At 41.2% G+C, this 144,179-nt stretch overlaps 1 protein-coding gene across 2 annotated transcripts; it reads left to right on the top strand.

Moving 5' to 3' along the window:
• The first annotated feature begins 72,347 nt into the window (after positions 1-72,347).
• Positions 72,348-143,046, top strand: LOC124777805. Of its 2 annotated transcripts, XM_047253321.1 has the most exons (4): positions 72,396-72,438; positions 130,815-130,862; positions 139,860-139,957; positions 140,042-143,046. In XM_047253321.1, exon 4 carries the CDS (start codon positions 140,063-140,065, stop codon positions 142,973-142,975), a length of 2,913 nt encoding a protein of 970 aa, XP_047109277.1. In that variant the 5' UTR covers positions 72,396-72,438; positions 130,815-130,862; positions 139,860-139,957; positions 140,042-140,062; the 3' UTR covers positions 142,976-143,046. The 2 variants fall into 2 exon arrangements, with proteins under 2 accessions (XP_047109276.1, XP_047109277.1); XM_047253320.1 differs by lacking the exon at positions 130,815-130,862 and having other exon boundaries at positions 72,348-72,438.
• Positions 143,047-144,179: the final 1,133 nt, after the last annotated feature.

Here is a 144,179-nt window from a genome sequence, read left to right as displayed (position 1 = left end):
ATTGTCTTTACTGTATGTGAAAAGCCAAATAAATTATGCTCATACTTGCAGACTTTTACAGAACTGATCAATGTGAAGTTAGAATAATAAGAGAGGCCCATAATATTAAACTGGGGTACATAAACAGTTAAAAATTAAGTGGGCCTGGTTTTATGAGTGGGTGAGAGTTACGTTAAGTTGAAAAATTGATTGGGTCGTTAGGATGATTGGGTGCAGGCAAACAAAATTGTTCCCCCATTTTTTTGTTTTCATTCCCCTGTTGAGACAGGATAGAAGCAGTAAGTAATTGCTTCAGCTGTTCTGATTTTAAATATAACAAAATTGACACAGAAGCATTGAAATATTAACAAAATTTAAAATTCCCACCCCAATGTAATATCTGTAATTGGTACTCTCATTCTACCCCTCTTTCCTGATGAGGCAAGTTTGTTGCGAAAGCTTGAATTTTGTGTGTATGTTTGTGTGTCTTTAAATATGTCTGCTTGTGTCTGTATGTGTGGATGGATATGTGCGTGTGTGCGAGTGTATACCTGTCCTTTTTTCCCCCTAAGGTAAGTCTTTCCGCTCCCGGGATTGGAATGACTCCTTACCCTCTCCCTTAAAACCCACTTCCTTTCGTCTTCCCCTCTCCTTCCCTCTTTCCTGATGAGGCAACAGTTTGTTGCGAAAGCTTGAATTTTGTGTGTATGTTTGTGTTTGTTTGTGTGTCTATCGACCTGCCAGCGCTTTTGTTCGGTAAGTCACCTCATCTTTTTTTTATATATAATTTTTCCCACGTGGAATGTTTCCTTCCATTATATATATATATATATACACACACACAAAGATGAGGTGACTTACCGAACGAAGGCGCTGGCAGGTCGATAGACACACAAACATACACACAAAATTCAAGCTTTCGCAACAAACTGTTGCCTCATCAGGAAAGAGGGAAGGAGAGGGAAAGACGAAAGGAAGTGGGTTTTAAGGGAGAGGGTAAGGAGTCATTCCAATCCCGGGAGTGGAAAGACTTACCTTAGGGGGAAAAAAAGGACAGGTAAGTCTTTCCGCTCCCAGGATTGGAATGACTCCTTACCCTCTCCCTTAAAACCCACTTCCTTTCGTCTTTCCCTCTCCTTCCCTCTTTCCTGATGAGGCAAGTTTGTTGCGAAAGCTTGAATTTTGTGTGTATGTTTGTGTGTCTATCGACCTGCCACCGCCTTCATTCGTAAAATTTTCCCACGTGGAATGTTTCCATATATATATATATATATATATATATATATATATATAACACCATCAGATTCTGTGCTATTAGCACAACCCTCACAAATTTACATCAACACCTCACCCGTATCCAACTTTCACTTTCTTCTTGATGATATCATGATCTCATTTTGCCCGCATGGCTACCATGAACTAGTATCCCCCACCAAACTTACAGAAACACTGTCATTCATCATCATCATCATCATCATCATGCAACATAACATCGATACCACAATGATCACCTTTGAAATAATCATCTCTACAACAAAGAAGAAAATTTGTCAAGAATGGACCATAGCTTATGTTATGATGGCAGTTATCTTTAAACCACTGGTATAGGCAGAATTATATTTGGGCCATTTGACCTTCTCAACCCCCCGCCCGCAAAAAAAAGCTTGATTATTGTACCTAGGTAAATTTTTTGCTGTGGAGAAGAAAGTTGAACACTGAAATTTTTTTCTGATTGAGAGTGCAAACTTAGGAATCTGTTAATGCGACAGTAAGCTGTTGAACAACCGTTTCAGAAGACTAGTTTTCTGCTGTACAGTATGTTGCAATTAATTTTCTTTATTTTTTATGTACAAATTCTTTACTATTTCTTTTATAAATGTATGTAAAATTTCATCTTATACTGCAATGCAAACATTCCTTTTAATGCAATCAAAATATGTATATTTTATTGTACCATTCTGTCATTGGAAAACAAATAAGTTTATATTATTTAAAAATACTAATGATATTTTCATTGCAGATATGTTTCTTACGTAAGAAATTCAAGGGAAAACCATATAATATGCAAATAATCAGCAACTTAAACTTTAACCTTAAAACTGATAAATTTTTGTCCTATTCCTTCACAGCGTATAAGACTATATTGAAGACATTTTGAAGATGGTTAATTATTTTCTATCTTTAAACAACTTCTAATTCCTCCTTTAATAAAGTTAAACAAACTATCATAAAAGAGAAAAATTCAAAAATTTTGTATATTAAATAATGTCTGATATTTATTAGCTTGTGTGTGTTTTTAAGATTTCTTAAATTGGAAGTAAACCTAGCATGCTTTAAGTGATAACATTCTGTATAATATCAGCTTAATACATCATGACAGTAATTTCATTAGAAAGGAAGGAGTTAGTGGTGTACTTGGTGTAGTTTTTGGTGTAAAATATCAGGCTGCATATGCAGTGACCTTTTATGAAGTTATCATAAAACAGATAAAATCAGTTATGGTGACTTTTATTCTAAGGATTAAGTTGATTGGCTTGCAACTTTTCATGATATCCATGCAGTACCTGACACTCACTCTGTATACAGTGTGGATGGGTCCATCCCTTACAAAATAATTTACAAAGAGCATTCCAACACAAAAATATTTTAACTACTTTCTTTCAAAGAAAATTGCTACAGTGATTCCTGAGCGCACTCTGAATAATGTATTTAGTGGTCAAGTGGGCGATGAAAAGAAAGATATTTATGTGGATTCCTCTTGTGGTTAAATTTGCAATCACAACTCAATTAAACACTTGATAGAATAAGTTCATACAGGAGCTCAACATCTCCTATATGAATAAGAAGTGACCTTTTTTAGAGATAACAGTATGGACAACAAATTAAAACTGATAATTCTGCACGAGTACCAAGATCTGATATTGTTCACTGAGGTTCATTCCCTGGTTCAATACCAATTATACTTCATAGACTGGTATATTTTCAAAATAAAACAAGTTAACATGAAATTGTTCGATATTAGTCCCACTCCACCACAACAAATGGCCCACTGCAAAACTTTTATTATTAAAAGAATGGATGGAAATTTAAAAAATTAGTAATTCAAACTGGACTTCCAACACTGATTAGCAACCTCAAAAACTTTAGAATCTACTTATGTGTAATTTAAATTAACTTTTTTTTAGTTTATTACATCAGGTGGATTTTATATCCTGTATGACTCCCATTCTGCCACACTTCTACTTTTATTTATTTGCACTATACTAAATAACATTTCTACAATTTTATTGTACTAAAATTATATTTTGGGCTACAGAAAAAAGGTTCCTGTTTCACTTTAAATTAAATTTTGGAATGTGAAACAGGTTGAAATGTTATGCAAATGTCCCATAGTCACTTGAAAAGGATCCTTTCTAGGTCTCTTTTGAGACAAATATTGAAATACACTACTGGCCATTAAAATTGCTACACCACAAAGATGACGTGCTACAGACGCTAAATTTAACCAAGAGGAAGAAGATGCTGTGTTATGCAAATGATTAGCTTTTCAGAGCATTCACACAAGGTTGGCACCAGTGGCGACACCTATAACGTGCTGACATGAGGAAAGTTTCCAACCGATTTCTCATACACAAACAGCAGCCTGATGAAACGTTGTTGTGATGCCTCATGTAAGGAGGAGAAATGCGTACCATCACGTTTCCGATTTGGATAAAGGTCGGATTGTAGCCTAACACAATTGCGGATCATCGTATCGCGACAATGCTGCTTGCGTTGGTCGAGATCCAATGACTGTTAGCAGAATATGGAATCGGTGGGTTCAGGAGGGTAATACGGAATGCCGTGCTGGATCCGAACGGCCTCATTTCACTAGCAGTTGATATGACAGGCATTATATCCGCATGGCTGTAACGGCTTGTGCAGCCACATCTCGATCCCTGAGTCAACAGATGGGGACGTTCGCAAGACAACAACCATCTGCACAAACACTATGACGACGTTTGCAGCAGCATGGACTATCAGCTCGGAGACCATGGCTGCGGTTAGCCTTGACGCTGCATCACAGACAGGAGCGCCTACGATGGTGTACTCAACCACGAACCTGTGTTCACGAATGGCAAAACGTCATGTTTTCAGATGAATCCAGGTTCTGTTTACAGCATCATGATGGTCGCATCCGTGTTTGGCAACATTGCGGTGAACGCACATTGGAAGTGTGTATTAGTCTTCGCCATACTGGCGTACCACCCAGCGTGATGGTATGGGGTGCCATTGGTTACACGTCTCGGTCACCTCTTGTTCACATTGACGGCACTTTGAACAGTGGACATTACATTTCAGATGTGTTACGATACATGGCTCTACCCTTCATTCGACCCCTGCAAAACCCTACATTTCACCAGGATAATGCATGACCGCATGTTGCAGGTCCTGTACAGGCCTTTCTGGATACAGAAAATGTTCGACTGCTGTCCTGGCCAGCACATCCTCCAGATCTCTCACCATTTGAAAACATCTGGTCAATGGTGGCCGAACAACTGGCTCATCACAATACGCCAGTCACTACTCTTGATGAACTGTGGTATCGTGTTGAAGCTGCATGGGCCATCCAACGCCGTCTCTCTGTTTGACTCCATGCCCAGGCATATGAAGGCCGTTATTACGGCCAGAGGTGGTTGTTCTGGGTACTGATTTCTCAGGATCTATGCACCCAAATTGCGTGAAAATGTAATCACATGTCAGTTCTAGTATAATATATTTGTCCAATGAATACCCATTTATCATCTGCATTTCATCTTGGTGTAGCAATTTTAATGGCCAGTAGTGTATTAAAAAGAGTTTATTTCCTTTTGCACGCCTTAAACCTGGTGTTGTATGTTGCACATATATTTTGACAGCATGTGAGTAATGACTATTGTAAAAAATATTTTAAATGTTGATAAAAATGATTTCTTGTGGTTGATTATTTTCCTTGATCAGTAGTGCAATCTATTAATTTGTTGCGTATCTCATTCTTCTTTTGTTTCTTTTGACATCCCTTCAGATTACAGTTGTTGTTGTCGTGGTCTTCAGTCCTGATACTGGTTTGATGCAGCTCTCCATGCTACTCCATCCTTTGCAAGCTTCTTCATCTCCCAGTACCTACTGCAGCCTACATCCTTCTGAATCTGCTTAGTGTATTCATCTCTTGGTCTCCCTCTACGATTTTTACCCTCCACGCTGCCCTCCAATACTAAATTGGTGATCCCTTGATGTCTCAGAACATGTCCTACCAACCAATCCCTTCTTCTAGTTAAGTTGTGCCACAAGCTCCTCTTCTCGCCAATTCTATCCAATACCTGCTCATTAGCTATGTGATCTACCCATCTAATCTTCAGCATTCTTCTGTAGCACCACATTTCGAAAGCTTCTATTCTCTTCTTGTCTAAACTATTTGTCATCCACATTTCACTTCCATACATGGCTACACTCCATACAAATACTTTAAGAAACAGATTACAGTACTAATTTAATTTCTCCAAACTAGTTTTGTGAATACAAGCAATGTTGATGCTAAACACAAATTGATCAAAATGCTAAAAAATTTGAATAAAAATACATCTTAATATGGAGGGTACTGGCTATCAGTGTGTTAAAGCATGTGTAAGTATGATTCAAAATGTTTAAATCAGTTCTGTTATTTTGGGCAATGAATTATGCATTTAAACAATGGAATTATTCTGAGCATAGAATTCCAATAAATGCTGTAGTGATTTCAGTTTAATAATTTTGGTGTTACATAATTTCTGTGGTTTCATAATTTTGAAATGTTCTGGTCTTGGCAGAGTAATGTACCTAAGAGTGCCCCAAGTAGGAAGGATTCTCACAAACGGAAAAAATTAAATTGCAAGAAAAAAATAGGAAAGAAACAAAGAAGGACATCAGAAGATGAAACTGAAGAAGAGAATCATAGCAGTTTTGATGACATATCTGATGGATCATATGATATGGTAAATATGAAGTTTTAACTGTCTTACATTAACAATTTATTAATATTCTGTGTTTGAGTAAAATCGAAGTGTATATGGCATAAAACAGACCATTCTCAATTGCATATGTGTCAGTAATAAATAAACCTTGTGAATTAGTAGCAGTTATTAGCAGTTTCAAATCTGTTGTACACTAGATTGTTGTGGAAACTTATGTTTCATTCTGATTTGTTTTTCTTTATAGTGATGTTTCTGCTTGTGACATTGCTTCCAAATCTTATGCTACATGCCAAAGAAAAACTGCAAAGACCACATAATACAGGTGGAGCAGAAACTGCTTGGAAATTAATACTACATTTATTAGTTTCACATTATTAAGAAATATGTATACAAATTAAGTTATTTACTAAATATTATGTAGTGAGTGTTACTGTTATTTATTTTAAAATAATGGGCACCCTTTCAATTAACAGAATTGCTTTTCTTAATTGTATTTAATATTGGTAATGATATGAGTAATGGTAATTATTCACTGTCTAGTAAAGGTGCTGAACAACTGAAATGCATGTAAAAAATAAGTTAAACAACGTAACAAACCAAAGTTGCATCATCTTCATAGAGCAAATGTTAGCCCTTGCCCCCCCCCCCCCACACACACATACACATGTACACAAACAGAGTGTGTGTGTGTGTGTGTGTGTGTGTGTGTGTGTGTGTGTGTGTCCACTACAGAGAAAGTTGTTGTGCCTACTTATTTTACTGTTTTTAGTCTATATTGTTGTATTTCTACGTTGTTAAATGCTATATAGTTTATATAGAGTCTATAAATGTTTAACTTGTTGCAGTTAACTTTTTATGTTAACATACAGAGAACAGTTGTTACTTGTTATGTTTAGTCGATAATTGTTTATCTGTTGTCAGTATAGAGTGTAATTGGCATTGTGCATGTAACAGTGCAGTTGCTTCACATGTGTCTTACCTCAGTAATAAAAAAAATATTAAAATATTCATATATGTGCAGTACTAAATAAGTCTTATCAGTTTCATTTATCACCATTTCATGTTGTAAACAAGTTATTAAAAAGAAGGTCTATGGTTATGTTACTAGAGAGAACAACAAAGTATTGTACAGCAGTAATGATTAAGAGTTTTACTATGATCACTCCCATGTAGATATTAATGACCATACAAAGAAATGAGTGTACTTTGCACCAGTTATTGCACTCACTTTTTACATTTGCTTCCTTCAGCAATTGGACGAATTTTCTCAGCTGATATTCTAATGTAATATATGGAAATAGGAAGACGCTCAGAATTTCATTGGGGAATGATGAATAAAAATTTAAAAGTAAACAAACATTTTTTACTGCTGTCTCCCTCCCCCCTGCTCCTCCTCCTTCCTCTGCCTCTCTTTCCTTTCGTTTCTTGTCCTTAATTTGTTGTTACATATTCTATTCTGTTGTTTCTATACATGTTATGAAAGACTTGTGAATAAACTGCTGAATACTTATTTCTAGTTCTGCACTATTACTTTAGCAGTACATAACAATATCTTTAGCACATGAGAATTCCCATCATAATCTTACTTAATATGATTTTATTGTTATGGGCATTCTTCATAGGAGCAAGTTAAGTACACACACAAAGATAACAAAAAGTGTCTTACAATTAATGAGATATTCGGGGCTATTTTGCTGTGGGCACACAGAGAAAGGAAAATCTGCGAACCAGAGCTGCTCGACACAGAATAAAACATCTCACCAATGCTCATGTAGAAATCATAGCAATGCTTAAGCACCGGTGAAATTGAAAGTTTTCCTGCCATTCATTAAGGACATGACTGACCGCATGGAAAAATCTTAAAAAGGCAGAACATCACAGTAATCTACAAATCCATACAGAAGATACAAGATCACCCAAAATTGACCAAGGATGCATGCCAACCGCTGGAAAATGCTGGAATTTCAGGATTCCATATAGTTGGGAGGTGTACGTGGGTACTACAAAAAGAACGGTCAAAGATGAGTAGAAGAGCTCAAGGGCAATTGCGGAAGAGGGGAAATTGACAGATTAGCTGTTATGGAACATGCTTTGCAGCCAGGAGACCAGCACATTCATTTTGATAGGACTCGAGTACTGGCAACCACAAGCGGATACCATAAAAGGCTACACAGAGAGGCCATAGAGATTGTCAAGCACCTCAGGAATTTCAGTAGGAAGGAGGAGGGTGTGAAATTGAATGACATTTGGATTCTGATGCTGAAGAATATGTGTGCCAATCTTCCACCATGGGATGATAGCAACAGCAGATGATGGGAGTCAACAATGGCCAATTGCGCTCGCTTATTTAAAACATGTGATGTCGTGCAGAAGCTCACAGAAGCAGAATTTTGTTGCCAGTAGCAAACTGTGAATCAGACCTTCAAAATATCCTTCACAGATGGAGGTGAAATCCATTTGACCATGGTATAATAGCCTGGAACATTTTATTAATTGTACCATTTCAGCCTTGAAAGTTTACATTTTGCAAAATGTATCTTCTAAGCACTTACATTTTTTAGCTCCAAGCATCCGTGGTGCAAGTGTATTTCCTGAATGTAGAATGTGTGAGATTATTATAGTAATAACCAGAGCCATGCATTGTGCCACATTTACCTGCCTGATACTGGCTGCGGCTGACCACTTCATCATGTTGCCAGCACCGCGAGTAGTCGAGCTCAGCTGTACTTCCACAGGTTAGGGAAATGACAACACATAAATGATTAGGGCTACCGAACTGTATACACACTCTGCCTATGAGAGCCCAGTATGGAGTGAAGCCACCACATGCGACAGAAAGAGCCTGTAGATGTCACGGCACAGACTCAAAGAGGGCCTGAGTATGCTGCTGAAAAATGATGAATCCAACACAAAAAAGTGCTTACTGTAACATGGAAGTTATTGAATTCAAAGCAAATGGTTTAATAGCCCTAATGCTTTTTAATGCTCTACATTTCGCCTGTACCTCACCAAAAGCACCGATGAGGCTTTCACATGGTGGGTAGTTCTAGTATGCAATATTAAAGTATTTTACACTTGAAACTATCTGGCGGATTAAAACTGTGCGCCGGACCAAGATTCGAACTCGGGACCTTTGCCTTTCACGGGCAAGTGCTCTACCGACTGAACTACCCAAGCACGACTCACGCTCCACCCTCACAGCTTTAATTCCACCAGTACCTCGTCTCCTACCTTCCAAACTCCACAGAGGCTCTCCTGCGAACCTTGCAGAACTAGCACCCCTGGAAGAAAGGATATTGCGGAGACATGGCTTAGCCACAGCCTGGGGGATGTTTCTAGAATTTCATTCTATTTTACACTTTTCTCTTAATCTGAAAGTTTTCATTGTCGAACTGACTGGCTAAACCCTTCCTTGGAATTCGTTGATGAGAATCCATGTGCTTTGCATGTGACATAACTGAAATCAGGAGCCACAGAAGGTAAAGACAATTTCAGATTACTTTCACTGTGAAGTTTGTTTCTGGATTTATTTTTTATATGTGTGTAAGAAGAAAAAGTCTTTTCGCACAGATATGAGTGTGAGACAGGTAATAAGCTTGTTACCACTTTATTGGATAGTGTAGGAAACTCAGTCTTTACGCTTAACTAGAAACTCATGGATAACATAGATTTATTTTCTATAACTTGGTCACAGGAAGTTTCAAACTGCTGATCCTTTCAATTTACATTTCATGTGGATTCAAAAATAGTCTTTTCCCAGTGATTGTGAATCCAGTTATTATTACTAGATGGACCAGGAAAATATTGTTTTAATTTTTTCCGAATCTGTTCATATCTTCCTTAATTTTATTATTGACATTTTCGTCCAAACTAATTTGAATTTCTTCTAGGAAATCGTGAATGGTATCAAAACACTCAATTCGATCAGAATATAGACAGATTTTCCAAACTACACAGTTTTTAATGAACGATTCATATGGTCTTGCAACATTACACAGGTTTGTGTTTGATCCGTGAAGTAATGAATTTCAACTGTTGATTTTTAACAACATTTCTGTCAAATAAGCTAGTCAGGAGCCAGGCTTTGCCTAGGGAAAGGTATACCTGGTGGGAAAAAGATAGATGTCAAACAATATGAGAAAAATTCTGTTGTGATATAACCATCTTCCATCTGTTTTAGTCAGTAAAAAATTTTGAATTCTTAGATTAGTATTATAAAAATTTGCTAATTAGTAGGCTTGTAGGATGACTATTAGTAAAATAACTATTTTCACTGCATCGTAAGATGTAGAGGTTTTTCACACTCACACAACAATAAGTTGATTTAATAATTCCAAGCAACAGTGGAGATTTGAGCAACCGTATCGTTGCTGATGTTACAGCCCTCAGCTATTTTAATATAAGACCAGAGGTGAAGCACTGTGTCAGTAAATACTGCACAAATTAAAAACCTGTTTGCCAACAGACCACAGAGATTTCATTTTGCACCTACAGCAATATGATGCCTGTTGGGCGCGTGACTTAATGAGCTGCACAGATGTCCAGGCCAACTCGGGTTCTGGTGGGGCACCACTTGGTCTGGCAAGCCCTGGTGCGGCTGACCAGGCAGTGCGAGTCGAAGCTTGCCCGGCAGTCGAGGCTACAGTCCCAGGTGGGCACACAGACTCGGTGCACGCCTCTGGTAGTAACCAAGTGTAACTGGTTATTAGGCTTACAGTCTAAATTATATGTAAACAGGCACATGAAAAGTGAGGCCCAAGTGCTCAGATGATTTTAGTAATAATAGACATACTTTCAAATTATGAGGCTTACTCTCTGACACACATATAAAGCATTCTGCTAAAAAGTGAGATACCAATGCTACATAGTAACTTCATATAGAAACACTTAAAAGTAAACACAGTACACAAAATATTACACACTGTCCACAAGTTCCTATAAATAACAGAGAGAGCTCTCCAAGAGATAAAAAATTTATATATTTTTTTTCGTTTCGGTCAGGTCCCCAGTGACTGATTTGATATGAACTGGAAGATTTTTGATGTCTTTTTGAAGCCCATGTTTACATCTCAGATCATGTTCATGATATGCATCATTTATTTTGTAAATTGTGCAATTTATATTGACAAAGCACATAAGTGAAAAAATGTATTGGTATGGCACCCGTTTCAACACATTTCAGCAAGAGCATCAAGGGAGGACTCTACTCCTAATTCTGATGATACTCTCTTGTGCCATAAAGACTATTTGCTTGTGACTGGTTTTTACCCAGAATATATGTTATGATGACAATGAATGAATCACTGCCAATGTAAGTGACTGGTGGCCAATGCTAAATAAAAACATACAAATCTCTTCTTTGCATATACAGCAGGTTTGTCAGTAAAGTTTATAAGGAACTGGCTGCATAGTCTGTGCCTACAACGACTAAAATAATTAGAAGTCGTTGGTTAAAAATAGTATATTGTACTTAACTGGTGGTACAGGAGTCTTCATAGTCAGGAGGAATATAATTACAAACAGAGAGCTATAGAGGCATCACATAGGCCATACTTTAACTAAGCACCTTGTTAGAGGTTGCTTCCTATCAGCTGAAGGTTATACTACTTTCCTATTTGACATTCCAAGCAAGAGTGGCCAAGCGCATGCTAGAGACTTGTTGCAAGCCGCGGAGCGGCACTAGCGGCTCTAGTCTCGACTCGTGGGTCCTGTGATACTAGTACAGACCACAGTCGATAACTGCAACCCCTAACAAGTGTTGTATCAAACGTTGATACCTCAATATGATGCCATGTAAAATTTTTGATAGCATTCTACAAATGGAGCAAAGCAGCAATGCTAAAAATCAAATAAAATCAGTCTCGATTGTATTTTCAGATTTTTTTAAATTTTTAGCTGACCATTTTTCAGGTGTTTCCCTGCCATTACGGCTACAGGTGGAGCGAGATCAGTAGAAGTAAGGGTGTCACTCACCTCTTCCTTACTTCTATGGATCTTGCTCTGTCTGTTGCCACCTACAGACAGGATGGTGGAGAAAAGCCTGAAGATGGCCTGAGGAAAGGGCCCAAACCGGTCGCTACCAAATAAAAACCTGAAAACACAATTGAGACTGTTTTTACTTGATTTTTATGATTACACATTTCATGAGTGAATGGAGATATTCAAGTTATGCAGCCGTGATTGTTTCCAAATCATAAATAGATGTAATTGAGTGAATGAAAAATGCTGCTGAATCTAGAGTTTTATGTAGTTTAAGGATGTTAACAGACCAGGTAAGGTAGCTATTAATATGTAATCCCATGAACTTGGAGAACTCAGCTGTCAATGTTTCTTTGTCAATATATTTTATTATAATATCTATGTGTTTTTTATGTGCTGTGCAAAACTGAATGAAATGAGTCTTGTTAACACTGAGGGACAGACCATTTTATATGAACCAATCTAGTGCTGCTTTGAACACAGTGGTAGCAGTGTTCTGTAGATTGCAAGTGGGTAATTTGTCAGTCATAATGGTTGTGTCATCTGCAAATAAGGTGAAGTGTACTTTTTGGTTACTCCATGGAAGGTCATTGAAGGAAGGAAGATAGGGTTTAACAACCTGTCAACTTCGAGGTCATTAAAAATGGGGAAGGTCACTGAAGGAGATTGAGAATCATAAGGGATCAAGCACTGAGCCCTGTGATACTCCACATTTCATGTGCCCCAGTCAGAACAGGCATGTGCCATTCAACACTACCTTGTGATTTCTGTCATCTAGATATAATTTGATCCACATCCATTTCTTACCATTCAGGCCATAGTGCTCAATCATCCCTAGTAGAATTTTGTGATCTTCCCAGTTGAATGCTTTGGATAGATAACAAAAGATTCGAACTGTTGACATTTTATTGTTTATGAATTCTAGGAGTGGGTTAACAAACAAGAAAATATCCTGTTCAGTTGAAATACCCTTTTCGAATCCACACTGACTGTTATTAAGCATATTTTGTTTATTAAGATGATCGATAATCAGCTTGTTCATAATCTTCTCCAGAATTTGAGAAAGACTTGTTAGCAAAGAAATTGGCTGGTATTTGTAAATCTCAGCTTTATTGCCATTTTTGTCAGTTGGTTTGACAGTTGCAGATGTGGTTGATTCAGAGGCTCATTAGATATGTGACTGAGAACGTTAAAAATATACTTACAGCAGTGCTTCATTACTTTGATATATTGCTCACACCAGCACCATTTTTGTTTTTCATTTGTCTGATCACACCTCAATCTCATGTGTTGTGGTATGGATATGTGCATCTAGCCAATTTTGTTCTGCACTGACTTTTTTAGAAGGTTTATGGCTTCACCCATACGCTCTTTACTATCAGTTTGATCAGCTACAGTCAAAAAATGGTTGTTGAAGATATAGACAAATTCATATTTGTCTATCATGCTTTCATTATGACATACTTCAATAATTTCTGTATAAATTGTCTTTATTTTGTTATTTGCGCTGTCAATTTCAGTTGTAATGAAGATAATCTCGAATTTTTAATCATATTCTTTAGGATGCTGCGGTATAATTTATATTGCTCCCCATCCCAAAGCTGTATTAGAATTTCTGTGTTGAGTGTGAAGAATTCTCATTGTTTTAGTTGCACAGTGAGCCACATACTCCTGCCAATGCTTTTTGACATTCTCTTAGGGAATAAAGCTTCAAATGAGACATCAAATTCATTGAGGAACAGGTAAAATTTGTTAATGACATTTTTAGCCTGATATAATATGCCCCATTCCAACTGCTGCAAATGCCTGTTGAGAGTTTACATATTTTCACTGTGGACTGCTTAAAGGATCTATTTATATAACAACTCTTGTTAGTAGGGCTTACACTGTGCATTTTCAACAGCTGGCCATTATGTTCAGAAGAATAATTAAAATTTGTCTTACACATAATATTATGTTATAAAAATTGTAATAAAAATATTGTCATCTGGGCTTATGCAGTGCATTGTCATTTTTGTGGGACAGTTGACAACTGCCATCAGTTTAAAAGAGCTCATTACAGTCTTTTAATCTGTTATACATTATCATTCCACCTTTCTCCTATGTATCTCTAGTGCAGTAAACTGCTGAGTTGTACTTATTTAGTTCGATCTGGTCAGTCCTTTCCTTCATATGATGTTCATTAAAACATAATATATGTGCATTATCTACTGCATAACTTGCATTTGTGCAGACAGACAGCTCGTCAGGTTTGTTTCTTAGACCCATAACACCCTGGTGAAATATACAAAGTTGGTCATTTTCTCTCATGGCACCATTAGTATTAAGCATGTATTTTTCACAGCTCATAAGGAACAATCCATTTTAGAGGAGGCAGAGCTGCTGAAAAGGTCCACACTCTGACTCAGGCTGCATCATGTTACTAGCTAGTTGTTTCATATATATATATATATATATATATATAAGAAGATGTGACTTACCAAACGAAAGTGCTGGCAGGTTGATAGACACACAAACATACACACAAAATTCTAGCTTTCGCAACCAAAGGCTGCTTCATCAGGAAAGAGGGAAGGAGAGGGAAAGACGAAAGGATGTAGGTTTTAAGGGAGAGGGTAAGGAGTCATTCCAATCCCGGGAGCGGAAAGACTTACCTTAGGGGCAAAAAAGGACAGGTATACACTCGCATACACACACATATCCATCCGCACATACACAGACACAAGCAGACATTTGCTTGCCTGGCCTATATATATATAAAGATGATGTGACTTACCAAACGAAACACTGGCACGTCGATAGACACACAAACATACACACAAAATTCTAGCGACATATTCAAAGGCAAAGAGTTTGGGCAGAGATGTCAGTCGAGGCGGAAGTGCAGAGGCAAAGATGTTGTTGAATGACAGGTGAGGTATGAGTGGCGGCAACTTGAAATTAGCGGAGATTGAGGCCTGGTGGATAACGGGAAGAGAAGATATATTGAAGAGCAAGTTCCCATCTCCGGAGTTCGGATAGGTTGGTGTTAGTGGGAAGTATCCAGATAACCCAGATGGTGTAACACTGTGCCAAGATGTGCTGGCCGTGCACCAAGGCATGTTTAGCCACAGGGTGATCCTCATTACCAACAAACACTGTCTGCCTGTGTCCATTCATGCGAATGGACAGTTTGTTGCTGGTCATTCCCACATAGAATGTGTCACAGTGTAGGCAGGTCAGTTGGTAAATCATGTGGGTGCTTTCACACGTGGCTCTGCCTTTGATCGTGTACACCTTCCGGGTTACAGGACTGGAGTAGGTGGTGGTGGGAGGGTGCATGGGACAGGTTTTACACCGGGGGGCGGTTACAAGGGTAGGAGCCAGAGGTTAGGAAAGGTGGTTTGGGGATTTCATAGGGATGAACTAAGAGGTTACGAAGGTTAGGTGGACGGCGTAAAGACACTCTTGGTGCAGTGGAGAGGATATCATGAAGGATGGTCTTCAATATATTCTCTCTTCCCGTTATCCACCTAACCTCAATCTCCACTAATTTCAAGTTGCCGCCACTCACACCTCACCTGTCATTCAACAACATCTTTGCCTCTGCACTTCCGCCTCGACTGACATCTCTGCCCAAACTCATTGCCTTTTAATATGTCTGCTTGTGTCTGTATATGTGTGGATGGATATGTGTGTGTGTGTGTGTGTGTGTGTGTGTGTGTGTATGTGTGTGTGTGTGTGCGCGCGCGCGCGAGTGTATACCCGTCCTTTTTTTCCCCCTAAGGTAAGTCTTTCCGATTCCGGGATTGGAATGACTCCTTACCCTCTCCCTTAAAACCCACATCCTTTCGTCTTTCCTTCTCCTTCCCTCTTTCCTTACGAAGCAGCTGTTGGTTGCGAAAGCTAGAATTTTGTGTGTATGTTTGTGTTTCTTTGTGTGCCTATCAACCTGCCAGCGCTTTCATTTGGTAAGTCACATCATCTTTGTTTTTAGATATATTTTTCCCACGTGGAATGTTTCCCTCTATTTTTACATATATATATAATAGAGGGAAACATTCCACATGGGAAAAATTATATATAAAAACAAAGATGAGGTGACTTACCGAACGAAAGCGCTGGCAGGTCGATAGACACACAAACAAACACAAACATACACACAAAATTCAAGCTTTCGCAGCAAACTGTTGCCTCATCAGGAAAGAGGGAAGGAGAGGGAAAGACTAAAGGAAGTGGGTTTTAAGGGAGAGGGTAAGGAGTCATTCCAATCCCGGGAGCGGAAAGACTTACCTTAGGGGGAAGTGTATACCCGTCCTTTTTTCCCCCTAAGGCAAGTCTTTCCGCTCCCGGGATTGGAATGACTCCTTACCCTCTCCCTTTAAACCCACTTCCTTTCGTCTTTCCCTCTCCTTCCCTCTTTCCTGATGAGGCAACAGTTTGTTGCGAAAGCGTGAATTTTGTGTGTATGTTTGTGTTTGTTTGTGTGTCTATCGACCTGCCAGCGCTTTCGTTCGGTAAGTCACCTCATCTTTATATATATATATATATATATATATATATATATATATATATATATATATATATATATATATATATAGAGAGAGAGAGAGAGAGAGAGAGAGAGAGAGAGAGAGAGAGAGAGAGGGAGGGAAACATTCCACGCGGGAAAAATATATTTAAAAACAAAGATGATGTGACTTACCATACGAAAGCGCTGGCTTTCGTCTTTCCCTCTCCTTCCCTCTTTCCTGACGAAGCAACCATTGGTTGCGAAAGCTTGAATTTTGTGTGTATGTATGTGTCTGTCTGTGTTTCTATCGACCTGCCAGCGCTTTCGTATGGTAAGTCACATCATCTTTGTTTATATCCAAAAACTCGCGAGTGTATACCCGTCCTTTTTTCCCCCTGAGGTGGGTCTTTCCGCTCCTGGGATTGGGGTGGCTCCTTGCCCTCTCCCTTGAAGCCCACTTCCTTTCGTCTTTCCTTCCCTCTTTCCTGGTGGGGCGGCGGTTTGTTCCGAGGGCTTGAATTTTGTGTGTGTGTGTGTGTGTGTCTGTCTGTGTTTCTGTCGACCTGCCGGCGCTTTCGTGTGGTGGGTCGCATCATCTTTGTTTTTGGATATATATATATATTACATGGAATACACAGTTGATATTTAGATATAACACATAATAATTCTAACACTTTTGTACATATTATTTATTTAGATCGTAGCAACAGTAAGATAAAAATTACTATTGGCACAGAGTACATAAATCTAATTGTTTTGTATGAAGCTATTCCAGGTATTCATTGACACTATAATAGCAGTTGGTCATATTGCTTCTTTAAATGAAGACAATTTTTTTATTTCTTTTATCTTTACCAGTAATTTGTTATACAATCTACCTCCTTGTATGTTTGTTTGTTTCTGCACCAAAGCCTTATTAACTCTTTTAATATGAATGTCATTGCACTTTCTTGTGTTATAAGTATGTAGATCCGAACTGGACTGGAAATTGTCAATATTTCTTTTTACATTAATTACGCTTTTCTGTATATAGAGTCACGGCAGGGTAGAATATTTAGCCGTTGAAATAATTGCTTTGAAGGAGTTAGCCTTGAACTGTTGGTAATTATTCTAACGGCTCATTTTTGTAGAGTGAAGATGGTTTTGGGATTTTTCATACTATGACCCCAGAAGGTGAGGCCATAGGTAATAGCAGAATGCATATAAGCAAAGTAAACATATCTGCTACATTCCCTACTACATACAAAGCTAATAACACGTAATGCAAAGCAGGCAGAGCTTGACTTATGAGAGAGATACAGGATGTGAGATTTCCAGTCTAAATTTTCGTCTGTATGTAAACCTAAGAATTTTGTGGTAGCAACTCTCACAATTTCTTTATTTTGTATTCTGAGATCCAGATCAGAGCGTGACTTTGTTTTCCTGTAATGGATATAGATATTTATGGCTAATTTGTTCATTTCAAACCAATTTTTCAAATATTCTATAACTCTGGTTGCAAATGTTGGCAATACCCGGTTTATGTCAGTTACTACAATGTTTGTGTCATCCGCAAACAGGGTAATGTGAGTACCATTTACTGGAATCTTGATATCATTTATGTAAAGAAGAAATAGGGGAGGTCCTAGAACACTCTCCTGCGGTACCCCGATTGGCGCAGTATGAATATCCGATCTGTAAACAATACTTTGGTTTTTACTGTTTGTTGTTGCAATTTCTACTACCTGTTTCCTACTATGTAGATACGACTGAAACCACTTTTTTGCCACTCCTCGTATACCAACATATTCTAATTTGTCTAGCAGGATATCATGTTCAATAGTATCAAATGCCTTTGATTAGTCCAAGTTTATTCCTATTGTACTGTTGTTCCTATCTAGCCCCGTTACAATATTTTCAATGAACTGGGTGATGGCTCACTCTGTACGCATTCCTTTTGCGAAAGCCATGTTGGTTTACAGACAATAGATTGAATTTCTCAAGGTAATTTGTAATTCTGTTTTTCATGACTATCTCTATTACTTTTGAAAATACCAATAATAAAGCTATTGGTCTATAGTGTCCCACTTCATGTATATTGCCCTTTTTATACAATGGTTTTATTTTTGCAATTTTTAATCATTGTAGAAAGACTCTTTCTGCCAACTTCACCCAGCTGCAGTCTCAAAATCTCATCAACTGGTTGCATTCCCAAAATGTCATATAAGATCGTTATGCTGAGAAAACTTCATGATAACAAGTTTTTACTTATTTGCTGTGAAGCCGTTATAAGCCTGTTGGCCTTTGTCCATGACTATGCCTTGTATGCATGGTTGTACTGTCAAAAGACATGACAGTTTCTAAACAGTCTCAGTGTCCTTGGTAAATTATTTATGTAGGTTAAGAATAGGAGAAGGCCAAAATCCAAAACGATGCAGGACATCACACTTAAGATGGCACTAAAAATGATGTTCCATTCTCACTTTATGATTTGTTAATGAGACATTCTGCTTTATACTCTCCACAGTTGAAGGCCTTGGAAAGGTAATGAGATTCCAGTCAGATAGTTTTTCTTGTTTAGTTCTAGCAGAAGCAGCATATCTTGCTTTCTCTGTATATAATAGGAACTGATTAGTTTTTAAATAGTTATCATTAAAATGTGGGTCATATAGTCAAAAAAAAAATTTAGGACATAATTCTCTCAATATCTATTATTGGCTATTACTACTGCAGATTCGAATCTTTTGTGAAACATTCTGTGATTGATTGACTGACTGCATAGATAGCAGAAAGGGGCAAGGGAGGTGGCTGCATATCTGAAGAGTTAGTGTACCATATTTGTCTGGTAGCCTTTATTAGAAGCCACTTCCAGATCTGCTTAAAACATGATAAAAATTTTATAATATTAGATGGAATAAAAACAGGTGTTGTTATATTTCATAAGGAAAATGGGAAGCATTTTCTTAATGCCCGAAATGGAAACTGACTCTTGTATTGCACAAAATACAAATTGCATTTGCCATATACAGTTCTGAGACACCACAAATGATTTATGAACAGGTTCTTCAGCGACCCTTATGCCACATTTTTGGTTAACTAGAAAAATTATTTAACACTGCATATCCTCAACATCAGACAAAAATGTCAATACAACATAAATACATGTAGACTCTTAAAAGTAGCACTATTTTGTCTTGGCATGTGCTGTGACCTTCTCTGTTCATCTGAAATGGCTGTCCTTTTGTGGCATATTCACTTTCACCCATCGCTGTGGCTAACTAGATGTCACTGTCCATTGTTTAAAAACTTATAAGGAATACTTACGCAATGAACTCTCAAATTGCTTCAATGTTCTTGTCTGATTTGGAATCAATTTTAAGACAGTAAAAATTCCATCATTGTTTTGAAGATAAATTTCTTGTAATGTCTCATCAAGAATTAGCGCTAGGTTTTCAAATCTATCAGCAAACACCAGTACATATCATAGAAACTTAGTACATTAAGAAGAGTTTGTAAATATACAAGGTTGCCAAATAGCAGGTTTGTTTGCTGCACCATTGCCTACATTTAAGGTACATTGATACATATTTCTTTGTATTCAATAGTAGTTTTTACAGTTTGTCAACCAGTAGGCATCAGTAATGGTGAGGCCACAAAAAATGTTAAGTGTTTCCCGCACAGTAAAAAAAAGTTTGGATTAGAAAATATGATGTTCCACAATGAAGATGTGTGCATTTATAATTATGTGCAGTTCCCAGAACATACTATTACATTTTTCAATAGCATGTGTCACAGAAGCCCTCTTAGGGCATTTGACTCTCCCATTGAATCTCATTGCTATGTTTGCTTCAATTTCCTTCACACATTTATGTCAAAGAACTTAAGATATTTCTGCACGCAAGAAAACACCAATGTAGTCCAAGATGTTGGGTGGCTGAAAAAGTGATGAATTTGCCTTGTTACATCATCAAAAGAAACCTGAGAATGAACAAGTAATAGTCACAGTTGCTGCATTTTATTTGAAAATAAACAAGACCATACATGGCCAGTGAATGAACTGTGTCAGGAGTAGAAAATAACACAATGAAATTAATTTCTCTCATAAATGCTACTATTCAGTCTCATTGCAGGAGAATTAATAAGTGCTTTTTCACCTTGTCCAGTTTGTCTGCATGCTATTGAACTAATCTTGGCACTTACTTTAAGACATAGAACACAGCATTCGATGTTATGATCATAGTAACTACCAACTATTCATTCAGATACTTGTAATGCAAAATTATATTTTATTGAACATAATGCTTTTTTGTTGACTGTTGATTTGGGGGGGGGGGGGGGGGGGGGGGGGGCATGTATCTAATACAGTGTGCACATTATTTAGTCTGCCACTATCTACTGCAAGCATTCATCTACGTTGTGGATTAACTGCAGTGATTTGTTCACCATTGATGATCTATTCTAAGGTATTAATTTGTTCTGTTTGTTGTGTCAGAACTTCAAATTGATTCACCCTGAATTGCTTGAGCTTTTTTTTCTGAACTGCATACTTTAGTGATGCGTCCGTTTTTTTGTTACGTATGTGACAGGCAGCTTTGTGGAATGAACTTTTGTAGAGTCTTTGTCCTTTGCCAAATCAGTAATTTGGATGAACTATGATTAATATTGTTTCATAAAATTATAGGCAAACAGCCAGACGTCAGTATCATCTGCCACGATATTTCAGTACAGTCTTCTAGCCATCTACAGATGCATACTGGCAACAGTAGACTTAGTTCATCTACAGCTACATACATTATTTGTAGGCCTTCTTATAGAGCCCTGTGGAGAGTATCTTGTACCACTAATAGTCATTTCCTATGTTGTTTGATTCGCAAATAGAGCTAGGGAAAAACAACTGTCTATATGTGTCTGTATGAGCCCTAATTTCTCTTAATTTCATTGTCCTTATGCAAAACGCATGTCGGTGGCAGTCTTCCAGGGATTCCCAATTCAGTTCACGAAGCACCTCAGTAACACTCAGATGTTGATCGAATCTACTGGTAATAAAACTAACAGCTTGCTACTGAACTGCTTCAATGTCATCTTTTAATCTGACCTGGTGGGGATCTCAAACACTTGAGCAGTACTCTCAAGAAGAGGTCACTTAAGTTGTGATGTTCGTCTGCTTTATTTCTTCATTGATAGCCCTCAGTGTCAACGTACTGCATTATTATACTGGCTGAAAATTGGGAAGGGGGGGGGGGGAGGGGGGGAAGTTCAACACTGAATGATGTAGCCAACAGTTGTGCAGTTGTGTTTCACAATTCTCTTTATTTTCACTGTTTACAACCCCCCAATATTACACAATTATATGGCCAGTTCACTATTGGTAAACGTTGATAAGCCTCATTAATAGGTTGTAGGCAACATCAGCATACTGCTACAATAGTTCACTGTTGAATGTCTATGAGCAGTAAACACCTAACCGCACAGTTCTTGCAGAATAATACGGTAAGTGTGATACTATTTTTCAAATAAATTAAACAGACAATGTTATTAATTGTTATAACACAGGGCCTATTTGTGTTACACTTATTCCACTGTTAAGCTGATGCATTGTTGTTATTCTAATCAATATATGTTTCACGTCTGAAAACTGACTGTGGACTGACTGTCTCGGGACCAAAAATCGGTCCTTTATATACCCTCACAATAATAGGCACTGTAACTATACAATGTTCGATGTTTAAGTTACAGAAATTACAATTCAAACATAATTTATTCAATTAACTGAATACATCAATTTTTGTTTAAATAATGAAATTAACAGATATAGTTATACAAACAATACTTTTGACAAACCTGGTAATTATTTTGGAATTAATTAAGGGTTGGCTTTGCTGATACGTTTTCGGATAGAGCCAAATAAATACTTTAAGAATCCTAGTAGTTCTTCTTCCAAATGTTTATAATTAGTATAGAATTTATATTTCTTTATAAGTCAACAGTAGAATCAAAGTCAAGAAACAATTACTGATTTCACCCTATAGCAAAAGATATTAACTAGTAATGGCCAAAATAAATTAGGAAATTAATTACATACACAAAACTAAGCACAAAATTAGACCTTAAGACAGAGGGCCAACCTTTCTCTTTTATGGAAATGCAGATTATACTCATGCATATTAATGGTAATTAGGCAAAAATGAATTTAAGGAGGCAGATGGCAAAACAAGAGGAAGTAAAAAGATCCCAGCTTGCTTCATCACAAAGTGTTCTATAGGTAGCCTCCTTAGTAGATGAGATATACTTTCCTGAAACACTCCCAATAAACTGAAAACACTCTCAATAAATGTAAGTTGACCATTCATCTTGTTTACTACCACCCTTATGTATTCATTCTATAATATTTAATTGAGATGAATGTGTCAAGCAGTACACTAATAATGCTTTGAATTCAAATATTACAGGATTGTTTTTCCTACTCATCTACATTAAATTACAATTTTCTGCATTTAGAACAAGATGCCATTGATGACATCAACTAGAAATTCTGTGTAAGTAACTGTGTATCCTCCTACAGATATTTAATCACTCTACAGCGTCATCAGCAAACAGCTGCATATTGTGACTCGCCCTGTCTATCAGATCGTTTATGTATGTAGAGAACAAGGGGGGGTCCTATCACACTTCTCCGGCCCACTGCTCATGATACTCTTGTCTCTGATGAACAACTGCCATCAAGGACCATACTGGGTTCTAATACTTAAAAAAAAGTCTTTGAGACAGTCATATATCTGGGAACCTATTCTTTATGGTCAAACCTTCATTAACAGTATCCAGTGAGGCACCATGTCAAACTCTTTCTGGACATGTAGGAATTTGGAACCTGCCTGTTGTCATTCATCCATGGTTCACAGCATAAAGAGGAGCTGGCCACAGTTTGTGAACAGCTGAAGACGCTTATGGTCATGGTCAGCTGTCTTCAGCCTGCTGCCTTGGGCTGTAATGGCAGCAGAGCAACTGACGTACCGCATGTAACACCTTAGGCATCACTTGTTTCACCCATTATCTCTGCTGTCGAGGCACTTTCCAGTGTACCCAACACAAGGGATCCGCACACATTGTTGAGTAAATGACAGCTTGTTATACAGTCGTATATTTGAGATGGAGTGTCAGTGTGGAGGCTGGCTGTCTGACCTCGCCCATTAACCCTGAGTTGATAGGTGGCCACCCTTTCAGCAGGGTCTGATGAGCAGGCAAACAGCAATGTTAGGCGTGCTTTGGAAATTCTTCAGAAAATAACGTTCAGGGCCATAAATAATTCTAATGAGCACTCAATGTCCCTGCATTGTGCATTACCCGGGGCGGGGGGGGGGGGGGGGGGGGGCTAATTCAAGATGTTGAGGATGCCCTGTATGCAGCTATTTAAAGTGCAGTAGTCTGCAAGTCGTTGCTCATGTTGGCACCAATTGCTCATGCCACTTGGGTTTTGAGAACATCATCATTTCCTACAGGCGACTGCCAGAAGTGGTGAAGACTGCTGTCCTTTTTGGGGGGATGCAAGTAGAGTTCACAATTTGCAGCATGATACTCAGAGTTGATCAGGCCCATTGGTTTGAAGTTGAATGGACGGTCTCAACCAGAGGCTCTGCCAATTCTGTGACAGTCATGGCTGCAGATTTCTGGACCTGTGTTACAGGGTGCAGAGATGTAGGTCAGAGGTGCACTCCACAAAGGAAGCATCTAGCCATGTAGTGGGGTACTCACGAAGTGCGCATGGGGTTTTTTGGGCTAGGTGCTAGTGCGGTCCTCTGATGAACACTCGCCAGATGATATGCAGAGAGTGAAATCAGATTGCATAAAATGTAGAAACACTTCAACTGTCAAAATTTGAATATTGAATTGTGGAAGCATTTGTAACAACTTTCCTTAGTTTACTGCCCTCCAGGAAATTTATTATTCTCAGAACTGAGAGCTGGCTGAAACCCAAAGTAGAAAGCTCTGAGATACTTGGCGATTCATGGACAGATTATATGCCATAGTAGGGGGAGGATTCATTGTACTTGATAAAAATATTGTCTCTATTGAGGTTGAATTTGAGTGTGACAGTGAAGTTATCTGGATACGCGTACAGATCTATGTGAAACCAACTTGACTTTTTACTGGCCACCTGATTCTGCTGTGACACTTTTAGAATCATTTTAGGGAAGTCTACAGTCAATATCGTGGAAATATCCAGATTGTGCAGTATTTGTTGGAGGGGACTTTAACCCACCAAGTATATACTGGAATATCTATGGATTCACTACAGCTGGCATGGATAGACAGTCTTCTGAAATACTTATGAGCTCTTTTGTTGAAAATTGCCTTGAACAAGCCACACACACTGGAATTATTTTAGACCTTGTAGCTACAAGCAGGCTTGACCTTATCGACATTTCAGCAGAGAAAAAGGGATTAGAGATCATGGTCTCATCACAATAACAATGGTTACTGAAGTTAATAAATCTGTCAAGAATGCCAGGAGATTGTTTCTGCTAGGAAAAGCAAATAACCAGTTGACAGCAGCCCACTTATACAATGAGTGGACATCATTTAGCTCCAGCATGATGGATGTAGATGGATTATGGGCACAATTTAAACTGAATGTACATCATGCTCTGGAGACATTTGTACCAAGAAATTGGATTATGGATGGAAAAGACCTTCAGTACTTTAATAATCAAATTCTGAACATGCTGAGGAAGTAAAAGAGTGCATCAAATGTTGACAGGCCAAATTTAGTTTAAATTCATGCATCCATAAGAACAACAACACACTAAACACACAACTTCCATCATCATACTTCAGCGTAAGATCTTGCGACAACCTGAGAAATTTCTGGTCGTAAGTAAAAACCACGAAGCAGGCTGAAGGCTTCTGTCCAGTCACTTGTCTACCATTCTTGAGTGGCGATAGGAGACAGGAAAAGGAAAGCTGAAGTTTTAAATTTCACGTTCAAGAAATCATTCACACAAGAGGATTGTACAAACATACAGTTTCCAGAATGAGATTTTCACTCTGCAGCGGAGTGTGCGCTGATTTGAAACTTCCTGGCAGATTAAAACTGTGTGCCTGACCGAGACTCGAACTCTGGACCTTTGCCTTTCGCGGGCAAGTGCTCTACCATCTGAGCTACCGAAGCACGACAAGTTTCAAACATACAGTTGTTTGATTGTCGTACTTACTCCCGGATGGAGTACATAGAAATTGGCATCCATGACGTAGAGAAGCAACAGAAAGAGTTGCAAACAAATAAGTCACCAGGTCTAGATGGAATACTAATTCAGTTTTACAGAGGGTACTCTGTGGCATTGGCCCCTTGCTTATCCTGCATTTATTGCAAATCTCTCACCCAGTAAAAAGTCCCAAGTGAACAGAAAAAGTGCAGGTGACTCCTGTATATAAGAAAGGTAAAAAAACTGACCTGCATAATCACAGACCAATATCATTAACATCAGCTTGCTACCAAATTCTTGAACACATTCTGAACTTGAATATAATACCTTTCCTTGAGACAGAAAAGCTTCTGTCCACATAGCAGAATGGATTTATAAAGCATCACTTGTACAAAATTCAGCTTGCGCTTTTCTCTCACGACATTCTGCAAACCACAGATGGAGGGCGAAAGGCAGGTTCCGTATCCCCAAATTTCCGTAAAGCATTTGACATGGTGCCCCACTGCATATTGGTGACAAAGGTCCAAACGTATGGTTTAGCTTCCCAGATATGTGAGTGGCTCAAAGACTATTTTAGTAATAGTGATCCTCGAGGATGAGAGTTCATCAAAGACAAGCGTGTTGTCAGGAGTGACCCAGGGAAGGGTGATAGGACCAATTTTATTCTCTCTCCATATATAAATGATCTGACAGACAGGGTGAGCTGTTTGCTGATGACACTGTGGTGTACTGGAACATGTCTTCATTGAATAACTGTAGAAATATACAAGATGACTTGACAAAGTTTTTAGTTGGTGTGCTAAATGGCAGTTTGCACTAAATGTAGAAAAAATGTAAGTTAACGCAGATGAATAGTAGAAATAGACCTGTGATGTTCGAATACAGCATTGATACAATACAACGTGACAGAGTCACTTCAATTAAACATCTAGGCATAATGGTGTAAAATGATATGAAATGGAATGAGCGCATCAGGTTGGTAGTAGGCAAGGCAAATGGTTGACTTCATTTTATTGGGAGAATTTTGGGAAAGCGTAGCTCATCCATAAAGGAGACAGCATATAGAACACTAGTGCAACACATTCTTGAGTACTGTCGACATGAACTCAAATGGGAATCCTCGGTGAGAAGGCAATGCTCTTCCACAAGGCACTATTGCACGGAGTTAGAGAACCAGCTTAGGAAGCCAACTGCAGAAAGATTCTACTGCCACCAACATACATTTCGTGAAAGGACCATGAAGATAAGGTGTGAGAAATTAGGGCTCATACAGAGGCTTTTGGATAGTCGTTTTTCTCTTGCTCTATTTACAAGTGGAGCAGGAGAGGAAATGTGTAGTGGTACAAGGTACCCTCCACTATGCATCACACAGTGGTTTACAGAGTATATATGTAGATGCAGATATTGTGCAGAAAAGGGGAAGCCAATTTCTGCATGAGTAGTGTTCTGCAGATGATGAAGAAATTGATGAAATGTATGATGAGATAAAAGAAATTATTCAGGTAGTGAAGGGAGACGAAAATTTAATAGTCATGGGTGACTGGAATTCGAGAGTAGGAAAAGAGAGAGAAGGAAACATAGTAGGTGAATGTGGATTGGGGGTAAGAAATGAAAGAGGAAGCCGTCTGGTAGAATTTTGCACAGAGCATATCTTAATCATAGTTAACACTTGGTTCAAGAATCATAAAAGAAGGTTGTATACATGGAAGAATCCTGGAGATACTAAAAGGTATCAGATAGATTATATAATGGTAAGACAGAGATTTAGGAACCAGGTTTTAAATTGTAAGACATTTCCAGGGGCAGATGTGGACTCTGACCACAATCTATTGGTTATGAACTGTAGATTAAAACTGAAGAAACTGCAAAAAGGTGGGAATTTAAGGAGATGGGACCTGGATAAACTGACTAAACCAATGGTTGTACAGAGTTTTAGGGAGAGCATAAGGGAACAATTGACAGTAATGGAGGAAATAAATACAGTAGAAGAAGAATGGGTAGCTTTGAGGGATGAAGTAGTGAAGGCAGCAGAGGATCAAGTAGGTAAAAAGACGAGGGCTAGTAGAAATCCTTGGGTAACAGAAGAAATATTGAATTTAACTGATGAAAGGAGAAAATATAAAAATGCAGTAAATGAAGCAGGCAAAAAGGAAACGTCGCAAAAATGAGATCGACAGGAAGTGCAAAATGGCTAAGCAGGGATGGCTAGAGGACAAATGTAAGGATGTAGAGGCTTATCTCACGAGGGGTAAGATAGATACTGCCTGCAGGAAAATTAAAGAGACCTTTGGAGAAAAGAGAACCACTTGCATGAATATCAAGAGTTCAGATGGAAACCCAGTTCTAAGCAAAGAAGGGAAAGCAGAAAGGTGGAAGGAGTATATAGAGGGTCTCTACAAGGGCGATGTACTTGAGGACAATATTATGGAAATGGAAGAGGATGTAGATGAAGATGAAATGTGAGATACGATACTGCGTGAAGAGTTTGACAGAGCACTGAAAGAACTGAGTCGAAACAAGGCTCTGGGAGTAGACAACATTCCATTAGAACTACTGACGGCCTTGGGCAAGCCAGTCCTGACAAAACTCTACCATCTGGTGAGCAAGATGTATGAGACAGTAGAAATAACCTCAGACTTCAAGAAGAATATAATAATTCCAATCCCAAATAAAGCAGGTGTTGACAGATGTGAAAATTACCGAACAATCACTTTAATAAGTCACAGCTGCAAAATACTAACGGAAATTCTTTACAGACGAATGGAAAAACTGGTAGAAGCCGACCTCGGGGAAGATCAGTTTGGATTCCATAGAAATGTTGGAACACGTGAGGTAATACTAACCTTACGACTTATCTTAGAAGAAAGATTAAGGAAAGGCAAACCTACATTTCTAGCATTTGTAGACTTAGAGAAAGCTTTTGACAATGTTGACTGGAATACTCTCTTTCAAATTCTAAAGGAGGCATGGGTAAAATACAGGGAGCGAAAGGTTATTTACAATTTGTACAGAAACCAGATGGCAGTTATAAGTGTTGGGGGGCACAAAAAGGAAGCAGTGGTTGGGAAGCGAGTGAGACAGGCTTGTAGCCTCTCCCCGATGTTATTCAATCTGTATATTGAGCAAGCAGTAAAGGAAACAAAAGAAAAATTTGGAGTAGGAATTAAAATCCATGGAGAAGAAATAAAAACTTTGAGGCTCGCCGATGACATTGTGATTCTGTCAGAGACAGCAAAGGACTTGGAAGAGCAGTTGAACGGAATGGACAGTGTCTTGAAAGGAGGATATAAGATTAATATCAACAAGAGCAAAACGAGGATAATGGAATGTAGTCGAATTGAGTCAGGTGATGCTGAGGGAATTAGATTAGGAAATGAGACACTTAAAGTAGTAAAGGAGTTTTGCTATTTGGAGAGCAAAATAACTGATGATCGTCAAAGTAGAGAGGATATAAAATGTAGACTGGCAATGGCAAGGAAAGCGTTTCTGAAGAAGAGAAATTTGTTAACATCGGGAATAAATTTAAGTGTCAGGAAGTTGTTTCTGAAAGTATTTGTATGGAGTGTAGCCATGTATGGAAGTGAAACATGGACGATAAACAGACTGGACAAGAAGAGAATAGCAGCTTTTGAAATGTGGTGCTACAGAAGAATGCTGAAGATTAGATGGGTAGATCACATAACTAATGAGGAGGTATTGAATAGCATTGGGGAGAAGAGGAGTTTGTGGCACAACTTGACAAGAAGAAGGGACCGGTTGGTAGGACATGTTCTGAGGCATCAAGGGATCACATATTTATCATTGGAGGGTAGCGTGGAGGGTAAAAATTGGAAGGTAAAAATCGTAGAGGGAAACCAAGAGATGAATACATTAAGCAGATTCAGAAGGATGTAGGTTGCAGTAAGTACTGGGAGATGAAGAAGCTTGCGCAGGATAGAGTAGTATGGAGAGCTGCATCAAACCAGTCTCAGGACTGAAGACCACAACAACAACAGTGCTTTCTATCCCATACTGATTGAGGACAGAAGTTTTTATGTAAAAAGGAAATTTATTATACTCCAACTTAGAATATTTTCAAAACCTCTACAGCATACCGATGTTAAAGATATGGGTCTGTAATGTTGTGGGTCTGTTCTTTTACCTTTCTTACTTACAAAAGTCACCTGTGCTTTTCCAAGTTGCATGGGACTTTGCACTGGACGAAAGACTTGTGCTAAATGCAATCTAATCAAGGGGCTACAACTTTCTGCAATGATAGTGAATCAGCCAAGCGGTGATTCGATGAGTCTTAGCACACTGTACAGCACCAAGTTGTTTAGCTGAAGCAACAATTGTGGAATACTTCATTAATGTCAGAGAATGAGGTGAGTGGAGCATATTTAAACACAAATTGTCCACACCTCAGTGTACAACTTACGTATATCGACAACTATATTTGCACACTGAGACCTCATTGTGAGATATGATGTGTGTGGTGCAATAGCTCTACACTTATACTACACATTGTACAAATCCTGTGAGTGATGAGTAGTTTACGAGACTATCATATAGTCATAGTGCTGCTATGATTTCAGGGTAGTTTTACATTGATTCATATTCAGTATGTTTGTCTACAGCTCCAGATTTCACTACCTTGTTTTGCATGGAGCAATCAGTTATCACTATAGACACTAATTCTTTGAACTTGTTAGGGATAAGCATGCCCCAAAATTCATCTGTGGAAACCAGCACAAAACTTGGAAATAATAAAGTAAGTGCATCTATTAGTTATAATGACAAATGTGATTCCACAAACAATGTCATTCAGAAACATATGATTCCAGATAATAATTACAAACAACAACAGCCATGCGGGACTGTAAATTTTTCACATCCAAAACAAAGAAATGTGACTAAAAAATCAGTCGACTGGCCTCAAGTGTGCAAAAAAGAGCAAAAAGTGTTAATTTTTGCCGATAATCATGGACGACAGATAGCAGAAAAGGTAGCAGATACACAAACTAATGCAAGTGTCCAAGCCTTTGTCAAACCAGGAGCAGAAGTGACAAAAACAGTGGTAAAATTGTGTGAAAACCTTAACCTGAAAGACTGTGTCGTAATTTGTGCAGGTGCAAATGATGTTGCCAGAGATAAAGGTAGCGAACTCAACACTGTTCTTGAAAGTGTGCTACCCAAATTAGGCAACACAAATGTAGCTGTTGTACATCAACCACACAGATATGTCCTACCTCCTTGGTCATGTGTTAATAAATTAATACAAAGAGTAAACAAAGAGATAGATGCTGTATGCAAAAAGTTTCTGTATGTGAACTTAATAAATGTAAGCATGTTGACAGGTCCATGCACACTGGCCATGGCCTTCATTTAAATCACAGTGGGAAATAATTTTTGGTAGAAGAAATCTGTCATCTAGCAAATTTGAGTCACAATAGGCATAATATAGGAGCAGTCCAAAGTACTTTTGACAAATGGGTCATAAGGAAAGATGTGAAGTCTTATAAAAAGGGTGAAAGACATTTTTTAGGGAAGTAGACTGTATCACAAAAAAATGTGATGCAGAATTAAACTGCAAATACAAACTGAAGATTGTGCAGTCAGTAACAAACAAAGTTGATGAAATAAATATACTCCTCAAGATATTTCAGTGCAATGTTTTTGTGAGCACTGGTTACAAAATGAGTAATTTCAGTACCTACAAAATATTGCATTTTAACCTTGCAAACTGCTTTTGTAGAATGGAATCAAAACATGGGGGAACTTGTATGTAAGTAAAAGAAAATGTAGATCATAAGAGTATAGCATCTGTTTGCAAACTTGGTTGTGAAAGAGACTTTGAAATCTCAGCTGTTGAGTTAATGTCTGAAAAAACTATTATTTTATGTGTGTATAGATCTCCTTTTAGCAACATAAGTGCTTTTTTCAAAAAATTGGACCTTGGTTTAGGCAAACTTAAGACAACTGGGAAAACAGTGGTACTATGTGGTGATTTTAATACTGACTTTCTGAGCCACAGCCCTCACAGGGAAACGTTTTTAAATATAAAAGCCTACAATCTTTGCCTGACTGTTAGCTCTCCAACACATGTAACAAAAACTAGTGTCACTCTCCTTGATCAGGTATGTGTAAACATGGACAAGTGTACATCAGAAAACTATGATACCGGCTATAGTAACCACCTTTCGCAATTACTGACCATACCTGTAAATCACATTTCAACCAGTATCGAAAATGTTATCCATAAAAGGATTTACAGTAGGAAAAATTCTGAATACTTCCAGTTCCTAATCAGCGAACAAACTTGTAGAGAAGTATATGATACCTCTATTACCAATGAAAAGATGGAAAAGTTTTTGAACATTTTCAAACATAACTTTGACATAGCTTTTCCACAAAGCAAAGTGATTTCCAAAAGCACAGATAGATTCAAAAACTGGATTGCTTCAGGCATTAGAGTATCTTGTAAAAGGAAGCGGGAACTTTTTCTGCAGTCAAAAACTCACAGCAGTCCAGAATTTATTAATTATTTCAAAAAATACAAGCTAGTTTTGAAACTGTCATAAGAGGCAAAAATTAAGGAAAATGACAAACGTATTATGAAGTCATCCAATAAAACTAAGTCCATGTGGAAAGCTGTGCAGGATTGTATGGGGAAGGAGACAACTCACAAAAATATTGTGATATCACATGATGGGAATGTCACTGACCCTAGGGCAGTTGCAAACAGTTTCAATTCTTATTATGCAACTGTTGCTGGAAAATTAGTGAAGGAAAAATTTGGAAATCCACCTAATACAACACGGAAAGAACTTTCACCAATTGAAATAAATAATACATCCATGTTCCTCAGTCCAATAAGCCCAAAGGAGCTCCTAAATACTATTAATTCACTGAAGAGTAAGTATTCAACTGGTATTGATGATATTCCAGATTATATTATAAAAATAACAGCAAGACAAATACTTTTGACTTTATTGGACATAGCAATTCATCCTTATCATGTGGTGTCTTCCCTCAGCAACTGAAAATGGCAAAAGTAATACCCCTGAGGTGGATGTTCAGGTCAGTTACACCAATAGTTCATTTATTCACCTCTTTACACAAGCAAGGCTTACAAAGAACTGCTTATGGCGGAAGGGAGCAAATATAATCTTAGCTTAGCGTCAAAAGATGATGCTCAGAGTTCAGAGACAAACGTATATCGATGCTGGTGTGACCTCATTGGCGCCACATAGCCCCCCCTCCCCCCCTCGACCCCTTCCCCTCTCCCCCCCCCTCCCCCCCCCCCCACCCACCTGCAGTACAGAGTACTCTTGGGTGGCCGGGGGGGAGGGGGGGGGGAGTGACCAAGGTGTCGGCAGCGGTGGTCCACGGGAGCTGGACCATTGTCAGCTTGACAGCGTCGTCGGGGAGCTGTGTGGGTAGATGACGTGAAGGAAGGTTCGGCCACCGAACCTGGAAGTTGTTGAAACGCGCTGGGCGTCGTACTGGGCGTGCTGGTCACACAGCAACAGGTAGGCCAGTGATCTGCGAGAGGAACGGAGTGACGACGATGATGTCTCCGGTGGGCGTGGCGAACACACAATGCATGTCCAGGTCGACGTCGGGCGAGAGGGGAACACATTTCACCAGGTGGCAGGGAATGGCGGAGGTTGTGTCATGAGCACCGGATGAAGGGAAACACACAATGAACAGTGTATCATCGTGTAGTATTATAGAGATGTTGTGTGGCACAAACACTTTGAGCAAGGGCACGTTCAAGATGGGGGGGGGGGGGGGGGCATGAGAAACCTCGACAGGGCGAGGCAGGCGACGGAGGAGAGGTCAAAGGGACCGGTGAAGGGCCCAGCGGCGACGGCGTGATCATAAGAAGCTCAATGTGGGGAGCATGGGGTCACTCGATGGAGTGGGTGAGACCAGAGTAGGGGGTGAGGTCGGAGGAGAGCTCAATGATTGGAGCTGGAAGTCACTCGATAGAGTGTGTAAGTCCGACCTGGAGGGAGTGGTCGGAGCGTCGTGAGCCACGACAGTGAGTGGCGTGGTCGTGGCCTGAAGGGGGGGTAGAAGAAGACTCGACATGAGCAGGCTTAAGTCTGTTGATAGAGACCGTGATGGCTGAATCTTCCATCTGGATGTCATAGGTGTTGGCTGAGCGTCGGAGAACTCGGTATGGGCCGGTATATGGAGGTTGGAGTGGAGCACGGACAGTGTCATCTCGGAGCTTGACGTACTTGCAATTGTCCAGAGATTTCGGGGCGTGAACCTTATGGCGGGAATGGCTGGCAGGCGGAGTGATGTGGAGGTTGTTGAAGTGGCGTCTGACGCAGTCCATGAAGGAAGGTAGGTCAGTCTGAGGGAGAGAAGCAGAAGGGCTCACGAGTTCACCAGGGAGAGCAATGTTCTGGCCGTATAGGAACTCAGCTATTGTGCCTTTGAGGTCTTCCTAATAGATCGCACGAATGCCGAGAAGCACAAGGGGAAGGGCCTCCGTCCAAAGAGTGTAGTGGCTTCGAAGAGCCGCCTTGAAAGTGCGGTGCCAGCATTCAACTAGCTCATTACTTTGCGGGTGATACGCTGTGGTATGGATGCTCCGGATGCCAAAAATGCTACAAAACTCGTAGAACAGGGCCGACTCAAATTGTCTGCCCTGGTCAGTCATGATGATAGCTGGACATCCGAAATGCGATACCCATGACTCGACGAAAGCTCGAGCAACAGTTTCTGCTGTAATATTTGGGAGGGGGACAGCCTCGACCCAGCAAGTTGTTCGGTCGATAGACGAGAGAACATAACGAGAGCCGTTAGAAGGGGGTAGAGGGCTGACAATGTCAATATGAATATGCTGGAAACGCCCAAGAGGGATCGAAAAGGTGCCATTGGGTGGGGGGGAAGTGTGCTTGTGTACTTTGCATCGTTGGCACACGTCACAGGAGCGTGCCCATTGCTGGCAATCCTTGTTGACATTTCTCCACTAAGAGGCGGGCGGACGCATGGACACCAGGGTGGGCTAAATTATGCAGTGCATTGAAGACAGCTCGACAGAGCGAGGTTGGGATGAGGGGGCGTAGCGTGCCCGTACTGTCGTCACACCAGATCTCACCAGAAATGCCAGGGAAGGTGGTGCGGACGAAGTGTAGTGAAGAGGTAGAGTCTGAGATCAGGTTTTGTGTGTCCTCGTCAGTGGGCTGGAGGTTAGGTGGTTCAGAGAGATCTAACAGCAAATGGATGGCGTCAACTGGGGAATGGAAATCAGCAATTATATTGTCAGCACCCTTTATGTGTCTGACATCGGTGGTGAACTGAGATATGAAGTCCATGTACACTCCTGGAAATTGAAATAAGAACACCGAGAATTCATTGTCCCAGGAAGGGGAAACTTTATTGACACATTCCTGGGGTCAGATACATCACATGATCACACTGACAGAACCACAGGCACATAGACACAGGCAACAGAGCATGCACAATGTCGGCACTAGTACAGTGTATATCCACCTTTCGCAGCAATGCAGGCTGCTATTCTCCCATGGAGACGATCGTAGAGGTGCTGGATGTAGTCCTGCGGAATGGCTTGCCATGCCATTTCCACCTGGCGCCTCAGTTGGACCAGCGTTCGTGCTGGACGTGCAGACCGCGTGAGACGACGCTTCATCCAGTCCCAAACATGCTCAATGGGGGACAGATCCGGAGATCTTGCTGGCCAGGGTAGTGTCCCACCTTCTAGAGCACGTTGGGTGGCACGGGATACATGCGGACGTGCATTGTCCTGTTGGAACAGCAAGTTCCCTTGCCGGTCTAGGAATGGTAGAACGATGGGTTCGATGACGGTTTGGATGTACCGTGCACTATTCAGTGTCCCCTCGACGATCACCAGTGGTGTACGGCCAGTGTAGGAGATCACTCCCCACACCATGATGCCGGGTGTTGGCCCTGTGTGCCTCGGTCGTATGCAGTCCTGATTGTGGCGCTCACCTGCACGGCGCCAAACACGCATACGACCATCATTGGCACCAAGGCAGAAGCGACTCTCATCGCTGAAGACGACACGTCTCCATTCGTCCCTCCATTCACGCCTGTCGCGACACCACTGGAGGCGGGCTGCACGATGTTGGGGCGTGAGCGGAAGACGGCCTAACGGTGTGCGGGACCGTAGCCCAGCTTCATGGAGACGGTTGCGAATGGTCCTCGCCGATACCCCAGGAGCAACAGTGTCCCTAATTTGCTGGGAAATGGCGGTGCGGTCCCCTACGGCACTGCGTAGGATCCTACGGTCTTGGCGTGCATCCGTGTGTCGCTGCGGTCCGGTCCCAGGTCGACGGGCACGTGCACCTTCTGCCGACCACTGGCGACAACATCGATGTACTGTGGAGACCTCACGCCCCACGTGTTGAGCAATTCGGCGGTACGTCCACCCGGCCTCCCGCATGCCCACTATATGCCCTCGCTCAAAGTCCATCAACTGCACATACGGTTCACGTCCACACTGTCGCGGCATGCTACCAGTGTTAAAGACTGCGATGGAGCTCCGTATGCCACGGCAAACTGGGTGACACTGACGGCGGCGGTGCACAAATGCTGCGCCGCTAGCGCCATTCGACGGCCAACACCGCGGTTCTTGGTGTGTCCGCTGTGCCGTGCATGTGATCATTGCTTGTACAGCCCTCTCGCAGTGTCCGGAGCAAGTATGGTGGGTCTGACACACCAGTGTCAATGTGTTCTTTTTTCCATTTCCAGGAGTGTATATGAAGTGGCGAGGAGGTGGGTGAGCTGGCGGGTTTGTAATGGTCGCAGCCAGGGATTTGTGGTCTGTTGAAACATAGAAAGGGTGTCCCTCAACGTCAGTCTTAAAATGCTTGATCACTTCGTAGACTGCGAGCAACTCCCTGTCAAACGTGGAATATTTCCGTTGGACATTGGTGAGCTTGCGCGAGAAGAACTGGAGAGGCGAAATCTAGCCATCGATTGTCTGGCTAAGGACAGCGCCAATGGCAGAATCGCTCACATCTGTGGTGATGAAAAGCTGCGCATTGGGATGAGGATGCGCGATGGTGCAGGCCTCGGCAAGAAGACTTTTGGGGGCGGTGAAAGAGTCAGTCATAGCAGGGGTCCATGGAACAGGCCGAGATCCAGAAGTGTGGATGCCTGCCAAGGCGTCCATCAGTGGAGCCTGAATCTCCACAGCCTGAGGTAGATGTCAGCGATAATAATTAACCGTCCCCAGAAAGCGCCAGAGCTCTTTGAATGACGCAGGTCTTGGTAGGTTTAGTATTGTTTGTACCTTCTCAGGGTGTGGTGAAATGCTGTCGGCAGAGACCAGAAAACCAAGAAAAGTGATAGCGGGTTGATGTAGCTGCAATTTGTCCTGGTTGGTCTCGATGCCTGCTGCCGCGAGAGTGTTCATAACAGTTTGCACATGTCGAATGTTGTCCTCGACGGAGGAGCTGAACACAAGAATGTCATCAAGGTATGCAAAGCAGAATTTTAGGTCGAATACCACTTCATTGATGAAACATTGCCAGGTCTGGGTTGCGTTTTTCAGACCGAAGGGCATGAATCGAAACTGAAATAACCCAATTAGGGTGGTGATTGCTGTCTTCTCGATGTCTTCTGGTGCCATGGGGATCTGGTGGTAGGCCCGTTTGCAATCAATGACAGAGAACGTGGTCGCACCTGCGAGGGAACTGGTAAAGCTGGCAATGTTGGGTATGGGGTAAGTGTCCATAATTGTTCGTGCGTTTAGTTGACGGTAGTCTCCGTACATGTACCAGGACCCGTCTTTCTTGGGTGTCATATGAATGGGCGTAGACCAGCTACTGGCAGATGGTTCAATGACGCCGGAGCTTAGAAGTTCAGAAATTTGCTTTTTAAGGTCGGAGAGGCACTGGGGACAAAGTCGACGTGGTTTACTGGAGATTGGGGGTCCTGGCATGAGGCGAAGCTTGTGAACCATGCTGTTGTTGACGACGGAAATTTTGCCGGCGGCAAAATGTGTGGCGGGTGGGGCAGGTGAGGCGTGGTCGTGGTTTTCGGAGCCACTCGGCGGATCGGATGGGAGCCGAGGCGGTGAAGTGTCCCAGGAGTCAACGTGACAAGATGGCCGCCGGCCTGAAGCAGTGGCACCATGGTCGGGTGAGCTCGGTAGAGCTCGTGAAGCGTTAGTGAGTCCATTGTCTGAGGGCGCAGCCTTTGGCAGCACGGTCACGGGCGAAGCACTAGGCGCGAGTGCACTGTTTGTGTTGTCAGTGGTGGTCGCACGGCGGCACGCAGGAGCCGAAGTTGCATAGTATGAGGTGCTGTCCTCGAGGGGAGGTGTAGGAGTTGTCAGTTCAGGAACACATGTCGCTCGTCGCGCATGCGCACTCGTGTCCGGCCGAGTGTCAAATGCTGCTATGTTAGGGGGGTGTGGTCTTGTGGAACTGTCAGTACACGTTGTTGTAGACTTGATAGCACAGTTGCAAGTGGTAGCGGGAGGTAAGCACATGGAGGCTCGATTGCTGGGACTACAAGCAGATTCGGCGCTCTTACTGACTTTGCTTTGACCTTGCTGCAGTGTCTGTAATTCCTTGGCTGCGTCGAAGAGCTGGAGCTGAGTTTCTTGGAGCCGGAGGGAGAGCTCGAAGTTTTCCTTGTGTAGGCGAGCGACGTTTCCAAGCTCAACAATGCACTTGTGCATTGTTTCTTGTAACGTCGTCGACAGAGAGGAGCATGTACGGATTAGATGAGCCCGGACCGATGTGTCACGGAGGGGTTTGCTCGATGGAGCACAGGGAAAGTGAGTCTTGAATGGGTGATGAAACATGGTGTTTCACATTACATCCAGTGAAAGTTTGTGGTGTCGCAAGAAGTCAATGCCTAATATAGGTTCCTCAATATCGTACACTCAAGTTTGCAGTTTGCGGAGAGTGAGACGATGTGGGAGGTTGAACCCGAGCATTGTAGTTTAGTGGTGTTGATGGCTTGTAGTGACGTGTGGTGGGAGCGAATGTTCTCAGATGCTAGAGATGTGGACAGTAGGGACACATCAGCACCTGTGTCAATGAGGAACAGTTGTCCCAAAGACATGTCTTTGACATACAAGCATCCATAAATGGGTTCAAATGGCTCTGAGCACTATGGGACTTAACTTCTAAGGTCATCAGTCCCCTAGAATTTAGAACTACTTAAACCTAACAAACCTAACGACATCACACACATCCATGCCCGAGGCAGGATTTGAACCTGTGACCGTAGCGGCCGCGCGGTCCCAGACTGTAGCGCCTAGAACCGCTCAACCACCCCGGCTGGCCATCCATAAATGTTAGGTCATTCACGAACTGAGTGAAGCACTGGGAGGTGCCTGTCTTGTGTGCAGGAGGCGGCACCTGAACCTACCTGCGACCAGCATTTGGGAAACAGTAAGGTGGTCTGCAGTTCCTTTCTGCATCACCAAAACGTGTGTGGAAGTAGCAATAGGGGTCATATGGATGTGCATCCTGCAGAGAGCCTGTAGCCAAGGGGGAAGGACGAGGGTCTGTGCCTGCCGAAGAGTTGACTGCAGGAGGGGGTAACGCCGTCGGCAGTGCTGGCGAGTGGTTACCGGTGTCCAAATTAATGCGGCGTCCGTGGCGTGCAGGAGGAGGGCCAAGCTGTTGGCGGGAGGCGGGTTAAGTTTACCGGGTGTGAAGCTCGCGTTGTAGTGCAGAATGAGCTTGGTCAGCGGCCCGGATAATTATGTCAGTTGCTTGATCTTCAAGGCAAGAGATGGCAGTTTGGGCAGAAAGAGGAAGTTTCTTGATCCAGATTGACAAGAGCGTGTTATCGGACATGGCCTGGTTGTTAACGAGGAGTCGGAGACGGCGCCACAGCTGTGATGGAGTCGAGTTGCCGAGTTGTTCCTCATAGATGAGCTACTGGACCTTCTAACAACCCTACCACAACAAAGGTCAAAATTTAATACTGATTGTGGTGTTGCTCACGCTGCTAAATTCTGCATTTTCGGTCAACAACATAGTTATTATGTGGCAGGTGTCATTAGAGCACAGTTAATAAAGTCATTTCATGTAATAATGAATAAACTAGGCACTCATCTTTTCGTTGTAAAATCATGGTTCAATCATTGAAAACCTAGGTGGTGATGATTCCAAGCTCGGGTGCAAAGTGGCCTAGGTTTTATTCTGCTATATTCAAAAGTTTTGTAGATGCGCTTCACAAACCATTCTTGAAGATTAAACCTTTCAAAGTTAGCACAATAGTGATGTAAAAAACAAATCAGCACTCCCAATTTAAGTTACACTTCCTTTTTATTGCTTTTGTTGCAATATCATGTAACACACAAAACATCACTTCGCAATACAAAACATACTTGAAAACATCTTCCTCACAGTCACTGTTAAAGTTCACATTTTATAAGCTGACTACAATATGCGTCTTTCCAACATGATGCCGAAGACTTGACTTTTTCAAGGTCCGACTCTCTAATAACTAACTAATAATCGCTTACGCGCCCAAAAATCAGAGTTACAAGTACATCAAAGATCATAGTGACAAAAGAAAGAATACACATAAGAATAATATCATTGCAATATAAACATACCGATGTATCACAAATGAAATCAAATCTGAATGTTGTCTCTGAAATATGTTAAGTAGTTGACAGAAACACAGTAGAATATCCCTGGTATCGAGAGGTTGAGCTGAGGTGCCGTAATGGTTGCGTAATTCAAGTACCATTACAGCCTTCTCAGTCGATGTCCATGTAACACATTCCAGTATCATCCTCTTGACAGAAGCGTATACATCTACCTGAGGAGGTGTGGTGACTAAATCATGAATCAAGTCGGCATGGTCGTGGAGATTGTTCATGAGACAAATATACTGTGAGTGGCCATCAAGCAAATAATATTGAAAGATCTGCTTGACTAAGGCGAACCAGAATTTGGGGTTCTCGATGGAGAACGCAGGCAGTTTCGGTAGTATTGCGAGTGGTGGCGGCCTGGAAGCAGCCTGGGGGTGAAGTGCAGAAGCAGATGTGAGGTCCAAAGCGTGGGCGGCAGTAGCATTCTCGAGCCTTCACGGCACAGTCGGGGAGCTCGATGGAGCTGTGAATTGGCCCTGCGGTAGAGGAAGGTGGCACATTGCAGTGGAGGATGATGTGTCATGTCGGGGAAGGCCGATGTGGATGAGGCACCGGTTTGTGCCGAAAACGAATGCGGAAGCTCGACAAGAGCCAGTGCGGATGCGACAGGAGAGTTGTGTTTCATGGAAGGTGGCACATCGTGGATGGCTGATGCAGAAGAGGCACCCAGCTGTGCTGAAAATGGTTGCGGAAGCTCGACTGGAGCTGGCGCAGATGCAACAGGTGAGAAATAATTCATGAACTGTGGGCGCATGTTAACACACTGATAGCTCGACAAGAGAGCTGAGCCATAATCACCTGTGTGGCAGGGAGGTGGTGGAGGTGTGGGTTGAAACGAAGCACCGTGTGTATAGTGATGCCGAACATGGGGTGAGTGGTAAAAAGGTTCATTGTTCATAGTCACTCCATTCGAAATCATGTTCGAATAAGGTGATAGCCATGGCACAGAGCACAGGGGCATAGTAGTAGAACGTAGCGTGTCGTTAGGCCCACTAGACCACTTGTTGTTCATGTTGCAGGCTGATGTCTGAAGTCGGAAGAGATATATTGATGTGGGACAGAAGTAGCAGCAAGTGTGGTCGGAAGCTGAGGTGAAAGGCCCGTAAGCCTGGCAGGGCCGACCACGTGGCTGTAGCCAACGTTGGGTTGCACGGAGTAGGGCGTCGAGAATTGTTGCTCCGGCAGTGTAAAATTGTCCAATTAAACATTAATGGAGTTCAACGTTGGTACTGCACTGCATCGAGAGCCGTAAGTAGTGGTGGCATGGTTGGTGGAGGTAGGCATATGAGGTGGCAGGGACAAAGGCGTTTGGTAACCAGAGTCATGCGTGTTCATAACCTCACTTATTGTTGCAGGCTCAAAAATGTCCAGCGAAATCGGCGTAATCGTCGAGTGAGAGGCATCGTGTTGCAGTCCTGGTGGGTGTACATCACCCGCAACACGATGCATGTCAATCACAAAATCTGGCATTAGGCATTGGGCTGAAGTCATTGTTCAAATGCTGTGTCGATGCAATACACACGAAAATAACCGACGCAGAGACTGCGGACACAGTAAAATGGCGAGAACGGAAGATGTTACAACTCGTCGGGGTCACCAGTGAGGTGGATGTTCGGTTCAGTTACACCAAACAACACCTTTTTAATAGTAGTTCATTTATTCACCTCTTTACACAAGCAAGGCTTACAAAGAACTGCCTATGGCAGAAGGGAGCAAAGATAATCTTAGCTTAGTGTCCAAAGACAATGCTCGGAGTCTAGAGACAAACGTATATCGATGCTGGTGTCAACCTCATTGGCGCCACACCCCTATATAAAAAAAGGTGATAATCAATGTATGGGTAACTATAGACCTGTGTCTCTGTTGTCATGGTTTTCAAAAATTATTGAAAAAGTGTTCCTTTCAAAACTAATTACATTCTTCGACAAGAATAATATTATTTCTGGATGTCAACATGGCTTCAAACCACAGCGATCAATTGAAACAGCCACTTTCAGTCTGATAAAACCATGTCTTAAATGCAGTGGACAACCACAGAAAGATCTCAGGTTTATTCTTGGATCTAACAAAAGCTTTTGATGTGATTGATCATTCTATACTCCTGAGGAAGCTTGAATGGTATGTTGTAAGAGGTGTGCCAAATCACTGGATTAAATCATATTTGGAATATCGCTCTCAGGTAACTGAAATTAAGTACATGGAAGGAAATGAATTCCAGGTTCACCTTTCAACCATGTGGACTAATTCATAGTGTTCCACAGAGCTCCATTTTAGGTCCCTTTCTTTTTTTTGTTCTACTTTAATTATTTACCATCACACGTTAGGATTTCTGAACCAGTACTGTTTACAGATGACACCAGTCTATTGACTGAAGGGAATAAAGAAGAAAATCTTACTGCATCTACGAAAGATACTACAAAAGCAGTGTCTGAATGGTTGTTTACCAGAAACAGGCTAATAGTTAATCCCCAAAAAACGGTACTCATGAATTTCCACACTGATCAAAATAAAAATCTGGCACAACCTGTAATATGTATAGATAAGCAAAACATTAGTGCTTTCAATGAAACTTAATTTCTTGGGATTCATATCCAGGAAAATCTTAAATGGAGCATTCATATCACATCCCTAAATTCAAAACTAGCAGAAATGAGCAATGTAGTAAGAATTATCTGCAACAATACTAGTGCAGAAACAGTTAGGGCTATATACTTTGCTCGTGTACATTCAATACTGAAGTACGGTATCATTTTCAGAAGAAATGTACTCCAGGCCATAACAGTTTTCAGGAGACAAAAGGCAATTATAAGAATAATGAAACAAGTGAGCAGCAGAAAACCATGCAAACCTTTCTTTAAAGATCTAAAGATCCTACTCCTTCCCTGCATTTATATACTGGAAGTAGTCATGCATGTCAAAAAAAGCATACTGAGAAGAGAAAACCTTTTTCCTCAATGATTACAGTACCAGGTGACAGTGACATACATTTTAATCATTGTAACACCACATTATGCATAAAAGGTGTATATCATGCAGAAACAAAACTTTACAACAGACTACCACGACAAATAAAATCTCTTCCTGAACTACAAAGCTTTAAAAAGTCTGTGACAGCCTGCCTTCTGAAAAACTGCTATTATTCAATCTCACAGTACCTTATGCAAGAAAAAATGTAATTTGTATCTTTAATTGTAGGAAATAAGTTATAAATATACAGTATTTCAAAAATTTGTAATTATTAACTGTAGAGATGTAATTTGTCATTAAAAAAATGTATGTTTGACATTTGAAAAACCAATAGCTAAAACGGTTTTCTGTCCAATATCATGTGTACAATATATGTACTGAAAAAGAGATTTATATGGACAAATAAATAAATAAAACATCACTTTCATAGTAAGAAGAGTGAAACCTTGCATAGATATTGTACAATAGACCAACACTGTTTTTGCTCCATAGTTTATCACATGGAAGATGCTCTGAATTTAGGCACACTTTGGCACTGGTTAGTGTGGTGTCACTGCCAGACACCACACTTGCTAGGTGGTAGCTTAAATCGGCCGCGGTCCATTTAGTACATGTCGGACCCGCGTGTCACCACTGTGTGAGCGCAGACCGAGCGCCACCACAAGGCAGGTCTCGAGATACGGAATAGCACTCGTCCCCAGTTGTACGACGACTTTGCTAGCGACTACACTGGCGAAGCCTTTCTCTCATTTGCCGAGAGACAGTTAGAATAGCCTTCAGCTAAGTTAATGGCTACGACCTAGCAAGGCGCCATTAGCCTTACATACTTTGATAGTTATCGTATGAAATGTCTCATCAAGAACGATGTATACAACAAGGATGATTAAAAGATAAGTATTATAGCAGCTACGTACTTTTCTTGCTACCATTCATTACGTATCTTGTTTCAGACCTCTCACTAGACTACGTGAGATTAACGCGTGCCTTTCGGCTACTTCAGTGTGGCGTAGCTGTCTTGTTACGCCACAACAGTTAGTTTGCATCTGACAAAGTCGCTCAAATCATTTTTCTGATTCCCCCTCCTGTCGTTTGCAGCACTAGAATAACAAATTGAGGCATTTCTATTAGGTTGGAGCATATGTTCGTAGCATTTTTGTTTTGCATGTTAGTACCACAGTTGCTACAGATTTATTTATCAATTGTCATATTTATTTGTAGTTCCATTGTTGCTATTTGAGTTTACATATTGTCATTTGGAGACAGTGGGTGGAACTGAGGACACTAGAAAATGTTGTTCCAAGTGGACAAACCAAAACATATTCTTCTGGTTGAGTTCAGCAGAGGGGTGACAGCAGCGGGGGCAGGCAGAAATGTTTGCCCTGTGTATGGGCATAATGCCATTGGAGACAGCAGGGCAAGAAAAAGGTTTTCTCTTTTTAGGGAGGATTCTTTTGACATGAGTGACTCTCCACATTCAAGAAGACCTTTGGGGACTGATGGAGATCGTTTAAACACATTAATCCACACTGATACATGTCAGTGTACTTAAGAACTGGCAAATCTGGTGAACTGTGATCACTCCACTATCACACAACATTTGCATGCTATGGGGAAGGTTCAAAAATCAGCTGAATGTGTACTGCATTCTCTAAGAGAAAATCATCATACGTGCATCTCTGCTTGTTCATCAATAACTGGCCCACACATAACACTGACTGTTCCTGTTCTCTATTGTTACTAGTGATTATAAATGGTGTCTTTAAGCTAACATTAGGAAAAGAAAGGAATGATTGAGTCCAAACAAAGCTGCAACTGCCTGTACAAAGACTTGTGTACATCCACGAAAGATAACGTTATGCATCTGGTGGAACAGTGACAGTGTGGTGTACTACGAATTGCTTCCCCGAGGTATGACCATCACTGCTGACCTTTATTGTCAACAAATGAAATGTCTTGCAGACACAATCTGAGAACAACAAGCAGGAAGACTGCTGGACTGGCAGAAAACACTATACAAGATATTGGTTTTGAAGTCATTTTACACCCACCTTATTCACCTTTTCTGCTCTCTATCGAAAAGCCTTCAAAATTTGTTCTGAACATGGTTCAACAAGTTCTTCACCTCAAAACCATGTGATTTCCACAGTCGTGGAATCAAATAGTTATCCCAGTACTGGCAGACAATTGTAAATAGTGAAGGATAATATATTATTGCTGACTAAAGTCTTTGTTATGTATATCTGTTGTGTTTATTAAACTTATGGAAAAATGCAATGAACTTATGCACCACCAATAAGTTGACTAGATGACTTAATCATCCATGATTGTCTTGATGTCTCTGGAAGGACTGGATACTTATAACGATCCCATGAATGGAAAGTTAATAGAAACTTGGCTCCCACATGCTACACAGGCAGAAGTTTCAGATGGTCTATATCTGATACTGATAAAAGAGGTACTTTTCACTCCAACTTAGCAAACATATTTTTAATCTGTTCTTCTGACTTTCCCCCTGAATCTATGAGTTGTTATGCATAGCACATCAGACTAGAATCAGCTACCGTTTAGCAACCACAGTAATGTGTTTATTATCTTCAAAGAGTCCGCCCCAATAGCTGAGTGGTCAGCACGGTGGTCTGTCACAACAAGGGGCCCGGGTTCGATTCCCGGCTGGGTCGGGGATTTTCTCCACTCAGGGACTGGGTGTTGTGTTGTCCTCGTTATCATTTCATCATCACCAGTGGAAGGCAACAGGAAACCACCACTGGAATCACTTCCCTAGACGCTCATGTGGGGGACCTCTCTGACGAGGCTTTCCCCATGACAAGACCTGCCGTAAGGCAGAGCACAAAGTTAAGTTAATCTTCAAAGAAGCCCAGTAACATTTTGAATGGGATGCATGTGATAAAGAGACACCTGCATTTTCTAATGCATTCAGGTCAGAAGTTGATACAGAGCTATACGTTTTGAGAGTCACAAATGCATTACGTGTAAGCTGCAATGTTACTGATGGTAGAGCGCTTCCACCCTTCGTCATGGTCACAAATATTCCTTCCAAATGTAGGAAACTGCTGCTTGGAAGTGTTAACTCATCTTGATGTTGAATGAGGAATCATATCTCATCATTATTGCTACAAAAAAGTCGAAGTAAAGGGTTTATGAGAGAAATATTCCTGACGAATGATTCTATCATAATATTGAACTGGAGTTGTTATATCTAGTGATGTTGTCATGAGATTTCAGACCTATCAATTTCAGAAAGTCGTAATTCTCATGTTATCCCATCTTTTTTATGCTGTAAAGTGATCTTCTGATGACTTTGTATGCTGTATTCATGCTTTACATCCATGGTGATTTATACCCATAGTGCTTTATACCCATCAGGAAGTTTCATATCAACACACACCCCATTGCAGAGTGAAAATTTCATTCTGGAAACATTCCCCAGGCTGTGGCTAAGCCACGTCTCCACAATATTTTTTCCTCCAGGAGTGCTATTCTTGCAAGTTTCACAGGAGAGCTTCTGTGATGTTTGGAAGGAGTAGTCTAGGTTCTGGCAGAAGCAAAGCTGTGGGGTGGTTTGTCAGTCGTGCTGGCAGAGCACTTGTTCGTGAAAGGCAAAGGTCCTCAGTTTGAATCTCAGTCCAGCACACAGTTTTAATCTGCCAGGCAGTTTCACAGCAGCACACACTCCACTGCAGAGTGAAAATGTCATCCTGTAGCTATAGCCACAATTGCCCTATTATGTCTTTAACTTCCTGTAGTTACTTCTCTGTTTTTTGCACATCCTTCACTGCTTGAGCTATGGTGGCAGCTCCCCCAGCCAAAGAACCATCTGCTGATAGCCCTGTGAGTGCTGGAATTAGAAATGGGATAATCCCACCTCATCTCTCAGGTATTAGTAGAATCTTAGCCTTTTAACTTGACTTCTTCTCCCCTTCTGCTTCAAGACACATCTAGCTAGTACCACTGCTGACTGCATGTAATTTTTTTGTTTTCTAAACACCTTACAGGTTTCCTCTTTGGTGTATTATGAGTCATACTCATAATTTGTTTGAATTTATTCCAGCACCCAATTTAAGTTTGGCTTGCATTGCTTTATGAGTTACAAATGCTGCAGTGTGTTGCTCTATGCCTGTGTCCTTTCTTCCACATATTTGCCTAGCTTTATCAGTTAATATTCGATCTGCAATCTTTATTTGTGGCACAAATGATATCACACTCCTTGCAAGCATTGTCTAGTATATTAATTCCCTTATCACCATGAGATAGATGTTTTTCAGCTTCATTTCAGGTTCACAGTAGCTGTATCCAGTAAATGCAATTCAAGTGATAACTTGTTGAGAATAGCACAGCCACTTCTGATGTGCTTCCTATCACTCATGTCAATTTAATATATGGTTTGAGGTTTGTGTATTCTGTTTATATACCAAATCTTGAACATTGACTCAATTGCCATGCTGAGTTGGCAAGCCTAGTGACTTCACTAAAACCTTGTTCCCAACATCTAATGACATGTTCTATGAGAAGCACATGTTGTTCAGGGCTTTTCTGTACTTCCTCAGTGTAAAAACTTCCACAACTACTTCACCTTCTCCATCCTTTAAGATGAAAGTTCTCTGGTTTGTGTGTTGCATGAGAAGCACATGTTGTTCAGGGCTTTTCTGTACTTCCTCAGTGTAAAAACTTCCACAACTACTTCACCTTCTCCATCCTTTAAGATGAAAGTTCTCTGGTTTGTGTGTTGCATTTTGGAAACTGTAAATATTCCCGTTGACTAGTTCAGTGGATAAGACCTCAAACATAGTTTTGTATTTCTAAATACACATCAATCACCCATGTTTAATTTCTGCTTGTGTGGACCTACCATCTTAATACAATTGTATGCTGTATTGTATGAAGCTCATTATCACACACAACAGTAGGTCTCATTCTAACCACACTCTATCTAATTCAATTATACTGCTCAGTTATTTGAGGGAGAGAGTGTAACCATTTGTAAGATACCTGATGACTAAATGGGATTTTTTACAGTCCTGTTCAAACGTTCAACAATACTCGCTTTCATGTGGGCTTGATAATACTTTCAACTCCATTAACTTTGCATTGATTACCTCCATTCTTCTGTCAACATATAGCTGCATGTGTTTCACACTCTCAGAATGAATGTATGACATACGCGCAAATTTGTCTGTAGTCTACAGTATACTGATATAGTTGCATATTAGTACATTACCTTTTAAGCAGAATCTCCGGGAAGTGTCACCTGTATCAACCGTCACTCAATTTCCTCATTTATCAATCACCAGAAAGCCATACTGTGTGTGATTCCAGCAGTCCCCTCATACGCTAACAAATTCACTGAACATCATGTTAGTACCCAGATGCGCTTGGTAAATATGTTTTAAATTGATATTGTCCTATCTGAATTGATAATAAGATTCAGATCATCCCTCACCAACTGCTTTGGAATCCTGGAATATGTCAGGCCTAAATAAATGACATCAGCTTTCATATGCCAGCCAAAACAAAAATATTTGCATATCTGACACTCATCCTACACCGCAATGTCATCAGTTATGAATGCACTCTTCAGCTTTACTTACTCAGGTGGTGTAATATCATGTTCTCACTAAATGTCTAATAGGTTACTCCATCAGCAATTTGTAAAATCTCCTGTAACAACTAGTATTTGGGCTGAAACAGAATTTTTGAAAATATATGTGTATGTTCAAAGTGAAATCCCTCAGGGTGTGATAACAGTGGTAGAACAAGTTTAGTCTTCCCACAATTGCTGTGCCTGACAATATATTACTGGGTGGTACTGAACCATTCATTCTCTTCTTCTGGTTCTCAGTACAACTGCAGGACCAGCTGGTTACAATAAGGCTCTCATGATGGGGTTGCCTCAGTCACTTAGTTATGCAGAGTACTATACGATTACATTAGTATGCAGAGGGCTTTTATAGCTACATTTTTTTGTTTATAAATTCATGCATATAGCAGGGTATATGAAGGTAAGATCATAGTTCTATACCTGCATTTAATTCCTTTTCTTGTTGCATCAATATGCAACATGAGTCGTAGAGCTGAACGATAGTTTCTTCTGATGGGTAAGGAATTTTGTGCATCATCTTGAGCAGTTTGATCCATATTCTCTTGTAGAATCAATAGACATATGGCTACCAGCTTTGACAATAGACCAGAGCATGTTGACTTTCAGGACTAGAATACATTAAATTCTTAAACATGTGCTCCTGTTAATGAGTGCACTATCTCTCATTAAACAGTTTAACTGTTTGTGGAAAGTCCTTTACTGTGATAGTATGGTCTCCTAGTAACACTGAGGGGGAGAAAATGTTTCCATGGAGTAAGACAGCAATCCACATTGAGAGACTACATATAGGACTCCACTCATCAACGGATAATGTTACTTCAACATCACCATATTGTGTATTTTCGAATAAAACCACTGGATGAAAAGCATGATCCAACATCATCCCCATGCTGACATGTTTACAGGAGCCCTTGCTTAAGTTGTAACTGAACATAAACAGTATTATTCACAATGACGTAGCCTCCCTTTGAAAGTTCTCATGTGACTGGGTGGGTGATTTATCGACAGCCGTTAATATAATTTTAATGGGGAATTATGGCTTTATTATTATTATTAATGTAGAATAATGTCATTCCTTCTCACTGAGGTGCTGTGATCCTGTCTCCCCACATGTCAGGACCAGATGTGTTTATTATCTGTAATACACCTCAGTTACGTGGATATCTGGAAACAGGAACAGTCTAATACACAATTATACATGTTCCACCTCAGCTAATGTTTGGACTAGGTTATTACAGTGCTAATTATGCAAATACAGTGCATTGTAGAAATGATGTTCCATGGGTTCCAGGAAATGTAAATAAAATGTGTGCTATTTTCATTTGTATTTATACATATTGATTACTGGGGTAAATTTGTAATGTTTCTCTCCCTGCTTATGACAGTTGTCAGACAGCAAGTGCTGCCAGTGTCTCCTGCAACTGATGCCATGGTTATAAACACCAAGTGCATCATCTCACTGTGTATGCAAAAACTGTGCAATGTTTGGCTTGCAAAAAACTCACAACATGTGCTTGTGGTGAGACCATGGAGATGTTGCAATTGTAATATGACAGACAACACTAGTTTGCTTGCAAACCTTGTTCACCAATGGCACATTGCACATGATACTGTTATCATGAGGTTCCTCCCTCCAATCAACCAGATAATTTTTTGAAATAATAATAATAATTTGTCACCGAACAGATCAAAGGATCTTCTCCTTGCAGAGCACAGTACTTGAATGATTCTTATTAGATAAGAGCATTGTGAAGGGTAGGGGTTGACGCAGGAAGAGGCTCAGTTCATACTGAATGACCTCCGCCTCTCCTTCCTTGGGTAACCTTGCACATGCTGACAATGGCCTTCGATAAAGTTGTAATATGACATTAGCCAAAAAATGCTGACAGGTGCTGAGTCAGCAATTTGGGCTGTAATGAACACTGCCCCTCTACTCACACGGATTCCCACATGGATGACATAGAAACAGCCATTCCTTGTGTACAGAAGCATCTTCAAGACTTGAAAAAGGTAGGTCATCTACTCTGGTCCCAGTTTGGTTTTATAAAGAGTACTCTACAGCATTGGCCCCTGCATACTGTTAACGAAAGTTCAAGCATATGGAATAGATTTCCAGATATATGAGTGGCTTGAAGACTTTTTAAGTAACAGAACTCCGTACATTATCCTTGAAGGCAAGTGTTCATCACAGGGATGTGTGATAGGACTGCTCTTGTTCTCTACATACATAAACAATCTGATGGACAGAGTGAACAGCAGTCTGTGGCTGTTTGCTGATGACACTCTAGTATACAAGAAAGTGCTCGTTAGGTGACTATAGCAGCGTGTGGAGTAACTTAGACAGAATTTCTCTTCATTGTGATGAATGGCAGATTTCTCTACGGGGAGAAAAATGTAATTAATGCATGTGAGTAGGAAAAACAATTCTGTAAGGTTTGAATACGGTATTACTAGTCTGCAGCTTCACAAAGTCACGTTGATTAAATACTCATTTCCAGGTATCACATTGCAAAACAATATGAAATGGGATGAACACATAAGGCTGGTGGTGGGGAAGGTGAATGGTCAGTTTCAGTTTACTGGAAGAGTTTTAGGAATGTATAGCTCTTCTACAAAGGAAATCATGTATAGAATATGTGTGCAACCCATTCTCAAATACTGCTTGAGTGTTTGAGATCCCCACCAGGTTGGATTAAAGGAAGATATTGCAGCAGTTCAGAAGCTTGTTGCTAATTTGTTACTGGCAAGTTCAGTCAACATACGAGTGTCTGGGAGATGCTTCAGGAACTCAAATGGGAGTCCTTGGAGGGTAGATGATTTTCTTTTCACAAAACAGTATTGAGAACTGATCTGATGGAATTACATTTTCGTGAAAACATGTGAGTCTCCTGCTTACTATGGAGATGTGCCAACCACTAACCACTGTAGTGTTGTGGCTACCACGGCTTCAAGGACTACCCTAGTCCAGTGCCCTCCTGGTTATGGCAAGAATTTTAATTTATTGCTTCAGCTTCTGTCCTTATTGAAGACAAAATTGAGATTCATATATCTCCAGGAAAATGTAATTCCTTCAGATTAATAGATCATCTACATCTGAGGTATGGGCAGTCAGAGTGCTATTCCAATGTTGGAGAGCCTCAGAAATACTGACAATTTAAGAAGTGGAAAATGGACTGAAGATGTGAATTGAAGTTTGTCTTAGGAAAGGCATTGGATTAGGGCAGTCAGTGCAGGTGTGGCAGCTCCAGTGCTAACGTGGTGTAGTAGTTAGCCCATCTGCCTAAGAACTAGGAGGCCTATGTCCAGGTTTTGTCACAAATTTTAATTCATTGCTTCAGCTTCTATCCATATCAAAGATAAACTTGAGACTCATATGTCTCCAGAAAAATTTAATTCCATAAAATCAATAGATCACCTTTACCTGAGGTACAGGCAGGATTTACCCATTACGTACAAAGCTGGGGCACTATTCCCGTGTCAGAGAGCCTTGGCAGTACTGATGATTTAAGAAGGGGAAAATGGGCTGAATATGTGAATTGATGTATGTGTTATGGAGGGAACTAGACTAGAGTAGTCCATGCAGCTGTGATAGCCACAATGTTGTGGTGTAGAGGTTAGCACATCTGATTAGTAAGCAGGAGGCCTGCAATCAAGCTGCAGCTGTGACATGAATTTTAACTCATTGCTTCAACTTCTATCCTTATCAAAGACTATTGAGAATATTTAGAGAACCGGCATTTGAAGCTGAATGCAGTATGGTTTTCCTGCCGCCAACACACATTTCGTGTAAGGACCATAAAGACAAAATAAGAGAAATTATGGCTCATATGGTGGCATATAGCCATCCATTTTTCCCTTGCTCCATTTGTGAGTGGAATAAGAAAGGAAATTACTAGTGGTGGCACATGTTACCATACACCATACGGAGGTGTGAGGGGTATGTACGTAAATGTAGGCATCAATAAATACCGCCTGGTGTCACAACTTACATCATTTTCTACACTTTTTAAGAAGGTAATGCTCTCCAGGACTGTCTTCCATCTTGAAGTTCTGAGATACTTAGCCAGTCATGGATTCAATTCATTATACACTTACTGAGCACATAATAATAACATATTTGAGTGATAAAATATCACCAAAATGTTCAGCATGAGAATTAAATTTTTTTTTTAGTTTTATTCTAGCCACAGCCGAGTAAGCCATTGGGCAGTAATGGGTGACAATGCATCAAAACACTCCAGCCAGAAGGGTTTTTCCAACACTGGTCACAACCAAGGCAGCTAACACCTCAACACAGTATGATGAAGAGTGAAGTAACATTTTGTATCTCGGAACACTTGTGTGCTACCAAGAAACTCACATGTCGCAAATTTAACCAGCCATAGCAACCTGTGCTCAATGCAGAGTGAGCTAGGAAAAGCTGACAGGACAATTAAATTGACACACCCATATCTCCCTCCCAGCAGGGCTATGTCAGAAGCATAGATATAAGGGTATAAATAAATAATCGAGCTTAGGTGCTTGATGCATTCAGTCATGCTGTCATCCTGTCAGCATCTTGAACTGGAGAGAATGATGGGTTTTTCAGTTTCAGAGAAACCACAGCTAAACTTGGTGATGAAGATCATCTAGCTACCTGTCCGTAGATCAACTCATTAAATCCCAGCACGAGGTGCACCATACCTGTGGCATGGCAGATGTAGAACCTGCAAAACTTCACCAATGTGCGGAGCTGAAGTGTAGCCAGCCTCTACTATCTGAGGGACTTTGGCCAATGGACTACAAGCCACCTGGCTGGTTAAGGTGCACCCTCACAGCCTGCTAGCCATCTAGACATTATTGGCTGCTGTCTTGGGACCACAAGGCATAGGGGGAGGGATGGGTAACCAGGGCACTGCTGCTCAGCATCAGAACATCAAGTGTCAGTTATCATACCAGAGTGCACAACATGGGGACCTTGAGTGTGCATAGTAGCTGGCAAAACTCCAGAAAGTCTGGGCAGTCATGCTCGTTCTCACACACTGGCAGGCCACAGGACAAAGCAGCAGCTGCTGCCCACAATCTAGGACAACAGACATCACAGGCACCACTAGGGTGTCAATATATTCCACTGCCAGCTGTATTTGCACACAAGCTGTGTGGCCCTGAGGCTGGCCAGCATGCTGTACATGGCTGCTTGAATAGACACCTGTCAATACTACCACTGTTTCATTACATGCCCTGGCATAAATCTGCCCTCTCCCTCACCATTTCTCTCACCCATCCTGACATGCAGCAGCCCAGTATAGGCCAGGTCATTACAGTTCTGTGTTTATCGAAGCATTAGACTGTACCAGTTATAATATTCATTTAGAGGAGTTAAGTTTTAATTGCACACATAGTTCAGCACATACCTGGTTTAGTTCTGATTCAAGAAACAAAATCCAGAAAGTTATGCTAGGCTGTTTGAGTAATAAAAAGAGAGATGTCACATTATCTGCAAGATTATAAAAATTTCGATGGCAAGTCTCACTGACTGTGAGTTCAATCACTGGCCCACTACAGGTGGGGTTTTATATTAATGATCTACCATTTTGTTTGAATCAGGGGCAGATGATCCAAATATTGTTTTGAATTTCAGCAAAGAAGCGTCAACTGAGAAAATAGTAAATGAGGTTTTTGTCAAAGTTAATAACTGGTTTTGGACAAATGTGCAAGCATTAAACTTTGAAAAAACACAGCTAAACCAGTTTTGTACAGTCAAAAATATCCCACCTCCTATTAGATAGTGGTATACCACCAAAGTAAAACTGGAAATAAAATTGAAGTTCAGGGAGAAGAAGTAAGAACATTGATGTTTGCCAGTGGCATTGTAGTTTTGTCAGAGAAAGCAGAGAACTTGGAAGAGCATTTAAGCAGAGTGGACAGTTCCTTGAAAAGAAATCACAAGATGAACCGAAACAAAAGTAAAACCAGGACAATGAAATGAAATTGAATAAAATTAGACAATTCTGGGGAAATCAGATTAGGAAATGAGACACTAAAAGCAGCAGATGACATTTACTATTTTGGCTGCTAAATAATTGAATATGTCTGAGACAGAGAGAATATAAAAATACAGACTGGCTCTAGCAAGGAAAGTATTTCTGAAAAATATGAATTTGTTAATACGAACAATAAGCAGTTCACACAAGAAGAAAACAGAAGCTTTTGAAATCTGATACATCAGAAGAATACTGACGACTGGATGGTTAGATCAAGTAACTAATAAGGTGGTACTGAACTGAACAGAGGAAAAAAGAAAATTGTGCCACAATTTGACTAAAAGAAGGAGGCATCAAAGAACCATTTGTTTGGTAATGGAGGGAAGTATGGAGGTAAAAATTGTAGAGAGAGACCAAGGCTTGAATGCATGTTCAAACAGATATAGGTTTCAGTAGTAATCAGAGATGATGAGGCTTGCACAGGATAGACTAGCATAGAGAGCTGCATCAAACCAGTCTTAAGACTGAAGACCATACCAATGACAACCATGAACGCTAAATAATAAACAGGGTAGAAAGTTCTAAGTTTTTAGGTGTATAAACTTATGAAAACATAAACTGGAAAAATCATATATTAAACCGCCTAAAACATTTAGATCTCGCTACTTTTGCCACAATAATAACAAACAACTTTGGGGATACAAAAGTCTGCAAACAAACTGTTGACAGTAACAGAGATATTCACAAGTATTCTAATGGAAAGGAAAAATGATTTGCATTATCCTTTAGTTAATATTACTTTGGACAGAAAGGGGTGAAATATGCAGAAACAAAACTCTTCGAGATCTACCCATGGAAATAAAATGTCTAAGAGATAGAAGTGTCTTCAAACATAGATTAAAGATGATTCTCTTTAATAACTCCTTCTGTACCACAGAGGAATAGAAACATTCATTCATACAGAAAAATTCCTGTAAATAGCCAGAATGTAGGCATATAAATATTTTTAATCCTTTTTTTTTATATTTCTGTGTTTATTCAATTAAAACACCCCATATTATAATGTTTATTGTGAATACGATCTATGTAGTGCATTACCAACTACTTAACTTATGCAACATTGCTCTGTCACAGCCTATGAGAAGTTTAGAGGAAGGATTGGTTTGCAGTTGTCATATTAGAGCTCCAGTACTGCTTGTTGGAACTGAAAATTGCTCTGTCGGTTAGAAGCTGATAGTGACAGTCCACAACCATTGGTGGGGGTACATAGAGGATACCCCAGAAGGAATGGCTAGTATTCAGAGATGTGACAGGAATGATCTAGTACACATGGTCTCTAAAATGCATACTTTAAGAGCTGGGAGTACATCTTTGTCTTCAATGCTGTGAAACAAATCTGTTCTGCTGCAGCCTCTTTGCCTTACACATTTTGGGAGGAGATAATATGCGCCAAAATAAGAAGGTAAACATGAATTCTGTACTGCATACCATAAGAAAGGTGAGCACTTGTTCAATAGAAGAGATGTGTTCCTGTTAATCCTGACTATTAAAATTTTTCCTGGGACACCTGGTATAGTTATAAGTAAATCATGTGTTCTAGTCATTATATATATATATATATATATATATATATATATATATATATATATATATATATATATATATATATTATAATGACTAGAACACATGATTACTTACAATTGTCATATTTTGCTTGCACAGTAACACAGAATGTCTGTGCACTTTCATTTTGAGCGGCCACAAATTAGAATGACCGTAGTTACAGATTACCCTGCAGCGTGGTGGGAAGAACTTTTTTTCTTTGTGTCATGACTTGTTTCTAACGTCATATTGATGTCTAACCAGTAGTCCATGCAATGGTAGATTTCAAATTCAGCCATGGCGATACACTTATACAAGCAGAGACTGCACTAAAAATGGGAACTGGTCTTGGTTTATTTCATAAAGCAACAACATCAGTAGTACCTGAGGTATAATGCCTAACTCAATTGAAACTGAGACATAACATTCCGAACTGACAACAAATAAATTGGACATCTGGAAGTAATTTGACTCACAGCACTGCACACCTACATACTGCTGACCCTACTATGCAGGTGATGTGGAACTTTAAGAGTGGGAACTTTTCAATCACGATTCCTTACTACATTCCGAACCCCGTTCCAGTGACTGCCACTTTTTTCGATTCCCTCAGAAATGGCTTGCTTGGCCCTCCACATGTTGAAGATAGTGAGCCGCTGAAAATTTTTGTTCTGGGCTGGCTGAAGCCCTAGTTCGTGTCACTGCCATTCAATGCAGAGGGGTTAAATACAATTGTTCCATGATCCCAAGGTGCAGGAATAATCTGATAACCACACAGAACGCCCGAGTGAGGACTCAAACTTCCGAAAGGGGGAGCCGCGTGCACTGTGACAAGGTGCCCTAGACCATGCGGTGTAGCTGAGCGGCCCTGTAGACTTACATCAACTAGATGTAGTAATGCTGCTAACAGAATAAAAACTAATATCAACTCACCATGCCAAACCTCAAAGGTAATGTAACACTCACGACCATTACAGGGTGTATTTAAAGCAAACCAGATTTGCATCCTCATAGTGGCACTATTAGCGCCACTCTCACGCAACTGCTGCAAAATTCGAATAGACATCACCGTCATCTGTCAGATGTAGAAACTGCTAGTCGTAGAGCACATCCTAACAGTGGACGATATTCTGTCATAGTCTGTTGCATTTGAAGATAGTGAAATATAGATATCTTGGTCTTTCCTAGCAGATAAAAGCAGGATGTATTATTTTCCTGAACTCACTGAGTTTATACCCTTACTTGTTACACTGACAGAAAAAAATCACAACACCAAGAAGGAGATGAGCAACATAAACGAAAGTTGGTAGGCATGTTTCTGCATCTGACAGATGACGATGATGTCTATTCAAATTTCACAGCAGTTGCATGAGAGTGGCACTAGCAGCGCCACTACGAGGATGCAAATCTGGTTTGCTTTAAGTACACGCTGTAATGGTTGTGAGTGTTACGTTACCTTTGAGGTTTGGCGTGGTGAGTTGATATTAGTCAAGAATGCCTTTAAAGTGACAAAGAAGTCATTATCAACACCTCACTGAATTTAAATGAGGTCATATAATAGTGCTATGAGAAGCTGGATATTACTTCTGCGATACTGCAGAAAGACTTGGCAAAAATGTAGCCAATGTACATGACTGCTGGCAGCGGTGGTCACCAGAATGAGCAGTAGATTAGATTAGATTAATACTTGTTCCATAGATCAGCATAATTTACCCCTTTCTGTGCCAAAGTCAGATTTAACCCTGCATAGTGAAGATCATCCTTTCTCCTGGTGTTATAGCTATGCACACTGCTATTACTTTTGAACTGGGTTGGATTATTAACAACAAATTCATAAGTGAATATATATACTGTGAGGTTAATGTGAGGATCCCTAGATCCTTAAAAAGGTGTCTGCAGGATGACTGTGGGTGGGCTCCAGCAATTATTCTGATTACACGTTTTTGAACAATGAATACTTTTCTACTCAACGATGAATTACCCCATAATATGATGCCATACGAAAGCAGTGAATGAAAGTAGGCATACTAAGCTAATTTACTGAGATTCTTATCACCAAAATTTGCAATAACCCTAATAGCATACATAGCTGAACTCAGACGTTTCAGCAGACCATCAATGTGTTGCTTCCAGTTTAGCCTCTCATCAATGGACACACCTAAAATTTTTGAAAATTCTACCTTAGCTACAGACTTCTGTTCAAAGTCAATATTTATTACTGGAGTTGTGCCATTTACTGTACGGAACTGTATATACTGTGTTTTATCAAAATTTAAAGAGAGTCCGTTTGCTGAGAACCACTTAATAATTTTGTGAAAAACATCATTTACAATTACATCACTTAGTTCTTGGTTTTTGGATGTTATTACTATACTTGTATCATCAGTCGCTGGAAGAAGCCTGGGCTCTAGACGGCCAAGTGGCACTGTTGAAAGGGAAGATCGTCGTGTTCAGCGTAAGGCTCTGGCACATTATACTACGTCTGCAGCAGCATTTGGTATCAAAGTGGCACAACGAACTATTGCAGATCGATTACTTCAAGGACAGCTCGGTGCCAAACGTCCTGAAGTGTGCATTCCAGTGACATCACACCAGCGTCATTTGCGACTTCACAGTTGTCAGCAAGAGCGCATTGGAGGGCAGGGTGGAGGTCTGTTGTGTTTTCTGCTGAAAGCTGGTTCAACCCCGGTGCTAGCAACGGCCGTGTTTTGTTTAGACGGAAGCAGTGAGGTCCTGTAACTAACCTGTCTGCGTGCTAGACACACTGAACCTACACAGTAGTGGCTGCTGTGCAAGAGCACGTAAACACGCGAACTTTCAACACCTTGCGGGTTTATTTGTTATTTTTCTTTGAATGCTGTTAAGTGTAACGTAGATGCTGCAATCTGAAACAAACAACACTTAAATCTACCGCGCTACTGCTCCTGTAGACTCCATGAAGCTTTGCATCACGATCATGAGCACACATTCAGTTGTGCACGTTTTAAGGAGCTTTTGCGCAAGCGCAATTCGCGTGACGTAATTGCGATATGGGCCAAATACATACGAATTTGATAAACAACGTACACGGTACAGGGTGTGCACAGCTAGCCTTTGAAGTTTACGTCAGTGCCACCAGATGGTAGAACACTGCGGCAGACTTTTATCCCCGTTCGCTCGGCATAAATCCTGCTAGATGATAGCACCCTCAGCTACGCTAATTCACTCGCTATATACTGTAGCAAAATCAGATCGGATGTCGGTGTTAAGCCCTACTGACAGTGAACCTATTTTGTGTGTTTCTGATTAGTTATAGAGTATTAAGTTATGAAATTTATCATAGCCCGCATCTCGTGGTCGTGCGGTAGCGTTCTCGCTTCCCACGCCCGGGTTCCCGGGTTCGATTCCCGGCGGGGTCAGGGATTTTCTCTGCCTCGTGATGGCTGGGTGTTGTGTGATGTCCGTAGTTTAGTTAGGTTTAAGTAGTTCTAAGTTGTAGGGGACTGATGACCATAGGTGTTAAGTCCCATAGTGCTCAGAGCCATTTGAACCATTTGAATTTTATCATACAGTAATCCATTTGACGCACTGAGAATCATAACGGCCTAAAGCACATTATAGTCAATAGTAACATTTATTCATGATTCTGAAATGTGTTGATTTTATGGTGAGTCAGGTCTATCTGCGCTGTAGGAACGTTGTATATATGAAAATTCACGAAAAGCTGTATCACTGGTTTCTCTGATATTCACTTAAATGTGGGACCAACGGCGGCGTATTTCAGGCCCTTATGGATCTCAGCGCCTCATTTGTATTCTAGTCAAGTGACCATATTGGTAGACATTACTACTGTAGTTTAATCATTTTGTGTTCGTCGTTGGTTGTTTACTGTGCTGGAATCGGCTTTCGTGTAAAGCGTAAACCTGAACTATGTTGAATATATTTTAAATGGTAACAGAAAAGTAAAGCTGTGAGGATGAGTCGTGAGTCGTGCCTGGGCGGTTCGTCAGTGGAGCACTTGCCCACGAAAGGCAAAGGTCCCGAGCTGGAGTGTGAATCCGGCACACAGCTTTAATCAGTCAAGAAGTTTCATATCAGCATACACTCCGGTGCAGAGTGAAAATCTCATTCTGAGAACAGGAAAGCAAATTACCAGGAAAAATTAGCCGCAAGGGAACTAAGGCCTCCGACAGCAGATCCTTTGATTGGGAAAGCGAAGAAATCAAATAAGCGTGACTACAGGCGAACATTTAACAAGGGAGTTGACAGTTAGCACAAGTTGTTGCATGAGTGCAACTTAATAATATCTGATTTTCAGCCCGGAAGTAAATTCGTGAACCAATACGTCTGTTAGGGATCTTGTAGATTTGTCTGAAAAAAATGGGAAAGCGCGAAAACTCTCACTTACACAAAAATGCGAATTGGAGAGTTGCCAAAGCTTACACATTATTTCGTTATTGCCCTAAACTGTACTTAATTATGTACAAAACAACAAAATTCCACAAAAACAATTCTTCCTTTTGTCAGTAAGTTATGCATATTATTATTATTATTATTATTATTATTAGTGTATTAGTGTTGTTACCATCATTGGCAGTGGCTGTAGTTGCATAAACTAGTTGGTCAGCATAACTGTTATACAGAATACGCTATTAATTTCACACTCTCACATTTATCTGAATTTAAAAATTTGTGAACACCCAGAATGAACATTCACGAGCCGCCATTGGACTTACGCCTTGAATTGCTGTGTCGTCTGGAGTGCGATTTCGTAATGCAGCAGGAGTACTCCCGTAGGTATCCCACTCACCCTGACTAAATTTTTACGTCGTGTAACTAGGGCCTCCCGTCGGGTAGACCGTCCGCCGGGTGCAAGTCTTTCGATTTGACGCCACTTCGGCGACTTGCGCGTCGATGGGGATGAATTGATGATGGTTAGGACAACACAACACCCGGTCCCTGAGCGGAGAACATCTCCGACCCAGCCGGGACGCGAACCCGGGACATTGTGTCGCGCTGACCACTCAGCTACTGGGGGCGGACAATTTTTTCGTCAACCTGGCGATTCGACCTGTTGTGCTGCCATTCGTGACACAATTCCAGAGGGCGTTTACCAACGGAATAACGCTCGCTTACATGCCGCTCTACGGAGTGTCAACATGCCTTGACCTGCTCGATCACCAGATCTGTCTCCAGCTCTAGCGTCATCCACAAACAGCACTAACCGTTCCTGTACTGGCCGACCAAGTGCAACAGGCATTGAACTCCATGCCATAAACTAACACTAAATTATGAAAACCATTCCGATAAGGAACGATGGAGTGCGGTTTGTGGAGAGCGGAAAAGGTATGTGAGGACCTCACATTTTATAGTTCGTTCGTGTCTAAAACATTGTTTTGGTGGGCTGCTGGAATTCGTCCAAGCCGACTGCGCCCAGCATCCCTCCCCCCCCCCCTTTTCGTCCAAAACCTGTTTACGCTGTTGTAATACTATAATAACTGAAGCCAACAATTCCATGAATAATTAAATCTTAATCCACTATCAAATTAAAGAAAAAACGCAGGCCGAAGTGGCCGTGCGGTTTTAGGCGCTGCAGTCTGGAACCGCGAGACCGCTATGGTCGCAGGTTCGAATCCTGCCTCGGGCATGGATGTGTGTGATGTCCTTAGGTTAGTTAGGTTTAACTAGTTCTAAGTTCTAGGGGACTAATGACCTCAGAAGTTGAGTCCCATAGTGCTCAGAGCCATTTGAACCAAAGAAAAAACATACGTCAGAATTCAAGCTTTGGAATTTTATTTTATTTTGAAACAAATTATAACAACCAGCAATCTTGAAAACGTTTTTCTGTGGCTTCCCATTTCCAATTTAAGAAAATGTTGAGCTTGATCCTTTGCTACAGGCCTTTCTTTCCTGAAAGGTTCCAATTCCATTAACGATGCAGCCCCTCTGCTGCATCGAAGGCGAGCACTGAAAGCCGTATGATAAGTAAATAACAATGCAAATTTCCTATTTAGGCTTATGCACATTCTTAAGTGTAGGAAATGATCTTTCTTACATTGCAAGAAATGACAGATGCATCATAAATGAGGACATTTGGGAAAGTGTAAAGTTCAATAATTCGAGACGCTTTACATTTTCGCCGCTAAACATTATTGTAACTTCTCTGTCGAACAGAGATCTCTTTATTCCAAAAGTCTAGTGGACAATAATCACAGTGTCTCAAAAAAAAAAAAAAAAAAAAAAAATACCACATGTGCATTCCTGCTCGCTTCCTGAGCACAAATCTAGACTGAAAGAAGAGCACATCCGAGGTGAAGGGAGATTGCAAAATGACTGCTTTTTAATGGTTTGCCAAAATACAGCACTCATAAGCAGCGATATTATACCTCCGCTTAGTGAAAAACTCCCATATCATTTTCAAATAAAACGGTTTATCGTTCTTTGTATAAATTTTCAGAATAAATGAAAAACACGAGTCTTTTTTAAGGTCCTCTTTACAAAATCGGAGCCGCTCCCCTCCTCTGACAAAATACTGTCTACGTACTTGAGTTGCAGACCGCTAAAGAAATCGTCTTGCTTGACCTGATACAGCTGCAGAATTTCCGCTGCTGCCGAAAACGAATTGCCGCAGGTATTCCAGTTTATCAGTGAGCTGCGTTATTTTCTTTTGTCTCCCCCATCAGCGTGCTACGGTACCTCGGCGCATGTGTATCTGCTGTGTGCCAGGGCTGCAGACATGTCACTACCTGAAAACAAACAAAAAATGAATGAAGTAGCTTTATTTTTTAGAGTACGTACATTAAAACTTTATGACTATCCCTCATATTTACAACGTCTAATATCACTTGGCTTCGTAATGTTAGCTGCTAGCGAACTAGTCAGAATCCATACTAAACATACGGAAATCTTTTACTGGGAGCTCGATAACCATTTACAGTAAAGGGAACTGAAGAAAGTTCGGATAAGTGTGGGTACTATCCTACCACAAGGCGGTGTCAAATACGACACACCTTGCTTGTTTTCGTTTGCACAGAAAACAGCGCCCTATCAGGTAATAGTTCGGAAGATAGCGGCGTGGAAAGGTAAGTCGTTGATCTTCAGTTTGTCCCATAGTTCAGGTACTATTAGGGCGAACTCTACCCTGGTGACGGTTACGACAATCCCGTGTGTCTACGTTAATATATTTCATTATTTAGGAAAAGCCTACAGAGATATCCCTTGATTATTTACCGTTGTTTTGCAAGTTACTATGGCAGAATACCAACGGTTTACTACGAAAGACGAAATTCGTCACGAATTGTTACGGCAACTAGTTGAAGATACCCATGACGAATGTGAAAGTACCAACGAACGTAGTGTAGTGAAACGAGTGATGTAATCTTACAAAATGATGATGGTGTAAATGGCACTGCTTCACTGTCCGACGAAGCTATATCAGGTTTTTCTACAGATGAAACCTCTTCCGTGAGCGACATGGGAAATATAGAACTTAGTCGAGATTTCGTAACTATTTGGTCATATAAGACTGTTGTAAGTATGTTTTCACGTTTTCCAACAAAAAACATAATTACTCACCTTCTAGACCCTAAAGGTAGGGCAAAAGGCCTTGTCAAAGAGAGAAAAATATTTTCGCTATTTGTCTATGATGGAATCATTGACCTATTGGTGACATACACCAACGGAGAAATTGACCCGAAAGCAGAGAAGTGCAAGTCAACAAAATGCTACATCTGCTGAACTGATTCAACAGAGATCAAAGCTGTTACATGCATGCTGTTCATGTCTGGGGTCCCAAAAAATTCTGGATTGGCCGTAAAGGACATGTTTTCTCACATTTATGATCAACCTTCTTTTCGATGAATGACAACAAAAAATAGATTTGAATTTCTACTGAGTGCACTGCGTTTTGATACAAAAACTACAAGGGAACTTAGAAAAGAAAGAGATAAATTTGCGATGTTCCGGGAATTTTGGAATTTGTTCAGTCAAAATTGTCCAGAATAGTACAGGCCTCCAGAATCGTTATTGCCTTTTCGTATCTGCAGACCACGCCTCCCCCCTCCCTCCTCACAAGAAAAGGCCTCAATATCACTGCAATGTGTAATGTGAGAAGTTTTATCTTGGTGGTGGGTTTTCTTAGGTAAATAGAGAGAAATTCCGAATGTACCTTACTCTTGCCAACACAGTATGTTGTAAATCTTACTGAGCCACTGAAAGAAACCGACAACTGGTTCTTCTCTTGTGAATTAGTTGAAGAAAACAAATCTCACTTTAGTCGATACGCTTCGGAAAAACAGAAAATAGCTTCCTTCATCCATGGTAAATCCCAAATGCCGTAATAAGAATCCTTCAAAATTTCTGTATGATGATTTGAAGATGCTTTTTTCTTTCTGTCCAAAAATAATAAAACAGTATTTCTCACATCACCCAGGCATTCCGCTGACGAAATTGATCAGTCAGTCAAAAACCCGTCGTAGTTGAATTCTACAATTTGACTAAAGTGGCGTCGATGTTTTTGACAAGTTACGTCATGCTAAATCGGTCAAAAGAATGACAAATCACTGGCCTGTGCGATACTTCTGTGACATTTTAGATGCAGCGGTAGTAAACGCCTACAAGCTAAACATGCCACAAGAACATAAAAGCAACACCTGTCGGCCCGAGTTTTTGAAGGAACTTTTGTTTTGCACTGGTAACACTACACATGAAAAACAGGATGACAAATTGCCACTTTAGTAAAACATTGAGAGAGGATATAAGCAACATACTAGGATTAGAAATGCCCGAAGATGCACCGTCACTGACTCCTTCAACATCGACAAGGTCAGGGAAAAACAGTCGAAGAGAGAACCACCTATGCACCAAGTGCAATAAAAGTGTTTGTGGACAACACAATAAAGGAATTTGTGCGTCAGGCATATCATGAAATAAATACAAATAAAAACATTCGTTCTTAAAAAATAAAAAGTTTGTTCGAAATTTACAAAATTGTAAATATACATATTTTCTTTCCGTGTATTTATGTATGTAAACCAAATGAACCTGATTTATAAGAAGGAAAACAATATTTTAGCTACATGTCATATACGACACGGCCTTGTGACATTTGTTTTGATATTTCACCTTGGGGCAGGAACATTAAATCTATTTTCACGTACTCGATATCCATGTGCACTTAGGGGAACCGAAAAAAAAATGCAGAAAAGTGTGATTAGGATTCGCGCAACGAGGGTTCCGTACAAACTTAATTACGTATATAAATAGTACATCTATTTCGAGAATCGATGCTGGCAAGGTATCAAAACATGTTACATAAAAGGCTGTCTCTTTTGGTTGCATTGGCGCAGAAGCTTAAATCTTTTACATCCCCAAAGGACTATAGATCTTAGTGTGTGTCATAAATGTCAGCTTCATACTTCTACCTATTCGTGAGAAAATGGATATTAACTGACGGACAGACACAGTCGGATAACATGACAAAAATATTTTTTTCGTGCGATTTGATTCCAGATTAGCAATTTTCGGATTTTTTCTTTTACTTGTATTGTGAAACCTTACTTTCTGCCAAATTTCATGATTCTAGGTCGACAGGAAGTACCCTGCAGATTTTGATGAGTGAGTTTGCGAGTGTCAACATATATGACATAAATGGCCGTATCTTGTGAATGCGTTGATGTACGAGCGTTGGAACTATAATCGTGGCAGCTATTTGTTTACAGCTCGTACAAAATAGACACTTGTTTCAAAGTTTTACTGACCTCCAAAGTAGTCACCAGCATTGTGTATAACCAGTTGCCAGCGATGTGGAAGTCGTAGGATACTTTTAGCAGTGCCAGTTGTGTTGACAGTTCGAGCGGCGCGGTCAATTGCCCGACGAATTGTAGCAGTTCTGAAGCGAATGCCGTGGTGTGTTTCCTTCAGTTTATAAATCGAATTAAACTCACGAGGGCTTAAGTAGGGGGAGTGCAGTAGGTGGTATAGCACTTAGCAGCCCCATCAGTCAAACAAATCAGTAACAGCTTGCACTGTACGTGCTTGAGCATTGGACTGCAAAATGATGGTCAGGTCCTGCAGAAAGTGCCATCACTTCTGTCTCTATGCTGTTCATTTTTGGAACACAACCTACGACCAGCTTAGAGACAGAAGTGATGACTCTTTCTGCAGGACCTGACCGTCATTGCAGGACAATGCTCAAACATGTACAGTGCAAGCTGTTACTGATTTGTTTGACTGATGGGGCTGCTAAGTGCTATACCATCTACTGCACTCCGCTGACTTAAGCCCTCGTGAGTTCAACTCGATTTCTAAACTGAAGAAAACACTTCACGGCATTCGCTTCAGAACAGCTACAAATTTGTCGACCGCCCCGCTCGAACTGTCAACACAACTGGCACTGCTAAAAGTATCCTATGACTTCCACATTGCTGGCAATGGGTTATACACAATGCTGGTGACTACTTTGAACGTTAGTGAAACTTTGAAACAAGTATCTATTTTGTAAAAGCTGTAAATAAATAGTCGCCAGTATTAAAGTTCTAACCTTCGTACAAGTTTTCTTTTTTTTTCCACCAGCAGGGGTTTATAGGACTCAGTATGTGACATAAATCACACAACTACGAGTTTCTGAAAAAAAGGGTTCTCAACAGTTTGGCAGACAGACGGACAACAAAGTGATCTGTTAAGAGTTCCGTTTTTAACGTCTGAGTTACGGAACCCTAAAAATGAATACCTTTGTAGACGGATAACTTGTTTCCGGGGGACACTGTTAGTGCTGTGCAGTATTAATAAAAGCTAGCCTTTAGCACTCGAGACTGTACAACACTCCCTAGACACAGGAACGGGTCTGGATAATTAACGATCTTATGCCTAAACCCACGTACCTGGTCCTTCTTTGCGACGGCTGATCTGTTGCTCTCTGCACTGCCTACTATGATGTGTCCTGTAATAACTATGCCTAGCAGGGAGAGGAGCCTGTAAAACTTACAATACCAAGTTGATCTGGTAGAACTCACTGTATTCTGTTAAACACTCGCACAGGGTGGGGCTGCACTGTTCACAATTAACATTATTCCACAATGGACGTGAACAGTATTTGTGCTACAAGTACGTGTCCGTTGTGACGTATAAGGTTGCTGTCTAAATGATGGTATCCAACGCAAAAACACAAAATAATCACTATTCAACGGATGTTTTATCAGTCGACGATTGGCACAGTTCTTCCCACGGTGCTAAACGATTCAATAGCTTACAACATGAGCGTGCGCGTGGCCGAATCGCGACGCGGATGCTCCATAAAATCTCGGGTATGATATACGAACGAGAAAGTACCTGCGTTCCTGATATTCAGCCAGTCAAAACGATATGTGTTTCTTTAACTTAGAACTTGCAGTTAGCATCATTCCAGTCCACATTATTTTTCCGTAATCGTCGCGACGCGGTTGATTGGTGTCCTCCCAACACGACACACGAAACCGAGAAACATCGCCTTTTGGATAAAGATTGATACTGCGACGTTAACAGTGAAATTAAACGCAAAACTTGTGTGGCTAACATTTTGAATTGCTTCAACATAACTTGTAACATACGCGCTGCAGCCGTGGCATCAACACAACACTCCGCCCATGTTCCACGAAAGCTACGCCACGACTACCCCACTGTTGCTCTGCGCTCGGCAGAGAGGCGACTATCGATAGTCAATGATAACAATTCTATGCTTACACAGTGACATGTAAAGGGTTAGAAAACATTGTAGGACACGCCGAGGCGACGAAGAAATACAAACTGTTTATACTACTAAAAGACTAATCCGGTTTATGGCTCATAATTGTCTTTGCAGGTTGCCTATGTAAGGGCATCCAAGGGCAACAAAATTTTATTTTCAGTATTTCATACAGTTAACGTGTTGACCGAAACTGAAAATTTAAAATCTACTCATTAAATTTAAAATTTTTCTCATTAAGAGTTATAATCTTGTGTTAAAGGTTTAATACAGTAAAGGTTTGATACAGTAAGACAAGAACTACAGTCAGAAAGCGTGTACTTGTTTTGAGGAAGTGAAACTTACAGCGGGCAAATTACGCAGACTATATTCATCCATTATTTGAGAAGAAAGAGAGCTCTTTGTGACTTCCAACAAACTTTTCCATAATTTCAAACCTTTATGAAACTTTCTCGCTTACACGCTTAACGTCAAATATTTAACACGCTGACTTATTTGTAAGGCAATTGGACGTTTGAAGCTATTTTATACTTGGGAGTTCAAACCTTTAAATCTAAAAAATCGGAGGTGCAAGGTTTACTGGTGCTTACTACAGAGCACGGAGGAGTCCTTGGATATTCGCCAGTCCAATGTTAATTCATCTTTACCAGGGAAACGTGATGCCAATCAAGTGATGTTAAAGGTCACGTCATTATTCCGCATAATGAAAAACAAATTGACAAAGCCACGATATTTGAGAGTAACGAAAGAGTCTCAATTCTGTCTGAATTATACTAATTTTCGAACAGTTGGCACGAAGTGTTTACAGATGGTTCGAAAACAGCAACCAAATCTTAGAGAGCTGTGAGGAAAGTGGATGGCCATGCTAACTGCAGAGTTATTGGCAGGTTGGTATAGACTGTAATATGTGGAAATGAGCTACGGTCATGATAAACCCTACGAGTGCTCTGTTGTTACTTACGAGGCAGCTTCTGGAAAAAAATTGCACACTATCTAGAGCAAGCCATCCTAAAGTATCTTATTATACCTAAAGGCCTACATAAATTGATTTGTTTTCTACTGATAATGGGCCACTTCGGTATAAGGACTGACGAATGTGTTTTCCAGAAACTTTATACGATTTTCATTGATGGTTATTGTTGTTGCTGTTGTTACGGTCTTCAGTCCGATGACTGGTTTGATGAAGCTCGCCTTGGTAACCCATACTGTGCAAGCCTCTTCATCTTCGAATAACTACTACAACCTACATCCTTTTGAATCTGCTTACTATATTCAATCCTTGACCTTCAAAAAAATGGTTCAAATGGCTCTGAGCACTATGGGACTTAACATCTGTGGTCATCAGTCCCCTAGAACTTAGAACTACTTAAACCTAATTAACCTAATGACATCACACACATCCATGCCCGAGGCAGGATTCTAACCTGCGACCGTAGCAGTCGCGCGGTTCCGGACTGCGCGCCTAGAACCGCTAGACCACCGCGGCCGGCCCTTGACCTTCCTCTAAAACTTTTACCCCACACACTTCCTTTATTATCAGATTGTCAATTCCTTGACACCTCAGAATGTGTTCTACAAAGTGATCCCTTCTTTTAGTCAAGCTCTGTGCCATACATTTCTTTTCTCCCGAGTTTGATTCAGTACCTCGTCATTGATGGTATTAAACTGTTAACGTCCCTCATTTTTAAGAGTACACAAAATGTAAAATAAAAGAAAACGGGGCAGAAATGTTAGGTATTCTGTAAGGTCGTAGAGCATGGGTGTAAACAAAAGAGATTGTAGTTCGTAAGTGTAGAGATAAGCGTAGGTTCTGGCTTGGATGGTGAGAAACACAGAGGAGGTGGAAGTGTGAGGGTTGGCCAGGTCACATTATATAGATAGAAAGGCCTAGAAATGTGCCATGGAGGAGCTATGATGTGTGGTGGGATCGGGAGGGAAGAGTTTGCATTGATAGAAAGGATAAATATCGAAGCGGATTTCATTGTCTAGGAGGGAGAGTGCGTTGGTGTTTTGTTGAGACACGATGTGGAGTTTGTGTAGGTGTAGGATTGGTGGGATGTGCTTGGAAAGGCGCGGCAGAAAACCGGAAATTGGAAATTAGAGAGTAAAAAACAGCGTTGTTACAACTAAGTTTGTGGATAGTGTAGGATATCTACCTATACATCAATATTCCGCAACCCACATGACGGTGTGATACCACTAACTGGTTCCGCCCCGCGGGATTAGCCGAGCGGTCAGCCGGCACTGTAGCTCAGCGTGTTCGGTCAGAGCTTTAGCTGCCCTCCGTAATAAAAAAACTGAGTTAATCGATCGACAACGAACTTCACGGATGTCTTCCGACGTCCGCCCCGAGCAGATGCAACGAACAAAAGCGCGAACAAAATGAGATTAAAAAAAAAGCGGTCTACGGCACTGCAGTCATGGAATGTGCGGCTGTTCCCGGCGAAGGTTCGAGTCCTCCCTCGAGCATGGGTGTGTGTGTTTGTCCTTAGGATAATTTAGGTTAAGTAGTGTGTAAGCTAAGGGACTGATGACCTTAGCAGTTAAGTCCCATAAGATTTCACACACTTTTTTTTTTTTTTTTTTTTGGTCCCGCCCCACCTTCCCTGTTCCATTCGCGAATCGCTCATGGGAAGAAAACCTCTGCATACCAATGTGTCCAATGCGTCTGCGGAGAGGAGGGAATTTGATGAAATGATAAAGGACCCATGTGGGGGAAGGCTAGGCAGAGGGCATAGCTTTCAAGGATTTGGAAGAAATGACATAATTTTCGTTGATATGCAAGCAACACTAGCATAAGGGAAAACGTGTAACAACTAGCATACAGTTAAACACTTCTCCCACACTGCGATTACTATGGACTGGTTGCAGTTAAGACAGAGACTTAACATTCAGCGCTATGTGGCGAGGAAATTGACGTAATGGAACTTAATAAAGAGCTATCCAAAAGCGCGGGCCACATCACCCATCGTTTCTTAATTATCGGTTCCAGGGAAGGAGATTGCCACACCTAATATGTCAAGAGTAGGACTCATCGCTACAAACAAAGCGAAGCTTCTTTTAAAGTTACCACGCCCTCTGAATTGCCATTGCTCACTAGTTGAGAGGACATCGTGCATTTAAGCTGATTGTGTTTGGTACAATAAAAAAAATGTTACACGAAGCTCTCAAAATGATTGATAACTATTTCTCGCCCCTGATAAATTCTTTGAACAACCAAGCCTGTGATTGGATTTGTAAGTCATATAACTATGTCTTTGCGGCCACAACCAGTCACATAGCATTGTTAATTTATACCACTATGTATTCATTGCTTATGCAGGTATAACACTATGAATTTCTGACTTTCTCCCATCGTCTGAGGCCTTGTTAAGTTAAGTTAGCATAGGACGAATTTATACGCTGTAAAAAAACAAAGATTTTATTTTACTCATTCGTGTCTTGATATGATCCATTTAGTTTCTTGAATATACTGGTTCACAAGTTTTTCGTTTGTGTACCTTGCAATTTTCCTTAGTTTTGTCCCAAAAAACTGTCTGTTCTTCCCCAAAGAAATCAATACCACAATGTCTATTTCCCAAGCCACGTGTAAAAAAACCAACGACAAGAAATTACGAAAATAAATGCAGCGTATGAAGTGAATTACACTTCTTTTCTGTTTTTGTAGAAAAGCTACCGAAATCTTCGATGCGTTGGCCACAAGATGCATTATTATGAACGTAAAAAAGGGAAACTGATAGTAAACAGAAACCGTCGATTGCCCAGCATTGCTTGGAAACTTCTCGGTGAGCATTACAGTTGAAGGAATAGAAGTATTATAGGCACAACAAATTTTGCACTTATTTGGGAGCAGCGTTCGGATCGGTAGGAATTGCTTCTGTTCGTTTTCTTAGCTGGGAGATAGAAAGTATATTTATTTATTTTCCTGAAACCTTATGAGGATCACACAGTTTTGGCGGATATACGTTGGAAGCATTTCGTTCGACTATTTTGCGGGGAACCTATTATGTTGCAGTACATCATCGTTCGGTCAGTGAAATTTACTTACAACTGCATGTAGTAGCGCTATAATTATATCCCTTGTAGGCCTACATGTCCTGTGTAATGTTCCACATATAATACGTGAAACTCAAGCCCGCTCCTAATCACTTATTAATTTGTAGAAAATACTGCGGCCCGAGCTTCAGACTCGGATGAGATATTCTGCAAGTGCCAGCTGAGAGCTTCGCGCAGTCCGGAGTGGGAACTGCCGTTGGCAACACTGCGCCGGATGCACATCCCAATCGAATGGGACGACGCGGCGGCAGAATGCGGCCAGGCTACTACGCGACGGCAGAATGTGTCGCGGTGCGGCGCACTGAGAGTTAACATTTCTGCAAATGGTAAGTCTGTACAGACATTTTTTTTTAAATCTTATCCGACACTTCTAAATACTCTTTCCAATAAATTTTGCAGAATAGAGATGCGATTCCATAGTTCATATATTCACGGGTGCAACATGAAGGCTTTCCTCCTTTGTAAATTGTTTTTGAGACGGAAGTGGTTGCATCGATCTCGCAGGGTTAATGCTATTTCACGAAGAGCTGTGTGTTCCTAGCTCATTGACGTCGAATGATTGCTCGGTTTGTAGTGGCCAGCTCTCCTGATATCCATAGGACTGTAACTGCTTGCGTTCTCAGTACGAAATTAGGTGCGACATGCATGACGAAGTTACGCACAACTCAATCTTCAGGGTCCGCCTCCGCAGCCTAGTGGTCAAGGCGTCTTACTTCAATGCAGAACAGCCTAGTGGTCAAGGCGTCTTACTTCAATGCAGAACACCCGGCTTCGATTCGTGGTACTACAAGGTTGGTGGGAGAACTGAACGGAGTGCACGAATCTTCGTGATGCCACTTGGACTACTTGACTGAGAAGTAGCGGATCCAAGGTCTAGAAAGCCGACAATGGCCGAAAGAGCGGTGTGCTGACAGCATGCCCCTCCATACTTCATCCAAATGATGCCACTGACAGAGGATGACAAGGTAGTCGTCGGTCCAGATTTGCCTGTCTGTGTCAGAAGGCTGAGCTTTGCTTTTTGAAATTTTCAGACATTGCTGCACGGTATTAGATGCTTCAAGATGGTGATGTCACTTTGGAAACATGATGCAGAGACCATAAGTAACACAAATGAAAATAAACAATAACATATCCTAAGGACTAAAAGATGAAAGGCAGACGTATTTTAAATTACGTTTTGAGTTAGAAAACGAAATATCTCATTCGTAAATGAGTTACAGTAATGTACGAACACCGACAGTTCGCTAAAGGCCTCATTGCTAGCGCTACTAAGCAGACTGGAGAACTTATTATTGTCATCAGTGTTAACGTTTGTTTGAAGCTGTTCCATTCCTGTCTCTTGTCAGCTGCCCTCTTCAGTTCCAAGAACTGCTCCACAGCACAGGATGAACTATCAACTTTACACCTGGTGGTTATAGTTAAAGAACAGCTATTGACGTAAGTGCAGTGTAGGCTGTAATTATCGTATGGCAGCGGAACTTGGTAGATATTCTAATGCATCCACGCGGAACCGATTTACGCTAGGAAAACAAGAGTACCAATTTTGCCAACCAGGTGCAAATCTGCCACTGTACAGCTGCTCTTCGGTGTCTCTGGTGCTCATATTGAAAAAAATGTGTAAGCGGCGGTTAACGGTTAATAATAAAATCAACATAATGCCTTTCTTACTTGTTTGACCTTTTCTGCCAATGTCCCGTTCCTAATCCATTACACATGGAAACATTTCTATACATCTTTCATGTAGTCACGCCAGATTTGCGACTGGTTGTCTAAATTGTAACTAATTTTCTCCAGTGTAGATCACTGTCGCATAAACACATTGGAATATCTACCGAGTTTCGCTGCCATACGACAATTACAGCCCACACTAGACCTCTGTGAGTAACTGCACTTTAATTTTAACCGCTCGGTATATCAGTATATTGGTTTCTCTACGATTCTTGCGTTCTACAATCTCTTCAGCTACAGTTTCCAGCAGAGACCTCATACCGTAATGTGTTTCCAGACATTCTCGTTTTTCGATTCATTACTGGTATTTTTCCTCATTGGTTTCTTGTTGGGAGTCGTCATTCGACGATGGGTTCAGCTGATATTCAACAGCCTCTTGCAGCTCTGCATTTAATATACGCTTAATCTTTTTATTTCTGTCTTCATTATGCTCTATGTTTCGCGCCACAGAGAGATGTGCTCGAAGTATGAGCATTTATCTACACTAAAGGTTTATGTTTTTTGGTGCAAACAGCTGTTTCTTTTTTTGCTCGTGACCTCTTTGCCACTATATCTGTCTTGCATCCCTCTTTTTCATATATTCTACTTCCAAAGCAATGAAATTTCTTCATGACAACAATGGAAGCTGAAGAAATGAATTAAAATTTATGTCACACCTGGGATTTGAACACATGCCTCCTGATTATTCATCAGGTGTGGTAACCATCCACCACCATAGCAGTATAGGTAACGCAGCTGCACAGACTATGCTATCATCAGTGCTGTTTATCTGGGGGAACGCTGGGGGATGCGTACCCCTAAACTTTTTTGGCGACAAAGTAATTTTCTTACGATGTTGAGAACTTTGAAGAGTGCCAAAGGTTCATTTCACGGACGTAAATTTTTTATTTCATTTTTTCGTATTGGTAATTGCAATACGAACGATACCAGTACAGTTTTTGGTGGGAAAAGCGATGTCATTGACTGGAGGGTTGATTGCACTCACCTGTTTCATCTGAGTTGTATTATAGGTCAATTGAAGTGTACGATACCGTTTTCTTTTATTGTTCAGGAGTTGATGGGAATCGCATGCTTCATTTGAGGTGATGTAAACTGAAGTGTTCGATACCAATTTCTCTAGTATGTTTGGGTCTTTCTCGGTATCGCCTGCTTCATTTGAGCTGGAGTCAACTGAAGAGTCCGATACCTTTTTTCTTTTTTTTTTTTTTGTTCGACATGTTGATGTAGTCATGGCTAAAAGCAGACGGGTGGTATCCCATGCTTCAGTAATAAGTAATTTTCGCTGCATTATATCCAATGACGGAGTACCCTCAAACTTTTTTTCAGAAAAAAAGCACTGGCTATCATTATCGTAGACAAAGCTTAGACTCATACTTGTCAAGGAAAATTTTATGCTATTCCAATAGGCGGTGCCTTGGCAATACTGACGATTTAAGAAGGGAAAAATAGTCTGAAGGCGTGAATTGAAACTGGTGTTACAAAGGGCATTGGAGTAGGGTAGTCGATGCAACTGTTTTACTTGTACTGTTGTGGTGGTGTAACAGCTAGCAAGCACACTTGCCTAGGAAGCTGGTGACCTGGGTCTAAGTCCTGGATGTTGCGCAAATTTTTAATTAATTTCTTCAGCCTCTGTCATTATAATAGATAAAGTTGAGACTCGTACCTATCAAGGAAAACTGTATTCCAAAATTTGTCCGCTTCTTGAAGAGTCACTTGTCAACGTTTTGCATTTAGTCATTATAGCATGTTGACCTGCTCCACACACCATCGTGTATTAGCCATCAGCTAATACACGTTCACTTTCGGCGACTACTGCTGTCGCACATGCGGTCAGTCCGTGCCAAACAACTACCATCCTCAGAAAGTCCTGTACTTCCCTTATTGTTTCTTCCATAGACAAATTAAATATCAGTGGTGATAATGGGAATTCCTGTTTTACAACTTTCCTGATTTTTGTGTCTTGTTCAGTTCTGCCTTTACTGACTACCACAATCTCCATCACGTGACGAGAATGTATTACACTGCTATCTCCGTCACTATACTTCCTAAAAACGGTAAAATATTTTATTCCATTGCATATTATACAAATCCTCCTCCAAATCTACGACTGTAATATTTGTTTTCTACTTTTTTCCTTAATCTGCCTTCTGTTAATAACTGCAATGCTAAAATTGCTTCTCAAGTGTACATTCCACACTTAAAAACAAACTTCTCCTGTATGTATTGTCAAAAGCAACAATAGACGAAACGACTGACAGAAAAATTTCATTGCCGGCCGGAGTGGCCGTGCGGTTCTAGACGCTACAGTCTGGAACCGAGCGACCGCGCCGGTCGCAGGTTAGAATCCTGCCTCGGGCAGTTCTTAGGTTAGTTAGTTTTAATTAGTTCTAAGTTCTAGGCGACTGATGACCTCAGAAATTAAGTCGCATAATGCTCAGAGCCATTTGAACCATTTTTGAAAAATTTCATGGGCCACATCTAAACAGCTTGGAAGATCCACCAGCAACGAAGACAACCGGTCGTGAAAACCTTCATTGTGCTCTTCTACTTTCGATTTTCCCTTCCATTCTTCGCAGTTGGAAGTATTTTTGTTCACTTGACTCTAGACTGTGCAGGAATATTCACACCTACCAGTATTTCATATTTTTGAAAGCGTAATAATTACACTTTTCGAACTCTGTGGAACTTCTCGCGGTATATAAATTCATATAGTTTTTGCTCTATTCATTGCCCGTAAATGTTCTTCTAGTGTTTCATGAATATGTGGACGTTTTTCCTTCTGAGTTTGTCCAGAGAAATTCAGAATTAAGTATTGGATTTGCTCCTCCCTCTTCTTGCAAATTTGTTCTCATTTTATATTATCCTGATTTCTTCTGGTCCACTGCTAAGTTTTTCCAAGCACTATTTGCATGTTCTGTCCTTACTTTCTGCTTATACTGCGCAGTTACTTTTTTCCTCTCTTATCATTATACTCCTCGTTTTGTGCCCCCTAAAAGTGGCTGCAGCTACATTTACTCTGTTTCAGTTCTATATGTACATTATGACGTCTTCTCTCCACACAATCTTCTTCAGCTTTCCTACGATTATGAATAGTTTCAATACATTGGTGTTCACTTTATTAAATCCGGTATATTATATGTTGTCCGCCACTGCCTCTTTTATGCCTTGAATCCTAGTTACTTATCTGCTGCATTTATGATTCTTCTTTTGAGGCCACTTCATCGTGTCTCTGCGCCAGTAACTTCTTGGAGTGGTACTATTTCTGCAGCTCATGTTTGGTTTACAAGGTATACAACAGGAAGATCTCAAACTGTAGATAACACAAAACGTTCTGCGTGAAAGCCATCTAGGAAAGAGATGAGAAAACGTGTTGGAATGGACATGAACCTTGCTAATACACATGGAGAGTAGTGTAGGTACGGCTCATGGCGACCGTTATATTGTATCGTATAATTTCTATGGGCGACAATATTGTCTGATCAGCATACTGATAAAGTTCACGCTGACAACACCTCTGTCGGTCTCTGGCTGAGACTAGTAAATTATCCATTGCGTATTGATTATGTCGACCGACTGTGCCTGTATCGCTAGCTGAAATAATTGAATAAAATACTGTAGCCAGATTAACGCTACTCAACGATTCCCCTGAAATAGTAACTGCGCACATTGATGAAAATAGAAATGCTCCTGATCATAGGGCACCAGTACGACGCTTCTAGCAGAGTTAGACAACAATATTGTAACCGTGTATCGATTCCAGAGTTGCAGGATAGGTGGGGATAGTAGTAGGCAATCCATCATTTGGGTTGGACACGCAAAACAACTTTTAAACAGAGGTAGGTTGGTTGGTTGTTTTGGGGAAGGAGACCAGACAGCGTGGTCATCGGTCTCATCGGATTAGGGAAGGACGTCGGCCGTGCCCTTTCAGAGGAACCATCCCGGCATTTGCCTGGAGTGATTTAGGGAAATCACGGAAAACCTAAATCAGGATGGCCGGACGCGGGATTGAACCGTCGTCCTCCCGAATGCGAGTCCAGTGTCTAACCACTGCGCCACCTCGCTCGGTTAAAACAGAGGAATCCTGGTAATAACGGCATATATTCTTAACGATTTTCAGTGCATTGAGAGTTGAGTGTTATTGACTAGGGATTTCAAATTGATTCTGTACATCTCAATTTCCTGAGGCTTTTGATTACCACACAAGAGGCTTCGAGTAAAATTGCGTGCTTGTGGAATATCGCCTCAGTTATGTGACTGGATTCGTGATTTCTAATCAGAGAAGTCACAGTTTGTAGTAATTGATGGAGAGTGCTCGAGTACAACAGAAGTGATTTCTGGCGTTCCCCAAAGTAGTGTTATAGGCCCTTCGCTCTTCCTTATCTATATAAACGATTTAGGAGACAATCTGAGCAGCCGTCTTAGGTTCTTTGCAGATGATGCTGTCGTTTATCGACCAGTAAAGTCATCAGAAGATCAAAACAAATTGCAAAATGATGTGAAGACGATATCTGTATGGTGCAAAAATTGGTAATTGAGTCTAAAAACGGAAACTGGGAGGTCATCCACATGAGTACTAAAAGGAATCCGTTAACCTTCGGGTACACGATAAACCAGTCAAATCTAAAGGCCTTAAATTCAACTAAATACCTATGAATTAATTATGGACAACTTAAAATGGAAAGAACACACAGAAAATGTTGTGGGGAAGGAAAACCAAAGACTGCGTTTTATTGGCAGGACACTTAGAAAATGTAACAAATCCACTAAAGAGACTGCCTATGTTACTCTTCTCCGCCCTCTTTTAGAATACTGCTGTGGGATCCTTACCAGATAGGATTGACGGAGTACATCGAGAAAGTTCAAAGAACGGCAGCACGTTTTGTATTATCACGAAATATGGGAGAAAGTGTCACTGAAATGATGCAGGAATGGGGGTGGACATTATTAAAACAAAAGCTTTTTCGTTGCAGCGGCATCTTCTCACGAAAATTAAATCACTAACTTTCTGTTCCGAATGCGAAAATATTTTGTTGGCGCTGACCTGCATAGGAAGAAACAATCATCACAATAAAATAATGGAAATCAGAGCTCGCACGGAAAGATACAAGTGTTCGTTTTTTCCGCGCGCTGTTCAAAACTGGAATAATAGAGAATTATTGTGAAGGTGGTTCGATGAAGCCTCTCTTAGGCACTTAAATATGATTTGCAGAGTATCCATGTAGATGTAGACGTAGACTTTCGATGACGAGAAGAACGTACATAGATCAGAAATCTCAGGAAAAATTGTGTCACGGTTTTGCTAAGCTAAGTTTACGTACATACTGAGGCTCATCCTTCACAGAGAGGGCCCGTGGCATGTCTCCTCGCTGACACTGCCCATCTAGAAATGAGATCTCTCTCCACACTAAAAACCGTTGTTCTTCTTTGGTGGCTGGCCTCCTGCGCTGATTCCTCCAGTGTTACCTATCCGACCGATGTCGTATACAGTTTCACGACGCTTTGAACGACTGAGCATTTCACTGTTTTTAACTTCCTTGGCACACACTGCACATGACGTTGATTGAGGAACCGAGAGAGCTGTAGAGTGGGGCGTTGAAGTAGGAAGGTAGGGCCGATGGTTGGGGGGATGGTGTAGTAGTGGTGACAGTTGAGTGTGTCATCTCTTAAATTTTGTTATTTGTTTACTTCTTAAATAACTTTTAGAAACTTTATGGTACATTGTAAACTAGAATATTGCGTTTCTGTTATTGTTATTTTTTTTTTTTTTTTTGCCATTGAGCATATTTTCATTTTTATTTCGTACGGATGCCATCAAGAAAAACTAAACTACGCTCAATAATCACAAAAGCAATAACAAAAGTACAATATTCCAACCAATCCATTGTTGTTGTTGTAGTCTTCAGTCCTGAGACTGGTTTGATGCAGCTCTCCATGCTACTCTATCCTGTGCAAGCTTCTTCATCTCCCAGTACCTACTGCAGCCTACATCCTTCTGAATCTGCTTAGTGTATTCATCTCTTGGTCTCCCTCTACGATTTTTACCCTCCACGCTGCCCTCCAGTACTAAATTGGTGATCCCTTGATGCCTCAGAACATGACCTACATGAACCAATCCACAGCGTACCATAAAAATTATAAATTATTACAAATTATTTTTTAAAAAAATTAAAAAGTCAAACACACACAGAGCGCCCTCTCGTCGACATCATCCACCCATTCTCCTATCCTATCTCCTACACATCACTCCACTGCCACCACCTACATGACAAACACAAATGGAAAACCTGTATTCGAGGTACAACGTGCTACAATTCAGCTGCCAAAATTGTATACCTCGCGTAGGGATCATAAGTGTAAGAGATGAAACATGAGGGTGTTTACAAACGCATGTAGAAAATAATTGTTCCCTCACTCAATATGCTAGTGGAATAGGGCACAAAAGGGTCCATGTTGGTTCGAAGTACCCTCCAGTATGTACTGTACAGTGACTTGCAGAGTATACAGGGTGTTACAAAAAGGTACGGCCAAACTTTCAGGAAACATTCCTCACACACAAATAAAGAAAAGATGTTATGTGGGCATGTGTCCGGAAACGCTTAATTTCCATGTTAGAGCTCATTTTAGTTTCGTCAGTATGTACTGTACTTCCTCGATTCACCGCCAGTTGGCCCAATTGAAGGAAGGTAATGTTGACTTCGGTGCTTGTGTTGACATGCGACTCATTGCTCTACAGTACTAGCATCAAGCACATCAGTACGTAGCATCAACAGGTTAGTGTTCATCACGAACGTGGTTTTGCAGTCAGTGCAATGTTTACAAATGCAGAGTTGGCAGATGACCATTTGATGTATGGATTAGCACGGGGTAATAGCCGTGGCGCGGTACGTTTGTATCGAGACAGATTTCCAGAACGAAGGTGTCCCGACAGGAAGACGTTCGAAGCAATTGATCGGCGTCTTAGGGAGCACGGAACATTCCAGCCTATGACTCGCGACTGGGGAAGACCTAGAACGACGAGGACACCTGCAATGGACGAGGCAATTCTTCGTGCAGTTGACGATAACCCTAATGTCAGCGTCAGAGAAGTTGCTGCTGTACAAGGTAACGTTGACCACGTCACTGTATGGAGAGTGCTACGGGAAAACCAGTTGTTTCCGTATCATATACAGCGTGTGCAGGCACTATCAGCAGCTGATTGGCCTCCACGGGTACACTTCTGCGAATGGTTCATCCAACCATGTGTCAATCCTCATTTCAGTGCAAAGGTTCTCTTTACGGATGAGGCTTCATTCCAACGTGATCAAATTGTAAATTTTCACAATCAACATGTGTGGGCTGACGAGAATCCGCGCGCAATTGTGCAATCACGTCATCAACACAGATTTTCTGTGAACGTTTGGGCGGGCATTGTTGGTGATGTCATGATTGGGCCCCATGTTCTTCCACCTATGCTCAATGGAGCACGTTACCATGATTTCATACGGGATACTCTACCTGTGCTGCTAGAACATGGCCGGCCGAAGTGGCCGTGCGGTTAAAGGCGCTGCAGTCTGGAACCGCAAGACCGCTACGGTCGCAGGTTCGAATCCTGCCCCGGGCATGGATGTTTGTGATGTCCTTAGGTTAGTTAGGTTTAACTAGTTCTAAGTTCTAGGGGACTAATGACCTCAGCAGTTGAGTCCCATAGTGCTCAGAGCCATTTGAACCATTTTGCTAGAACATGTGCCTTTACAAGTACGACACAACATGTGGTTCATGCACGATGGAGCTCCTGCACATTTCAGTCGAAGCGTTCGTACGCTTCTCAACAACAGATTCGGTGACTGATGGATTGGTAGAGGCGGACCAATTCCATGGCCTCCACGCTCTCCTGACCTCTACCCTCTTGACTTTCATTTATGGGGGCATTTGAAAGCTCTTGTCTACGCAACCCCGGTACCAAATGTAGAGACTTCGTGCTCGTATTGTGGACGGCTGTGATACAATACGCCATTCTCCAGGTCTGCATCAGCACATCTGGGATACTATGCGACGGAGGGTGGATGCATGTATCGTCGCTAACGGAGGACATTTTGAACATTTCCTGTAACAAAGTGTTTGGAGTCAGGCTGTTACGTGTTGTTGCTGTGTGTTTCCATTCCATGATTAATGTTATTTGAAGGGAAGTAATAAAATGAGCTCTAACATGGAAAGTAAGCGTTTCCAGACACATGTCCACATAACATATTTTCTTTCTTTGTGTGTGAGGAATGTTTCCTGAAAGTTTGGCCGTACCTTTTTGTAACACCCTGTATACGCTGAGATGACAAAAGTCATGGGATACCTCCTAATATAGTGCTGAACCTTCTTTTGCCCGGGGAAGAGCAGCAATTTGGCGTGGTATCGACTCAGCAAGTCGTTGGAAGTCCACTGGAGAGATACTGAGCCATAGTGCCTCTGTAACCGTCCATAATTGCGAAAGTGTTGCCGACGCAGGATTTTGTGCATGAAGTGACCTCTCGATTATGTCTCATAAATGTTCTATGGGATTCATGTCGGGCGATCTGGGTGGCCAAATCATTCGCTCGAATTGTCCAGAATGTTTTTCAAACCAATCGCGAACAATTGTGACCTGGCGACATGGTGCATTGTTGTCCATAAAAATTCCGTCGTTGTTTGGGAACACGAAGTCCATGAATGACTACAGATACTCTCTGAGTAGCCAAACAAAACCGTTTCCAGTCCATGACCGGTACAGTTGGACCAGAGGACCCAGTCCATTCCATGTGAACACAGCCCACACCATTCTGGAGCCACCACCTTGCACAGTGCCTCATTGACAACTTGGGTCCAGGGCTTTGTAGAGTCTGCGCCACACTCGAACCCTACTGTCAGCTCTTACCAACCGAAATCGGGACTCATCTGAGCAGACTACGGTTTTCCAGTCGTCTAGGGTCCAACCGATATGGTCACGTGCTCAGGAATGGCGTTGCAGGCGATGTCGTGCTGTTAACAAAGACACTTACATTGGTTGTATGCTGCGGTAGCCCATTAACGCCAGATTTCGCCGCACTGACATAACGGATACGTTCGTCGTACGTCCCACATTGATTTCTGCGGTTATTTCACGCAGTGTTGCTTATCTGTTAGCACTGACAACTTTACGCAAATACCGCTGCTGTCGGTCTTTAAGTGAAGGCCGTCGGCCACTTCGTTGCCCGTGGTAAGAAGTACTGCCAGTACTTTGGTATTTTTCGGCATACTCTTGACAGTGCGGATCTCAGTATATTGAATTTCCTAACGATCTCCGAAACGGAATGTTCCATGCGTCCAGCTGTAACTATCATTCCGCGTTCAAAGTCTTTTATTTTCCGTCGTGTTTCCAAAATCACGCCAGACGCCTTTTGACATGAATCACCTGAGTACAAATGACAACTTTGCCAATGCACTGCCCTTTTATACCTCGTGTACGTGATACTATCACCATCTGTATACGAGCATATCAGTATGCCATCACTTTTGTCATTTCATTGTATATGTAGACACAAAACAAGACCATGCCAACATGTGAGCATCAGTTGCTGAAAACAATCCGTATGATAATCTACTGACTGAGCTGCTTTAGGAACTTTCTGTTAACTGATGCTGCCATGTTGGCATAGTGTATTACACGCTCCTACATTTCAGTGCAGATCTGAAGACGGTAGTAACTGGTCGATGTTAATAATCTATTGGCTTTGCAATCAGTGACACCAGAATAAAGAATACTAGATTTCCATATTTTGTGCGCAGTCCGTATTTTATCACTTGGCATTTCTCATTCCCTTGAATGCTTTAGAAAGTTAAAAGACAAAGCAGATGGAACATTGCAACTAGATAAATTGAAGGAATTAAAGATTTAAAACTTGCTGCCAGGAAGTCAAATTGCGCGCCACTTTATTGTCACTGCTGTCATGCGACAGATGTGCCTCTGGAAATGGTTACACACAGTTACACTAAAAGCATCCCACTTATAGGCCACTCGGCTACTGCTGCATTGTTTGCATCATCACAGCCACCACACTGAACTTCTCTTTTCGTTTCATTTGGTTGGATTTCACAAGCTTGAGCAGTATTCCAGTACAGATTGCACAAGTGTTTTGCAAGCAGTGGTAGTAAGGAAGAGGAGAACAAGCCCAGCCTGTATTGTTAGCAGATTTCTGATGATGTCACCCCATGATGTCATGCAGTACCAGATTTCACATTTAGTGCCTTCTTCCATCCCTCTGATGACACAGTCCAAAATGAGAGAGTTTGACAACTTCTCCATTTTATATAATGGCAGAAAATTAAAATGCAAGATAGTGAATGTATGAAAATAGTGGGAAATTGAAAAGCTCACTTGTGATAGATATAGCATCTAAGATGGCGGACCTAACCCACTTTCCATAAGTGTAAAACAGCAAGAAATTCAAAAAATTCCATGATGACGGACCTAGGCCATTCTAACTAAGTTTAAAATGGCAGGAACTTAAAAAAATCACTTTTGCTAGTTTTAAAACCGTATGACATTACAGCCCGCTTATGCTGTGTAAACAGTTGAGTCTTTGTTTAAACTACCTGTTCAGTGCCTGCAGAGGAGGGTGGCGACAGGTGCGGGGGGGGGGGGGGGGGGTTTGCTCTCCCACTTGTCCTGAATATAAAAAAAATAAAAAAACTAGAGTTCCCCAAGCCCAGTTGTCCAAAGTTTAAAACTGTGTGATGTCACAGTCCACTTGTGAGTTAAGTAATTTCAGGCTGTTTTCCACATCCCACTAGGTAAATACCAAGGTTGGCAGACGACAGAGTAGATCACTACTGAGTCTGTCCTGGGAGGGGGGGGGGGGGGGTGGGGGGGGGGGTGCGCAGTGCATACGAAGCCACGTCTAGAACTTCACTGGTGTGCAAAACTTAAGGGCGAAAGTAACTTTACATGCTGTATCACTGCTAAGTAACGTGGACTGATACAGAAAAAGTACTGCTAATATGGTACAGAATGTAACTGATAGAAACACGCATTGAGACGAACATCAAAGGTACTTTTATTCAGGGACAATAATCATACCGAGGTCACCGTGATTTTTTATGTTTTAGCGAGAGTGTGGGATTCTTTTGGTAGGTTAAACTGTGTCTGAGAACTGCAGGGTGCGTTAAATCATCGGTACGTTCACGTTCTGATTTATGACATGTGTTCAGTGTTATTATGAAATTATTTTTTAGCTCCTACACTGTAAAAATCAGTGTTCGTTAATGTTGTTCCACCAGTGACAGTGACCTTGGGGTGCATCCTGTCCTCCTGACTCCTTGACGTCTAACCATGACACTTTCAATGTGATAATTCAATGGATATCAGTAACCTGTCAGAACTGTAACCGCTCATTTCCTCCTGTTCTGTGATCTGGGTTGCTCTCCAGGGAGCACATTTCACCGAAGACCATTCTTCAACTTTTAGAGGTTATCATGTTTTAATCGGTTTGCCTCTCAGCAACCGAAATTTATGGAAATTTCGTAAACATTTGGTGTCACATACCTGCAGAAGCCCAAATCGGTTTACTCCAGAATCGTCGATGTATTGGCTTGCTATTAAGTAGGTGGTCATAATGTGATTCTTAAGTGCATGTTAATCAGACACATCTTTAGATTTATCGGCGATGAATGCGGTAGCAGTAACACAACGCTGTCATACTTGAGATCAGAAAAACCAGGACGACAACAGGAACTGCCTATACAAAATTGGCATGCCAGTAATACGTTAATCGGTAGTGACTGTGCTTTACGTTAACACGTAATAATGCAACACCTACATCTTTAGAAACATAGTGCTAGCTCAAACGGATGTTGGTATAAGTCATCAGTGACATTGTTGATGATGCCACACCAGCATTCGATTTGCCGCGAGGGATTAGCCGAGCGGTCTAAGGAGCTGCAGTCATGGATTGTGCGGCTGGTCCCGGCGGAGGTTCGTGTCCTCCCTCGGGCATGGGTGTGTGTGTTTGTCCTTATGATAATTTAGGTTAAGTAGGTGTGTAAGCTTAGGGACTGATGACCTTAGCAGTTAAGTGTGGTGTCACCGCCAGACACCATACTTGCTAGGTGGTAGCCTTTAAATCGGCCGCGGTCCATTAGTATACGTCGGACCCGCGTGTCGCCACTGTCAGTGATTGCAGACCGAGCGCCGCCACACGGCAGGTCTAGAGAGACTTCCTAGCACTCGCCCCAGTTGTACAGCCGACTTTGCTAGGAAAGGTTCACTGACAAATTACGCTCTCATTTGCCGAGACGATAGTTAGCATAGCCTTCAACTACGTCATTTGCTACGACCTAGCAAGGCGCCATTATCAATAGATATTTAACTTGTGATGCCTGTACCGTCAGACCGATGTTCTCCAATTATGGATTAAAGTTAAGTATTACATCAACTACGTACTTTATTTGCTACTATAAATTCCCTTAACTGTTCCAGACCTCACGCCAGACTGCGTGAGCTTAAAAGCGTGCATTTCGGCCTCCTCTAGCAACACGGTGTTGGCTCTTCTGCCAACACTTCATTAAGTCCCATAAGATTTCACACACACCAGCATTCGAGGTTACGGTGCAAAGCTGCTTGGAAAAGATGGTTCTATTGCCTGTAGTTTTAATTATTTACCTGTAAACTCTAACGTTGCATATACAGAATGTTTCTCATCTGAGTGCGTCACCAGGAATCTGCAGAAACTTTGTGTCTTGGCAGAAATAGTATCACTTTTTGGCATTCCTGATGCTGGAAATAGCAACCATATGGTGTTACTCATTTACAGCTATGTGCCCCGACCTGATGGTGCACTGGCCATTGTAGTCATACTGGTCATGACATAGCAGTGACTGGATAGACATCGATATTCGTGGTTAGCCACCCAAACTGGAAGGAAGCAGTGGTTGGTGCAGACTGTCGCCATCTGGCAAATGTGGATGCGGCCCAGTCCAAAACCCCTTCCAGGCACGAAGGGGGTGCCGTGCCGAGCGGCAAATGTTTAAACAAACAAATAAACGTTCCTATCTACTACTGTATACAGCAGCAGTAATAGCTTAATCCACAAGTGGTCTATGACGTCACAGAGTTTTAAACTTATGGCTTGGGAAAGCCCAATGGGAATTTTTAACTTAAAATCAGGATAAGTGTCCATCTTGGATTTTATACTGTGAAACACGTATGTAACGCAGCAGCGATGGCGAGGCATTGCAGCGTCTCTGACCAGAGAGCCTTTTATCGTAGTTAGTCTGCGCTTGACCGCGCGAGTGTTGCGAGCGGTTCTCAGTCGGTAGCTCGATTTAGTTGCGAGCAGTTCGCTAGTAGTAGTCGTGCAGTGCAGTTCAGTAGTAGTCGTCATGTAGAGCAGTTCATTCGAGTGGAGATGTGTGTGTAAGGAGTCGGGAAGCGTCGACATGGCATTCTGGTCAAGAGGCTGAATGAGGTATATTATTAATTAAGGTAATCTTCAGATAATGTAAAGTTCATTTATTGTAATTAATCTCCAACAAGTGCCCCAATAATAATTTTATTTCAAAAGCATTTTTTCAAAAAATTTAATTTTTTATTGAACTAAAGATTTAATTGCACTTCCCCTTTCATTCCACTTCCGTTAAAGAAAAATTTCAGCAAAATCACAAAAAAAAGGAATATTATTATTTACAATGCAGTTCCTCCAAGCCGTGGCGAATAATAAGAGCAGAAATTTGACATCCAGTTATACTGAGGTAAGAATCTAATTCTGATTGTTTTACACAGGGCCAAAGACCGATATTTCGGTTTAATTGAATTTTCTTATCACTGAATAGACTTTAATTTTTTGTGAAGAACTTATATTTGAGTCAGATTGCTAATTTTTGTTTAATTGTCATTGTCAGTAGATTTCATTGTGGCGAGGTTACGCTTAGAGCAATGTCCATTAGCATTTCTAAATAATATTGTCATTTATTTCTTTTAAAATTTTTGTGGGGAGGTTACACTCGGCTCCCATTTTTATTAAGTATTGTCTTTTTTTCTTTTAAATTACGGTGGGGAGGTTGCACTTGGCGACACCCAGTCCAGGATCGTATTTCGTTGAGAGTCTTTTGAAAAACAGTCAGATATCTGCTCTTATTTGCTTAAGTATAATTAGGATTTGGCGCTACGCTTTTATTAACTTGTGACTTTCTTTCCACAGATCAACGACAATTCGTTTGCTCTGTTGTATTTGTGTGTTGGTTTTGCATAGTGCTTATTTGTTTTGTGAATAATTGTGACTACTGTAAAAAATGCCGCGAAAGACTGTGAATAGTGTATCGCGAGGTATTGTGAACGAAATTGCCGACTTGAACAACGTGACTGATGGTAATTGTGGCGCGCAGTGTAGTGATGTCAATCCTGCGTTCACTAACAATCAGTGTATTCCAACCACTAATGATGACTTTTGTCTTAATGATGAACAAACGAACTCGATTGTGTCTTGTGTTGATTTGACGACAATTGATGACGCGGGACGCTCCATTGTAATGAGCGGTACCCAGCTTAACACAACCGGTTTGGAAAATATAAGTAACATACAAACAGATTTTTCGAATGAAAATGGTCAGTGTAGTGAAAGTACGACGGATTTATTTAATTCCGAAATAGGGTCTGACAGTGTATGTTTAACTGGCAAACCTTTTTGTAAATTACAGAATGACCAAATGGTCACGCAAAACGAGACAATTCCAGATCGACCATTGAATAGCACAGAGAATAGAAATGCTAATTTTGAATCGGATCCAATTATGGCATTTTTGCGGCAAAATTTCAAACAGTTTAATGAAAAATTTAATGAACAGAACGAAAATTTTAGACAACTTAATGAACAGGTCAAACAACAGAACGAAAAACTGGACAATAATGCCGAAGATCTCAAACAACTTAGGGAACAGAACAAACAGCTTAATGAAAAATTAGACGACAATTCCAGACAGCTTAGTGAACAAATTAGAGCCGTTGCCGCGCAGTGTCATGACACTAAGGAACAGTTGCGCACGGAAATTGAGGCTTGTTCACAAAAAAATAGCGAAGAAATTAAGTCTGTTGCGCAAGAATTAAGGGAAATGCAAACAGCCGCAACAGAAACACTCAGAGACGAAATTAGCGGAGTCGCCAAACAGTGCTCTGAAAAAGCTACACAATTACGGGACGAGTTTAAAGCAATGACGGTAGAACTTTCGCGCACAGTGGACGCAAAGATAGACGCGAAATTCGAACAGCAGAACACTCAGATTAACGAGCGCTTTAATCAGCACATGCAGAACAGTGATACGCGTTTCCGCAAATTTATTCAAGATCAAAACAAAGTAAAACGACAAGTCATGGAAACAATCACTGCTCAGAGACAAGAAGACAAACGTAAAATGTTCGCGAAAGAGAAGACGTATGTAGACAATAATATTGCTACAGTGTCCGACGAAATTAATACCATCAAACAGTCCAACACAGAATTACGTGACGAAATTTCCAATCTTAAGTCGAATACAGACACATACACAACCGATTTTCAAATAGTGACCGACAGACTAGAACAATTAGAACTAGCACATGATTCAGATGTCGTCAAAGCTGATGTTAAAAAACTGAGCGAAACTACGCGTAAGTTGCAAAAACAGATTAATGCGTCTGATTCTAAAACCGATGATCAGGTTAAAATACTGACTGAAAAATGTGATGAATTGGCCAGTCGTATTGATGTTATCGAAAATACTAATGACAATAAATCAGACGATACTGCACCGGTTTCATTTAACCAAACACCTGAATTTCAAAATTTACAGCAGACAATTAATGAGATCGATTCGTCTAATAACACGTTGCGTAGAAAGTTATCGAGTTTACAACAAGAAGTAACAGAGATGAAAAGCATTTCAGTTAATAACATACCACAACAGACGCCACTTTATGAACATTTGTCAGACTCACGCAGCGCGTATAATTTGGGTAATCTACAGAGAGTACGGGACTTAGATTCCGATCAACCACAGTTCAATAGATTCTCTTACGATCCTGAACCTGTTCCATCACACAGAGATGATAATTTCGACTACAAACATTTTCTGTCAGTGAGAAAGTTTAAGGTTTTCAAAAACTATAGAACGCAGATTCACCCACTGGATTGGATTCAACAATTTAGCTTTGCTCTTCCACCGACTTGGCCTGTAACACATAAACTTGAATTTATTTGCAGTTTTTTGGAAGGCGAACCGGCAACTCGTATGAGACCGATCGCGAGGCAATGCTATTCAGTAGAGGAATTTCAGAATGCTTTCCTGTCAGCGTACTGGTCGAAGACGACACAGCGCGGAATTAAAGATCAGTTAATTAGTTTGCCGAATTACGAGAACTCAAATTTTCCCAGTGTGACGCAATTTTTTGAGCACATGGTACAACAAAACCAATACCTGAGTGAACCGTACAGTGAATCCGCACTGATACAATTATGCATTTCCAAATTACCACGGTCATTACGAGTGTCACTTCTAACGGGTCAGCAAAAAGAAAACATTTCAGCATTCAGAGATCTTTTACAGCTCTTGGAAGTACAGCAATCCGATTATTCTTTTGTAAACAAAAACTTTTCTTATAATAACCAAGGTCAACAAAAGTACAGCAATTATGATCAGACACGTAATTTCAATAGGAAAAGTAACAGACGCTTTAGGAACGACAACTATCAGGACTTAAATCCCAGACAGAATTCAGATTATCAATATCGTCAAAATTTTCAGCAACAGGAAACACATTTTGGTAACAATAGACGTTTTCCACCACAACAGCATGAAAGTCAGCCGGTTGGAATACATAACCAACAATGTAATGCACAAGGTCAACCAGGCTTTAATGTTCCGCCGCGTGCGCATATAGTCCAAGATCCAACAAATAGTAACGCACGGCAGCAAGGAAACAATTACGTACAGAGAAGACAGTATTTCAATTCCTATCGCAATGCACCGTATAGGAATGACTTTCACGACAGACGTAAAAATAATGAGCATAATTACCAACATACGTTTAATAACAGTCGGTCTTACCAGCGACAAAGTAATCAACAAGAACATATTCTCATGAATGAACCCGACAGTAGGTATCATCCAGAGCGTAATACGTCTGGAAGAAGTAATAGGACAGTTGAAATAGTAGAAATGCCACAGAACCCTCCTAATAATAATAACACGTCAGATAGAATCTGACTAGATAATGTACAGGACGCATCTTCCAATAATACAAGCACTACTTCAGACAAGCAAAATGTTGTTCACGAAAATGTAATTACTTTTGACGACATACGAGACACTCTTTTACAGGAAAGACCAGTTGTTCAGAAAACTATTTCACATCCTGTTATCGAAATCAAAATTGGTTCATCGAAATTTTCAGCAGTAATTGATTCCGGATCACCTATATCAGTAATAAATGAAGAAACTTTTAACGAGTGCAACAAAGAGAATACGTATCCGACATTACCATTAGGCAAAACAAAAGTGAAAGGAGCAGTACCGAGTAAAGGAATAGACGTTAAATTACAGACGCATTTATCATTTTGTATTGGAGGTCATAGTTTTCATTCTAATTTTTGGATTGTTCCTTTATTGACAACAGACGTAATTTTAGGTACGAATTTTCTGGTACAACACGACGCAGTTATCGATTTTCAAAATTCTTATTTAATGTTAAAGGATGAAAATGTACAATTGGCTTTAGAATTTCAGCACTCACTATCTACTGAAGAGCAAACAATTAATCGCACAGAGGTCATTTCCGCAACACGTAACATAGACTGTAATCCCACATTGTTCACGGATACGTACGTACACAACTATAATACTCCAGACGAAGTGGACTACGACGTAATGCAAATGATTTCCGATAAAGTTAGACAAAGCAGTGCAACTACAGACGACGAACGAACGCAATTACACAAAATTCTTTTACAGCAAGCTCCAGTTTTTGACAACATTCCTGGTACTATGTCCGGTTTTATGTATGAATTTCAAGTCAAACAGCACGATACATTTAAAGCTAAACATTATCCCATTCCATATACTCACAGAGAACAGGTTAAAAAGGAGCTGCAAGATATGCTTGATCAAGGAATTATAGAACCAGCAGTTAGTCCGTACATAAACCCGCTACATATTGTTAAGAAGAAAGATGGCTCACTTCGCCTTGTACTTGATTCACGTCACATTAATGACATTATTATTAATGAAACAGATCGACCACAGACATTAGAGGAACTTCTACAGAAATTTCATGGTACTGCTATTTATTCTACACTAGATTTAAAATCGGGATTTTGGCAAATTCAACTTCATCCGAACTGCAGAAAATACACAGCTTTTCTCTGTTTCGGCGACTGTTATCAATTTCGCAAACTTCCGTTCGGCTTAACTATTTCTTCTGCAGCTTTTATTCGCGGTTTGAACACTATACTTCCGACAGAACTTAAAGACAGAATTACGACGTATGTAGACGACATTCTTATCGCAGAAGCTAACTGGTCTGAACACAATCTGATTCTTGAACAACTGTTACAAACTTTTCATGCACAAGGACTTACAGTTAATCTTAGTAAATCGCATTTTGGCAAAACTTCTATAAAATTTCTTGGACACGTAATTTCAGCAGAAGGCATTGCACCTGATCCGGAAAAACTTCAAGCTCTACGTGACATTACTGTTCCTACGACGAAGAAACAACTACGCAGTTTTTTGGGCTTAATTAACTTTTTTCGCAAATTTATTCATCACTCTGCTTTAGACACACCCAGATTATGCCAATTAACAGGTAAAAACACTATTTGGTCTTGGGATAAGCAAGCACACTCTGAATTCATGAACCTGAAACATGCTTTGTTGAATGCTCCACTTTTATCGCACCCAGATCTTACCAGAAATTTTTCCATTGCCACTGACAGTTCCAACACCGCTTTAGGCGTACACATTTTCCAGGAAATTGAAGAAGATGGCTCTACAGTAATTAAAAACATCGCATTTGCAAGTCGCATTCTGTCACCTGCTGAGCGAAATTATTCCGTTACAGAATTGGAAACATTATGTGTTGTATGGGCTTTTACGAGATTTAGGCATTTTCTTTATGGCAGACATACCACCGTTTACACAGACCATAGAGCGATACAATTTTTACTTTCGGCTAAATTCACTCACGACAGATTAAGCAGATGGAAACTTTATTTACAAGAATTTAATTTTACAATAGTTCACATTCCTGGCACACAAAATGTTATAGCAGACGCACTATCGCGTTCTCTCGGCAACAATCAGCAAGACGTAGCAACCAACTTCTGCAAAGCAAATTTCAGTGTCATGTACATTCAGCAAGTTGCATTTGAAAACTTTATTTCATCGTCATTACAGGACATAGCAAAGGAGCAAAATAAAGACAATGTGTGGAAAGAAATTAAACACCTTTGGCAAGATAAGAATAATGTTACGATTAGAAACCATTACACTGTACGCAATGACATTCTGTTTCGCCGCTCTCATCCTGACAGCAACAATTGGTTATTATGCATTCCTGACGAACTGGTTAACAAATTAATTTGGTACACTCATTTAAGTTACGCACATTACGGAGCACGAAAATGTTTTCTTATACTGAGACAGAACTGTTATTTTACCAACATGGAGAAACGTATTCGACGAGTTTTAGCGTCTTGTAAAATTTGCCAGAAAGCTAAATCAGACACCACTTCACATATTCCTCCATTATATCCCATTATACCTGTTAAATTAAGACATATGGCCGCTGTAGACATTTTTGGTCCGATTCCCAGAACTAACAGAGGTCTTTGCTACATCTTTGTCGCTGTTGAGCTCACTTCAAAATTTGTTACTTTCACTCCGTTACGCAAAGCTACTGCTAAAACTGTTTCGAAAGCATTTGTAAAACATTTTCTATTTCATGTAGGGGATGTGATGAAAGTAATTTCTGACAATGGATCACAATTTCGATGTGGCGTATGGACACGCATGTTACGAGCCAGAAACATTTCTCCGATTTATATATCCAAGTACCATGCTTCTTCGAACCCTTGTGAACGATTAATGAAAGAAATTGGTAAGCTGTGCCGAATATACTGCCACAAAAGACATATTGATTGGGATACACACATACTCTCATTCCAAGACGTAATTAATTCCATTCCAAATGAATCCACTATGCTATCTCCGTCTGTTATACTGAAAAACGTTGAACCACCAAACAAAATTAAAGAATTAGTAAACTAGAAGACAGCAAAAACAGGTTTGTAGACGCCGCGACTTTCACGTTGGACAGAAAATATTAGTACGTACACACTATTTATCCAGCAAAATAAAAGGTAAGTGCAGTAAATTTGAACTTCTATACGCAGGTCCATATCGGATTCGCAGCATCCCTCACCCCAATGTTGTACACGTCGAAACTTTGAGAACCAGAAAATCGAAAGGCAATCACCATATCTCAAACATTAAACCGTTTATTGAGTGAAACCACTTTATGATGTAACATGCTATGATGCCATTTACTTATGCAATTATTTCACCTGACTAATTACTGATGATTATCGCATTTTTTCTTGGCAAGTGCCTGGCAAGGTAAGGTTAGCAGGTCGCTTTTCTTGTCGTTACACATCAGACCGTGCACATTTTCCACTTTTTTGTGTATATGATTGTACTCCAGTTTTGTTTGTATGTATTGTGAAATAGTTAGGATATAACACACATCAGTTGACTTTGACATTTTTTTCTTTTGCCCTATGATATCTCAAGATCGTGACTGTTTTACATTTTTTGCTGCTGCATTGTATTATTCTGTGTACATTTTTGCATCTGAACACTGTCAATATTTTTGACACATTACGTTTTCTGTCATGTTATGCTGTATGGTTAATTATGTCACCATAAACCAGTCATTATTTAGTGGGTATATGATTTAAATGCAAGACGTTAATCTCTGTTCATCAATTTCAGAAAGAAATGATGCGTGTAAGAAATAAATTCAACAGAAATGGGAATTTCACCTACGGAATAAACGAAAGAGGATGCAATAACATTATGAGGAAGAGTAAATGGATCAGGATTAGCAAGCATTAACAAGAATATACTATACTCATCGTAGAATAGCAGTCTTAACTAATTTTTTCTTTCAGAATACAAGGTGATTGATGCAGGCTGTCAGACAGAACTACACATCTTAGTTTTAGTGATGAAATATGCTAGAGATAAGGATTAGTTGTGTAATGAGTAATGAAGTGATTTTTTTTTTTTTTGCAGATGAATAATGATGAAGGATATGCTGTTATGAATAATGAAGTTTTTCTTTATAGGTGGTGATAATAATGAAGTTATGATAGTATGGATAATGAAGTGATGGATAATTGTAGTGGGACGAAATTAAGCGTCACCCATCCACCAAAGTCAGCCCAGTTTGCAGGTGACTATAAGTTTAATTTAGTTTTGTTTATGTGTTTTCTTATTATTTGTAATAAATGTGAATTATCTAAAAGTTTGTATTTTTTTTATGTGTTTCATGTACGGAGAGGTCGGCGCAACGAACGGGGACAGCATCTTCGTTGCCGCGACCAGAGAGGAAATTGCTGGCCGCTATACGTCGCGGGTCGACAGCCAAGGAGCAACAGAAGATCCTGGAACAGAGTTGTTGCGTCGTGCTTCTAAAAATTAAAAATGAAGTTTTATACTCTTTTTGTACAACAATGACATCATATAGATCTTAATCTTATTGAAATGTTAGTCACGGTCTGTCAACGCTCAAGTTCACATCTGTATGTGTAGGAAGCTAATAAAATAGTGTATGCTACTAAAGTTGAAACACGTGTCTTGAAGATTTATTTATGAAGAGTTATGTGAACGGATTAATAATATATTTGACAAGATTATTGATTCAGACAGCGTTGGCCGAAACTTTGAATCTAAAAAGTTTATTTAATGTGTGATTCTGATATCGATTAGATCAAGATAACGTGTGTCGATATAATTTTCTGAGGAGAAACAAACGAAATTTAAATTCGAAAAAGTTACGAAAACCAATTGGCCCAAGTGATGTAATTCTCTGCACACGACTCAACTGATGTTTTACAGTTTCGTTCAAGAACCATTCTATGACAATTTAAAAAGAATATGAATCATTTTTGAAGTGGGTTGTAACTGACGTAGGTGACGAAGTCTGCACATGGTCATATATCAAACGAAAACTAATACGTCGTTACACCGCACCGTGGCGACCTTAGAAACAGGACTTGTGTGCAACTAAGGCACACAGGTACGAAACAAAGCATCAAGAGTCCTTCGGAAGTCAACGCAAGTTTTCGTGGAGCCTTCACCAGCCAGCGGCGACTTCGCGGGTGTGGGCATCTGACGGAGCGCAGCCAAGCAGTACGGTCACGCAGTTGTTCCACGAGAAGGCGCATCTGTTGGGCAGCAGCTGAACGCTGCAAACCCCGACAACCTTTTTTCTCCCTAAACTAATAGGCCCAGTACGTCAGCTGCGGGGCGTTTCTCCGGCTGGTATTAGAGGTGTTGCTGAGGGCTTCGCCTGTCTACGGCGGTGCCGGGCGTGGTTGCAGCTAGCGACGTTTCCGGTGTTCGACTCAGCGTCCTGCCGGTTGCGGAAGCGGGGTCGCAGCATCTCAGCGGCTGCATCGACGGCTGTTACATCTGCAGCCCATAGCAGCACACTAATCATCGAGAACTACAAATTACAATATTAGTGTCCGGTGAGTTTGTTTCAAGTTGGAAGTGGAGTGTTGTACATAGGAAGTGTGCTTTTACAGGATTGTTGATTACAAGTCTGCGTGTGTAAATAGTTAATATCTTACAATAATGTCGGGAAGTGAAATGTCAGACGAAGAGCAATCTATGTCCGATAGGAGCATGAGAGCCCTTTTTAGGGCGATCGCTAAATTAAAACAATCTAACGAGGAATCTACTGCTAGATTAAAAGAGGAACTAAAACAGGAATTAAAACAGTCTAACGAAGAATTTACTGCTAGATTAAAACAGTCTAACGAAGAATCTATGGCTAGATTAAAACAGTCTAACGAAGAATCTATGGCTAGATTAAAACAGTCTAACGAAGAATCTATGGCTAGATTAAAACAGTCTAACGAGGAATCTACTGCTAGATTGAAAGAGGAACTAAAACAGGAATTAAAACAGTCTAACGAGGAATCTACTGCTAGACTTAAAGGGGAGCTAACAAAATCAACAGACAGGTTGCAGGAATATCTTAATGAAACCAGTCGAGAATTAAGTGATAAAATAGAGTCTTCTAAAGTTGAAATGCAGGAAAAATTAGTAGGACTTAGTAATAAGATTGCTGATAATTGTAAAAGGTTAGAAGAACATATCCAGGAATCGCGCGAGGAAAAAGCTCGCATGCGAAACGATATCACTGACTTAACCGAGAGACTAGATAGTGTCAATATCTTAGTTGTAAATGAAATACAGAAAAATAACAACATGTTACGAGATGAACCTTCTATGCAAACGGAAACGGTTCGTAGAGAATTATTGGAATCTATTAAAGAGGTCTCTACCAAACCTGTAGAGATTTCTTCAATAGATAATGTAGAATTAGAAACATTAACTCATCAAGTAGAAAAGGACCATACCGAAATCGAAAACATGAAATTTTTAATTACTGAAATATGCAGTAATCTTGAGACTGCCAAAGATAATAACATTGATGAAGGTACAGAGCGTTCACATCGTGAGCACAGTGAAGAATCGATATTAGCTAATCGAGTATCCAATACAGAAATGCGGATACAGGAAATTACTAAACGGTTATCGGAATTAGATAATAACGAGAACATTTCAGGTAGCAGAGGTAATAACATAATCAGAGACAACAGTCGCATCGAATTTGCTAGCTCGGACGACAACAATATGAATAAAGCAATCACGGCAAGCCAATCCGATGCAACTCCGTCTCTGCAATCTAAACAAAATCCGACTATTTCTCTCGCAGAATGTCTGGATGACATAACGACAAATTCAAATGTAGCAAGTCGATTTCCTGTATTCAAACCAGGAGGCGAACTTCATCCTATAATCTTTATAAAAGCTTTTGAAACATCATTATCTTCTAAATGGAGTAATGAGAAACGCATTCAATTTGTAATAGGACATTTAGAAGCAGAAGCTGCGGAATGGGCAGTACTGCATAGAACTGAATTCAGGGATTGGGATGATTTTGTTAAGCAATTTAAACAAAATTATTGGTCAAGAGGAAAACGACAACACTTAACTTTAGAGTTGTTAGACCCTCCTCCATATTCTAAACGGTGGAGAGGTTATAGGAATTATTTCGAATGGAATTTAAACCGTGCTAAATTAATTGAAAGTCATCTAATGCGAGTCCTAATTAGTGGATTACCGTATTATGTAAAGGAAAGAAAAATGTTATTCTACGAATTATACAAAACCTTAATAATGGGGACGAAACAGTTAACACCCGGGGTGTGTGGTTATATTTTAACGACTTGTTGTATTGGAAAGCACAGAGGGAACACCAGAGATGGAAAATCTGCATTCCGAAAACTGTTGTGGACGAGTTAATTACTTATATTCATGAAGGTTACGGGCATTTTGGAATTGATAAATGTATTAAACATCTAATGAAGTATTATTATTTCAAAAATATGTCTCGTATTGTAAGAAGTATTATTAGGGCTTGTGAAACCTGTCAAAAGGTTAAAGTTAATAACAAATCCAAGCGTTATAAATTATATGCTGTAATTCCTCGAGGTTTGTGGGATCTACTATCATTAGATTTTTTCGGCCCTCTGCCTCGGAGTTCAGGAGGATTAACATATGTGTTTGTTGTAATGGAATGTTGGTCCAAACATGTGAAACTGTATACTTTGAAACGAGCGAATGCAGCAAGCGTTATACGCTGCCTCACCCGAAATTACTTTGTTAACTGGGGAATTCCTAAACGACTTATGTCTGACAACGGTAGTGCCTTTATTAGTCAAAGATTTCAAGATGTGATAAGACAATATGGAATCAAACATATCTTAATTTCGAAATATCACCCTCAAAGTAATTTAGTAGAAAGAGTCATGGAAGAATTAGGACGAATATGTATAACTTATTGTGCACATAAACATACTCGGTGGGCCAAACTAATGCCTGAATTCGAAAAGATGTTAAATGAATTGCCTCACCTAACGACGGGATTATCACCTATAGAAATTTTAGGCAAACGAATTATAGGTGAGCCTTTACTAGCTGCTTTACCTTGGCCACCAGTAAATGAGATCCAACAATGCATTCCAGACGAAAAAGTTTGCGAACAGATTGTAAAAAATGCCGAACGGAGAATTAAAAGTTATAATCAACAGGCTATAGAACCCTCATTTCAGGTAGGAGATCTTGTGTTAGTACGATCTCATCCTAAAAGTTCTAAGATCGGTAAGGAATGTAGAAAATTCTTCTTTATCTTTGAAGGTCCATATGTTGTACATAAGACTGTACATCCCAAAGCATTACTTCTTATGGAACCTTCATCAGGTGTAATTAAAGGATTATATAGTGTTGATCAAATGAAACCCTTCATTCCTAAATAAGTTAATATTTAGTATATGTTACACACGGAAGAGCGTTCATAGTTTATTGATGTGAAGTTTTTCGTGATAGTTATGTGTTATTTTAAATAAATGACAGAAAGCTTAAACATGTGTTCTACAATAATCTACTGGTACTTCAAAAAGAGAAAGATAACCAAAAGGGGGATTTATATGGCGGAAACTTTGCTCTTAGGTCTAAAGGAATTTTGCGTATTTTAAATTTACTCGGATAGTAGGAACCAAAGGGGATGGTTAATAGTTTAGGGACCATGGGCGTCCAGAGCTATATGGCTCACGAGAACATAGCAGAGTGCCTTTAATAGAGGTTTGTAATAGTGTTAATATAGAACCCACCAGATGGGGCTCTCTCGCTTGTTTCTCCTAAATAAATGGCCATTACCCAACAAGGTGTCCGAAGGTAAAGAAAGCCGTGCCGAGATTCCAAAGAAAGTTTTGCTTGATTTCTTCTTGACCTCAGGCATAAATAAGGCATTAGGGAAGAGGATGACGTAAAGTAAATAGTACTATTAGTTATTGTGAGAAACTTATTAGTAACATACATTCTTGAAAAGAATAACTCTAGTAAATAAATGAAACTGAAACTAATCTATCACAATTTGAACGCTCTGTCCTAATGTACAACGTTAAAGAACGTACTAAATTAGTATTTGTTAGCAACTATTAACTGAAGAGGAGCAATCTCCCTATATTCGGTTACGAATTACCATAAGAGCACAATTAAGAGTAAATGACAAATAGTCACAACGATATCGTATTAAAAGGATTAAATCTATCTAATAGCAAGGACTCTAGGTTACGTAAAATGTGAGGAAAATGTATTAACAGTTAAATATTGTATATTGAACAGTTTTAATTCCGGTTAAAACCTGACAAACTGAGCTTGTGGGTGGGGTATGTAGTGGGACGAAATTAAGCGTCACCCATCCACCAAAGTCAGCCCAGTTTGCAGGTGACTATAAGTTTAATTTAGTTTTGTTTATGTGTTTTCTTATTATTTGTAATAAATGTGAATTATCTAAAAGTTTGTATTTTTTTTATGTGTTTCATGTACGGAGAGGTCGGCGCAACGAACGGGGACAGCATCTTCGTTGCTGCGACCAGAGAGGAAATTGCTGGCCACTATACGTCGCGGGTCGACAGCCAAGGAGCAACAGAAGATCCTGGAACCGAGTTGTTGCGTCGTGCTTCTAAAAATTAAAGATGAAGTTTTATACTCTTTTTGTACAACAATGACATCATATAGATCTTAATCTTATTGAAATGTTAGTCACGGTCTGTCAACGCTCAAGTTCACATCTGTATGTGTAGGAAGCTAATAAAATAGTGTATGCTACTAAAGTTGAAACACGTGTCTTGAAGATTTATTTATGAAGAGTTATGTGAACGGATTAATAATATATTTGACAAGATTATTGATTCAGACAGCGTTGGCCGAAACTTTGAATCTAAAAAGTTTATTTAATGTGTGATTCTGATATCGATTAGATCAAGATAACGTGTGTCGATATAATTTTCTGAGGAGAAACAAACGAAATTTAAATTCGAAAAAGTTACGAAAACCAATTGGCCCAAGTGATGTAATTCTCTGCACACGACTCAACTGATGTTTTACAGTTTCGTTCAAGAACCATTCTATGACAATTTAAAAAGAATATGAATCATTTTTGAAGTGGGTTGTAACTGACGTAGGTGACGAAGTCTGCACATGGTCATATATCAAACGAAAACTAATACGTCGTTACACCGCAATAATGAAGTTTTTTCTTTACATATGAGGATAATGTTGAAGTTATGTATTTATGCTACGTAGTTATTTAAGTATTTGTTGCAGTTTGTTTTGACAGCAGGTGTTATATTGCATAGTAGGATGACGGAAAGTTTTGGAAAGGACAGCTATGGAGCACATTTTTATACACATTTCACTACCTGTTAATTCGAAGTTCACTACTTTTCAGCATAGTGTGCGTTTCTTCTTTCAGGTCAATAATCCATTTTGTATTTTTTCCAGGAGAAGCTTTTCATGATGCTTACTAAACCAGTTACTTATTATACCTGTTCTAGTACTTGCATTTTTATTTTTTACCCATTTGTGTTTATCATTTATGAATGTGATCACATATACTGCCTTGTTGCATAACCTTGCTACAGCTGACTCATGACGAATGACGTTCCCTATCCTCATTTGCAGCAATAGGTCAAAAACAAATAGTGTTATGCCTCAGCAATTAATTATCGATCCCAACGCAATGCATTGCTAACAAAATGCTTTGTCACTAGCTAATAACTGCCACTGTTTATTGTAATGAGACTACTTATAATGCCCATGATTATTAATGCTATGACTGTAATTAACTGATTTTTAATAATGACTTCGTAATGATCTGAATAATACTGAATGATGAACTATGTTTTATTCTATTCAATACTTGCTGGCCACTGAGTGCCAATAATTAATGTCACTCATTGAATTGTTATTAATTATGCCATTAATTAGCTCTTGTTTTCAATGTTGATACTTTGTAACTGGAAAAGAATGTGATTGTTTAATAATGCTTTGTAATTAGGAAAAAGCTAATGATTCTTACTATATTGAAATGACAAATGATTAATTAACGATGCTATACTTTGTAACTGGAAAGGAATGTGACTGTTTAATAATGCTTTGTAATTAGGAAAAGGCTAATGATTAATACTATTGGAATGACAAATAATTAATTAACTATGCCATACTTTGTAACTGGAAAAGAATGCGACTGTTTAATAATGCTTTGTAATTAGGAGAAGGCTAACGATTCTTACTATATTGGAATGACAAATGATTAATTAACTGTAATTAGGAGAAAGCTAATGATTCTTACTATATTGGAATGACAAATGATTAATTAACCATGCTATACTTTGTAACTAGGAAAAGAAGGTTACTGATTCTATGTAAAACAATTCATGAACATTTTTCTGTAATACTACATACTTGGTACAGAAATGTTCAATAACTGGGCTATAAATGCCACAAACTACTAATGAAGACTGTAATTGTGAATATTATGTGACTTAATGTCCTTCACCTCATGAGCTAACTACCCTGAATTAGCGCAATGTCAATTTGTCCTGTTTATCCTAGTGATCATGGAGCACTATATTTGGTTTTGCACTAATTCTACGTTGGTGTGCCTTGTAAGAGCGTGGTGTTGACACGACATGCTGTCCACCACCGTGAGCGATGAAGACGTTATTATGGTCCTACTGTTTGGTGTACCTAGTGTACTACCAAAATGAAAACATGGAACATTACTACGACAGTTCAGTGTCTTGGCTACACTGATAAATTCTGATGGGAAAAGAACTTCAAATTGTGTCACTTGGTGTTGTACTTCTGTGGAAAGATATGGACTTTCAGAACAGCTGTGTGCAATCTAAAGTGCTACAACCATGATGCAATCCTTCCCTTTCCTATCCTAATTCTTGTCACATAGTGAAAATCATTTTTTTTTTGCTAACATTATTTATGTTCATGGCTATACACTTTTTTCGATTCGCTGAACTCCAGTGCGAGTACACTTATGGCACTGGTCGACATGATGTTTTGCCATTATGTTTATTTGTTGTGAAAATGCTAAAGACATTTTTTCAGTGCGTGTGCACTTTGGACATGATTTTTTTGCTATTATGTTTATTTATTGCCAAAATGCTAAAGACATTTTTTCGAATTGTTCTCAAGTACAGTATGTGCACTCTTGTCTTTTATATTGTGTATACATTTTTTATTTTAAGGATATGTTCTGAACTACAGTGCATGTGCACTTATGTTAGGTGTTAATGTTTTCTACTGAACTTCAGTGCCTGTGCACTTTTCTCATTTTTCAATATGATTTGTACTATTCTGTATATTCAATACTTCAATGCGTATGCACTTATGTCATTTGTTACTAATTGTATATACATTTCATCATTTGCTGATATGTTCTCAACTGCAGTGCATGTGCACTCATGTCACTTGTCAACATACATCTAAATACTCTGTAAATTGTAGAAGTTTATTAATTAGAAAAAAATTTTGCCGCGATTGGCAAGTCCAAATGACTCACCATCGCTGCCAAATTTTTGCCCCCCCAGTGGAGGGTTATGAAACACGTATGTAACGCAGCAGCGATGGCGAGGCATTGCAGCGTCTCTGACCAGAGAGCCTTTTATCGTAGATAGTCTGCGCTTGACCGCGCGAGTGTTGCGAGCGGTTCTCAGTCGGTAGCTCGATTTAGTTGCGAGCAGTTCGCTAGTAGTAGTCGTGCAGTGCAGTTCAGTAGTAGTCGTCATGTAGAGCAGTTCATTCGAGTGGAGATGTGTGTGTGTAAGGAGTCGGGAAGCGTCGACATGGCATTCTGGTCAAGAGGCTGAATGAGGTATATTATTAATTAAGGTAATCTTCAGATAATGTAAAGTTTATTTATTGTAATTAATCTCCAACAAGTGCCCCAATAATAATTTTATTTCAAAAGCATTTTTTCAAAAAATTTAATTTTTTATTGAACTAAAGATTTAATTGCACTTCCCCTTTCATTCCACTTCCGTTAAAGAAAAATTTCAGTAAAATCACAAAAAAAAAGGAATATTATTATTTACAATGCAGTTCCTCCAAGCCGTGGCGAAGAATAAGAGCAGAAATTTGACATCCAGTTATACTGAGGTAAGAATCTAATTCTGATTGTTTTACACAGGCCCAAAGACCGATATTTCGGTTTAATTGAATTTTCTTATCACTGAATAGACTTTAATTTTTTGTGAAGAACTTATATTTGAGTCAGATTGCTAATTTTTGTTTAATTGTCATTGTCAGTAGATTTCATTGTGGCGAGGTTACGCTTAGAGCAATGTCCATTAGCATTTCTAAATAATATTGTCATTTATTTCTTTTAAAATTTTTGTGGGGAGGTTACACTCGGCTCCCATTTGTATTAAGTATTGTCTTTTTTTCTTTTAAATTACGGTGGGGAGGTTTCAACTGAGGACAAGTGAGAGTGTTGGATGTCTGCCCCCCACCCCCTGGCGCAATATGGGCAGTTGTTTAAACAAAAATTGAACTGTTTAAATAGCATAAGTGGCCTGTGACGTCATACAGTCTTAAACTTAGGATAAGTGAGTTTTTTAAAATTTTCCACCATTTTATACTGAACATTTGAATTTACGGTGGATTTTTCGAATCTCCTCCCATTTTAAACTTAGCAAATGTAGCTTAGTTCTGCCATCTTGGATTTTTTAATTTTCCACCGTTTTATCTAGGATAACTGCACTAGTTCTGCCGTCTGGGATTTTTTTTTAATTTATTACGATTTTATACCTATGGGAAGTGGGCTAGGTCCGCCATCTTTGATTCTATATTTATCTCAAGTGGGCTTTTGAATTTCCTGCCTTTTAAATGTCCACTATTTCGGATTTTTTAATTTACCACTATTTGATATGTAGGACAAGTGGGCTGGTTCTGCCCTCCTGGTGGGGGAGGAGTGGGGTGAAATCTGGAAATGGTGCATGATATCATTAGGTGTCTTTATCAGAAATCTGTCAACAATGCAGACTGAGCTCTTTCTGCTCTTTCCTTCCCACTAGAAGTCTCCCTTGTAGACTGACAGCATTTTCCCAACATCTTACAAATGAGCTATATTTATTTACTTATTTACTAGTTGTTATCCTTGGCTGCACTTTCATATTAGTAGTTTTGTTACGATGAGTGATGGTGAATAAATAAGCTACTCTATGTGCAACAACATCAGCTGTCCTCACGTCTCTGCCTGGTCAGGAAACATACATATCTCCTCCCAAACTGTCCTAACACATGATGCATTGGCACGTGCAGTGTAGCTGCTGAGCAGTGCATGTAGAGGGGCACTGGACAGGAGCACATTTCTATGTGTCGTGCTGTTGAAGTAGCTATACATTATACAACGTGTACATTGTGGACAAAAAGTGTGGAAGTATGGATTGTATAAGCATTGTATTACTTTGAATTGTATCATGTAGCACCTATCAACCAGTGAAAGCATTTTAACAAGTGTAATAAAGATCAAAAGTCAAGGAGTAAATAGGTTTCTCAAAGTGTAAAGTCTTTTATATTACTTCAAATCTATATATTACTTCAAATCTATAATTACCTTGTGCTACACACTTTCTAATGTAGCCTATGTTCTTCCTTGGGGTTCAAGCTACGTCCATACCAAATTTCATCGAAATCTATTAGTAGGTGAGCAATGGGGGGGGGGGGGGGGGTAGGGGGGTGCGGCACCAAATCCAAGATGGCACATTCAGTTGTGCAATAATGTTTCACACCAATGGGTTCTCGGTTTCTTTCTCTTGAGTATAGGAATGGATCCCAACTTGGAACACTTTAGGTTAAATGAGTCATTTTGCGTTTAAAAACAATTAAATGATTATTGATTAAAACACACAAAAACTTGTCAGCCCAGGTCATATACAGAACTGTTGTTGTTGTTGTGGTCTTCAGTCCTGAGACTGGTTTGATGCAGCTCTCCACGCTACTCTATCCTGTGCAAGCTTCTTCATCTCCCAGTAACTACTGCAACCTACATCCTTCTGAATCTGCTTAGTGTATTCATCTCTTGGTCTCCCTCTACGATTTTTCCCCTCCACGCTGCCCTCCAATACTAAATTGGTGATCCCTTGATGCCTCAGAACATGTCCTACCAACCGATCCCTTCTTCTAGTCAAGTTGTGCCACAAATTTCTCTTCTCCCCAATCCTATTCAGTACCTCCTCATTAGTTATATGATCCATCCATCTAATCTTTAGCATCCTTCTGTAGCACCACATTTCAAAAGCTTCTATTGTCTTCTTGTCCAAACTATTTATCGTCCATGTTTCACTTCCATACATGGCTACACTCCATACAAATGCTTTCAGGAACGACTTCCTGACACTTAAATTTATACTCGATGTTAACAAATTTCTCTTCTTCAGAAACGCTTTCCTTGCCATTGCCAGTCTATATTTTATATCCTCTCTACTTCGACCATCATCAGTTATTTTGCTCCCCAAATAGCAAAATTCCTTTACTACTTTAAGTGTCTCATTTCCTAATCTAATTCCCTCAGCATCACCCGACTTAATTCGACTAAATTCCATTATCCTCGTTTTGCTTTTGTTGATGTTCATCTTATATCCTCCTTTCAAGACACTATCCATTCCGTTCAACTGCTCTTCCAAGTCATTTGCTGTCTCTGACAGAATTACAATGTCATCGGCAAACCTCAAAGTTTTTATTTCTTCTCCATGGATTTTAATTCCTACTCCGAATTTTTCTTTTGTTTCTTTCACTGCTTGCTCAATATACAGATTGAATAGCATCGGGGAGAGGCTAAAAGCCTGTCTCACTCCCTTCCCAACCACTGCTTCCGTTTCATGCCCCTCGACTCTTATAACTGCCATCTGGTTTCTGTACAAATTGTAAATAGCCTTTCGCTCCCTGTATTTTACCCCTGCTACCTTCAGAATTTGAAAGAGAGTATTCCAGTCAACATTGTCAAAAGCTTTCTCTAAGTCTACAAATGCTAGAAACGTTGATTTTCCTTTCCTTAATCTAGCTTCTAAGATAAGTCGTAGGGTCAGTATTGCCTCACGTGTTCCAACATTTCTACGGAATCCAAACTGATCTTCCCCGAGGTCGGCTTCTACTAGTTTTTCCATTCGCCTGTAAAGAATTCGCGTTAGTATTTTGCAGCTGTGACTTGTTATACAGAACTATGGGCGGTTAATTTCAGTACTGTCGTTGTGAGAACAGATGCTATAGATTTAGATGCTCAGAAGGCACATACTGTTTTGCAGCTTCATAGATTGCTACTTGTCTTCATGGCGTCGAATTATGCGACTTATACCGGTGCAATTATGAGTTTGGCTTTCCTGGGGATCTGCGTCGATCTAAGTAATGGATGCGTTAGACCTTTCCCATCCAGGAACCAACACTCGTTGCAGACGTAATTTTATATCTCCTCTTAAGCGTTGCAAACATGTACCTTAGCTCTTCCCCTTCACTCACGTCTATTAAGCAGTTAAACTTTTGCCTTTGTTTAAACAATACTGCGGAGTACAGCACACATCAGCTTTCGTCACCGGCCTCCACAGTCTTGCACCTGTCTCACTCCGCTTCTCCCCTCTCCTCCCTGCTTCCGTTAGCAGCAAAAAATATCCACCTTTTTTGGCCATCCAGAACATCTGTAGATCCCTACTGGTTTTCACCTATATTTAACTTTAGCCCTAAGCTGGTGCTGACTTCACTTTACAAACAGTTATACATAGTTAAATAAAGATAGTTACTGTTTCTTAATAGCATTATAACCATTTGTTAATTACATATAAGCATTAATCTTCACATAGTCATCTTCAAACACACTAATACCCTACACACTGTACAATTCTCATTCTTTGCTTCATTAGTGCAAAGTCTCTTGACTCTCAAAAGGTAGATAGTGTTACAGACCACACGGTTAAGTGAACTACATTCCTGCATTTCAACAACCTTCTCCATTCGGATGGCCCCTGCCGTAAGCGCGAATCGTGAATTATTCCTTCCACAGGCCACGCATAGACAGAATCATCCTACGAAATCGATCACATATATATTTGATCGCTATACTTACAATTAAATGATACGAGTGCGGTTTCAGTTGAATGACATTCGGCAATGAGTGAAGTATCTGAAATAAACCCTGCTGATAGCCCTGGAAATAGAAATATCTGTACCATTCGTATGACTTGACATACTCTTCCATTTGCTATCACAATACCCCACATCACATCCATACCTTCCTTACGACTGGACATAGTCATCTCCTTTGCACATGTCGGAATACAAACACATACTTTATAAACCTGATGCTCATGGCGAACCTATCACACATCCTCTACTACTAAGTACAATACGTCATCAATAACTGATTGCTGATGAAACGAAATAATACTGACTGAAAATCAACGATTGGTGGGTATGTCTCACAACTTTCTCTTGCGAGTGGTACCACTGTGTCTTAGAAAGAGAAGCGTAAACGTCTTACAAACCGTCAGAAGTTAAAAAAACACAACCATATTACCATCACAAGCGCTCTTGGTTCCACAGGTGCACACAAGTATCCATGTTGAAAACTATACTGGCTTCATAAATCGAGGTACAACATTACCTCTGAATGAGGTGGTTTTTTGTCCAGACAAAAACCGTGACACTGAATATAGACGGTGATTGCTGGAGTATATAGTTTTAGGCCAGCAGTGCAGTTACACGTCGCCGACAGTGCAACCCCATAATAAAATTACCGAATTTAGAAAGTGATTTGGCTAAGGAACGTGGTATGAAACCGGTTTTTCCAACTCCCTCGCGCCACTGCTGCTAGATATTTCTCCAGTATCTGTAATGCATTCTATCTCGATGCCATGTCAGAGGTTCGGTGATATATCCATTGGACAACATTTGATGGTTAATTGAGAAGGATCACAAACAGCAGATGGTGTGCTGATTGAGTTCATGAGAAATGTATACTAGCTTTTCAGATCTCTAATGCTCCGCTATCCGCTAGAAATGCTGTCTAGGATTTGGAGTCAAGTCTCCCCATTCAAGCACATACCTGCGTTGTATCCTATGGAGAATTCCTTTAATGATTACAGCCACTAGAGAATCATATTTCTGGTACTCTCATATCTCGAAACAAGTCATACTTCTCGAACCTGTCTGCTACAGTAAAATTCCAGCCTCGGTTTAGGTAGTCCCTATGCATCCTGCAACTGCCCCCTCAGACTCTGCACTACCATCCCTGCAGCTTTGCCCATGTGATCGTTCCAGTGTAAGTCGGAACTGAGTAGTAGTCGGAGGAAACTATATATACCACCTTCTGCATCCCGTGTAGAAACAGGCTAAGCTGCGTTATTGTGATAGGACTGTGTTTAGGCTATTCAATGGAAACGGGAACTAGGAGAGGTTCAAAAATGGCTCTGAGCACTATGGGACTTAACTGCTGAGGTCATCAGTCCCCTAGAACTTAGAACTACTTAAACCTAACTAACCCAAGGACATCACAAACATCCATGCCCGAGACAGGCGGTTCCAGACTGTAGCGCCTAGAACTGGGAGAAGTACGAGGATTTTTGCTACTACACTGTGGTGCATCCCCAAACTATATTTAAGTACTACAGATCTGCATCCATTCACAGCTATCTCTCCAACATGCTATCTTCATTATTCTGCACCATGCAACAGAGAAAAATTACAAACTATAAAAGCTCCACTAACTTCATCCGATAGAGAACTCGATAAGATTTTTACCGCATCTCTCTCCTCTCATATATCGAAAACAAATACCGCATGCATGTAGGCATCGAGCACACATGATGATCCTATTAAATATACAGGTATTGATCAATTGCACAGACCAATTTAAAGTTTCATCACCTGTACTGCAGGAGGATGATGGTATCCCACAGACTATACTGTAAACCGCAAGAGACACTCCCTGTGTCCCTGTCTCATTGTTTGAAACATTGTTTTCTTTCTGCTCAAACACGCTTTGTACACTGCCAAACATTTTGCTTTTCCGCCACGACTTCGAAATCTGTGTCAGGTTCTAAACTGACATTAACTCATTCTGATCCATGGCAGAAAACTAGACATCACACAGTGTAAATCATGTTGTTATTGCTGCTACCATAACACACCACACACACTGGATGATTTTGAATAAAAGTCAGTTACGACATAAGGAAAGTGGAAGAGTTTTGCCACATTGTGGAGAGTTTCCAAACTACAGTCCGAAGGTGATCCACGATCTCTACCTTTAAACACATCCATCACAGTGACGGAATAACTGATGGCTCTGCGTTCCATTTCAACTCATTCCTCATATTGCAGTCTTGTACGCGATCACTGTTTTGGTGTTAGCCATCCGCAGAAGATGTCGCCCCTCCACAAAACTCTTTCTTCAACTCAAACAAGCGATATCAGTCAATCATTATGTGGTAACCAACAGCACATCAGTGGACGGATGGGATGGAAAAGGCCCCACCGATGTACTGAAATAATAAACATCACATTTGATAGTGTGAACAATTTTAGCAATTTTACAGTAATTTCAACACCGACCAATGATGTGACAGCATGTTTCCCAATTTCAGTATCATAGCTAAACCACCCTTTCTCCACTTTGCGAGTATCATTGCGAATGTAGATAGATGACTGTACAGTATATCCATTCGTTGTTAATTATCGAACACATACATCATCAAAGTATATCAGATATTTCTAACACCTCGAGCATAGTGCTTAACTTACATTCTATCTCTATGCTGATTGGAGTCACAGAGCATTCTCGCAGTCTTAGAGTAAAATTAGAGACTGAAAGACCCCCTCACACTGTCATTAACCAAACCACCCTGCAGCACCTTTACCGATTTAATCTGCAACCAACCAGAAGCAGACCACTACGTTCCACGTCTTGTGAATAAATGGAGCTTGCCGAGTCCTCGCCCATCCAAATGCACAAGATTTCTCGAGATGCGCCCATGTTGATGAGATTAGCACTCCTTATCGACGAATAGTAACAGATTTGAAAGTGCTCTGATGTAATAGCAAACAGTTAAGAAGAACAAGAAACAGATGATTTTTATGCGTGATGGGATTCGAAGCATTTGCACGTAAATCAACCACGCCATCAATTTTAAAGTATTATTCCAGAGTCTATGATCAGTACATGGAAGGTATTGGTAAGAGACAACGTAAACACATGCACTCCTAAGGCTGCAACATTCCACACTCAAAACGGGCTATAATTTTATATTGCTTGTATTTCTGACATATCAGTTGTATGGAATGTGATGCTGTTAATAGTTCAATGTAAGAAATATATTTCAAGCACATGAATACGTCTTTCTTCCCGGTTTCTCTACGATAAACTATGTTATCGATCTGTAAAACGAAAAAACTACTTCCTTAAAACATTGGCTCTGTGTGATACGAGCACAATATAGCTTTCCAGAGATGTATAGAGTCCACTATACACATCCTATCATGGTTCAGAAATTATATTATATATAGAATGATTGTTAGAAACAGAGAATACCTCTTACAAGGAAACAGATAAATGCATAGCAGCAGTGTCCGATATGTGAAGATTACAAGTCATTCCGCCACTAACTCTGTAAACAGCACATATGTCAGGCAAATGTATACACGGGGATTACAGTGCCTCACAAGCACCTATCGCTAACTTAGTTATGAAGCTGATGTCTCGATTTTATACCCAAGGTGCAACAGGGGAATGGAGTACATCACATAATCATAGTTTATTTAGAGGTATGTGTCACGTTTCATCACACATGAGATGGAAGTCATCTAATGACTGACAGGTTTACCGTTAACAATCGCAAGTAGACAGTGCTTTAAATCACATACAGAGAACGTGGCTGTATATTAGTTGAACACAGGCTATGTCAGGCGACTTATACATCCTGACGAAACAGTGGAAAAATTGAGCTGCAGCAACTTCTCCCTCTTTAGAATGCATCATCAGTATGCCATTAAATCGTACCTCATTACAGATCCATCTCAATCGATCACCCCATCCACTCTCTGTCATCATTTAACACAGATGCATGTAAGTTTAGAGGTGGATGGTTCTCTGTCTTCCTGAAAAGCGTCAAATACAGTAGTCAACTCGCACATACCACTGGTACCTCAATAGACAAAAAGTGGACTGAGTATTTGTGCACTGAATTATTTTCGGCTGTTTAAGCTTTGTGAGCGTGTTTGCATGTTTTATTTCGACGATCTACGAGTAGTTAGCACGTCTGTATGCTGTGTACTGGATTATGTGGATAATTTACGAGTTGTTTGCGTTTCTGTACATCAGCGTAATCCATTATTTACAAGTAGTTTCCATGTCTGTAAACTGTTTACTGTGACCCCCAAGCTCGTCAGGGTGAGTGTTTTGTATGAGCATAATAAATAAACTAGATGAAATCCGTCGCTAAATAAATTGTTCCAAAAATAAATAAAGTACACTCCTTCCTCTCTCCAGCAACCCAGAGGAAGCTGATTCCTTTTCACACCAATTTTCCCACTCCAGACCACATTTTTTTTTTTTACTTTATTGTTATTTTAACACCCGAACAATCAGGTAGGCTGGCAGCGGCATGCTACGCCACTCTTCAGCCATAGTGGTGACAATAACAATACAAGAACGGAGAATTGAAAATGAATAGAGTGATGGGCAAAAAATAGTGGTCACAGATACACAAAAAACACGGAGCCGTTCACACGCGACGAAAACGACACTGAAAACACGTTGACATGGCGCACATAGCACTGATGAATCCGACGGCACAAGTGAACATAGAAGCGGGACGGCGGACACTAAAAACACAAAACGACGTCACACACACGAGACACAGATGGCGATGATCTCCGGCGCGCGAAAGTCCACGTAGCGTGTGCGAGTCCGGGGACCTGCCAAGAGGGGAAGAAGGGTGAGGGCGGGTGGAGAGGGGAGAACAGAGATGCCAATGGCTGAGGAGATGGGAGAAGGAGTAGAAGGACAGGGGAGGGGAGGCCCGGGGGAGGAGTGGTGAGAAGGGGAGGAGGGATGGAGGGTGCCCAAAGGAACAGACACAGGAAGAGGGAGGGAGGATCAAAGTTGGTAGGAGGGGTAGATGGAGGGGAGGAGGACATCATCAGGGAGGGGGAGCTGGCGGAAGCCACCTTGGGAGAGGGTAAGGAGGGTGGAGAGATGGAGACCGGGTGGGACGTGGGAATACAGGCGCGGCAGTGGGCGGGGGTGGGAGAGGATCGGGGAGACGAGCGCGTGAGGAGGATCGAGTTTACGGGAGGTGTACAGGATCCGTATCCTTTCAAGGAAAAGGAGGAGGTGGGGAAAGGGGATGAGATCGTACAGGAGCCGCGTAAGGGAGGGGAGACGGATGCGATAGGCGAGGCGGAGAGCATGGCGTTCAAGGATTTGGAGGGATTTGTAAAAAGTAGGGGGGGGCGGAGATCCAAGCCGGATGGGCATAACAAAGGATAGGGCGGATGAGGGATTTATAGATGTGGAGAATGATGGAGGGGTCCAGACCCCACGTACGGCCGGAGAGGAGCTTGAGGAGACTGAGTCGGGAGCGTTCCTTGGCTTGGATTGTCCGGAGGTGGGGAGTCCAGGAGAGGCGACGGTCGAGGGTGACGCCAAGGTACTTAAGGGTGGGAGTGAGGGCGATAGGACGGCCATAGATGGTGATACAGAAATCAAGGAGGCGGAAGGAAGGGGTGGTTTTGCCTACAATGATCGCCTGGGTTTTGGAGGGATTGACCTTGAGCAACCTCTGGTTGCACCAAACGGTGAACTGGTCAAGATGGGATTGGAGAAGGTGTTGGGAGCGCTGTAGGGTGGGGGCAAGGGCAAGGAAGGCGGTGTCATCGGCAAACTGGAGAAGGTGGACGGGGGCTGATGGCGCGCGGCATGTCCGCCGTGTACAAAAGGTACATAACGGGGGAGAGGACGGAGCCTTGGGGCACACTGGCGGAGGGGAAAAAGGTGTAGGAATCTGAATTATGGATGGTGACATAGGAAGGACGGCGGGAGAGAAAGGAGCCGATCAGACAGACGTAGTTAATGGGAAGGGCGAAGGTTTGGAGCTTGAAGAGGAGTCCAGACCACAAGCAGGGTGAATGTTTTGTATCAACGCAATAAATAAACTAGGTGAAATCCGTCGATTAATAAATTGTTCCTAAAAGAAATAGAGTGCACTTATTCGTATCTCCAGCAGCCCAGAACAGGCTGATTACATTTCCCACATTTTCCAGATCGCTGGGGGGATGAGGAGGCTGGGGCAGACACGCAGCTGAGAAAAACGTATGACGTCATTATGATGCTGTGCTCCTATGGACTGAACTGCACGATCCTGTGGCCTATCGCAGTGCCCTCTAGTGGTGAACTTGTGAACTAGGTCAGTTCTTTGGTCTGGTGGATCGGAGGCAGTTGTCTCTCGTGTGGTGGAAGCTTATACGTAGGTTTTAGAAATTCAGACAATTCCAGCAGAGACAGATGTTTCCCTGCATTGTGTAATGCATCTTTAATGCAAAGCATTTATTTGCAGGACCGTATTCTTCCTCTTCATATGTTCAAGCATTAATGCTCACTTCCATTCTTCATGCAGTGAGCTGTGGATGCACTCCTCAGTTGAATGAGTGCACGTAATACATCTATTAAAACACCCCCCTGTCTGGCACCAACAACACGCTACTTGAATACCTACAGGTCAACAAGCACTGATATCTCAGCCTCTTGTGGCGGTAATGTGACTATAATGCTGCAGATAGATAATAAATTTAAACAAATTTATACAAATTTAGCCAAATTTATACAAATTTAAACAAATTATATTCGAATTGAACGGCATCATGAGCAGCCTCTAGTGGGGACAAAACCATACCAACTCCTCTCAGCTGCACGAGTAAGCTCTTTGAGCAAAACTCCCTCCAAAATTCGAAATTCCCGCCCATTTTCCAAGAGGATGACATGCCAGGACCCCATGGTGAATACACTTGATAGTGGTACTGCCTCTAATTGTTTAAATACAGACTGAAGATAAAGACTTATGTCCAGCACGGGCCAAGTCCTTTTCCCCTCAGTTCCTAGGAAGAGGCGATGGTCAGGAGACTTAGGTTAGTGGAGGTAGTCCAAGTGCCCTTTTCTTCCTGCCATTTTCTTTGGTTAGTAGAGGTAGCCCAGTTGACCTATCTTCCTTCCAAAATTCAATTTTCCACGAAAATTCAAACTTTCTGCAAACGGGGCGTGGCACTTTCCCGCCATCTTGGATAACGGTACTCGCGTCATCAGCTGATGTCAGGGCAGCCATCTTCTATGAAGTCAATCGCTTCATCAGCAGACGTCATGGCCGCCATCTTGGATTTGGCGCTGCCCCCCCCTTGCCCACGTACTTCAGTTCAGCTGTTAGTCTTGAAAATATAACAAGCAGAGTTGCTTTCACATTTGTAATATGTATGGAATTATGGATTAATCTTTTAATTGCGAAATCTTTATCCTGTGATCCGATTTTTATTAAATAAGACTATTCTGTGCCCCAAACTATGCTCAAGTTATCACTGAACACCCCATGAAAATTCGTGTAGAAGTTTTGGTGATTAGTGTATTCAGACAGAGAGACAGGCAGATACAAATCATGATATCTTTGTTGTATGATCCGATTCTGATGAAAGCTATACTCAAGTTACCTCCGAAAACTGCATGAAAATTTCTCTAGTAGTTTTGGAGAATGTTCAAACAAACATCTATTACAAAAAATGGTTCAAATGGCTCTGAGCGCTATGGGACTTAACTTCTGAGGTCATCAATCCCCCAGAACATAGAACTACTTATACCTAACTAACCTAATGACATCACACACATCCATGCCTGAGGCAGGTTTCGAACCGGCGACTGTAGCGCCTAGAACTGCTCGGCTACTCCGGCCGGCAACTATTACAGCTTTCGGGATTTATCATTAGTTTGGAATAGATTTGCCTGAATTGATATGATCATTTTATTTCATATCACCACAAAGTGTTACTCCTAGGTATTTGTATGAGTTTAATGATTGCAGTTGTGACTCCCTGATATCGTAATCATAGGATATTAAGTTTTTTTTTCGTTTTGTGAAGTGCACAGTCTTACAATTTTAACATTTGAATCACAATACCAGTCTTCATACCACTTTGAAGTCTATCATGATTTGATTGTGTATATGTGTAGCTACTTGAGATAGTACTTCATTATAGATAATTGCATCATCTGCAAAAGGTGTGATGCTACTCTTAATATTCTCTTCCACGTCTTTAATATATAATATGGAGAGCGAAAGTCCCTAGAGACTTCCGTGTGACGCGCTTGAGGTTACTTCAAAACCTACCAAGGCTTGGAATCACAAATATTGTTTGATTTCGCATACAACCATACTTTTGTTAATCAACATTGTTTGGTGCTGGGTCGAGCACGGGAAACGTCTGGGGTGTTGTACCAAGGATTGATATAAACAGCGAATGGAGATCCAGCACCTTTAGCACTAAGACTTGGAAGAGATGAACTGATTCTTCCGTCATTTCTTGGTAAAACAAAGTTGTAATAAATGAAAAACACTATGTTGCTTACTTTCTACAGGATTAATTTATTTCGTTAACCGATTTTCTACAAGGCCTGTCACCAGACTTTAACTGACTGTTGTCACCAAAGAAATTGAGGCACCAACACAGTAAATGACATCTTTGAGAGTGTGTTGGTAATGGAAACTGAAAGGTAAAAAGTTTAACAGTAAATAATTATAAAGGGATCATACAAGAAAAAAATGTTCAAATGTGTGTGAAATCTTATGGGACTCAACTGCTAAGGTTGTCAGTCCCTAAGCTTACGCACTACTTAACCTAAATTATCCTAAGGACTAACACACACGCCCATGCCCAAGGGAGGACTCGAACCTCCGCCGGGAGTAGCCGCATACAGGAAAAACTTTAAACATTAAACTGGGAAACTGTGCCTAAAGAAAAGTTTATGTTAGTAAACAAAATCCAGTAAAATGAAATTAGTACCTGATAAGGTTTTTTTTTTCCTTTATTGAGTTTCGATTCCCCCTAAAGGGGGCGGGCTGGCAGCAGCTTATTACGCCGTTCTTCAGCCTACAGAATTTGTTGTAAGAAGATGAAGATAATAAAAAATAATAATTTCAAGATTTTAAACATGGCTGCAGCAGCAACTGTTAAAATTCTTCACAATAAAGGATGGCAGCCAAAAACAGTTGCAGGATAGAATTTTTTTATTAAAATTCTTGACCAAGGTTTCGGTACATATAAATATACCTTCATCAGAAGTAAAACTTCTAAAATTACATCATGCACTGGAGAATAATAAAACAATTATGCCAAAAGGCGTCATCAGTAATTAAAATATCATCTCCATTTGTACAACATGTGTAATGGGCACAGGATCAAAGCGAACAGTTTAACAATGTTACTTCGTCTATGAACTGTTGAGACACGAGTGTGAAGGCACTAAGGTAGATTGTTTCGCCGAGAGAGGGCACTTATTGTGAAAAAAAAAATAATAATAGTTGGCGATAAAATCGGTGACTTAAAGATAAAAAGGCAGAAAATTCTGGAGCTTAAAACATAACACACAGGGTTGATGATGCTAATAAAATACACAGGAAGCAGAAAAATAATAGACAGACAATTAAAAAACACAGCAACAGTCTGGGTTCTGTTCGCAAAAGATATAAAATGCACACCCAGCGACAGCTTAATTTCTGTTCGCAACACTGTGGAAAGACACACAACACTGAACACTCACTTAAACACTGCACTAAAAAGTTGGCACAAATATGACATACCACACCCAAGAGCAGGTGAGGGGAAACTGGTCAGATGATGGGAAAGAAAGGGGGGGAAGGAGAGGAAAACTGAAGGGGGAGGGGGGAAAAGAGCCAATCCATAAGAGAGGTGGGGGGGTGCTGAGCAGACATGCCAGGGAGTGGGGAAGGCAGAGGAGGGGAGTACAAAAAGAGGGGGGTGAGAAAGGAGATAGGGAGAGGCTAGGCAGGGAGAAAACACAGGATGGAAGGGGGGAGGAAGAGGGAGCCCAGGGAAAGGACGGAGAAAAGGAGGGGAGTGAGGATCAGAGTTGATAGGAGGGATAAATGGAGGGAGAGAGGGCACCATCCGGGAGGGGGAGTTGATGGAAGCCACCTTGGGAAAGGAGATGTAGGGTGTAGAGATGGAGGGTAGGGGGGACACAACAGTGAAGACGTGGCAGGGGGCAGGGATGGGAGAGGAGAGGAGCAACCAGGGGGTGAGGGGGTTCAAGGCGGCGGGAGGTGTAGAGGATGCGGATATGTTCGAAGAATAGGAGCAGATGGGGGAAAGGAATGAGATCATAGAGGATCCCCGTGGGGGACGGGAGGTGTATACGGAAGGCGAGGCGGAGTGCATGACGCTCAAGGATCTGGAGGGACTTATAGAATTTGAGGGGGGGCAGATATCCAGGCAGGACTGGCATAACAGAGGATCCTGATAAGGCTACTTCAAGAATATTAAACGTGGAATATGCTACAGATACCAATTAAAAGAAAGAACTAGCAATTGTAACAACATAATGTATGGAGTACATAAGCAATCTCAATAAGATAAATCGAAATGAATGAATGCTGAAAAATGAGGGAACACACAGTAATTGTCATCTTTGAAAATGTGGTGGTTCTGTTATTTATAAGGTAAAAATTGAACTGTAGATACTAGGGGCGTTTGAAAAGTCTGGTCAAAGTCCGAGAGATGGCACCACTGACGTGTATCTAGGTCATGTTTAGTTAGTAGCATCTTTAGAAAGAATGCACACTATGTTTTAGCGATATTGGTCTATTTCTTTGTGATCGGCATTAGTATGAATCAAGAAACTCGAGTGATTGTCAAAACATGGACGAAAAAGAATTTCGTGTGATGATTAAACATTGCTTTATGAAAGGCAAAATGCCTCAGGAGACTAAAGAGAAGCTTGATAAACATTACGGTGACTCTGCACCTTCGATTAGATCATTTTATAAATGGTTTCAAAATTCTCCGAGTGGCCATATGGGTACAAGTGATGCTGAACATTCTGGACGCCCTGTGGAGGTTACGACTCCAGAAATCATTGATAATATCCATGACATGGTGATGGATGATAGAAGAGTTAAGGTGCGTGAGAATGTTAGTGGTGTGGGAATATCGAATGAATGGGTATATAATATTTTGCATAAACATTTGGACATGAGAAAGCTATCCACAAGATGGCTTCTGCGATTGATCATGCTTGACCAAAACGGAATCGTGTGAAGTTTCGCAAGGATGGTTTGCAGTTGGTCAGGAAAAATCCGCAGGACTTCGCGTCGTTTCGTCACAGTGGATGAAACGTGGATACATTAATATAATCCTGAGACCAAAAAACAACCTAAACAATGGGTTACCAAGGAAGAATCTGCACAAAAAAGGCGAAGATCAGTCATTTGGACGGAAAGTTATGCCAACTGTCTTCTGGGATTCGCAAGGGATTATCCTCATCGACTATCTGGAAAAGGTTAAAACTATTACAGATGTATATTATTCACCGTTATTGGACCGTTTGAAAACCGAGCTACGAGAAAAACCTCGGCGATTGGACCGCAAAAAAGTCCTTTTCCATCATGACAATGCACCAGCACACATCTCGGCAGTTGTGGTCGCAGAATTAATGGAAACAGGATTCCAACTCGTTTCACATCCCCTCTAAACTTGGCTCCCTCCCCTCGTACTACTATTTGTTCCCCAATTTGAAGAAATAGCTGGTGGGACGAAGATTTTATTTAAACGAGGGGGTGATTGCAGCAACTAATAGCTATTTTGCAGACTTGGACAGGAAAATGGATAAATATAAAAGAACAGACAGTGTGGGAAGCAATCAAAAACTGAGACGATTATGTGAAGTTTAGCAGAGGGGAAGTATTAAGCTGTGTGTTGTGAGCAAGAAGGTATTACTGTGTCTGTGGCTGTAGTTTTTCTAAAAATTTGAAACAGTGGTCTGAGTGCTGATGTCAATGGTGAGATCTCTGACGTTTATGGATTTTTACCAATTTCCATTGTGAACTGAATACTTTCATTTAGGTTATACAAAAAGGTGTTGAGCTGTCTTATAGTGGCAGTCCACATCCATACCACATCATCTACTTGACTCAGTCCACATCCGCACCACATCATCTATTTGACTAAATAAGTATTTAATGTTTTCACTCAAAGGTTCATTTTTCAAAAAAAAAATCTATTCAGTTCATCCAAAGTGGACTAGGAGGGGGCTCTGTAGCTAATCTATCAAAGTGTTTATGCAGACTCCTTTGGAACTGGAAGCAGTCTTGTGCTAAGCATATTTGAGTGGTCAGTGTCAAGTCATTCAATGCTACAGTGTTGAAATTAGACCTGTACATCAATTCTGTCTGAATATCAGCGCATTCCCCTACTAGCATGTTGGAAAACAATCTGCAGATATCAAAGATTACTCAATATCACAGCATGAGGTAGACAGATCTTTTTGTTAATAAGTACTTGTAAGACTTTCTGTGATAATAAAGGATGGCGCGGCCTTCACTTCTTTTATGCAGTCAGCAAGGAGATGCCTTGCTGTATCAGTAGTGGAGTAAGTCCATCCGAAGCCCGAGATGGCAAAACTAAATGAGGTCTCCCATCTGCTTAGAAATTAATGTACTTGTAATGTACATTTTCTAAAAAATCAATACCATAGATGTGATAGCTGACATAAAAAATCAGTTATTTATAATGTGAGTTCTCTAATATCTAGTAATTACAATATACATACTTAAAGACATAGGTGAGGAACTGAAGAAATGAATCAACATGTAGCACATTAACCATCAGGTAGTGTGCTAAGAAGTAATTAAAGAATAGAATAAGAAAATTATAAGGGGCGATCAAAAAGTTTCTCTTCAAAGGCCATACAGTCCAGAATCGGTATGACAATCAGGTAAAATCGCTGTGACTGCTGAGATAATCACTCACCGATGTACCAGATAGAAGATACCTGTTTGATAAAACACCATGTAATGCTGCGTGTAAAGTCCGTATCTGCCTGCTGCACATCCTCATCCGATACGAATTGTCGACCCTTTTTATAGAGGCCAAAGGCGTGATAATAGCACGGGAAGAGATCGGGGGTATAGGGTGGGTGCTTGAGTTGTAATGTTTGTAATGAATGAGGTTGACCTCTCAGATCGACCTGCATCTTGTGTCGAATCGTGACCAGCGCGGAACTTGGAGCACCATTCCACAAAGGTGGTTTTCGACAGATATACTGCTCGATACACATTCTTCATCCTCCGGTGGATGATAATCGACGTTTATCTTTCAGAAACCAAAAAAGAATAACAGTACGTTGGTCCTGTTTGGACCCATTTGGTAATTAACGTCGCCATGGTTCGCGTTCCTGCATCAACCACATCTACATCGGAGAGACAAGAATGCGATACTGATCTCTTGCCTACCTGTCAGTCTTTATATGTGCCCGCATCGGAGTCATGCTACGCTAAAACTTTTTGACTGGTCATTGTAGCTTTCATTTTATACATCTGGAAACAAAGCTTGTACAGTTAAAATATCAGTGAGCTGCGTAACCTTAGTACGAGGTAGTAGCTTCTACTGAAAGTACTGTATTGGGCTACTGCATGAGTTCATACTGTCTTTCCATAAATTTAATAAACACAACAGATACAGATAACAGAGAGTTTAGTTGTCAAGATTATATTCTCCTTTACTTACAACAGTCTGCCAATGCTGGGGTGACTTTACAGTTCTGCGAATGTAGAAACCACTTGGTTTTAAGGCAAAGAACTATCGAGCTATGTTTGGAGTGCATTTTCATCCGGGATGGAAATTCCTTGAAGGCTGCTCGATTTAAAGCGGAAAAGGTGAAAATCTGAGGACGCAAAATCGGGTGAATAAGGTAGGTGCGGAATGACTTCTCAGTCCAACTCCTGTAAGTGTTTATTGTTAGTCTAGTACAGGGGTTCACAATAAAATTTTCTCGAGGACCCCCTCTCCGAGCATGATTGGTACCTTGTCATATCACAGTATCAAGTACCTAAAAAAGCCAAGTTATGAGTCTATGTATACGTTTTCAATTTTTGGTACTTAGAAAAAACACTGACATATTCGTTATTGAAAAAATACTGAACTTAAAACTTTTTCAATTTAGTCACATTTATTATTGTTAAATTTTTGATTATTGCTGAATATCTTTGTCTTCAAACCTGGTGCTTAGTATAACAAACCCCTTAAAAAAAACTAAAAATTGAGTATGAACTGAAAATGACAGGAAAAAATCAAAACTGAGTGTATTGGTCTTTCAAGTGTACTATACTTGAGATTGCATTGAGTAGACATGTGCGAAAAATAAGAAAACACTAATGTCATACAGGGTATTATTTATTTGAAAAAATACAGTTACAACAGTATCTGTACTCCATCAGTATACAGTTAGTTTTAATTTTCAGTTCTTAATGAGATGAGTTCAGTCTGACCTTTGAGTCCATTATTTCTGTAGGCCTTTCTCGTTTTAATGAACCACTTTTTAGCCAACAGGCCATTTTTAACTACGCGAACTGTAGCTTCCGCGAAAAACAACGCTTTACAAACGCTACTGTTTTAATACAGAAAATTGGATACGTTAACAACAAGGTCTGTGAAAGCACTGGAAATAAATTAACAATGGCCGATTGTCGTCTGAAATGCGAGTTTCTGTGTAAAGTGACTGTCAGTTGTCAACTGCAAAGAGGCAGCGCGCGCTGTCTAACGGCATACAGCAGAACTATTAACATCCATCTAATTCTAGTTCAGCGCTAGAGTGTGCTAGCGTCAGCTGGCTCTAGGAAGACGCTAGACGTAGAAGTTAGCGTTCGCTAAAGCTCTGCTCATGCAGGAAGCGGCCAAAACTAAAAATCTGTTATCATACGAAATATATTTAATATGTGCTGTTTGAGGCTTTCCCGGCGCTGCATCTGCTTGATAGGTTCCCGGGAATTACGCCGGATAGTATTGCTGGGCTCTGTTAAAGACAACCTCTGCCTGAGGAGACCAGGAATATACAAAATCCCGTGCCAATGTGGGAAGTCTTATATTGGTCAGACGTGTCGTACGGTCAAAGACAGATGCGACGAACATAAACGTCACACGAGGTTGGGTCAGCCAGAGAAATCTGCGGTTGCTGAACGCTGCCTTGACACGGGACACGGCATGAATTATGAAGAAACCAAGATCCTCTCGCATGTGTGGTGTCACCGCCAGACACCAGACACCACACTTGCTAGGTGGTAGCCTTTAAATCGGCCGCGGTCCGTTAGTATACGTCGGACCCGCGTGTCGCCAATATCAGTGATTGCAGACCGAGCGCCGCCACACGGCAGGTCTAGAGAGACTTCCTAGCACTCGCCCCAGTTGTACAGCCGACTTTGCTAGCGATGGTTCACTGACAAATTACGCTCTCATTTGCCGAGACGATAGTCAGCATAGCGTTCAGCTAGCAAGGCGCCATTATCATTTGCTATTTATCTTGTGATGCATGTACCGTCAGACCGATGTTCACCAATTATGGATTAAAGTTAAGTATTCCAGAAGCTACGTACTTTTTTTTACTAGACTCAATTCCTTTAACTGTTCCAGACCTCACGCCAGCCTGTGTGAGCTTAAACGTGTGCCTTTCGGCTATCTCCTAGTGGCTTGGCTGTCTTGCCAAGTCACAACAGCATGCTCCGATATACTGGGACTCCATCATCAAAGAGGCGGTCGAAATACGTATAAGCAGTGACCTAATAAACAGAGACACGGGGTTTCACCTGACAAAGCCTGGGAGCCAGCCTTGGCGGCACTAAGGAATCGTCAGCCACAGATTAGCAACCGCACCGAGTCAACACAGATGGGAAGCCTTAGCGCAGATGCTTAAACGCGCGCCAACACCTCGCGCGCGCGAACGGGGTCCGTCGCTCCCGGCCGCATTTTCCCACGCCGCGGCGCGCTTCCGCAGACCGCGACCTGTTTCTCCAGCAGAGGGCTCTGGTATTCGACGCTGTCTACGATTGGTCTTGGATGACGCTTTTTTTTTTTTAATTGGCCTTTGAGTATGTACTCAATTTAGCCATCGGCAACACATAGTGACAATGTACACATATTTGAATAAACAAATACAGAAATGCATATTTACAAGAATAAAAAGCTTAACTGTTACAGTTTTGTACATAATGTTTTAAAAATTGAATTGAATTGAATTGGAAAATAATTAAAAGTGTCTTGGCTTACAATTCACACCAATTCTGAAATATCTTCATCAGCAAGACATATTTATAATTGACGTACACCATTAAAACCTACAGATTGTGACCAGTACTGTTGATGAAGTTAACGATCACTTTATATAGACGAACGTCTTTAGTGCACAAAAGAGAAGAAGCTGATTGAGGAAGATGGTAGCCCATACTCAGCAATATCTTCAAATAGACCAACCGTTCACGGTCAAATTTGGGGCACATAAATAAGATGTGGTTGACATCAGCTTCCGACTCAGGATCACACTCACATGCTGGTGAACTGTAAACGTTGATCCGATGTAGATGTTGTGGAAAAGAGGCATGATTGAAGCGGAGTCTTACGATGGTAGAGATCGTGGATCGGCCCAGATGTGTCCTCATGAACCACGGCTTGAAGGAATCCGAGGTTGTAGCACTGCGTAATAACCGCCTTTTGTCTGTTGAGAAACGTTCCACATTTCCTGCCATTGTTGTCTTGCGTGATCCTTGACTGCACGTAAGTAGTCTGTATAAGGAAGCTGCAGATCCAGGACGGTGCCTGACGTTGCCGCTTGTTTGGCTAATGCATCGACTTCATCATTATAGACGATACCAAAGTGGGAAGGTACCCACAACAAATGGATCGTCCGGCCCGTGCGTGTGCTGCGAATATATTCAGATATCACATCCAAGATATAACTGTTGGTCGTTTTGTTCCATCGACTGTACTGAATGTTTTTAAGAACGCTTTGCGAGTCAGATACTATCAATATCTTGGGGAAGGAAGTGCTAGAGACAAACTTAAGTGCTTCCAAAACTGCCACTGTCTCCGCCGTAAAAATAGAAGTGCTCGTAGGCAGTTTGAAGGTTTTGCGGATCTGGATCTGAGAGCAGAAAAAAGCGCATCCTGTACACTCTTCTTGCGGAATTCTGGAGCCATCGGTATATACACAGAGAAAACACGGCCATTGTGCTTGAACGAGACGATTGAAGCCAACGTTGACATTAGTACTGTCCAGCCAGGTTGTACTTAAATAATGGACTGGGATCTGAGAGCAGAGCGTTTGAAGATCGTATTCAAAAACAGGTAGATGCGCTGAACGCCGTATAGAATGTATCACAGGTGACCAAGTGTCAAAGCTGGCACAAACGGCTGGCACTTCATTCCTTCTGTGAGATGCAATCCACAGTCGATAAATGCAGTCTCTACTCTGATAGACGGAACTGTCCATAATGGCCATGCCTTGAATGTAGAATTTGTCCGATAGCATTTGGCGCCTAATGCTCAAGGGCATCTCCCCTGCTTCTATTAAAAGGGCGTTGGTGGGCGTCGATCGCATGGCTCCAAGACAGGTACGAATGGCTCTATATTGAAGAGTAATTTGGAGAGATGAATCTTTGACGCAGTGTGGTAGAATTGACAGCCATAGTCTAATCGAGATCGAATTATCCCTCGGTACATGGTGAGTAAAACAATCTGGTGCGCTCCCCACCAAACACGAGCGAGTGATCTGATTACATTTAAACCTTCTTCACACTTGGTAACGGTGGATCGGATGTGGGGCGCCCAGCTTAACCGAGAGTCAAAAATCATCCGCAGAAATCGAACGTGAGATTTTATTTGGAAGGTGTACTTGCCACAGGTAATGTGATCTTCAGTGCGAGCTGTCGTCGACTTGGAGAAGGGAACGACTGCTGATTTCTCAGCCGAGATCTCCAGCCCATTGATAGAGAGCCACTCATCGATGTGTGCGATGGTTGTGGTTAATGCCGTTTTGGCCTGAAGATATGAAGCAGCAGTAGAATAAATACATATATCATCAGCATACTGTAGGATTTTTGTGGGGGCAGTAAGTATGCGTTCTAGGTCGTGCGTATATAGAGTATACAGGAGAGGACTTAAAACTGCACCTTGCGGCAAGCCCTGGGAGACATAAAAAGGTCCGATCATGGTACCTTTGAAACGGACGTAGATCGTTCTTTGAGTAATCAGGGTACTGATACCGTAGATCATCTGTGAAGGAATTCCGAATCTTGCCAGCTTGTCCAAGAGTATCGGTATTTGTACGTGATCATATGCACCCTTAACGTCAAGAAAAGCTGCCACTACTGTCTCTTTCGTTTGAAAGGCTGACGTGATATCCATATTAAGCAAAAACAGGTTATCCATGGTCCCTTTGCCTTTTCTGAAGCCGTATTGACTCCAAGGCAACAAATTACTTTTTTCAAGCCACCATTCTAGTCTCCTTTTTATCATTCGTTCCAGTGTTTTTGCAACACACGACGACAAGGCAATAGGTCTATAATTAGTACCGACATTTGGATCTTTACCACGTTTGAGAATTGGAATTATTACTTGCGTCGTCCATGTTGATATGAGGTCTTTCTTCATCCAGTACTGATTAAAAATGTTCAAGAGAAAGTCTTTCGCTTCTATAGGCAGGTGTGCAAGCATAGAGTAATGTATGTGATCAGTGCCAGGGCAACTGTCGCTCGATACTTTAATAGCTTCGTTGAGTTCTTCTTTAGAGAAAGGACGAAGGGGAACATGATAGCGGTCTTCTTCAGCAGGGAACCGATGGTTTAAAAATGGCACCGTGGGAGGAGCGATTGTATCTATGAATTCCTCTAACCAGGCCGTGGTAGCAGGAGGGGAGGAAGACAGTCTTCTTGTTCTAAAAGCTTTTATTTTATGCCAGATGCTTGTCATACTGGTTTCATTATTTAGGGACAGGCAAAATTGTTTCCAACTGTCCTTCTTGGTTTTCTTCAGGAATTTGGTAACTCGCGCATTCACTTTTTGTACAGCCAAGAAGTTGTCCAATGAAGGATTCTGACGATACGTTTTCAAGGCGAGTCATCGCTTCGCAACTTCCCGAGAGCATTCCGAATTCCACCAAGGAGGAGAACGGTGCTTCATTACTGTAAACTCTTTTTTCTTAGGGATGCTGATGCCAGCTGCGACGTTCGTAGCATTGAGTAAAACTGGGTATGCATCTTCGTCCCGTAAATCACGTCTCGTATTTGAGAGTGCCCGCCGAACCGTTTCCTTGTAAGAGGCCCAATTGGCTTCCTTGATTTTCCACGTACTATGAGAGTAACAGATGTGCGTAGTATCGACGTTGATGTTAATGTGAAACTCTATTGGGAGATGATCGGATCCCATTGAATCCTTTTTAACGCACCAATTAGATATTTCAGTAAAGCAGGGGGTGCAAAGAGTTACATCAACTGCGGAGGGTCTACGGAGAGGTGAAGTTATCATAGTAGGAGAGCCATCGTTGAGTATCACTAGGTTATTATCTTCGATAACGCTTATCAAGGTCCTGCCGTTCCTGTCTGTCACGTCTCCTCCCCACGCTACATGGTGGGCATTCACGTCTCCAGCTACAATAAAGGGAGGACAAAGCTGACTTATTAATTGTCTCCAGTCATCTTCCACGATACTGTCGTGGGGAGCGTTATACAACGAGACAACTGTAAAGGTTTTGTGAGCAGTTCGTATCTCCACAGCAACTAATTCAAGGTTGGTGACAGGTACGTGTAACGGGTGTGGTCGATGCTGCAGCGAAGTTTTTACCAGTATAGCTACGCCGTCCCACCCATCGAAACGGTCTTCCGTTACTATAGAATAATTTTGAAAGCGAACAGTTCGTTCGAATTTGAACCAAGTTTCACATAACAGAACGATATCAGGCTGACTTACGAACAGTTCTCGTTGCAAGCTTTCTCTATTAGAATTAGCCGATCTCGCATTCCACTGCAATACTTTTAAAGCCGCCATAATTTAGGGAGAGAGAGATTGAAATATGCCAGTAACGAGGTGCCGGATATCGGAATTGTTCATAGCACTATTTTGTCTCATGTTTTGCAAGACAATATCAATCACATTTATTATCTTATCTATAAGTTCAGCATGATCTTGAGGCTGTCGTTGATTCGGCGCTTGTGGGGTTGCTAATCTGTGAGCAGCAGGCTGGTATGGATTTTGGCTGATAGGAGTGAATGAATGTTGCATGGGATATAACAGGCTGCGGTACTGAGACCACTCACGAACGTTACTTTGGTTGTTTACTTGCGCCTGCCGCCGGGGAGGCCGGTACGCGACGTGTGTCTGATGGAGCACAGTTGCACACTGAGTTGCGTCCCCACTTCCGCGTTGTTGACTGCATGCTTGCGGCGGGCAGCGGCGGGAAGAGTTGTGGGTTTTGAAAGTCCGGAGAGCTCAAATTTGTTGGAGCAGGAATGATCGGAGCCGGCAAGTGATGTTGTTGAACCCCAGTGACGGATGCATAGGTTGGCATACGAGCAATAGACAGCGCATCCCTGAAGTCAATGTTGTTGAACGTAGCTAATTCTTGAGCTCGTCGCCGTGTATGGTATTCCGGGCAGGAATGGTCCGTGGATGCGTGTTGTCCCCCGCAATGAGCGCAAATAGTGATAGGTGAGACACAGGATTCAACATTATGTGGACCACTACATTTAATGCATCTCATCTGAGATCGACATTGTTTGCTGATGTGTCCGTAACGAAGACAATTAAAGCACTGCCTGACAGTTGGTACATAAAGGTCTATGGGACATTTTGTTCCGTGAATAGACACGGCTTCCGGTAAGGTTTGAGAGTCGAAGGTTAACAAACAGGTCTGCAATTTAACGATTTGGTCTTTACCATATCTCTTCGTAAACCTCCGAACGCCTACCACAGGGAAGGGAGATTGTACGACTTCCAAAATCTCCGCTTCTTCAAAGTTGGTGTCTACTTTCCTGATTACTCCCAGCTTATGGACAACAAAGGAAGGAATGTAAACTTCTATATTTTTTGACTTTAATACCTCACTGGTAACTAGGAAATTATCCTTGTCTGGGGTTTTCAGTTCCACCTTAACTTTTGTTTTTCCTGCTGAAGAGATGTTAAGGATAGAATTCTTCACTTCTGGCAAGGAAATATGCAATAATTTCCCTAGTGCCATAGGGTGCAAGCGGCCTAAGTTTTTGTCCAAACATTCCATGTAAACTACGAATGGTCCCCTATCTGTACGTTTGTAAAAGTTGAGAGACCTCGGAGTAGGTGCAGGTCCCACAGGAGGGGTGTTAGTTGCAGCATGTTGATTAGGAGTGAGCCCAGAAGCAGTTGCTACAGGGGGGTCAGCTACATTTGAATCGTCAGTTACAGGTAAGAGTTGATTAGCGTCTGCTATGAAGGTTTTGGAATTTCTTAAATCCAGACTGACCTCACTTTGTCGCTTGTTTCTCGTAGCGGAGAAGCTGGAGGAATCCTGTTCCGATAAATCCATATGGTCTTCTGCCGGCTGTATTCCAGATTCTCCCCGAACAACTGCTAACGAGTGGCTGATCACAGCCGTCATGTTGTCCAATGTAGTTCCTGGAGGAGCTGGTAAGGGTGCTGCATCTGGATGTAGCCGCTGGGCAAGTGGTTGTTGTTGATGTTGTCCCATAGGGGCGTCGAAGTCACCACCCCCTTCTCCATACACCCCACCATACATGGCGGGACTTGCCGTCACCGATAGTAATGTCAGGTGTTAATGTGCCTAACAGAAAACCGTACCAAACGAAAGCTGTTACGCGCGTGCACTAGTAGGTAAACACAAGCGTCACACGAAAGAGCGACCGCGTAGCACGTCTTAACACTTCCGCGTCTGCAAGCGAACTGTTGGATGACGTTATACCCCGCTGGCGCCTGCGCTGTTCTAGAAAGCCAGCAGATAAATTGGTGAGCTTCTCTAACTCTACATGCACGCCCAATACGTTTCCGTGAGAAAGTCAAATACCTCGGTGTCTGGCTGGACCGGAAATTACTCTGGGGGACCACATACAACACATGACCAACCGAGCTAGCGCGAGGCTCAAACAGCTCTACCCTATGCTCAACAGGCGTAGCACCCTGAACAGAAGGGTGTCGAGGTCCATGTACATGACACTTATCCGACCCCTGATGACGTACGCAGCTCCTGTCTGGGGATACGCTGCGCCTACACCTGCGCCGTCTGCAGCTCATACAAAACTAAGTACTCAAAATCATAAGAAATGCTCCACGATACACACGCATCGCGGACCTTCACCGGGAATACCGACTTGAGACTCTCACGGAGGTAATCCACAGACTCACCACAAGACTATACATAAACTCCAGACATTGGAACCCGTTTATTCTGAATCTGGGGAACTACGACCACAACCATAGATGGAAACATAAAAGACCAAAAGACATACTTGTAAGGACCTAACATCTATGGCCAAGCATACGCAAACATAACGGTACAGGTGAGCCCCTGTTAATCAGACGCCATTACTGGATATCCAGCTGGAATACACTGCCGAATAACTGGCACCACGCAGGGAAGCCGTACCGTACACTGCATGCAGACAAGCTCCACACGTCCCCCACACAGTGAGATGATCTATGGACGATCTCTGTATAACGATCTTGATTGTTCCAGGAATGTAGCGGCTGCAGCAACTGGGATACATCGCCATCGCTTGCCACGGTAATGATGCATGATACCCATACTAACAAATCCAACCTTGCATGAACTATTGCAGCTAGTAAGCCACTACTGCTCTTACTACCCATCCCACTGTCGCAGAGGTTTTTTTTCCCACGGCACGAGCCTTGGCACATTTTTCCCTCTGCTCTTCAAATCGCTACCCTCACTCGCGTTTCGTCCACTATCTATCACCTGATGGACCGTGTTAATGCGTAGTCTTACCCAGACGCACGGATAACATCACAGTCCAGCATCCTGTGATCCACTTACTAGATTACTAACATGTTGACGGAGGTGACAGTAGAACTTTTGGTTTGGTCACCACGTTGGTGCGGGCATGGAGGGGTCCCATCTCTCTATAGCGACGGGACAGTAGCACCTGAAGATAGAGGGCAGTTGTCTCGCTGAAATATTGTGCGGTTTCTACAATATTATCCGGCGTAATTCCCGGGAACCTATGAAGTATATTTAATATATTTTTTATTCTAATAGCATCTTGCGGACCTCTCTGGCAGGGGATCCGCGAACCACCTGCTGGGAACCGCTGGTCTAGTATAATGCGAGCGACGGTTATCGTGGAGTAGCTTAACTTCACGTAGTCTTCCTGGTTGTTGTTCTTGGACTGCGTCCCAGTTGTTGACAATAAATGTAAGCAGTGATGGTTACAGCAAGGGGAACCTATTTGTAATACACCACACCGTCGTTGTTTCTCCAGACTCCCCAACGGGGAACTGTTGCTTTGTTTGGGTTCAGCCATTCCTTTCTTTTCCTTGTGTTAACAGAGTCACCATTTCTCGTCACTAGTAGCGATGCAGAATAGTAATGGTTGGTGTTGTTCATAAGCCGTCTGATGACGAGTAAACAGAGATGCACGTATGGCCACCCGCTGATTTTTGTGATATTGCCTTAGAGCATGTGGTATCCATACATCCGATTTTTGAGCCTTCCCCGTTGTTTGCAAATGTCGCATGATAGTGAGGTGATCAGAGTTTATCACATTTGCCGTTTCTCGAGTAGAGTGACCAAGATCATTGTGAACTAATGCCTTTAAACGGTCTTCATCAAATCCCGAAGGTCTTCCTGGACATGGAGAGTCACTAATGTGAAAACGACCCTCCTTAAAACGAGAAAACCATATTTTTGCCGTGCTCTGTCCAGTAGCGTTACCCCCATACTCAGCGCAAATGCTTGTAGCTGCTTCCGCTGCTGTCACCGCTCTATTGAACTCAAACGGAAGACTACGTCGGAAAGTTTCGTTTTCTCCAGTTGGCACTCCTTTTTCTAGCGTCCACGGCTCCACTCACTATCCGCAGATGACAAAATGACAATATGTAAACTGATACAGCAAGAGTGAACTACAAATAAAATATGACAATAAATAAATAAACCCAAAGCAACCGAAATACCAACATGGAAAATTAAAAAAACGGTACGAATTTATCCATCAGCCTAATACTACAAGTTTTGTGTAGTTACTGTACTGAAATTCTCAATAACTTCGTTGAAATGTATTTGAAGCTTCTCTTTCAGTTGATGAAATGGATAGATTGGATAGTCTTTCTTGATACATCGTAATGTAAAAATAATTTTTTTATTGGTTTCAGTTGCGAAAAGCTTGCCTCCAAGAAGTATTAAATTACAAGTGACGTACAGGGTAATGAATCACTGAAGTCTAATTTAATTATTTTTAATTATAAACTGAAGGATTTTTTGGGCTGTCCATCTAGCAGCAACTTCCACACTCGTATCGGTTCATGTAGATGCCTATGAAAAATGGTTCAAATGGCTCTGAGCACTATGGGACTTAACTTCTGAGGTCATCAGTCCTCTAGAACTTAGAACTACTTAAACCTAACTAACCTAAGGACATCACACACATCCATGCCGGAGGCAGGATTCGAACCTGCGACCGTAGCGGTCGCGCGGTTCCAGACTGAAACGCCTAGAACCGCTCGGCCACACCAGCCGGCGCCTATGACACCTTTTTAATTCTTGCAGCACTTGCTCCGTATTAAACTCATCGTAAATTTCTACCATGTTCTCCAGAGCTACAGCCCGAGCTTCATCGGGAACTTCAAGAATAAATTTTGTTTCAACAACCTGAAAAATTTTAGTGATTTCCTTCCAGGCGTGTATCGTTGTGACAATTGTTATACAAATTGGTCTGTGCATTCAAACATTTAACGACGAACTTCTAGAATCGATAGTCCAGTGTACGGAGCTAGTTCACCCAGCATGTTTTATTTACCCTCCTTCTTTCTCATCGGTCATGTTAATTTATATATCACTGTATTTTTTAGTGCCAAAAGTTTATTATTAACAACTATAGTTCGTTCTGTCATTAAACTCTCATTCAGGGTTTTTAATTTGGCGAGTTTTTCTTATAAAGTCAGTTTTGGAGACTATAGATATTGTTGGACTAAATTTACTTCCTCTAGTATCGTGTGCCTAATGATGACGCAGAACAGAAACTTAAAATCATATTTAGCTGAAAGGGGTAAGCTCGCTGCAGATCTAATATCAAAATTTCCCTTGGATGGATCTTGCATATCTTTCAAAGTGCTCACAACTGTTTCCACGTTTTCTTCTGTGAGTTTAACTGAATGGCAGTGAACCCTCCAGCTAGTATCAGACAACTGTTTCAAACTTTTTCGTGTTTCTTGTACAAGTAATTCCCATCAGTATGTAGAAGATGAGATGAATGAATATAACTTCTACTCCACAGTTCCAAAACAGGTGAAGCTAGACGGAACGCATGAGAATGCATGCACTCCACAAAGATTTAACAGATGATTAACACAGAGACAGAACAGAGCTTTTGGTTCGACTTCTCGAATTTCTCGTTGTACTCCTCGACTTTCTCCCGACAGCGATGCAGCACTGTCAAAACCTTGGTCGCTGAACAACCCACTATGCAGCCCTTCTTTTTCCAACTGCTGTTGAATATCTTTTGACATGTCCTCTAGTTCATCTAGTTGGATTTTCATGTCAATAAAACCAACTACGTAATAATTATGTATAACCTTGAAAAAGTGATTTTAAAAATGTAATACTGTAGTTAAAAAATTAACAAATCCCTGGTAACCTCTTCACTGTACTTATTCGCGTATTTTTAACACCTTTGTAAATGACCTAGGTATCAAAAAATGCTTCATGTAGAATAACTGTGTCTAGCAGACAACTGGTTATCATTCTACAGTTTCTAAGTTTCATGCAACATCTTACGATAATTCTAAAACTTCTGAACAGGGCCACTGACAGTTGCCACGGGCTGATAATAGGTAAGTAGGTATCCCTATCAAACTCTCAACAATCTCTGGTTCTTTCAACTTATCCAGGCCCCGTCTCCTTCATTTCCTATCTTTCTGCAATTTCTTCAGTTTTAATCTATAGTTCATAGCCAACAAATCGTAGTCAGAGTCCACATCTGCCCCTAGAAATATATTAAAATTTAAAATCTGGTTCCAAAATCTCTATCTTACCATTACATAATCAATCGGGAACCTTTCTGTGCCTTCAAGTCTCTTACACGTAAACAACCTTCTTTCATGATTCTTAAACCAAGTGTTCACGACTGTACAAAATTCTGCCAGGCAGCTTCCTCTTTCATTCCTTCCTCCCAGTCGATGTTTACCCATTCTTTTTTCCTTCTCTCCCATTTCCTATTATCGAATTCCAGTCCCCTATCACGATTATATTTTCGTCTCGTTTAACTTCCTGAATAATTTCTTTTATTTCATCATACACTTCTGTAATCTCCTCGTCATCTGCGGAGCTAGCTGGTATATAAATTTTTACTATTGTGGTAGGTGTGGGCTTCATGTCTGTCTTGGCTAAGGTAACGCGTTCACTATGCTGTTCAAAATAGTTCAACCGTATTCCTATTTTCTTACTTATTATTAAATCCACTCCTGCATTACCCCTACTTGACTTCTTATTTATAACCCTGCATTCACCCGATCAGAAATTCTGTACCTTCTGCCACCGATCTTCAGTAATTCTGACTTCGGCCTATCCATTTCCCTTTTTAAAGTTTCTAACCTAACTGTCCGATTAAGGGCATTAACACTCCATGCGCCGATCCGTAGAACGCCACTTTTGTTTCTCCTGATGACAACGGCCTCCTGCGTTGTCCCTGCCCGGAGTTCCGAATGGGGGACTATTTTACCTCCGGAATATTTTACCCAAGTGGACGCTATCATCATTTAATCATATAACAGAGCTGCATGCCCTTGGCAAAAATTACGTCTGTGGTTTCCCCTTGCTTTCAGCCGTTCGCAGCACCAACACAGCAAGGCCGTTTCGGTTGATGTTAGAAGGCCAGATCAGTTATCACCCAAACTTTTGTGCCTGTAACTACTGAAAAAAAAAAAATTACCCGTGGTCTAGGGGTAGCGTCTTTGATTCATAATCAAATCGTCTTCGGTCCCGGGTTCGATCCCCGCCACTGCCTAAATTTTGATAAATAATCAGCATTGGCAGCCGAAGACTTCCGGCATAAGAAGTCAGCCTCATTCTGCCAACGGCCTTGTCAAAGAGGGCGGACGAGCGAATAGAGGTTCAGGGCACTCTCTTGTCCTAGGGGTGGGAAATTGCCCCTAAAGGCGGAAGAATCAGCAATGATCAACGACATGAGGATGCAGAAGGCAATGGAAACCACTGCATTAAAGACACATAACGTGTATCCACAGGACATGTGGCCTGTAATTGAAGAAGTGTCATGATGATCTCTTCATTGGCAAAAGATTCCGGAATAGTCCCCCATTCGGATCTCCGGGAGGGGACTGCCAAGGGGGAGGTTACCATGAGAAAAAGATTGAATAATCAACGAAAGGATAACGTTCTACGAGTCGGGGCGTGGAATGTCAGAAGCTTGAACGTGGTAGGGAAACTAGAAAATCTGAAAAGGGAAATGCAAAGGCTCAGTCTAGATATAGTAGGGGTCAATGAAGTGAAGTGGAAGGAAGACAAGGATTTCTGGTCAGATGAGTATCGGGTAATATCAACAGCAGCAGAAAATGGTATAATAGATGTAGGATTCGTTATGAATAGAAAGGTAAGGCAAAGGGTGTGTTACTGTGAACAGTTCAGTGACCGGGTTGTTTTAATCAGAATCGACAGCAGACCAACACCGACAACGATAGTTCAAGTATAGATGCCGACGTCGCAAGCTGAAGATGAACAGATAGAGAAAGTGTATGAGGATATTGAAAGGGTAATGCAGTATGTAAAAGGGGACGAAAATCTAATAGTCATGGGCGACTGGAATGCAGTTGTAGGGGAAGGAGTAGAAGAAAAGGTTACAGGAGAATATGGGCTTGGGACAAGGAATGAAAGAGGAGAAAGATTAATTGAGTTCTGTAACAAGTTTCAGCTAGTAATATCGAATACCCTGTTCAATAATCACAAGAGGAGGAGGTATACTTGGAAAAGGCAGGGACATACGGGAAGATTTCAATTACATTACATCATGGTCAGACAGAGATTCCGAAATCAGATACTGGACTGTAAGGCGTACCCAGGAGCAGATATAGACTCAGATCACAATATAGTAGTGATGAAGAGTAGGCTGAAGTTCAAGACATTAGTCAGGAAGAATCAATACGCAAAGAAGTGGGATACGGAAGTACTAAGGAATGACGAGATACGTTTGAAGTTCTCTAACGCTACAGATACAGCAATAAGGAATAGCGCAGTAGGCAGTACAATACAGAAATACAAGTCGCTGAGGAATGAAATAAATAGGAAGTGCAGGGAAGCTAAGACGAAATGGCTGCAGGAAAAATGCGAAGACATCGAAAAAGATATGATTGTCGGAAGGACAGATTCAGCATACAGGAAAGTCAAAACAACCTTTGGTGACATTAAAAGCAACGGTGGTAACATTAAGAGTGCAACGGGAGTTCCACTGTTAAATGCAGAGGAGAGAGCAGATAGGTGGAAAGAATACATTGAAAGCCTCTATGAGGGTGAAGATTTGTCTGATGTGATAGAAGAAGAAACAGGAGTCGATTTAGAAGAGATAGGGGATCCAGTATTAGAATCGGAATTTAAAAGAGCTTTGGAGGACTTACGGTCAAACAAGGCAGAAGGGATAGATAACATTCCATAAGAATTTCTAAAATCATTGGGGGAAGTGGCAACAAAACGATTATTCACGTTGGTGTGTAGAATATATGAGTCTGGCGACATACCATCTGACTTTCGGAAAAGCATCATCCACACAATTCCGAAGATGGCAAGAGCTGACAAGTGCGAGAATTATCGCACAATCAGCTTAACAGCTCATGCATCGAAGGTACTTACAAGAATAATATATAGAAGAATGGAAAAGAAAATTGAGAATGCGCTAGGTGACGATCAGTTTGGCTTTAGGAAAAGTAAAGGGACGAGAAAGGCAATTCTGACGTTACGGCTAATAATGGAAGCAAGGCTAAAGAAAAATCAAGACACTTTCATAGGATTTGTCGACCTGGAAAAAGCGTTCGACAATATAAAATGGTGCAAGCTGTTCGAGATTCTGAAAAAAGTAGGGGTAAGCTATAGGGAGAGACGGGTCATATACAATATGTACAACAACCAAGAGGGAATAATAAGAGTGGACGATCAAGAACGAAGTGCTCGTATTGAGAAGGGTGTAAGACAAGGCTGTAGCGTTTCGCCCCTACTCTTCAATCTGTACATCGAGGAAGCAATGATGGAAATAAAAGGAAGGTTCAGGAGTGGAATTAAAATACAAGGTAAAAGGATATCAATGATACGATTCGCTGATGACATTGCTATCCTGAGTGAAAGTGAAGAAGAATTAAATGATCTGCTGAACGGAATGAACAGTCTAATGAGTACACAGTATGGTTTGAGAGTAAATCGGAGAAAGACGAACGTAATGAGAAGTAGTAGAAATGAGAACAGCGAGAAACTTAACATCAGGATTGATGGTCACGAAGTCAATGAAGTTAAGGAATTCTGCTACCTAGGCAGTAAAATAACCAATGACGGACGGAGCAAGGAGGACATCAAAAGCAGACTCGCTATGGCAAAAAAGGCATTTCTGGCCAAGAGAAGTCTACTAATATCAAATACCGGCCTTAATTTGAGGAAGAAATTTCTGAGGATGTACGTCTGGTGTACAGCATTGTATGGTAGTGAAACATGGACTGTGGGAAAACCGGAACAGAAGAGAATCGAAGCATTTGAGATGTGATGCTATAGACGAATGTTGAAAATTAGGTGGACTGATAAGGTAAGGAATGAGGAGGTACTATGCAGAATCGGAGAGGAAAGGAATATGTGGAAAACGCTGATAAGGAGAAGGGACAGGATGATAGGACATCTGCTAAGACATGAGGGAATGACTTCCATGGTACTAGAGGGAGCTGTAGAGGGCAAAAACTGTAGAGGAAGACAGAGATTGGAATACGTCAAGCAAATAATTGAGGACGTAGGTTGCAAGTGCTACTCTGAGATGAAGAGGTTAGCACAGGAAAGGAATTCGTGGCGGGCCGAATCAAACCAGTCAGTAGACTGATGACCAAAAAAAAAAAAAAAAAAACTACTGAAAAGGCTGCAACCCCTCTTCAGGAAGCACACGTTTGTCTGGCCTCTCAACAGATACCCCTCCGTTGTGGCTGCAGCTGCTGGACGGCTTTCTGTATTGCTGAGGGACGCAAGCCGTCCGACCGACAGTAACGTCCATGGGTCACGGGAGGGAGGGAGGGATGCATTTAAAGTAAATTTTCAATATTTGCACCTGTTGGAAATCTTATCAACATCTGACTGGATATCTGTGCAAGTTTTCCAGACAACACTTCATTATAGCTAACTCAGTCATCTACAAAAAGTCTGAGGTTGGTATTAATATTGTCTGTAAGGTCACTAATGTACATAATGAACAGCAACGGTCTCAAGACACTTCCCTACAACTCGGCTGAAGTCGTTTCTACATCTGTCGATGATTCTCCATTCAAGATAACACGCTGCGTCTCCCTACTAAAAAATCTTCAATCCAGTCACACATTTTGTTTGTTACCCCATATGGTCGTAGTTTTATTAATAAGCGTTGGTGTGGTACTGAGTCAAATGCATTTCGGAAGTCAAGAAATTCTCCATGCACCTGATTGCCTTCGTCCACAGTTTTCAAGGATGTCTTGTTATAGAAGCTCAGTTGGGTTTCACGTGGCCGGTATTTTCAGAATCCATATTGGTTGACACGGAGAAGATCATTCTGTTCCAGATGCTCGTTACGTTTCAACTTTGCAGGGGGCTTCGCGACTGGAGTATCTCTGTTCTACATTTAGAGGCCACTGACACCCCACATGACGTATCCAAAACTCGTGGCTGAATTAAGAATGCTGTCAGACAACTAACAAATAAAGAAGGCATACTCCCTAACGGCAGAAAAGGGTGTGTAACGAAGAAAGATCCACAGTAGGAAAAACGCTTCGCATGTAGAAGCAAAGTCTGTCATTTGAGTCAAGTATAATGTGGATTCACTGAAAAGAAAGGGGTACCTACAGAGTGGCGGTCAAAACGTTTGATGGATTGGGGTGTAGCCAAGTGAAGTATGAAGGCAAAGAGGCGCGAGGAAGGCTATGTTGCCAACAGCGAGAATGTTGACTCAATGGAAATGTTCTATTTACAAGCATGGCACACATGCTGTATTACACGAATTTGTACGGGTATGCAGACATTCTCAGTGCAGCACTTTCACAGGGAAAGTTGGGGTAACAGGCGGAATGAATGATTATTTGAAGAGGCACTGGGAACCAAGCGTTCCTTGCGTCAAATCACTTAACAATGTTGAACAACTTCTGAAAGCCTGTTAGTAGAGTTTGCACTCATCCTGTATACACACTAGCGATTTAATCTGTATAATTCTTTCAGTAGCAGGTTTGTGAACAAATCTTCTTGTGAAGATGGAAATGAGTTAAGCTCATGAAAATTTTGTCACGTAATTTATATAGTGCTGACAGTGTATAACATTCTTTTCTGTTACAGAGGCTAACCGATCGTGTACAGAGACGTAAGGGAAACAGCACTAAGACTACCTGGATGAAGGAATGGAGGAAAGTAGATGTCAATGAATACATTCTTTGGTTTGTATGAAACCTTTCATTATAAGTATGTAACAGAAAAAGGAAAGTAGCCTAGCTATACACTTCACCCATTTACTGTTACAGCTGATCTAGGTGGATGAACCGATGCCTCTGCGGGGAATAGTCAACATGGCGGCAGCGAAGTCAAATTCTGAAGAACGGAGCTGTGCTATATTCGGTTGCTGGAATGTTGGTGGCGCCTTTATGGAAAGGAGAAAGGACATTGTTACCGAAAAAATGTGGAGAACTGGCTTGCATTACCTGGGTGTCACAGAGACCAAGATGAAAGATGAAAATGGTTCACATTGGAAAGAAATAGGTCGCGACTGCGACCTGCTATTTAAGGGAGTCACATACGGGCGTGCCAGGGCTGGGGTCGGACTGATACTACGTGGGGAGTACAAGAACAATGTGAAAGACTGGAAAGGGGTAAATGAAAGGCTGTTGGTCTCCCATATTGTAGAAAGAGGTCACTCTATTGCGCTGTTCGTCTTCTACGGTCCAGATAATTGCCGCCTGAAGGTAGATAAGATGGTGTTCTTCAACGAGCTGCAAAATACTATCGATCAAACAAAGGAAGATAACATCATAATTGTGGGAGACTTCAATGCAAGAGTAGGAAGAGAAGCGGAAAAGTGGGACAATGTGATTGGAAAAGAAGGAGAGAACGTAATGACAGACTCCGGAGAGCTTCTACTTCAGTTGTGTGTAGGCAACGACTTAGTGATACTTAACACTTTTTTCGAACACGAAGGCGGGCAAAAATACACCAGATATTGTGAACTAAAAAACGCAGGAGGGGAAGGCACGAAAATACAACAGTCGATGATCGACTACTGTATTGTCAAAAGAAGCATGTTGCCTCTCGTCAGAGACACAAGAGCGCATGATGATGCGATAATAAAGGATCACCGTCTGGTAACAATGGAAATGGAGATGGAGCAGAAGCCCACTAAAGATGGCGTAAATAGATGCAGACAACATAATGAGATCGACACTCAGATAAGGTATCACTTGTTAAGGCAACAAGCCATTCAAACGAGTTATCAAAACCATGTGTCAGATATCTTGAGCAGGAATCCTCAACAAAGTGCGGCGAGTCTAGAAGATAGGTGGTCGAGTCTCAGAAACGTATTACTCGAAGCAGCCGAGAACGTGTGTGGTAGTAGTAGGCCGTGCTGTAACCGACGGGGGACGGCATGGTGGACAGACGATGTGGCAGGTGCTGTGCAGAGGAAGAAGGTAGCGTGGCGTAACTATCGTATCGAACGTGACCATGTTCACATGTCGGACTATAAAAATGAGAGAACAACGGCCAAAAAGGCTGTAGAAAAAGCGAAAAGATTTTCTTGGACGGATTTTGGAAACAAGCTAGGAAGTCCGCGCACTGAAGACCAGAAACTCTTTTTCCACGTGTTGAAGAAGGTGAATCGGGATGCGCATTGTACTAAACAAAATCTGAAGTCTACAGATGGGTCTCTCCTTACAGATATGAATGAAATTGTGGGAAAATGGCGCGGGTACTTCGAAGAGCGTTTTGCTTTGTCCGAAGATCCAGGTTTGCAAAAGCCAGAAAATGAGGTGGGAGAAATTATCAGCAGAAATGAAATGAAGAATTCATTACAGAAGATAAAAAATGGCAGATCCGCTGGTCATGACAGAATAACTCCAGAAATGGTTAAGCATATGGGAGAAAAAGGACATGTGGAACTTCTCAGGGTTTTTAATATGGCGTGGAAGGATAAGAAGGTCCCAGACGACTGGAAAGAAACTATAGTTTTTCCTTTCTACAGAGATGGAGATAGATCGCTCTGTGAGAGCTACGGAGCAATATCGTTCCTAAATACGGCTGCCAAGGTATACGCCAGGATATTAGAGGAACGCATCCGGAAGGGAACGGAAGAAAAGTTAAATGAAGCCCAGTGTGGCTACAGACGAAATAGATCCAAGAATGATCACGCATTCGTCATTCGACAACTTATTGAGTTGTCAAACGTGCGAAGAACTGCACTTCATCTTTGCCACATCAACCTAGAGAGAGCGTTAGGAAAAGTTGCACTAAGTGTCGTATTGGAAACCCTAGGTCGAAAACATGTGCCTGCCAGCACCACACTCGCTGTTCTGAGTTTGTTCGAAGGAAGAATAAACTACGTGCGGACAGGAAACGTGCTGTCCAGAGCTTTTGGAACAGGTTTCTCGCTAAGGCCTCAGGACAGTTTGTCCTCTTACATAAGTATCCTAGTACTGGATGATGTCTTCAACAGTTATCAGGCTCGAACAAAAGAGAGCATTTGCAAATATATGCCGGTATCAGTTTCAGCATATTGCGATCAAGTTGTCCTTCTTGCTGCGACGAGAACAGAACTGCAGCACAAGTTGGACGTCTGGTGTGAAGAGACGAACGGAAAACGTCTGCATCTGCTGGCAGAGGATGCGCGGGTAATGTCCGTGTTGGCGGGTGAAGACGTTGGGACAGTGGAAATCGACGGCCGTGCCATATTGGAAGTGCCTTGTCTCTCGTATTCCGGACTCTGTATAGGTCCTCGCCTCACAGCCGAGGAATTCAACAGGTGCATCGGCGATGCGGGCCGGCTCTTCAACGCTGCGAAGCACGGAATCGTCGGTAACCACAGGGTTGTAGGGAAACGGACCAAGGAGGCTCTGTTCGATTCTGAATATGTGGAGAGAATGGTGCGCGGGAGTGCCACGCGTTGGATATCGGCCAAGTCAGACATTCCCCGCATGAAGTCCATGGAAGATCGCTACCTCCGACATTCCACGAATTCTGGCTGCAGGAGGTACAACATGAGAACGCGGGCCGACACAAGGTCCTTGGCAGGCATGCGACAACAGCAGCTCGCGTATTCGGACCACGTGAGGAACATGGAGGAAGGTCGCGCTCCACGCTCCGTCTTGGAAACACTGGAGTCCGCGAAAAAGACCCCAGTTTATAGTTGGAGGCGAGATGTAAAGAAAGCCAGGGACAAGACCACGCTGACGCTGAGAGACCCTCTATAGGATGCGAGTGAAACAGGATTGGCTATAACCAAATTATGACTTTAAAAAAACATTTATGTACTTTTATTCGTTCTTTGCAAATAATACAAATAGTAAACATGAAAACATCGTTTTATTATTAGGGTTCAGTACCTCAATCGATAAAAAAGGAACTTTTATACACTGAAGCACCAAAGAAATTGGTATAGGCATGCGTATTCAAATATTGAGACATGTAAACAGGCAGCATACGACGCTGCGATCAGCAACGCCGGCCGATATGGCCGAGCAGTTCTAGGCGCTTCAGTCTGGAACCGCGCGACCGCTACGGTCGCAGGTTCGAATCCTGCCTCGGGCATGGATGTATGTGATGTCCTTAGGTTAGTTAGGTTTAAGTAGTTCTAGGTTCTAGGGGACTGATGACCTTAGATGTTCAGTCCCGTAGTGCTCAGAGCCATTTGAACCATTTTTGATCGGCAACGCCTATATAAGATAACAATGCCTGGCGCAGTTAGTAGATCGGTTACTGCTGCTACAGGGTCAGTTTATCAAGATTTAAGTGAGTCTGAAGGTGGGACAAAGCATCTTCGAGGTCGCGATGAAGTGGGGATTTTCACGCACGACCGTTTCATGAGTGTACCGTGAATATCAGGAATCTAGTAAAACTTCAAATCTTCGACAATTTGCTGCAGATTCCAATGCTGGGCATCAAGTGTCAGTGCGCGAACCATTCAACGAAGCATCATAGATGGCTTTTGGAGCGGAAGGCCCACTCGTGTGCTATTGATGACTGCACGACACAAAGCTTTGCACTCACATGGGCCCTTCAGCACCGACATTGGACCGTTGATGACTGGAAACATGCTGCCTGGTCGGACGAGTCTCGTTTCAAATTGTATCGAGCGGATGGAGGTGTACAGGTGTGGACTGAGTTGGGTTGATTTCGGGGAGGAGACCAAACTCCGATGTCATCAGTCTCATCGGATTAGGGAAGGATGGGGAAGGAAGTCGACTGTGCCCTTTCAGAGGAACGATCCCGCCATTTGCCTGAAGCGATTTAGGGAAGTCACGGAAAACCTAAATCAGGATGGCCGGCCGAAGTGGCCGTGCGGTTAAAGGCGCTGCGGTCTGGAACCGCAAGACCGCTACGGTCGCAGGTTCGAATCCTGCCTCGGGCATGGATGTTTGTGATGTCCTTAGGTTTAACTAGTTCTAAGTTCTAGGG

The sequence above is a fragment of the Schistocerca piceifrons genome, chromosome 2, assembly GCF_021461385.2.
Source record: "Schistocerca piceifrons isolate TAMUIC-IGC-003096 chromosome 2, iqSchPice1.1, whole genome shotgun sequence".
Classification (NCBI taxonomy): Eukaryota; Metazoa; Arthropoda; class Insecta; order Orthoptera; family Acrididae; genus Schistocerca; species Schistocerca piceifrons.
The sequence above is the reverse complement of the archived record's forward strand: the minus strand, read 5'-3'. Positions and strand labels throughout refer to the sequence as shown.

Excerpts from the sequence above, each read along its gene's own strand:
- LOC124777805 (XM_047253320.1), top strand. The coding sequence starts at position 140,063 with ATGCCTCTGCGGGGAATAGTCAACATGGCGGCAGCGAAGTCAAATTCT.